General features: G+C 38.4%; 3 protein-coding genes across 3 annotated transcripts; all 3 read left to right on the top strand.

Annotated features, from left to right (window-relative positions):
- The first annotated feature begins 35635 nt into the window (after positions 1-35635).
- cyp33 (peptidylprolyl isomerase cyclophilin-33) lies at positions 35636-57147 on the top strand. Its single transcript, XM_083129437.1, has 7 exons — positions 35636-35722; positions 41725-41894; positions 42891-43082; positions 46387-46593; positions 49775-49956; positions 53436-53502; positions 55336-57147. Exons 1-7 carry the CDS (start codon positions 35689-35691, stop codon positions 55402-55404), a joined length of 921 nt encoding a protein of 306 aa, XP_082985563.1. The 5' UTR covers positions 35636-35688; the 3' UTR covers positions 55405-57147.
- A 34486-nt stretch (positions 57148-91633) lies between these two features.
- Positions 91634-128702, top strand: RIOK1 (RIO kinase 1). The gene is made up of 10 exons (XM_083120211.1): positions 91634-91821; positions 100401-100561; positions 106787-107009; positions 112537-112785; positions 113881-114067; positions 117160-117278; positions 122042-122145; positions 124750-124958; positions 125822-126082; positions 128547-128702. The coding sequence occupies exons 1-10, from the start codon at positions 91772-91774 to the stop codon at positions 128649-128651; spliced, it is 1668 nt and encodes a 555-aa protein (XP_082976337.1). The 5' UTR covers positions 91634-91771; the 3' UTR covers positions 128652-128702.
- Positions 128703-134036: 5334 nt separating this feature from the next.
- LOC145997138 (uncharacterized) lies at positions 134037-134486 on the top strand. The gene has a single exon (XM_083133821.1). It carries the CDS (start codon positions 134037-134039, stop codon positions 134484-134486), a length of 450 nt encoding a protein of 149 aa, XP_082989947.1.
- The last annotated feature ends 9693 nt before the right edge of the window (positions 134487-144179 follow it).

Raw genomic sequence — 144179 nt, 5'->3', positions numbered from 1 at the left:
CCCATGGATAAAATTTATCAAGCAGAGGGGGAAATCCCCCCATCCCCCCTACAAATACCAACCTGCGCGTTATTGCAGTAGTTTTTACATTAAATGTGTTAAATATATTTAAGCTGTTTTATGGATAAACAAATAATAAATTTCGTTGCTATGAAAAAGCAAATGCCCGCAATTTTCGTAATTTTCTTAAGGTTTACAATATTTTTCATAAATTTTCCATTCAAAGAAATTATCGAGAATACTTCTCTCTCACAATATTTTCTTGCAGATAGATATCTGAATCGGTATTTTAGCAAAGTACTTCTATCTGGAGTACTATTACAGCTTAAAATTACTAAGCTTGAATACATTGAAAAATGGAGTTAATACTGGATTTCGGAAGAGTATAAAAACTAAATAAGATAGCTTTTTTTTATGTAATAGGCGCTGATTTGGGTTTCGAAAGAATATCCTTTACTCCGAGTAAATAAATATTCGCAACTGATTAATTATTTTGTTTCTATTTTTTCGAGACTTTCGAGACGAGACGAGACTTTTCACAAGCCGTCTCGTCCAGTCGCGTGTCTCGTCTCGAAAACGAGACGAGACAGGTGGTCAGTCTCGTCTCGTCTCGAATTTTGAAACGCTTGTCCCGTCTCGTGGGCAACACTATGTAAGGTGTCCAGCTGTATTACTACCCAAGAGAGTGTAATAAAGCCAAGGGAGAGAAAAACGAGTACGTTCCATAACTGGGGAAAGGGGATGGTGGCTATCACTGCAGGATATATTGAGAACATAGCTGCTGGTCCGTCCTTTGCAAGAGAGAACATGGGAATATCTGTCTGCACCTGCAAGTATCCCAAACCACAAAATAGGATGAGTCCAAAGAGGATGCTGACCACTGTGCTTAGAGCAGGAGCGCAGAACACTTCCCACGAACAGTCGTTGTTCACGTAGTTGAACCGTGCTCGATGAACCGCCATCCCTAGTCCTGCACCGACGGTGAACAGTTTAAGTCCATTTTATACACAGTATGGCTAATCCGGACTGAACCTACAGTTTAAAGTGGGATCCGAACCACTAGGTGCCTCCACCGACTAACGAGGTTATCTACGGGTCCATTGAAATCCATGGATTCTCATATATTTTTCATTATGTGTCAAAAATACTCAATATATATTTAATGAGAAAATATTTCCTGATTAATTTCCCTTCCTCTAAGAAAAATAATTCTGATATTAAATAAAAGTCCACTGAAACGAGATCAGTGTTTAGGCCTACTGAAATCTTGTCCATTAATTGGAAAATTTGTGTGATTTACTTTGAACCTGAGAACCCCCCTACAACAACGTCCCTGTCGGGAGGTCACATTTACTGAGGATTATTTTCCAAGCGGTTGCTTGTCGCTTCTCGCCTATCGCTTTGGTCTGCAAGCTCCCTTGAGGGAGCGTTCAGAACTAAGTGACAAGCGACATGGTAGTTCACACGTGACACAGGCAACTTCAGTTTAATAGCAAGCATTCACAATCCGAGGCAACATGACGCACGGTATTCAGAAAACGGTCTAATCCGTACAACACGCAAGCGACAATCGACCCCGAACAGTTTATTCCGTCGCTTCGGTTGCAAGGTTGTAAGGAAGCGTTCACACCGAAGCGACACGCGACAAATTCTGCTTGTAAACTAGCCCATCAACAGCAGCATTGCACATCGTAGCGGCATGAGAGGCCGCGCAAGCCTGCGTTTGATTGGTGGAATCCCCAAGCAACATGGGGGTTTCGCACCGAAGTGACAATCGAGAAGCGACACAAGCTCCTTTAGTCTATAAGCAGGTTTTCCCCGCACATGCGCCACCAACGGACAGAGGCGACATGATGAACTACATTAGAAAACGGCCAAGTCCGAGCGACACGAAAGCGACAAGCTCGTCATGTCGCTTCCGTTCTGAAGGTTATATTTATTACTGAGGGTTCATTTCCAAGTGGCAGGCGTCGCTTCTTGCCTCTTGCATGTCGCTTTTTACTCCTTTGACTTCAGGCAAGGTTATTTAAGTCAACGCAGAGTATCTAACTATATTGGCCTATTACCAGTTTTTTGGTGCGAAATCTTTGGAGTTTGCAACCAGTACTGAGGATGGAGCTGTTGATTTTGAGAAAAGGGGGCGCAATGAATGAACTGTTTGTGCTGACGAGACTTATATGACGATTGTCCCCAATAAGGCTGGAAGAGGATCTACAGTAAACAATGGCAGTGGCTACCTCCACATCGTTTGGCGCAAGGATGAATGGAAGGAAGCCCTTGGGGTCAGTAGCGTACGCAGGATTTTATCAAGGAAGGGGGGTTATTTCTAAAACTTTCTCCAAATTCACATTACCATTGTTTTATTATACTTTAATTAAATAATAATAATCACAATCAATTAATAATACTTATAATTAATTAATTAGCTGAATTACTACTAATAATACTACTCATACCACTACTACTATTAAGTACTAGAGATCTACATAAATATAGTATTTACGAAAGCAATAGAACAATATCACTTTCTAGTCATTCGATTTTTATCAAATTCTGGGAGCATTTTTTTTGTTTCTTTGTTACGAAATAATTGTCTGGTCAACGAGGTGAGACATTTTAAGTGTGAAGAAAATCCATAAAACCAAGAAATTATATTAAAATAATTAAAGTATGGAACTCATCCAAGGAGCTGCGGTAGTCTGGTCGGTAGGGCGTCTGACAACCACACGGGAGATCCGGGTTCGATTCCCGGAATTGGTTGGAATTTTTCCGGCTTCTTCTCCTCATCAATGTCCCGATAATTCACATCTGGATTGTCTCTCTGTTCTTGCCAACAAAACATTTTACAATAGTTAAGCTTATTGTCGTTTGAATAATTGTCTAGTCAACAAGGTGAGACATTTTAAAAGAGAGACATTCAAACATGCTGCGGTAAACAATGTGAAGGTTGACTGGCGACTGTTCTTGTCCGCCTAGCCTTTGTCTATACATTAGCCGCTTACAACGAACAAAGAATTTTCTTTAGTTAATTCTCATTGTTCACACAAAAAAATACATGTTCATTGAACGTAGAGGGGTGGCTGATGAGGTTACAGCCCCTACCAAAATTTTGAGAAAATCAGAATTTTCAAATAAAAATCCGTTAAGAACTTTAAAATATCAAAATGTGTAAATGCGAAACCTCTTTTAAAGTGAATACCGATGACCATTTTTGTCTTTGAATACAATTTTAATAGACTGAAAAGCTCCAAAAATACGAAATATTTTATTATGCATCCTGCCCTCCAAAACGAAGGCATGTGCTATCCACATTTACTATTCCAGCCCATCCCGAAAAAAAATCCTGCGTACGCCAGTGTATTGAACATTGTTGCAACTGAGATACAAAACAAGCTTTCTCTCTTTTAAATCATAGTTGCCCTCATATTTTATTTTCAAGAATACATGTTAATTTTCAAGGCTTTCTCTCTGAAAGACGCATGCGTTTGGAATGCTGTGCTATTCTTCGTGCTCCATGGAAATAATAATTCAAATTATTATTATTATTATTATTAGTAGTAGTAGTAGTAGTAGTAGTAGTAGTAGTAATAGTATTGTCCTAGATCTTTGACTGTGGTAAGTTGGCCATTTAATTATTTTTTCCACAGCATTTTTCATAACATTTCACAGGCTCAAGGGGGGGGGGGTTAAACCCCGTAACCCCCCCCCTTGCGTACGCCACTGCTTGGGGTAGCAGTTGTTGAGGAAATTTCAGGATTTTGCAAGTAAAGATACCTGCAACACGAGGCTGTAGTCTGGGCAAATTCGTTACGGGCATCGTGTGGCGAATTAGGTTTTTGCGAGGGGGGATATTACAGAAAGAATCCAAGAAATGTTGGAACATCCAGAAATATGGAGAAATAAGAAAATGCTTAACCGCAGGCCCGTAGCCAGGCAGGGGCCAGGGGAGGCTCCCCCTCACCCCCGGAACTACCTTCAGCCCCCTGACACTGAGGTCAGCCCCCTTGACATTAGGTAAAACTATTTTGTGTAATTTGTTTGCAGTGAAGAGTGAAAATGTAGACAGCAGATATTATTTTGCTCACAACTTTGAAGGATAAATTCAGGGAGCATGAACAGCAGCTATTACATTCGTTCATCTTATTTATATGAAGAAGTCTAAGTAGCGGCAAGTATTTAGGAAATTCTCTTCTCTAGACTTCAGAAAGTTCCTTCACAGAGGAGCTTCTTTATCTGTACCTTCGTTGCCCGTGTTGCGGCCTCCCGTTTATACAGAAATCTGCGACTTTTATCTCATTATGCAAATTCCCTCCGCATCTGCATCAAAGGTTAACAACTCCCACGTTTTGGGAACAAAGGGGACTTTTATTGTTTCTAGTGTTGCTCACGGGACGGGACATGTCCCGTCTCGTCTCGTGTCTCGTCTCGAAAACGAGACGAGACACGAGACGGGACAAGCCTTTTGAAATTCGAGACGGGACGAGACGGAATGCCTTTCTCGTCTCGTTTTCGAGACGAGACACGAGACGGGACGGGACGGCTTTTGAAAAGTCTCGTCTCGTCTCGAATGTCTCGAAAAAATAAAAGCAAAATTTTTAATCAGTTGCAAATATTTGTTTGCTTGGAATAAAGTATTTCAATTAGAAACGTTGATAAGCGTGTATTAAGTTAAAATAAGAAGACTATTCTAGAGAGAGGCATGAATGAATACCTAAACTTATTTCCTATACTCTTTCGAAACACAGCGTTACTCCCCATTTTTTTTAAAAAAATATTCCAGGTTAATAACTTTATGTTACGATAGTACTCCAAATACTAATACAATTCTGAATAACATGAAGTAAAAGGGCAGGTAGAGAAGGTGGAAGGAGGGGCCAAAAGATCGTGAAGTATCTGCGTCCGAGGTTTATCTTGTAAAAATAGTCTCAGCTCTATAGGTTGGAAAGATAAACGGACCGACGGATATGGTTTATTTTTAATATTTAATTTTTACACCAAAGGGTGTACAGAAGTGATTGTTATTAGGAATTAGGAAAAGCATTGTAGGAAACATGGCAGTACAAATTGATACGGAGTTGTTGGGAAACTTATTTAGGGAGTTCAAGATATTAGCCAGACTAAGAGAAGGAGATAATTAGGGACAAATAATCTTGCATTATCCCACTCCGAACAGCTGAGAGCTAAAGAAGAGGAGAAAATACGGGAAATATGGAAAGAAGTAATTTGGTCATATTAGTGTTTACAGGGAACCACGACAAGATTTTACCACATGATTATCTGCACGGGTTGCGAAATTATTAGAATGTTATGGAAATTTCGGATATGTCTTTGTTGAGAAAATTCTTGTTGTTTCCCTCAGGCATTCTGCAGGTGGTTGGATTCGATTTTTTTACGTCCGTTTGAAGATTATTTCCAATGTTTTTTTTTATTTCTTATTTAAGGAGAATACTATTCCTTGGATTGTAATAACGGAATACCGAGGCTGATATAGAATAAGATTTCAAATGAAGGAAGTGCACTAACTTCTGTATAATCGTCGTAGAAAGAAACTTTGTTCTATGAGGGGATTCCCCGATGGTACAGTGGTAGCATCGTCGCCTTGTAATCAAGGGGTCCCGGGTTCGATACCCGGTGAAGGCACATTGTGATTTGAACCCCACTTTAAACTGTGGGTCAAGTCCCGATTAGCCTTTCTGTAAATCAGATGAAGGAATGTTGTAGCTGTTCTTTTTATTCTGTAAATTTAGCCTTCAAGTTTGCAAAATACATGTAGTATCTACTGTCTACATTTTCACTCGTTATTAAACACATTTCACAAAGTAGTTTTATCGAACTTCAGAGGGAAGCTGACAGCAATGTCAGGGTGGCGGGAGCTTGTTTACGACCTGGGTGTATTCCGAGACTATTTTTCGCCGTTCCCCACTGACAAAGGTTTCGCTTTGAACAATAGACACCGTTGCTTCAGGGGGCAAACACCAAACATAGGGTGAGGTTGACCTGCAGTAGCGGGTACGTGCCATAAATCCAGGCCTAAAGTAGGAATGAAGGTTGATGCAAGGGAGGGGCAATAAAAATTCTGTAATTTGGTTTGTTTGCTGACAGGAAGTTTTGCAGGAAAAGCTGAAAAGGAAAACGGCAGACTTTGAATGAAAGAGGAACAGCGAACACAAGTTCTTTGTATTATTCGCCGACACACAAGCTTCCATTTCGAAGGTGAGGCTATCAGCAGCGAAGTTATTAGAGGGTTGGAAGCAGTGACGACGCCAGAGGTGGCAGGGGGACGCCCCATGTCAGACACTTCGCCCCCCCCCCACCCGGGCCCCTCAACTGAAGTTAATTAAATATCGAATAATAAGAGAGTTCATTTATAAGAGTATGACGATTTTCACCTTTTCAAAGTGGTGTATTCTGCATGATATCACTTTCCTGCTTATAATACAAACTTGATTAACAAATATTAATTTGCTTCGTCCAAGATTCGAGCGCGGACCTGGGCATAGGTGATTTCTCATTCATTTATGTCCTGTAATAGCCGAGATTAACCTAAGTTTTAACCAGTCTTAAGAACTGGGGAAAAATGTTGAATGTGGATGGTTTTAAAACATCACGAATATTTTGAGGACCGCAAGACATCATCTGTAGTACGGGCAAATTATTCTAATCGTGGTCGTTAGTGACAACGCTAATTAGTAAAATACATTCAAAGTTGATTCAAGATTTGGTTGGTTGGTTGATTTGATGTTTTAAGTCCACTTTATGCACAGTAAGGCTAATCGGGACTGGACCTACAGTTTAAAGTGCCTCCACTGGGTATCGAACCCAGGACCAAAAGTGATTGAAGAAAACCCGTCACTACATGTCAGTTGTTGGGGATTCATCGCGGTTTCTTACTATTCAGGGACTTGAATTTCGAGATAATGAGTCTGAGGAAACCTTAACAAAGGGAATTTCTTCGATACTCTTGACGCTAATGAGATATTATTTGGAAATGTATAGAACGTGAACCTTAAAATGCAAATTACACTTAAAATTCGATTCAAAACATATCGCGGGCAGGTAAAAGAACGCTTATTAGGATTTGCCACTCTTCAATCATTGGATGCAGGTTCGCTCTTTCTCGTACATATTAAAATCGAAGAACTTCTTCCCAAGAACTTCATAGGTGCCTGTAATTGTGTAGCACAGACATACGTTGGAGTGGTAGAGTAAGAGTAAGTATTGCCAGGGTCAGAATATTTCTTGAATCATGAGATGACTGTAACCTTTGTCTGATTTTTAATTATGTGATAACATTTCCCTGAAAGGTGAAACACAAATCTTGCCCAAAACTCTTCAGTGTTACGAAGATGGTTGTCCTTAAAATCTTTGAAAAGGCTTCCTCGAAACAGGATGCTGGATGCAGACTGCCTCATTTGGCTGTTCTTGCCATTGAGAAGAAATGTCAAGTCCTGGACGTACCAAAGGTGGGCAATGTGTTCTCCAAAGCACATAGAGCAGAATTCTCCTACAGGAGAATTGCACTTCACTAAGTGCCTCACATTGTTTCTAATACTTTCTAATACTTCATTTCTTCCAAAGTCACGTTTATTTTGCAAGAAGATTAAACTCTTAGAAGCATTATTTTCATCATTAAATTATTATCTTATAACTTAAATATTTATATCAGTAGTTTCATCTCAAGAAAGACGATGAATTATAAAATTATGAATGTCTTTCAATACTGAAATAGGCCACTTGAGACAACGCAACTTACCAATAAAAAATAATTAATGTCTTTATTAAAACGAATCATGTGGAGATAAACTCGTAATAAAGAAGTAAATTTAGGCAGTATACGTCCACTCTAAATAAAAGACACACACAAAACACCATACATGAATATAATAATAATAATTATTATTATAATTATTATTATATAAGTATATATATATATGTGTAGTGTTTTCAGGCGTTTTAATGTGACTGCCCCCTTACAATATTTTGTTACCAGCCTTCCCCCCCCCAGTCAAATTTCCCTGGCGCCGTCACTGGTTGGAAGTAAATTTATTAGGACGAGGAAAGTAACATTAGCTGTTGACAGTGTTGCACCAAAGGACGTGATATGTGCTACTGTTTGTATAAATGATAGGAAATTTAAGCAAAAATTTATAATTGTTGAGACTTGAGAGTTGTTTCCTTCATTTGATCTACATTTTTGCAGGAAAGGCTTCTTGCATCCTCCTGGGGCCTTGCTCTAGCTAAACAAAAAATATATTTGTTTAGCATAATCGAGGGTTACATATTCCTGCCGAACTTACTAGAAAACAAGGATTCTATTGGGATCATACTGCTTTGAATGACAGTATCAATGAAGTTTTATGTACGCTATTACTTATAATAATGAGCATAAAATATTAATCAGGAACTTTTTTGTCAACTATATGTAACATCTTTTTTTGTTATTCAGCAAATATTCAATTCATCACATTTTTTGACATTAATTTTCTTGCCAGGACAGCGGTTTTTATGCAGATTTTGACGATCTTAACTTCACGTAAGCTAGTTATTAGCAAATATTTGTGCTGTTATATTACTATTCTTCTACCATCTTTGTAACATGTCATGCAATAACAATAATAGAATTGATTAATTTACATATTCAAGTGAATAGACCTATGAATTATATTAATGCATTAATGTAAACATTTGCTTAATTGTTGTCGTTAATGTTATTATTATCATTTTTTCTGAAACACTTGGCTCAGACACCATTCCCCGACATATATTTCTAGATGCGTGCCTGCCGAAGGATACATTTAGATCAAGCGGTGGTGTTACCGGACTTAGAGGCTAAAGGGAAAACAAAGAAGTTTGTGCATCATAAGTTGAACATAAGAAACAGCACAATATCACAAAGAAACACTTGTTGAAACTTATGTCATAGAAGATGTTTAACAATATTAAGAACAATAAATGCTTTCTATTTGTAATATACTAAATATTGAAATTTTAAATAGTCTTTTGTGTTCGTACTACACATTTAAAAACTTTTTTGTTGCTCCCAGCGCCAAGCTTAGAATTTAAAGAAAAAATGTACATTTTCATAGTGCACGGAAGTTCGATATTCAGAAAGAAAGAAGGTCTATTGGAAAACATTTCAAGACTTCCAAAAGGTATAGCAGTAATGAAAAAGAGCACTCACTTATACCGTGTTTGTTACAACCTGTCCGGCTTCCCGCGGTAGCTGATCGCTGGCTTTTCTAACATATACCAAGCGGTGTTGCGGCTGAAGACCGCCTGAACTCCGTGCTGGGGAAAGCCAAAGCCAGGCAGCAAATTAAAATACGCAACGTGGCAACAACGTCTACGTAAGCTCATCTCTTCTGGCTTCCATTCGCTCCTCGCTGCCCAGCAGACGACTTTCTTCTCGTTTCTCATTGGCACCAAAACTGTCGAGCGATCGCTAGCGCGGGAAACGGGACAGGTTCTAACAAACTTGGTATAAATGTACGATGGATAGACAGTTGTATGAAGCGAGAAAAAACACAAGGTAGATTTCATAAGATGCCTAGCAATCAGTAACCAACAAACCGCATTTTTAATATTAATGTCTTCATGATTAACGAACCTTATTTATTCTCACCACGCAATGGGTAAAACATTTGCAGCTTTATCCCACTTTCCGGAAAATATTTCGTGTTTCTGCTACTTTTGACTTTTGTTGGCATGATATCCCGGATCACTTTTACGAGACGAGACGGGACAAAACGAGACGGGACGAGACGAGACAGAACCCTTCGAGACGGGACACGAGACGGGACAAACGAATATTTTCGAGACGAGACACGAGACGAGACAGCATTTTCACGAAACGGGACGGGACAGACCAAAGTCTCGTCTCGTCTCGTCTCGTGGGCAACACTAATTGTTTCCTCCGGAGGGGGTGGGGTGGAACGTAAGCTAGGCACTATGATTGAATATTGTCCATCTTTTCTTGACTGATATAAATATCTGTATCATCAAACGTAGTATGGAGTGTGTAGTAAGGGATGATTTCAGTAGCAACCAAATAGCACTTCAAGTGATATTTTAAAAGATATAGAAAATGTAGTATTTATGTGATATTTCTAAACTTCGTGTAACTTAATGACCCCTCCTCCCCCCACACACATAAGTTTAACACTGTTAAACTTTTGAAAAATGGACTTGATTTACAAAGCTCCCCCTGATAACCCCCTGGAGATCAATTCTGGCTACGGGCCTGCTTAACCGATGCAAGAAATTAATTAGAAATGAGATGTTGATATGGGCAGTGATAGAAAATACTTTTTTCCAGCGACACGTGCAGCTCGTCGTGCTACTTCAGTTCGGAAGGTTGTAAAGGGTGTCCCAATAAGAGCGACGGATTTAATATGCTTAAGAAAATACTGTATCTTTACGGCAAATATTTTTACATCATTAGTAGAGTATGTGGCCCGGTTCTGCGCCCGAAAATGGCGCTCGGTGGCGCTCGCAGTGTTGCTAACTCCTCACTTGAAAAAATCACCAAGGTTTTTGTTTTTGGGTCTAACCTAACCTCAAGCAAGGAGCTGGCAACACTGCTTGAGGCTTTTCTCGCAGTGTGGCCAACTCCTCACTTAAAAAATCACCAAGGTTTGTTTTTGGGTCTAACCTAACCTCAAACAAGGAGCTGGCAATACTGCTTGAGGCTTGTTTTGCAGTATTGCCAACATTTTACTTGAAAAGTCACCAAGGTTTGTTTTTGGGTCTAACCTAACCTCAAACAAGGAGCTGGCAATACTGCTTGAGGTTTTACAGTGCATAAAGCAATTTGCCAACCTACTGGTTTGCCATAGCTTTTTACAAAAAAGAGAGAGGGAAAAGTTAAACAACCGATAGTGTTGCTAATATTTACCTACAGCTTTTTTTTTACTTGGCAAGAGCTATCTTACTTGAGGCTTAACTAATTTATATACTGACGTAACATACACACACTGAGCAAGAGAGTCGGCAACAAACATATATTGCCGTAAAAGAGAGAGGGATAGATAGATAGATAGCAACACAGTATGTGTGTGCGTGTATAATATGTAGCATTATTAACTAGAGTGCGTTGGCAACCCACCTACAACTAAAAAAATAAAGATGCCAATGTTGCTGTAAGATAAAGAGAGAGACTAAGCTGGCAACAGTGGTGAACGAATATGCATTATTTCCAAGTCCCGAGCGCCAATGTATATCGTGATTTTTGCAATCCTCTCTCGCGGCAACGATGTGCCACACACACACGTACGTACTTTTTTTTATTTTTGTATTTTCATCTACTGAAGTGACTGAAGGGCAAACTGAAAATCTGTAGTCAACTCAACCATGTAAAAACTTTGGGTGGGTGACTGCAGGAAGCCATCAATTACAGCCTATCTACAATTTTCATCGACTGTTGGGGGTGACTGAGAAGATAAGCTGAAAATCTGTGGTCAACTCAACTGTGTTGTGTGGAAACTTGGGCGGGTAATTATGGGAAACCATCAATCACACAACAGGAAACTGTCAATTGCCTGGGTGCGACTACAAAAAGTTGTCCATCGAGTTGATGGTATCATTACAGCCCAGGATACTAAAGCAACAGAGCGAAACGATATGCTTGAAAGCAATCGTGGGGGGAGAAAAGAGCTGCCGTGGGAAATCACTGCTGCGATGTCGCGTAACAATCAAACCGGATGGGTTGGGTACGATGGGTGCGATCAACTAGCGGCAGCGGTAACAATTAAACCGGATGTTTAAATATCTGGGCGTGATAAGCTTTTTGAAACTCGACAAAAATCAAGATTATTTGTTACTGCCGAAAACTGTGCAAATTCTCAGCTTTTGCGGCGGCTATGTGATTGACAGTTTCCTGCAGTCACACCCAGGCTGTGCGATGAACTCAACGATATTTTTTTTCTGGATTGCACTAAAGGGTGGATTACACTAAAGGGCACACAAGATTCAAATCTACTGGGTGACCACAGGAAGCAATCACTCACAGCTGTCATAAATTCTGCACGAAACAAATTCTACTTGTTTTCGGCAGAATACAGCTGGGCGTCAACGATATGTTTTCTAGGAAAGGGCGTTCACGCATAACTCGAACCAACCTTGAAAGTTTAGCTGCCGGCAGGTATAAGTTTCTATTAGAAACCTCGCGCACATTAGTTGCAGTCGAGTATTGCTACTGGGCAGTCGCATAAAAGTGTACGCTATACCAAGTGTAAATATCAAGTGTAATAGAAGCTGAATTAGTTTGGTCTGTCAGGTGAGTACCATATCAGCATAAGTTATACGCACACAAGTTGCTTGACTAGCTATAAAACTAAAATTTACGCAATTATACTATTGTTTCGTGTGTGTTAAATTGTTAGCAGCTTTTTATAAATAAATTTTATTTTTTTTTGTTATTTTTTTACATGTGTGTGTGTTAATAATAATTGCAAGTGGCGTTAGTGAACAGAAAGTGTTGTTTTTATTAAACAACGAAATTATGCTAAACAAAAAAAAATATGAGCATATATAACATATGCTTGAAAAAAACTATTCTTCATCGCGAATAACATAAAAGCGAGGTAACAATCGGGAGGGGCAATGATTATAATCATGTTAGTTTACTTATAGTGGATAGTATTGACGCGTGTATACTGGGTTGGATTTGTTATTTTAAATCTATTTTATGCACAGTAAGGCTAATTGAGACTGGATCTACAGTTTCAAGAACTATTTGTGCGGGTATCGAACTTTTGATTACAATGCTATTGCTGTGCTATTGCAGAGGCTAGTAGAAGTACTGATAGATTTGATGTTTTAAGTCTATTTTATGCACGTAAAACTAATCGGGACTGGACCTACAGTTTCAAAAACCACTTATACGGATATCGAACTTTCAATTACAAATCTATTACAGTACTATTGCAGAGGCTAGTGGAAGTACTGATAGATTTAATGTTTTAAGTCTATTTTATGCACGTAAAACTAATCGGGACTGGACCTACAGTTTCAAAAACCATTTATACGGATATCAAATTTTCAATTACAAAACTATTGCAGTGCTATTGCAGAGGCTAGTGGAAGTACTGATAGATTTAATGTTTTAAGTCTATTTTTATGCACGTAAGGTTAATCGGGACTGGACCTACAGTTTCAAGAACCACTTGTGCGGGTATCAAATTTTTGATTACAATGCTACCACTACACTATTGCAAAGACTAATGGAAGTACATAGTTATTCGAATCTAATTTATTTAAAATATTTAGTTTTTTTTTTTTATGCAGGCTTATTGATTTTTAAACCTAATATTAAATAAAATCCGACAATTATATCCAAATATACTTATGGCTACAACAAGCATTCGCAAAAATGGCTTGAGATTTTTTTGCTACGTAAACAAAATAGTCGACATGCCAAATATGAACAGGCTATATAGATTTGAGAGATGGATAGGAAAAAATTAATTAAAATTTAATTTCATGATTACAACACGAACTTAATGATTGATTGATTGATTGATTTAGTTTATTTTAACTTCGCATTTTGTGCCTCTTGGCTAATTTGCGAAGATGGGGATGAGTGATGAAATTGATGAAAATGAATATTCACAAACAACCATACCTGACCGGGATTTGAACCCAGGGAACCCTTGGTGTTGTAGTGTGATGTGCTAACCACTCGGCCACGGGGTCGGGCAAGTACTGGTATATACATAAACCAAAGTTACATGGTTCTAGCCCCCATAGGAGTCGAGAAAATCAATGTCTTGGAAAACGTCTTAAGACAAATATCTTAATCTTTAAGAAAGTCGACTTCCGGTCTGTCAAGATGTTACTTCCGGTCTATCAAGAAAATTTTCTTAAGACAAAAATCTTAAGACGTTTTCCAAGATATTGATTTTCTCGGCTCCTAATTGAGCTAGGATGATGATTTTAAGTTTGTTGGATAGGATTTGACGAAAACTATTCGACTAGCAAATAAAATCGATTCCACCTCCTCAAGTTTCGAAAATATAGACAATTTTTTTTATTTTTTGAGAAACTTGATTTGCTGGCTTAGTTTTTACCCTATTTCGAAAATTTTAATGACATTTGATAAAAAATTGAATGTACTCTACAACCTATTGGAAACATAATGATTAGTACTTACTGTTTTCGAGTTATTTTAAATTTAAATTTCAAGATGTAATTTCTAAGTTGTTTTGTAACTCGTAAACTATAGGTCGTAGAAAACCTATTCTTGTTTTATCTGCTATTGCCCGACAAATACTATAAACACAAATAATGTTTATTGTTTGATTTTAAAAAATGGAGATCGAAAATAACTTTGTTTTCCAAAAATAAAAAAATATGCGTATGGAAAAAAAATACGATTGTGTAATTTTTTATGATGTATGTTTGCATGTAAAATTAAGTATACCTGAAAGTTTTAGAATTTCAAAATAGCTATATATATTTGCTATTATATCAGCCAAAACAATAGAATATATATAAACAAAAATATTTTCATAGTTTCACGCCTCTACTAGAATAGTCGAAAAATATACTAATGGGCAATAAAATCTGAAGAAAATTCGTGTCTAGCAAAAATAAGCTAAATAGAATTACACATGCATACAATATTTATTGTGTTTTTTCTATCTACAATCATATTTTTCTTATATATTTTTTTTTAATTTTTTTTATAGAGTTGATTAAAGCATATATTTGAGGAAGGCAACACCACCCATATATAAATAAACATACCCCGAAAAAATGCGCTCCATGAAAAGTTGCCCTGTGTGCGAAAAAACTATATCAAGCGAACATTTTGCAAGACATTGTCGCACCTGCGTGCCAGGCAAGCATTTGGCTGCCACCGAACTGTGTTCCGGATGTAATAAACATATTACAATTGCGTATGCCAAAAAGCATAAGCTTACTTGCCTAAGCAAAAATACATCTGGGGTCCAGCCTTCGACCTCCACCAAGAGGAAGGCGGAAGCAGCCTCCATCAATGCACCACTCGCCAAACGCGTCAAGCCTGCGATAAAAGCAGACCAGTCTGCTTTCCAGCGTTCGTTAGAGGACTTTTCTTTTATTTCGGAGGGCTCATGCGACGTGCGTAGCTTTTTAGAGAACGTGCAAGCGCAAATTATTTCCGTCCTCGGCGATGCGCTTGCAACGCACTCCACTAAATTCTACGCATCGCTACGTTGTCGGTACAAGAAGCCGTCTGATGAAATTTACAGCTTCTGCCACAACACCAAGGCGAAGACGTTGCATCTGGCGGATGTCGACAACCTCGAGGATATTTACAACAAGTTTGTCGAGGAGCTGGTGGCAAAGCAGGAGGAACATCAAGCCAAGGGCTCGGGGGGTTCGCTGTGTGGCGAGCCTCACGAACTGCGCGTCAAACTTTGCAAGTTTGTACCTCTCTCCGCCTCCAGCTACGTCCGCTTACCAGAAGCGATTGAGGATAAAAAGGCCGTCCTGAATATTCAAAACAGTGACGCCAAGTGCTTCGTCTGGTCTGTGCTTGCAGCATTACACCCTGTCGACCGGAAAAACCATCCACACCGAGTTAACCACTACCTACCCTACGAGCCAGAGCTGGAAGATGCGATGGTTGGGATCGACTACCCGGTGGCGCTTTCGGATATTCGTAAGTTCGAGGCCCGTACACACAACCCTCGGTTGGCCATCAACGTTTACGGCCTCACCGACGAAAATGTGGTGTACCCTATCCGGGTGAGCGACGTAGACGACGACGGTGTGCAAGAAATTCATCTCCTACTCATCAAGGATGAAACTCACCATCACTACACTCTCATCCGTTCTCTCTCTCGGCTTGTTTCGAGCCAGCTGAGCAAAGACAGTCACCACATAGAAGTTTGTCCCAGGTGCTTGTCTAAATTTCGTAATCGAGAACAGCAGGATTACCAGCGCATCAGAGGTCACAACATCGCTGCCGAGAAGCTCGCTAACCACAAACTTTATTGCAATGCCAACGAACCGGGGGTGGCAGACTTGCCCAAACCTGGCACCGTGGAGCGTTTCCACATGCACGGTGCCATGGTGGAGCACCCCGCTATTATCATCGCGGATTTCGAGGCCTTCCTCAAACCCCTGTCTACTTGCGATCCCGACCCCGAAGTTTCTTCCACCACCCCTTACCAACTTCACGAGGCATCCAGTTTCGCATACGTTGTGGTGCGACGAGATCAACACATCGCCCCCGAGCCCTACGTGTACCGTGGTCCCGACGCAGCCAAACACTTCCTCGAGAGGATGGTTGACGAGGCCATCGAGATAGGGAAGGTGCTGTTGGCTCCCAAGTCTATGCTCCCACTGTCCCCCGACGATCAACATAGACACGACGAGGCTATCGCTTGCCCTGTCTGCGACGAGGAGTACATCGCCAACAACCGTAAAGTCCGTCACCACGATCACTTTAACGGTAGGTACGTTGGTCCTTGGTGCAATGATTGCAACCGTATGGCCCGGGACCCACGCTTCATCCCTGTGTTTTTTCACAACGGCTCGGGGTACGACTTTCACCACCTGATCAAGCATCTTGGGTACGACGACATGCGAATCAACGTTCTCGCCCAGAACGAGGAGCGTTACATCAGTGTGAGCAAGCGAGTGTCGATCCCAGAATCCGGCTCTACCGTCGAGCTTCGCTTCCTCGATTCCCTGAGGTTCCTCCCGGCCAGCCTCGATGCCCTTGCAGGGAAGCTGAGCAACGAGCAAATGCTCATTACCTCTGCGAATTTTCCAAACTTGGACGCCGGTCTCTTCAGGCGTAAGGGGGTCTACCCCTACGAATACGTCACCGACTCTACCAAGTTTGCGGAGACGTCGCTACCTCCCCAGGCGAAGTTCTACAGTCAGCTACGAGGCTCGAACATCACCGACGAAGAATATCATCACGCCCAGTCCATGTGGCGCGAGCTGGATTGCCAAAATCTCGGAGACTACCACGATGCCTACCTCAGACTTGATGTGACGCTCCTCGCCGACGTGTTCCAGACGTTCCGGGCAACCGCAATGAACATCTACCACCTGGATCCCGCCTACTTCTATAGTCTCCCCGGACTGGCGTGGTCAGCCATGTTTCTGGTGACGAAAATCAAGCTGGAGCTTCTTTCGGACGTAGACATGATGCTGTTTGTGGAACGCGCCGTGCGGGGTGGCATGGTCCAGGTGTCGCAACGGCACGCGCGCGCCAACAACCGTCACATGGCTACTGGCTACGACCCCTCACAACCGTCGAGCTACATCATGCACACGGACGTGAATAACTTGTACGGGCACTCCATGATGCAGCCACTCCCTTTTAGAGGGTTCGAGTGGGCCGATCCTACCAAATTCGACATCGAAAGCTTTGACGATTCGGAACATGGGTTCTTCGCCGAGGTGGACCTTGAGTTCTCCGAGAAGCTGCAGGATTTGTTCTGCGATCTCCCCCCTGCACCCGAGTTCAAGTGTCCACCCGATTCCAACCAGAAGAAGCTCGTCATGGATTTCGAACCCAAGAAGAATTACGTCCTTCACTACCGAAATCTCCGGTGGTTGATGCAGCGAGGGGTCCCCGTCCACGTAGTTCACCGCATCCTCAAGTTCGAGCATTCTTCATGGTTGCGTCCATATATCGAAGTCAACACTAAACACCGCACCGCAGCCACGTCCGAGCTTGATAAGGATTTCTTCAAGCTCATGAATAATGCGGTGTTTGGCAAGACCATGGAGAATGTACGGAATCGCGTGGACATAAAATTGGTGACGAGGAAAGAGCGATGTCGTCAGCTTGTCGCGAGTCCATTGTTCAAGTCTCGAACAATCTATAACGAGCAGCTGGCTCTGATTCACATGAGGCAAGGTGTGGTGAAACTCACCAAGCCCATCTACGTTGGAGCCACTGTTCTGGATCTGAGCAAGCTCCACATGTTCGAAACATACTACGACATATTACGTCCACACTACGGCCACAACATCTCGCTTCTCTACACGGACACGGACAGCTTGGTGTACCACGTTCGCACAGCCGACGCATACGGGGATATAGCCACAGTTCCAGCTCTTGAAGAGCTCTTCGACACCTCAGGCTATCCCCAGCCGAACCAGTACGGTATCCTGGCCCGCAACAAGAAGGTGCCCGGCAAACTCAAAGACGAGAAGGACGGAGACGTGATTCTCGAGTTTGCAGGTCTTCGCGCCAAGGCCTATACCATCAAAGCCGAGGGCAGCGTTACCAAGAAGGCCAAGGGTGTCGGCAGACAGGTGGTTCGGGAGCATCTCACATTCGAGGACTTCGTGGATTGCCTCAAGACCAGGTCGTCGGTTCTAAGAGCAGAACAGCGCATCCAGAGCGTCGACCATGTGTTGACCACCAACAAAGTGAGGAAGATTGCCCTGGATCCCAACGACGACAAGAGGTGCGTTCTCCAATGTGGAATCCACACACTACCGTGGGGGCACTATCGCTTAGCAGAAAGCAAAACCTGCAACATATGCCCATCTTCAACAGAAGATTCATAAAAAAAAAAAAACAAAAAAAAAAAACACTGACTGTTATTACAAAAAACTTTGACCGTATTTTAAATAACCAGCATACCTATGAATCTCTTTGGTTTCCGAAAACAAACCAACATGGAGACTGTACACCGCGCGACGACAGATCATGAATTTCTACCTTCCATGTTAACTAAACTCAACGGTCTACTGATTGTTCACCTTAACAGCATTTGGACGAAATTGGATGACGATGTGGGCAAGATGTTTTACGTCTTCAACAACAATTTACATTTCTACGAAATTCCGATCGATGGAAAACTTCAAATCACCGTGAATCCGGAAAACGTGGGTGAAATCAAAATATCTACCGGCAAGAACATTTTTCGAATCAAGCACGACAAGATGCTTTCTAACATTACATACGATGTTTCTGCAGGAGATTGTTTATACGTGGAACTCCTAGGAGATTACGACAAACTCATTCCTCTCTTCGTAGAATTACGAATCGTCTATCCTATTATAAATAACCGTTAACCAAAATGCCTAACGATATTTTCGGCAACACTAAGCGTGTAGACCACGCAGAAGAGATTCTCATGTTGGACGTCCGAATTAAAAAGTTGAGGAGCGATTTGATCGCTTTGCAGGAGACCTTAAACAAAAGTTTAGAGTCGGAGATGGCTACGCTCCAAACGCAATGTCTCGACCCCATTCTGAAAATCGATTCCGAACTGAAAACGCTCATAAAAAATTATGTCGACGTACCTTCTTACGACAACGTTCAAAATATACAGTTGAGCGTGGATAAGCTTCAAAATGATTTGGCCAAATTACAACAATTTCAATCGAAAAATGAAGATTTGGAAAAATTGAAACTCGAAATCGAAGAACGAACTTCGGCAATCGAAAAGAATTTCTCTGAACTTCAAACCGTTGTGAAGGATATTGATGTAGAACGCTTGCATGTTGTTGTTTCCAAATTACAAGAAGAATTCGCCGGCACGTTGGAAGAAATTAAATCCAAGTTACAAACTTTGGAAGATACCATGACGAACCTACCATCGTCAGACGAACTGCAGGTCATCGGCAAAAGCGTCGCGAACATAAAAATTCAATTGGAGGCTTATCAAGATTTCGAACACATTCAAACCACCATCGCTACGCTTCAGGCGTCTCTGGAGTTGATCAACGAAGAAATTAAAAATATTCACGCTGAAGCAAGTGCGTTGACGAGCATACAAGACACGTTGAGCACGGTTCAGCAGAAGATCGAATATTTAGAAAATTTGAACGTCGAATCGAACCTTGCTCATTTTCATCACGTACTAGACAACATACAGGGTGACTTGGAATTGTTGCGGACGAGCGTACCTTCGAGCGAAGATTTGGAAAAATTGAAAACGGCGGTGACGGTACTATCCGAATCGAGCGACATCAAAAGTTCGTTGAGCGATCTCGAGAGTAGGGTGGCCAATCTCCCCACCTCAAAAGAATTGCACGCTTTGAAAAGAAACATATCACGTATGCTGAAACGACTGGAAACGGAAACGGCGAACGTGGAACAGATTCGAGACGAACTTACTTCGCTGGTGTCGACGCTGCCCACTTCGCAGAGCGTCGCCGACCTTCACACACAGTTTACCGAGATGCGAAGCATCGTGAACGATCTTACCGAGAAAAGTTCGAAATTGAATCAAGTTGAGAACCTTCAGAGTATCGTCGTCAACATCAGAGATCAAGTTGGAGTGCTGGAATCCACGCAGGAATCGACGCTGGCCTCTTTCGGTGCCAAATTACAAGAACTCAACGAAAACTTCAAGCAGTTGAACGTGGAAGTGAAAATCAAACCGTCATTTTCTTCAGTAACGGATACCATCGTCGAACATTTGTTGCCTGTACAAAATACACTGGGACAGCTTCACAGCAACCTCGTTAGCGTCGATACTAAATTTGCTAAACTGCATTCTCTGCAAGCCATCGAAATCAACAGCGTACCCAATCAACAGAGAATCTCCACGTTCGTCGAAGGTAACAAACTGTACATGTTGCATCCTTATCATCCGTACTACAAGTTTCTCCTCGATGGTACAATTCAGATAAACGAATTTTCGTACTGGTCTCACGGCAGAAAAGCTAGCGTTCCCACCATGACCTTGATATCGAATCGTGGTGTCCAGAAAGCAGGAAACATTCCTCTGGCACGTTGGAACGAAACGCGCAACATATATGAAATACACGAAGACGAAGATCTCACCGTTTTTGACGTGAGTGCCGGCGATAAGCTGATCATTCAAAACACGAGCGAAGTACCACTCTCTTTGAATCCCATCACGCTGGTGCTTCTCTTCAAACGTAATCTCTAAAAAATGTCTAGGCAAGCCATCGTCGAAGAATTGCATAAACCTGCACGTCGCAACTACGAACGTTTGGCGGTGGTGACCAAGGGAATCGACGACCTCTGGCAAAGTGACCTCGTGGAGATGAGCAGCGGCAATCTAAAAAATGTGCATAAATTGAACAAGGGTAACAAGTACCTCCTTACCGTCATAGACACGTTTTCGAAATTCGCATGGGCTCTACCTTTGAAGGCCAAAACGGGAACGTGCGTAACGGAAGCATTCAAGACAATTTTTCACGAAAGCGACAGACGACCACGGTTTTTGCAAACAGACAACGGTAAAGAATTTTACAATGTCGTATTCCAAAAGTTTATTCGGAAACACGACATTCGACATTATTCAACCTTCAGTCACATCAAAGCCAGCATCGTGGAAAGATTTAATCGAACCTTGAAAACACACATGTGGAAACGATTCACCCTTCGGGGGAATTACAAATGGGTCGACATACTGCCGGAACTCGTCGACACCTATAATGATACGGTACACAGAACGATAGGCATGAAGCCAGCTGACGTTACGAAATCTGACGAGCAGCGTTTAATTTCTACAGTTTACTGTCCAAAGTACACTCCCACAACTACCAAGAAATCAAAATTCAAAATTGGAGACCAGGTGAGGATCAGCAAATTCAAACGCACCTTCGAGAAGGGGTTCACAAAAAATTGGAGCACGGAACTTTTTACGCTGGTTCGAGTTTTACCCGGAAACCGACACACGTATATAATAAAAGATAGTAGCGACGAGATTTTGAAAGGAAGATTTTACGAAGAGGAACTCTCTAAAACAAAACATCCCGACACGTACCTCATCGAGAAAGTATTGCGTAGGAAAGGCGACAAACTGTTTGTCAAATGGCTGGGACTTCCGGAAAAAAGTTGGATCGACGCAAACGAAGTGATCTTGTGAGTACGTGGAACGTGGTGAAACGTCTACCTGATTCGGAAAATCGAAAGAAGAAAAGGAACGGCGAGTTGCTTCCCGACAACATTCGCTGTCTAATCGTAGGTCCTTCAGGGTGTGGAAAAACAACACTGTTCGTGGACAATTTTCTCCTCGCACCTAATTGGTTAGATTGGAAGAACAGGCACCTCTACGTATTTTCGAAAAGTTTGGAGCAATCCAAATACCAGCAACTGATGAAACTGTACGATGGTCTGGACATTGCAACGTTCGCTTCGGAAATAAAACCACTCGACGATTGTCGTGAAAATTCAGTTGTTGTGTTCGACGACGTCATCCTGGAAAATCAAAATGAAATTCGCAACTTTTTCACGCTGGGTCGTCACAAAGGAATGGATTGCTTTTACCTAGCTCAAACGTTTTCCAAAATTCCAAAACAGTTAGTACGCGACAACGCTAATTTCATATGTTTGTTTCGCCAAGATCACACTAACCTCAAGCACGCGTACGATGACTATGTAGGCGGAGACATGAACTACAATCAATTTTCGGAACGCTGCTGCTCCCACTGTTGGAACAGTGACGATTTCGGATTCGCGACGATCGACATGACGAGGAAACCCAACGACGGAAAATACAGAAACAAAATCAACGACTTTCTAAACGTTGCAACGTTGTGAGAAACGACGTGTATAAATAACATTATGACGAAACGAAAAATCGAAGACGAAAATCTCAAGCTTCGCGATTACCTCGCGAAACGCTTCAAAGGTTGGAAATCTGAGAATCGCGGATTCTACGAAGAGAAGAAACGACAAGATCAGCCTGTGATCGACGCCATCAGCGATCTAGGTAAAGAAATTAAAGGCGTCACGGAACAAAATAAAAATTTGATCAACGAACTCGTACCACTTGCAGCTAAAAGTTACACCGTACCCACGCCCATTTCGAGCATTCCTTCGACGCCGTTCGAACTGAAGGACGTACCGGCACGACGTCGAGCCATAGGTAGCACGTCTTCGGATAAGATCGAGTTGGGACCTTTGGCACGAGACTACCTGAGCACGGGGAAATTCGACAAAGATGAAGTGTTCGGATTGTATCCGAGCATGGAGAGCAACGAAGGCGGCGGTGTGGTTTGGAAGATTGGAAAATCGAAGGTGACCTTCGAAGGCAACGACATTAAAGTTAATTTAGGCGACAAGGATAGTTGGAACAGGTATCCGGGTACGGTGGGACTGTGGGAACTCGTTGCCAAAAAGCAGCCGAAAGATTACACCGACGAAGATTACCAGAGTTACAAAGAAATTTTGATCATGACGGATGCCTTGTACCAGAACAACGATGCCTCGCAGAATAGGGTCAAATCCAGCAGCGGCGAGAAGTACAGGAATCTCATCAAGCCGATATGGAACCAGGTGAAAACAGGCAGCGGCGTCAAACTCTACAACACCCTGCCCAAAGAATTCGTTTGGGTGGACGACGTGCGCAAGCTCATAGACCGATTGTTGGTTATTGCAGGAGAGGAGACTGCAGGCAATCGTAATTTCTACAACGAGAAGGTAGGAATTGTGGACATGATCAGCACAAAACTTTCCAACTTCATCGTGAACGACGACAAGGGCATAGGTTACCTCATTAAAATTATCAACACGCTGCCTCCGAGATTCTGGAACATGGCCGAAGGAAAGGGACTCGTGAACGACATCATCAACAAGTTACCTTTCGAGATGCATTTACCCGGCTACCAGTACTGCGGACCAGGTACCAAACTCGAGAAAAGATTGGAGAGAGGAGACAAGGGTGTGAATCCGTTGGACGCCGCATGCAAAGATCACGACATCGCTTACAACACCACTCGCACCGAACTGGATGCACGTCACGAAGCGGACAGAAAGTTAGAGCACGCAGCTTTCGAAAGATTCGTCAGCAGAGACGCTTCGCTGGGAGAAAGAGTTGCAGCACTGGGCACCACCATCGCCATGAACACAAAACAAAAATTTGGGTGGGGTGTATAAATAAATAACATACAGTAAAAAAAAAATAATAACAACATGTCTTGCATAACCGATTTGCCGCACGAACTGCTATGTAAAATATTCAAACACGCTTGCGAGGATGTAGGGAAACTTTTACACGTAGCAAGAACAACTCCGAAATTTCGTATCCCTTGTGAAATGCTTATCAAGAGCCATCTTCGGGAGATCAGTGGAATGAGGTGCGATGATCTTGACACTCTTCTTTCGGTTGCGGGGGAAAAATTAAACGATAGGTTAGACGAACTGCACGAGGCGAGGCAGGGGAGAAGACGATATACTGATGATTGGTATAAGTCGAAACAGGAGACGGAAGATATCATCACGCACATCATTGCGTTTTCCGAAGTACGAACTTTCTTCCTCTAACGCACACACACAAAAAAAAATCTTCGATACAAACCGTGAAAAAAATATATATATAAATAACACACATCGTGAAAAAAATAATCTTCGGTATATATAAATAACACACATCGTGAAAAAAAAAAACTAAATTTCTCTAACACACACACTGAAAATTTCTCTTCGATATGACAACTGAAAAAATAAGTGACCTCCAAGCATTAAAACAAATGCTAAATTTGTCAGTAGAGTATGTAAAAATTCGGGAATTGGAAGTGGACAAACCTTACACGATAACTTCCGGCTCAATTGTTTCTACCCAGTATGGTCCCAAGGCACGTCTGCTGCTCAACGCACAATACAGTCTATTTTTACCAGATCGATACGCCGACATGTTATCCGACGAGAAGCTAGCTATTTTAATCGAGAACAAAACTCGAATCGTGTACAAGGGTACAAAAGAACTTTTTGGTAAAAAAACAAAGCACGTAATAGAATTTGTGTAACGGTTCTGCGCGCAGTATATCCTTGAAAAAAAATTATACGGAACAAAAAAATTTCTGAACATTTATATATAAATAACATACCGAAAAAATTACACAAAACAAAAAAATCTCAGAACATATATATAAATAACATACCGTGAAAATAACATATAAAGCATCAACATGAAGCCCAAAGGTGTCGTGTACCAGATACCATACTCCAATCTGAAAAATCTAGGTGCCCTCGATGGTTTACTCACCAAGAAACAGCGCGAGAAGAAACGTTCTTGCTTGACAAAAGGGCACGGAATGAAATTACTTCTCAGCACACCTCAATTGAGACGCTTGCAGCGTTCGCGGAAACAGCAAAAGATTGGAGGTTTCATATTCAGCATCCCAGCCATCCTGGCAGCATTGGGGGCCGTTGGAAGTTTGGCCGGCGGTAGCGCCGCCATCGCGAAAACCGTCATCGACTCGAAGAAGAACAAAGCAGAATTGGAAGAACAGAAACGTCACAACCTGGCTATGGAGAAGAAAGGGAAAGGTATAACCAAAAAACAAAAAAGCAACCTCGATACTTTGAAGAAATATAAAAAAAAGAAGAAGCCCTGTCCAACTTCGATATTGAATCTCTGATCGAACCGTTGGGAATAAAGAACTTCAGGGGTGTTTTCATGTCCGATTCTCTACCCTCTGCTGTGAAGAAAAAAGAGTATGGCGTGGTCAACCTGGACAGTTACAAAAATCGTGGTACACATTGGATATGCTACCTCAAAATTGACGATAACAATGCATTTGTTTTCGATTCGTTCGGTGGCACACCACCTGCCAGGTTGGTGAAGTATCTCAGTGTTGCCAACCTCTACTACAATGACAAACGCATCCAGGGTTTCACCGATGTTAACTGCGGCCACCTATGCCTTTCCGTTCTCGCATACATGTCTAAAATAAATAACCCGTCGGTGGAACATTTTCAGAAAGCATTGTGGAATCTTAAATACGATGGGCGTGTTCCATCTCACGAGCGAATCTTCGATCCTGAAACTCACGCTGCACGACGACATCGTTTATCCTAAATCCGTAGCTCTGCGTGCATTCTACAGCATGTACCTCATACCTAACGTCACGCAGCACAATAATAAAATTAGCGTCGGAAGCGAACACATCGTCGTCACGCCAGGCCAATACAATCTTTCCACTTTGCAAGCTCAGTTACCCAAAGGCACGTACCTTTCTCAAAATTCGGTCACGCACAGAGTGGAAATCGTGTCGGCGACGGAGACCGTGGACCTGGGCACCATGGGAGAACTTTTAGGTTTCGAGAACGACACCAAACTCGAAGCTGGCATCAAACATACGGCAACCAACATTCCTAAATTTCTAGCCATAGAAACTCTAAACATTCACTGCAACGTGGCGGAAGGCATGATCACGAAATCCTCGGACGGATTGTTAGGAAGTCACAAGCAGACAGGAATCATAGCCACATTCAAACCCAGTTCCGAATTCATGGAACCGATCATCTACACACCCTCTTCGCCGATCTATTTTCCAGTATGCCGCAACCGCATAGACGACATAGAGTTGGTGGTGACAAACGAGAAAGGAGACGTGGTGGATTTCGCAGGTGCAACGACCACTGCCATCGTGGAGATCAACATATAATAAATAACACACATAGTGAAAATGGAGCAAATCGAAAGTTACGAATTGCAATCTTTTCCTCCCAACCGTCGCACGTTCGCCAATCTCAACGAAGCGAACAGGGAGATCGAATACGACGTGGACGTAGGGGATGGGTTCGTTCATCCTCACAGAGCAGACCTCTACCTTCAATTCGACGTGGTGAAGAAGGAAAGCGGAGACGCGTTTCCGCCCAATGCAAATTTGATACTCGTGGACAACTTCGTGCCTCACCTGTTCTCGCAGGTGGAGGTGAGGAAACACAACACCGTCATCGACAGAATCGATTATCCAGGCATCACGTCGACGGCAGTGGGAACTTTGAAATTATCCAAAACAGACGCAGCATACTACCAGGCGGGAGGATTCGAAGCAGGGACGAAAATATCAACAAAAAGTCACACGGTGCTCTTTCCCATGCGTCTGCTGCCGGGATTCTTCTCGGACTACAAGGAGATCATGTGGAAGGGAGGATTGCGCGTCACGTTTCGAAGAGCGGCCAACGACAACAACGCACTGATGCGATACACCAACTTGAACGCCGACGGCACGCCGATAGCCAACACATTACCCGAAGCAGCCAAGTGCGTCATCCGGAGCATGGAATTGAGAATGCCGATCGTGGAATACGAAACAAACTACGCCCTCAAGTACAAAGCAGAGATCTTGAAGAGTCCGCAGGTGCCGATTCGCTTTCACGGTTACCAGTGCGTGCAGAAGGTGGCGTCGGGAAGTCACATGGAATTCGATGTGACAACTCAGTTCAACAACATACAGTTCGACATGCCAGATTTCGTCGTAGTGCTCTTTCAGACCGGGCGCGATAACAATCAGGAGAAAAATTCCAGCAAATTCGACGACTGCAAGATCAAGAACGTTTATCTGAAGAATGGCAGGAACGAAGTGTTCCCGCGCGAGAATTACAACCTCGACATGACCAAAAACGATTACCTCAAACTTTACGAAGCTTACACCTCTTTCAAACGCGTGACCGAGGGAAGCATGGACATGTACTACACGCCCAGCGAATTCAAAACCCGCAGACCCATGTTCGTCATCAATACCACGAAGAGGAAGCAGGTGGTGGTCAACGATCGAACCAACATCAAGATCGTCTGCGAGTTCCACGACGCGCTGCCCGATGATACCGTGTGCAGCGTCATCCTGGTCGCCGAGAAGTCCTTTGTCCACGACGTGAAGAACGAGAGGGTCACAGAGCAGTTTTAACAAGTTTTTAACCTCTTTTCTTGCACAATAAGAAATTTTTGTACTAGCACAATCAGTTTCAATAGCACAATACAAAAATTTCACTAGTTCAAAATCAGTTACAATATTAATTTCATCAGTTATGAATTACAATATCATCAGTTTTTGCACTATAGCACAAGACAATCAGAATTTTTGCACAAAAATTTTGTTGTTGTTGTTTTTACATGAGAAAATTAACAATAAAATTTTTTTATCGTTTCAGATGCTGTCGAACATCAAAAACACATACACATACACACACACTAGAAAAAATAAGCATGCAACTTTATTTGTAACACACACATACATTCTCCATCTTCATCAAAAAAATATTATAATAAACATAATTATTATTATCTATATCTCACAAAATTCTATATCCAAAAATATTACAACATCAAATAACACTAGAGTCGTTAGTACACGTTGCATGCATTACGGAGGTCCTCTGTAGGGTTTCATGGAAGTTTGGGGGAAAAAAAAAAAAACACGTGAAACTCTACAGAGGTGCGGCTATCTAGAACCGCAGCCATTAGAACCTTTTTGGGTTGGGCACCACGCACCCTGGCGGGGTTAGGGGCCAGGCATCCTAAAAACAACAATTATTATTTGTTTGTTTGCGTCACAATACTGAAATAAAAAAAAGTACGTACGTGTGTGTGTGGCACATCGTTGCCGCGAGAGAGGATTGCAAAAATCACGATATACATTGGCGCTCGGGACTTGGAAATAATGCATATTCGTTCACCACTGTTGCCAGCTTAGTCTCTCTCTTTATCTTACAGCAACATTGGCATCTTTATTTTTTTAGTTGTAGGTGGGTTGCCAACGCACTCTAGTTAATAATGCTACATATTATACACGCACACACATACTGTGTTGCTATCTATCTATCTATCCCTCTCTCTTTTACGGCAATATATGTTTGTTGCCGACTCTCTTGCTCAGTGTGTGTATGTTACGTCAGTATATAAATTAGTTAAGCCTCAAGTAAGATAGCTCTTGCCAAGTAAAAAAAAAGCTGTAGGTAAATATTAGCAACACTATCGGTTGTTTAACTTTTCCCTCTCTCTTTTTTGTAAAAAGCTATGGCAAACCAGTAGGTTGGCAAATTGCTTTATGCACTGTAAAACCTCAAGCAGTATTGCCAGCTCCTTGTTTGAGGTTAGGTTAGACCCAAAAACAAACCTTGGTGACTTTTCAAGTAAAATGTTGGCAATACTGCAAAACAAGCCTCAAGCAGTATTGCCAGCTCCTTGTTTGAGGTTAGGTTAGACCCAAAAACAAACCTTGGTGATTTTTTAAGTGAGGAGTTGGCCACACTGCGAGAAAAGCCTCAAGCAGTGTTGCCAGCTCCTTGCTTGAGGTTAGGTTAGACCCAAAAACAAAAACCTTGGTGATTTTTTCAAGTGAGGAGTTAGCAACACTGCGAGCGCCACCGAGCGCCATTTTCGGGCGCAGAACCGGGCCACATACTCTACTATCATTACAACGGGTAAATGTTCCGATTTAAGAAAGAAATATTTTTTGGGACTCGCAATAACACTGTAACGCACAATAACGATGTTCTCAACAGAGCAGCTAGATTAAGAGCGCGGTGTTTTATTCTCTGCTGTCGAACCTGTTTCCTTAAATTTCTTGATCAACTTGCGAACTGTACTCTCACTATACCCCGCGACAAGTTAAGTTTGCAGCAGGTTTTATGTATTAAACCGCGCGAGAACGACGCTCAGCATCTCCCGTGCGAGTCTTGCCTCAACCGCCGAGCCGTTCATATCACAGACATTGAGAAAATCGGCAGTATTGCAGCGGAACTATATTCTGCGCGCACGCTTGGGTCTACATGGGCGAAAAGTTGCTGCAAACTTAACTTGTCGCGGGGCTTAGGTGCACATTTACGTCCAAGGATTGCACAAAACTTCTAGTCTCTGCATAACACTCGCCATTCTTGTAATGAGTTTTCACTATCATGATGTTCCTTTGTGTAACCCTCCATGTCAACTAAGCTGAAACAATCACTGATAAGAGTATTGTTAGAACATGTTGCGTGAATCAAACTTTGCATCCTTAAATCGGAGCATTTACCCGTTGTAATGATGTAAAAATATTTGTCATTCTTCTTTAAAAAACTGTTCTATTCTGCATATTAAATCCGTCGCTTTTATTGGGACATCCCTTCATTATTACTGAGCTTAGTTTCCAAGTGACATACGTAGGTTGCTTTGGTCTAGTCACTTCTTACTTCGGTTTGACCTATGCGACAGGCGAGAAGTGTCGCTTGCGAACGAACCAAAAGTAATAAATGCAAATCTTTCGTGCCGAAACGCCGCGACAAGCAGGAGAGGTTAACGATCATCCAGGGAAGTTATGCCACAAATTGATTACATTTCCTCACAGAATTTAGGTGTTCTCTTGCTCCATTTTTAGTTTCCGTGTCTTCCCGTTTCGCCAAATTACCCAGAGGCTCATTATATCATATTTCCCATTCAAGTAAAAATTTCGGCGAAAGGGGAATTCCCGTTTCGCCGAATATTTTGAAGGGAGGGAATTTTCCCTCCGCTGGGAAATTTCATGTTTAAACATACAGAATGCTTAATAAAAAGTTATAGGGTGAAAGATACCTAGAGAAAAGAATTACTGACCGCGAGAGGGTTTGGATGGGGTAATAAGTATTACAAACAGCAAGTGAGGTTACCTGTCAAAAATCACTTCCTTCCAACAGAAGACTACAAAAATTACTTTGTTTCCGTTCATTAGATGGAAAGATATTATGTCGAATATTCCTTATTCCGTGTGTGGGAATAATCGTGTTGTGACGATAACTATTGTATGTCTCACTTAACTGTAGTTTTCGCGTCATAGCAGTAGTTTTTACTTTAAAGGCGTTAAATATATTTAAACTGTTTTAAGGATAAACAAATAATAAATTTCCTTACTATGGAAAAATAAACAAAGCCCGCAATTTTCGTAATTTTTGTAAGGTTTACAATATTTTTCATAAGTTTTCCATTCAAAGAAATTATCGAGAATAGTTCTCTCTCACAATATTTTTACAGATGGATATCTGAAACGGTATTATAGCAAAGTACTTCTTTCTGGTAGTATCTGGTAATAGTCCCCATCCCGAAAGACTAACCAAGCACTAAAACTAAGTAATGAAAAAAATGCTTGTTTAGCATTTGTTGTATAAGCGGTGGTTATTAATTTCCTCATATTTAGGAGGTCCGGAACCCCCACCCCCAAATGAAAGACTTATCAAGTACTAAAATTAAATAATGAAAATATACTCTTTTAGCATATGTTGTATAATCGGTGGCTATTAGAGTAGAGGCGGCAAATGTGGAATACCGTTTTTGTTTTGAACTATAATTACTTTATTTGTGCACATTTTAATATGAAAATTCAACAGAAAAATACAATACACATTCCTTTTTCAAAAAAACACTCAGAATATTTGAAATAATTAATGTGCTTTTGAAGAAAAAAACATTAGTGAATAAAATGCGAAATGTCAACAAAATGAAAGTGGGGGGTAATGTGGAATACAGTATTCCACATTACCCTCATAATTAGAGATTACACAACTTTGACACTTAGCCTTATTGTTCTGTTCATTTATGTAAATTCGACATTCGTTATGCAGTTAAATGAAAAACTACAAATTTACTTGCAAAAATCGCAAATAAACACATCTCCCTCTGATGCACTACAGAGGTCATGGGCCCAGAATTCACACAATATACACTGGATCCACTTACTGCCTGGAACATCAGTCGACCAATTCTCTCCACAGAACAAGCACTCAGTGTCTGGGTTCCTCGGACCTACACTTTCACCAATCACACTACAATGATCAGAGGTGATTCCATCACTTTCAATGGTCGATTCACTTGTTGTACGTGCAATGTCTTCCTGCTTCTTGCCACGCTGCATTCTGGATTTTGCCATTTCATCTTTTCCTTTCCCTTCACACTGATTTGATTCTTTGAAGATACATCTCTTGCACGAGTTGCTTTTCTTTGACTTCTTGTTTTCTGATTCATGAAGAGAGTGTTGTAGAGAATGTTTATAAGGTGTTCCTGTGAGTACAGTTGACGAAGTGGTTCTGCTTCCCCTCTTGGATTGTGCATTACTTGTAGTTGGAACTGGAGATATATCCCATGGTGTTACTGCATGGTTGGGTTGAGTTGATCGGCGAGTGTAGACAGCATTTGTAGACTTTTCACTTGGTGAAGTTGTTTCCTGTACAGGCGGTGTGGGATTTTCAGTTGGCGAAGATGTGGATGGTTGTGGATTAACACTATCAGGAGGTAGAGAGACGTCATTACTGGCTGTGTTGGTGGCTCCAATGAAATCACTGTCCCTAAAAACGTTTGGATTCAGGGGATGAATCCCTGTGCATTTGAATCCATTAACAGCAATCTCGCCCGACTGAGCACGTAGGTAAGCTCTGGAAAAGAGTTCTCCTACGTCAAAATGAGTTGCTCTTCTCCCATGGTTACGGAGAAACAATCTCAACTCCTCGTTGTAATATCTCTTCAGAGGGCCCAAGAATGTTCTATCAAGAGGTTGTAGCTTATGTGTCGAGTGTGGTGGCAAAGAAATTATAACAACAGATTCTTCCCGAGCTAGGTCAATAACCTCAATATTCCTGGTGTGGCTGTAGTGGCCATCAAGTATGAGAAGTACTGGGTCATCTTTGCTTGGCTTCACTTTACTGATGAAGTGACGAAACCAGTTAGTGAATATTGAGAGTTGAATCCAGCCTGAGGGATGGTACGCTGCGATGGAACCTGGAGGTGCATATTTCATCAGTTGAACATTTTCATTTTTCCTTGGAAAAATTAACATGGGAGGGACAAATGAACCACCCGCACTCATACATGTTACTACAGTTATTCGTGATCCTCGCTCAGCGGATGTCAGAGTACCCACCTGTCTTTTCCCCTTTAATGCAATGATTTTGTCCTGTTTGGTTTGCACCACAGTAAGTCCACTCTCATCTACGTTATACACACGGTCAGGGGTGAAATTGAACTTCTTGTAGGCATCTTCCAAATTCTTGAAAAATTTAGCCACGTTTTCGCGACTAAAGCCATTTACTCTCGCAAATGAGGTTCCAGTGGGATTTCGAAGAGTCACTACATCTTTATGTCTTTGCATAAACAATCTAAACCAGTCTTTACCAACACATTTTCTTACCACAGAGAACGGGTGCTTCACATTATTTCGAACAGCTAATTGATAAGCAACTGAACAAATGTCACGTTTTGTGAGTCCATAGTAACGAGATTCCATTTCTAAGACTTAACTGACAAGATCATTTTCCATGGCTGGAGAGAAGATTGGCTTTCGACCTACACGTATTCTTGCAGCGTCATCTGCAGATTTGTCAGAATGTTCTCTATTTAATCGAAATAATGTGGTCCGTGGAACATCATATGTTTTGCTGGCACGCAGAAATCCCATTTCTTTTTGCCTGACTGCTGTCACTGCCTGCGTCATTTTCTCTGGGTCCCACTTCTTCTGCTGTACTCCTCCTTTCGGCATTCTGGGAGGGTCTGTGAATCTGCAAAATATAAAGAGACCATTTTGAGCATTAAATATGCAGATGAAACATAGGATTTTTTGTCATAATACATTTACAGTAATTATTCTATCTTAACATGGGTACAATTTCAATTTTCTTTCTGCAAGGGTTTAGGAAAATCTAATTTCTTAATAAGAACAGTAATAAGGGCTGAAGAAGGAATGGCTGCCCCATAATAAGATCAATGTGGAGGGAATATTTGCCAAAAATGTTCTCATTAACAAGTTGCAGAAATTTTGAGGGTGTCTTGAACCCCCCCCCCCCCCCCACAACATGATAAACATTCTCTGCCATTTAGCTGTACCTTATAACTGCATGCAGGAAGTCATAAAACTATAAACATGTGATCAAGGCCTGAAAAAGATAGGGTAATGTGGAATAGTATTCCACATTAACCACCCTCACGTATTCTACATTACCCGCTAACTACTTTTCTTTTTAAATCTTAAATTAGATAATAACGAAAACTTCCAGGACACCTAATTGACAATGCTTATTTAGCTACGACATTGGTGAACAATGTCACATAGAACACTTGCAGAAATCTTACCTTGTGTTTGCTTTGTGTGTACAAAACGACGGTAACGAAAAAAAGTCCGCTCCCTCCAAAACAGCTTTTTGTGCTCTGTCAGCAAACATTCACAGTGGATGGCGGGGTTTGCTTCAGTGCTGCCATCTGTACATACTGTCTGATGGTTCTAAACTACCCCGATAGATGGTAGACGTATGTAGTTGTAAATATCATGGTATTCCACTTTTGCCGACCATTCCACATTCGCCGCCTCTACTCTAATTTCCTCTGAACGTATAGAAAGTCATGGCTTATATTGGTATCATACGGCCACAGATATACGGCTTTAAATAACATGACAAAGAAGATTTATGCACACTACTACTCATAATAATATGCATACAGTGGCGGCGATTAGAGAGCGAGGGGAGCAGTTGCGCCGCCACTTTTGCCCCCGCACTATGCTAAACCCTATCTACAAAGGGAAATATACTATTTGGAACCCAATCGCCGCCACTGTATGCATAAAATATTAATCAGAAACTTTGCTTTTCTCCAACTGCAACTAACATAATTTTTGTTTTTCAATAAATATTCAATTCTTCATCTATTTGACATAACTTTCATTGCCAGAGCACTTGTTTTTATATTATTATTATTTATATATTATTCCGATCTTAACTACAGGTAAGCCGGACCCTGTGGCCGAGTGGTTAGCACATCGCGCTGTGACGCCAAGGGTCCCGGGTTCGAATCGGATCCCTCTTTAAACTGTAGGTCCAGTCCTGATTAGCCTTACTGTGCTTAAAGTGGACTTAAAACACCAACTCAACAACAACAACAGCTTTGCCCAGTTTGGAGAAATCTGGGGTCAATGCTTCTTGTATGGATCAACATGTCAAAAATGGAGTACTTTGGGGGGGGGAGATGTTTATGCAAATTATCCTAACTGGATGATGCTTTATGAGAATTTTCTTAACTGAGGGACAGCATCTTCCACGTTCCCTCCACTTTGAGAATTGCTGCACGCTATTCATTTCTTGTCTGTGCTGCCTGCACACCTTGAGAAAAATCCTGTGGACACCCTTGATGTGTAGGACTCGAGATTTTCAGCGTTAGGAAATTTAGAACATTTCCTGTCGCGAAGATCGGAGTTTTCGAAGTTCCTTGTCCGAACAAAAAAATTTCCGTCCACCACACCCCATTGAAGTTTTTAAAATGGCAGTGTCTGCTGCCACGTTCTTTTTCTGCTGGAACCTCAAAAAAGATGCGCGTGGCAGTAGACTCGGTCTTTGTTTTATCGTGATTTCATCATGCTATGTATGCAATTACGTCTGTAACACATACTGTGAAGTTGTAGCGATTACTTTCACAAAAATGTTTTAAGATTAGGTCCCTCAGCATTCTTCTAATAATAAACCTAAATGCTCTCGTAGTTAGGTTAAGTTCTATTAGCATTAAAATAATATCGCTAAATGCTTTCTAAAGATAAAGGTTCTAAATTACCTGTACATTATCTTTTATTTTTTTAATTGGTGGTTATAATTTACTTTTATTTGATGTTTTTCAGGAATTCATTCCCACTAATCATAAACTTGCATTTCTCTCGTCTTAATCTGTTCTTAAGATTTGTAACATCCTCTTAGCAGACGAATTACGTGGCAGCAGCAAATTTGATGCTTATTCTTACTGCTGACACGTGCGTGGCAGCAGACTCGGCCTTTTAAAATATTTTGGTTTTTGATATAGTGACTTTTTTTTTAGAGAAAAACAAATTAGTGATTTATCGTTGTGAATATGGCACTTGGCAACACTGGCTTCTGTGGAAAATGAAAACTTTGCGGCGTGCTCTATGATGATGGATTGTCTCAACATTTTGATATATATTGTATAGTGATTACGTAGATGTAGAATCATAGTTATAACAACATCAGCTACACTACAAATATCTCTGACTGCACGTACTCGTGTTAAATATATACCTAACAAAATGTCTACGAATCCTAAACGAACGGTATACGTTGGTAAGTTGTCGAAATATTATTTTTATATTTATATTCATCAATGTGCATTAATAGGAGAAAATATGGAGCGATTTTACAATACTGGGAATTTCTCCATTTTGTTTGAAATTCGGCATACTCACTAATTTTGGCCCCCTGATCACGAATCTGCAGTTAGAATTTGGGGTACCAGTTGTATAAGCCGGAGACACATTAAACTCGTTTATTTTCAAATAAAAATAATTTCTACTTACCTCATATGCATACCGGAACATTTTTCAAGCTGGGGATCACTTTTTTCCATGAAAAAAGCATTATTTTTAACATTATAATCATTTATTGGTCATTGCTAATTCGGCGGGCAAATCTTGACTTGCGTTGTCTATCGTCAGCTGATATGCAGTATCGTCAGCTGATGTTCAGTGTTTCCAAACTTATGAACCGATAAATGCCGCACAAACTATTCACAAAAGGTTTTTAAGCGAAAATTGAGGCTATACTCTATTTTACGTCCTTATCTGCATGGTGATTGCTTCTTTGCGTTCGTGATGCTCGATCATGGTGCGGCACCCGGCATCTCTTCGGGTAAGTACCTTTTTCTTTTTACACTTTCTGTTCACGATAGTTCACTATCCATTCACGGGGTCGAGGTATGCCTACGAGGTTAGGTTAGGCCTGTTAGGTTAGGTTCCATTAGCACTCATTTCACCCCTAAATATGTGCTTCATCATCTAAAAAATTCCTCAGTACGTTCAATTACGCATATCCGGACAACATTGGTTTTTCTCGATTGACTCCTTCAGGAAATTTTTCCTCCCCTTGGGATTAACGTTGTTGAATTCCTTATAAAATAAGCTTTCCAACGATATATGACACGTATTCCTTAGGAAAAGGACGTAAACTAGAGTCTTACCTTAAATTGAAAAAAAAAAAAAAACGCTCACACGTCATCTTGTAAAACTACCGCGTGGTTCCTACACTGGCAGGGGGTTACATAATCGAATGCACGGAACATTTGATTCACGTAGTCGACGGTAATGGCGGCACGAGCTATCATACAACGGAGATGCATGAATGACGAAAAATACCTTACTTACAGGCCAAATAAGTTGCACAATTCGGAAAAACAATTTCCCCGGCTTCAGAAAGTCCTCAAGAACGCAATTCCGTAAGTACTTTCTCGTCTTTTCTCCTGTAAATTTGAAGAAATCCGTCTCCGACTTATACAATCATTACCGAATTTGGCGCTCACACGTGGAAATAGCAAAATAATATAAACTCTTATTTCTACACCCTCGATTTCCAAATTTCCCACCGATTCCGGGCTCCACCCCTGGGGTAATTGACCTACCGCTCCCAACCGCTAACGCGGCCCTGCCTCCGCTCCGCTCCGGCTCCCCGGCTTTCTCTATAGAGTCCCTGTTAGAAATTGGCTGGATTCACCTGCCCCCAAATAAGTGCCAAATTTATACGTGAGCACCAAATTTTAAGTGCAGATTCGTGATTACGAGGCCCAAGTTAGTAAGTATCCCAAATTTCAAACAAATTGAATAAATTCCCTGTATTGTTAAATTATACCGAAAATTAATTCTCCGATGCACAATAGCCTTTGTCGCGTACACTTCCGTAGATTATCGTGCTTGTGTTTTGTCGATTGCATGGTTTCCAACCACACCATTGTTTTACGAAAATGTAACATGTCGTGGATTTGTGGTGAAATTCATACCGGTTGTGGAAGATCCACTGGATTTTGTAATTGGGTACTTGAAAAATGGGTAGCCCCAAAAACCATTTACCCATAGCCCCACGAACCATTTCTGGCAATTTTAGGTTAGGTAAGGATAGTTAAAATTTTGTTTATAAAATAATGCGAAGAAGCTTTTAAAAAAATACTTGAGTATTTTTTGTGTTACGAAGGTTGAAACACTGCATCGACAAAACACAAGCACGAGGCGCAATGATCTGCGAAGGTGTACACGCCATGCTGTTTGTTACGGAAACGAAACAACGCAAATAAAGAAGTACTCATAATGTGAAAAATTGACATTAATTTCATCAAAAAAATGTGAATACACCTTCAAGAATGTTCCGCCAAGCAGATAGGTAAGTACGAATGTTAAAAGTGATGAAACAAAGAAGTTACATGTGTTTGTGAAATACCAAAATTTCATGTAGGCTAAATAAAGGTGGAAGCATGTTTCATGATGACAGTACCTCATCAAATGCCATCAAGTTCTTAAACAGACGTTTAAATTCAGCTAATGTATTTGGTGTTAAGCTATATTCTATTCTTTCAGTTAGTGTTTCATTCGTCATAGCTAGACAACATTTTCCTAATAAAGATTACAAAAGCCCCGTATAGTTCAGTGCAATTTTTTACGCTAGGTGTAGTGCAGAATATTCGACAAATGCCTGTCTGCTGCTTTAAACGTTCATTTGATTAGTGGTCATACACCACACCACTCCAGAACGTAGTGCAAATGGTTCAGGCACCAAATCAATGAAGTAGACTAGTGTGTATTTCATCATGCAACTAACTAGACCCGTGGGTGCAAGGAGAGTCAAGAAGTGCAGCGAATTAGATGGGTCTAAAGTGTGAAAATGATTTTGATTTGTTTTATTTTACTTTGCTTTTCTACCACTTTTGGCTAATCATGAAGGTGTATATATGACAAAGTGATAAATGTGAAAATGAGTGTATCAATAACTCTGTAAATGGCACAGTACTACAACCTTGGTGACAATGAAGTTCGACCAGAAAGGAATACGTGATTAAATGCACAGAGGCATAGGCGGTGGAATGGGTGACTCGCAGAAGTGATGCATGTGTGTAAGAGGAGGCGTGTGAGCAGGCAAGAATCGTGATCCCAGCATGTTGCACCCAAGGTCACGTAAAGAACGAAAACGGGGAACTATACGCGTGACATTGAACTTCGACCAGGCACCAGACCCATACGGAAAATTCCAGATAGTGGCACATTCGACGGAAGCATGACGTCACGGACACGATAAGGGAGTCCGCCGTATATAAGCACGTGCTGTGCACCGAGGAACCGCAGTGCATCATCACCATGGCCAGGGCAAACCTATTGACAACACCGTGAGGAGAAGAGTGGTGGAGTTGCAACGGGATGGACAGTAAACGGGAAATAGGGCGCCAACTGAACTTACCCAAGTCAACTGTCCACCGCATCATCAAACACCACCAAAATACAGGTACTACAGAGCCAGGTAAGGCCCCCGGTCGAAAACGCCTGCTGAGCGTGCGTGACCTACGGATATTTAGGCGCTATATCCAGACCAACAATCATGTTTCTGTGTCCGAATTACGACTGTGGACTCGAGAACGCTTTCACATTGAAGTGTCAACCAGAACCATTCGCCGTTACCTACAGCGATGCGGTTACCGAGTGTACAAGGTGAAACGTAAAACCTTCCTTTCCATGTTGAACAAAGGCAATCTACTACGGTGGGCACGAATGTACCGGGGATGGACATTTCGGCAGTGGAACAGGGTTTTGTGGACGGACGAATCCATTTTCAATGTTGTGTACGGGAAAATACGGAAAACAGTCATTTGTCGGAAGGAGGAACAGAATGAAGCAAAATGTTATGCACGTCGGGTACAGAAACCTGCGTCAGTGATGGTATGGGGATGCATGACGGCATCTGGGGTTGACCCACTACACGTCTGTGAGGGCATTGTGAATGCATACGCCTATACACGCATACTGGAGCGGCATCTTCCCACAGGCGGCGTCTCATCTTTCAACAAGTCAGTGCCAGGCCTCATACAGCGTGGCTGACAAGAGAATGGTTGACTCGCCATCACGTGCGAACTCTGCCATGGCCACCATCGAGTCCCGACCTCTCGCCCATTGAGAATGTGTGGCGTGTTCTTAAGCGACGTGTGCAACAGAGGGGACCCACGACAGTGGCTGCTCTTATCGCCTGCCTGCAGGAGGAATGGCACCGCATCGATGTGGAATACCTTGAACGACTCGTCCGCAGCATGCCCCGAAGCATTGCCACAGTTATTCGCCGACGGGGCGGCGTCACACCATGGTAAACAGGATCCCCTCTAACAGTGGTCGAACTTCAATGTCACGTGTAGATGGACGAAAATGTTTTATTTTGTGTGGACACCATACATTGCTGCGTTGCAGCGGAAATTTATGTTTTTCTTTGTTCCATGTAGCCTGCTGAATAAAATATGTTCAGCATATGCATGTGTTCTCCTTCTTTCACAACGCACTCCTATATTTGTGACTGGTCGAACTTCATTGTCACTAAGGTTGTACTAAATTCAATTGGCTCTCCAATAAATATTTTAGTTTCTTCAATATTTTCTATTATTGCACTTCATGACGAAGTCAGTTACATTGGTTGCCTGTCCCTTCATAAAAAGAAATTAAACGTAGGATCATGAAAATTATATTTTAATCTAATTCTTCGTTGGCAATGGCATTTTCATTCTTTACACATTGTATACAGAATCAAATACTACATATCTAAAAGTTAATTCATCACATACTTTATTGATAGTGCTGTGTATTTTGAAGATATTGCCTTGTATTCAGTTTACCAGGGCCCCATGAGAGCATGGGAAATACAACTTGAATATTTCTGCTAAGTGAGTTCTAAGTTTTTAAGCTTTGGGAAGCCTATGTCACTCATTATCAGAGATTGGTTTGGCTTTAAAGAGTATTGTTACCTCTCGAAAGCTTAAGAACATATTTAGAACTTCACAATTTTAAAACCTGAGAAAATCTCTTGCAGTATTTTTACCCTAGGTGTAAGTATACATAAATTATCTTTTAAAAATATAATTTCTCTAAATATTGTCTTTATTTAGCAGCCATGTTTCAGCCTCTAGGTCTGCTTTCACAACAGACCCTTGTCATACCAAGTGGTTATAATAAAAGCTTCCCTTCTCAGTGCCTTCTGGAGCCATTTTAAAACATCAGATTGTGATGAAACTTGGCATAGAAGCTATGGAGCTGTCTGGTGCACAGTGAATAATGCCCTGCTGTTGAATCATCATTCATGCTATCTTATACTTCTAAAGGATCATTCATGTTGATGGCGTGCACATTTCTCTACTGTCAAACTAAAAATAGAATTTTGAATGTCTGATTTCTGGTTGTTCAGCACCACATTTCCACCTGGTGGTGAAAATTTGAACTTTTTTTTTCATCAGCGCTTGCTTTACCATGATCACCATAGCCTCCACCACAATCCGTTGCAATTAAAAATCAGAAGATAGATGTTCCCTAAGTGTGTAAATGTACTAAAGGAATATCCAACATGTAAGATTAACTGAAGCATAGTGGATTAAAAAATATATAATTTCTCTGTTTTTGTAATGTAAGACATTTTAGAATTTGTCTTTTGAAAGCAACAATGCAGAGCATTGTGTTTTAAACCTACTGGCCTAACCACAGTAGGGGCATTCCAGTATTACGTGTGACATTTCACACACAAAATCTAATGTTCTAGACGTTAGATTGGATTAAAATATTCATGATAAACTGTTTTCATAGATTTGTAAAGTATTTTGTGGTGTCTGCTAACAAATGAAATAAAACTTGAGTATGATGACATAGCTTGAATGCATGAAAAGCATTAACAAAATTGTGTTGTGCAGGCCTGGATGTTTGTAAGTGTCCATTCATCATATCATCACTCATCCCCATCTTCGCAAGTTAGCCAAAAGTGGCACAAAGCGAAGTAAACTTGTGTGTGTGTGTAATGCTTTAGAAATATAGCAAAATTTGTACACACTTTTGATTTGTCTGTGAAGGATGCTAATAATTTTTGCTGGTGAACTAATATGCAAATTGTATGCATTCAGAATCATCTATACCTTAATATTTTTAAGAACATTAATAATTTTCAGATCAATTCATTTTGTTATTTACATGGATCACTTGTAGTGGAATGCCTCAGTAATGATTAAAAAAAAAATCATGATGTGTCAGAGGATTTAGTTTGGGTTGCTTGACAATTTTCATCTTTTCCAGGAGGATTGGCTGAAGAAGTGGACGAGAAAGTTCTGAACGCTGCTTTCATTCCATTTGGAGACATTGTAGATATCCAGATACCATTGGATTACGAGACTGAACAACACAGAGGCTTTGCTTTTGTTGAGTTCGAATTTGCTGAAGATGCTGCTGCTGCAATTGATAACATGGTAAAGTTATATTTTTTACCCACTAAAAATTTGAATTTGAAAATATCCTGATGAGACGTTTCTGTTAGCGAAATTCCACACAAGCAATGTATGACATGTTGCTTGGGAAAGAACCTTAAGAAATAAAAGTAATGTTTCACACTGGAGTGTTGTCACATGATACACATTTCGGTTGGGTTTTACACCAGGGTGTTTTTACTTTAGTTTGCAGTGTACCAGTTGTGCCCACACAGTGAATACTTATCTTAACAAGCTGCATTTAAACTGCAGCTGAGATACTGACAAGTTGATGATTTTGAGGCTGAATGGGGAATGGATCTTGGTTTTTAGTATTTCGTGCCAATGAGCTGCTGAACCAACCTGTGGTTCTCAATCTATGTGTGTTATGGCTATTCTAGGTGTTTTCTGCAACATCAAGTTCCCTGTGGCTACCTTTACACATACAGTTGAGGGAACTAGTTCAACATTACACTAAATTATGCACCAAGTCATAGTTTATCATTGTTTTCAAGATTTTAACAAGATATAAATGTAAGGTAAAATTACTAGAATATAACAATGCCAAAGGTTTTCTGACATTCTGAATAATATATTTGGGGCATTCCACGAAAAGTGGTCCTGCTCCATGTAAATAACAAATCATCATGAACATTATTATTATTTTTATTTGCATTAAGGTTTAAATGTTTGTGAATCTATATAATCTACAACAACAAAAATTACTAGCATGTGTAGCCTATATGGTTCACAGAGAAATGAAGTTAAACTTAGCTACATTTTTAGTGTCGCACACATAACACGTTTTCGTTAATGCTTTTCATGTTAATCCAATCTCTTCTAGAAGCTTACATTTTATGTGTAAAATGTCACACACATAACCCTGGAATGCCCCATTGTCAAGCAAATCTCAGATTTATTAATTTGGTGTAAACACTGTTGTATGGCTTTGTACATCATTGTTACAGTGAAAGATTAACAGCTTTCTTTTGTTTCTAGAATGATTCTGAACTCTTCGGAAGAACCATCCGGGTAAACCTTGCTAAGCCTCAGAAGATTAAGGAAGGAGCCACGAAACCTGTTTGGGCAGATGACACATGGTTACAGGAGCATGCAGGGGAGACTCTGAAAGAAAATGAGGAGAAAGAAACTGCTCCTGCTGCTAAGAGACCAGCGGAGGAAACTGAAGAGGTAGACTGATTTACATACATTTACAAGGCTTATTCTCTATCTGCTGTAAGAGCAAAGTCATTGTAAACAAAAAAATATTTAGCTTCTGAGAAACCCTATTGGTTATTGCAATGGCAGCTGTGAATACCATATTTACGCATGTATAATGTGCACCCTGGTTTTTGATGGGGAAAAGCAAGAAACAGTTGTATCTCGTATATGATGCACAGTACAATTTAGGTTCTTCCTTAGTTGTAGGTCGTAAATCTATTGCTAGATGCACACACGTTCGGAAAATAAAAAAAGCAAAATTTCGCTACAAAAACAGTCAATTTTGGGTTGAAAAGCGGTAAATAAAGTAAAATTTTGCTGTTATAGCTGTGAACAAGCGGTATATAAAATAACATTTTGGTTTTAAAAATGTGAATATAATCACAAATTTGATTGAAAAACTGCACTTACTACACAAAATAAAAATATCCCTTCTAATAGCACATTTATGTCGTTACCAGAATATTAGATTTATTCTTGTATAAAGGGGTCCATTTTTGCTTCTCAAATACTTACAGCAGAATTAATGAATTTTCCGTGAATTGCATGACTCTCAGAAAGTGTTGCGTCTGTAAATAAACTCTAAATTTCATTTCTAAGGGTCTATTTTGCAGTTCATTTCTCATTATTTCGTGACAAGACAGGGTAGAAAATGCAGCTCACACCTTTCAGAAACATGAAAAATTAACATTACAATATGTTATTTCACATTTCGTGTTTTCGTCAAAAACAAAATATGCATGCCTCTAAAGCCAGTCTCACACGGCAGTTAGGTACGTCGTCACTTCACCGTCGACTTCTAGCTTCGTTACTTAACGATCGTGTGAGAGCTTTCTCTTATTCAGTTCCTGACAGAATTAGAAACCGTCTCTAAATCTTATCGTTAATACCATAGAACTACCAATCAGAATTGAGGAGCACACTGGCCAGCTGAAGTAGGAAGTAGAAGAAGAAAGGCAATAGATGTTCGACTGTTTATTCAAGGTAACAAAGAAGAAAAAGATTCGACCAATACAGCTGTGTAAATGATTGGGGCGAATGTTTTATTTGTTGAGTGAAGAGTCTACTAATTATTATCGTTTTAAATAAATAGTTCATATGTCTAAATTTCCTACTGTGATACTTTTATTTTTATTTTACTTTCACAACCGACGCGAATACTATTTTGAAGTAAACAGTAAGCACTGAACAGCCACATGCGTATGTATTTGGCTGTAACAAATAGACTGTGCTGTGTGTAGCTAGTGTTGTAATGATATATAGTTATTAATTGTAATTAGTTCTTCGTGGACTTCAAAGTGAATCTCACAATAAGTATTTTAGGACCAGAGAAGTGTCAATGAAATATAAATATAATTTGGTAACTTCATGTAAACACCACAATGTTGTGAATTTTCTGTAATTTAATTTACTAGCTCATATTGGGGAATATATTTCAAAACCGTACGAAGAAGGGTTTCATTAGAATATACAACTTCTATCGTAATATACGGCTAAGGCAACTTTATGCTAGTGTGTCTGTAAAGTGGTTTATCAACTTGAAATACCATATGTTGTATACTCACATTCACTGCCACAGGTTACATGTGCTACATCTTTCAAACAGTGCCAATGTTATTATATTATTCTTTTAAGAGAAAACATAATTTTCCCAAATCTTCAGCAGTTAGAAGCATCTAAACTTGCGAAGTGGTATACCGTGTTTGTGCAGTCGCTATTTTTAAAGGTGCGATTTTAAGGATCATGAAGACGTAAAAAATCTTACGGTAGTTTCGAGTCAGACATGGGCAGAGAAGGGGGGCGGGGGGCTACTTAACCACTGTGTGAGACTGGCTTAAGAATTATTATTATTAAAAATCCAACTTGGCAATTTGTGTTTGTGCCTTTTGATATATACATGTTATACACAGTGTACTGAAAACATGCATGATTTGATGTTGGCTGTCCAAATTATTCTGTGCATAATACGCACCACAGTTTTTGGAGCCAAAACTTTTGGGAAAAGTGTGTATTATACATAAGTAAATACAGTACATTGCATGCAGCAGCTATGTTGTGGGACCTTATATTAGTAGTTGTATTGCTGCAACCAATATGTTCATGGGCAAAATAACATCGGAACTAGCACATAGGAAAGATACTGTTTCTCAGAAGTTAAGTTTTTTTTGTTTACATTAACGTGTTTGGCACATCCTTCTTGTATGCGCTGAATTTAATTTTCTCAGACACACTTTTAACCTTCCCAACAATTTATCATGCATGTTGGGAGATGATGGCACCATTTAACTAATGTTTTTTAGCTTTTAGAGAAGAGTGGGGCCCTTTTCCACTGTCTCCTTACCTTTTCAATGTGCTGTGCTTGTCCTTTTACAGCCTTTAACCTTTCTCAAAGGGCTCTTTACACCTCTTTTTTAACTCTCAGTTAAGTAAGTTGAGGCACTTGAACAAGCCTTTGCATGCCCATGCCATAGTAAGTTCCTTCCAACTTCAAACAGCACTCATCAGTGTGTCTGGCAGGCCTGTAAATAAAACAAAACTCAGCTGGCCTGGTGAGACAATATTTGTGTGTAGGCACAGTCAGTAACGAATTTCCTACTGCCATGTGTTCACACCACCTGTGAAGATTTTATCAGTGGTCACTCTGTGATTCTATTTTTGCAAACTAAAGATCCTGGGTTTGAATCATAGCCTGGGCATGGGTGTGCCTTCATCACATCATCATAATCTTTACGATTAGTCAAAAGAGGCAGAAAAGCAAAGTAAAATAAACAATATCAATTAATCATTTTGAAAACTAAAGGTCACTTTGCAGCTGTTATTCATCAGAAGATGTGTTCTGAGTGAAGGGCATTTCAAGAACAACAAGCATAGCAAGTGTTGTTCATTTATATTACAAGTGTATCAATTCACTTAGTGATTATAATAAGACGTAAGCAAGTTACTAATATTTATCCACGAAAAGTTACTCATAGAGGTTCTATTAATTTTGGTGGCCTCTGCCACTATCCACTGAGGAACTTGTTGCTTCACTGCTGGGTTGGCTTCCGGTTCCTGTTCGTTTTCCCATGTGCTGCTAGGGAGCGCTAGAGTATCCAGTTCTTCTGCTGCATGAATCCTGGTTGAATCTGCACTTAGCTTAAATTTCTACATAGTACATCTCCTGTGGTGCCTAAACATAAGGTATTATTTATTGTATCCATTCCATTCTGCTTGATGCATTACTTACGTCATATTTCACTAGGTTTATTCAGTTTTATAGTTGTTTTTCTTCCAGGAATCTGAGCCAAAGTCAAAGAAAGCAAAGAAGAACCCACAGGTGTATTTTGATGTCAAGATTGGGAAGTCAATGATTGGGAGGATAATCATGATGCTGCGTGCAGACATAGTTCCAAAAACAGCAGAAAATTTTAGGTGTTTGTGCACTCACGAGAAAGGCTATGGCTACCAGGGAAGCACAATTCATCGGATTATACCAGGATTTGTATCCTTTGCAGTATCATAAACTAAGTCCAGTTCGTTTACCTATCATTTCGGTGCTTGTCTTGCATGAGATGTCACATTATTACAAGTATTGGATTATTAGATCCAAAAGAGTAATATTGTCAATATTCTGTAGTGTGTTTAGATCTCTAATTAAAATAAGTTTTTTCTTTTCCAAAATGTATTTAAAATCCATTTTTTGCTCATTTAGGCTATTTGGGAGTTGGACTTTAATTATTTAAGTATGATACAAATTACTATGCAATTTTTCTCCACTGGGGATCAAACCTGAAATCACATGATTTCAAAGCAACAGCATCACTACTACCCAATCCAAGTGGCAATAATTAAAATAAGTAAAATAGCATTCCTACATACACTGCTCCACAAAACTTAAGCAACTCTGTACAACGTGTGATAGGTGAGATGTGGTGCCCATTCAACACTTGTATGAGACATGTACAAACATAAGGAAGCACATGCAGTGCGAGTGCACTCTATAATGCATGAGCAGCACCTTATAAACCAAGATTAACAGCTTGTGCCTGCCAGCGCAAACCACAGCCTAGTATTGTCCCAGTCCTCAAGCAGTGAAGTGGTGGTTCGTGAGTGGGATATCAAGTGTAGACACCTTGAAATGAATCGTAGACATCATTTGAGTGACGTTGATCGAGGTCGAATAATTGGACGACTGGAAATGGGTCGGTTCCAAGTGGAAGTGGCACGTGAATTCAATGTGAATAAAAGTGTCGTGTCAGGTTGTGGCTTTGCTTCCAAAATGGTCCTACTCTCAGTAGACGTCATGAAGGAGGCCATCCGAGGACGACATCAGCAGCTGATGACCGATTTCTCACAATCACTGCCAGACGTAACCACCAAGAGTCCTGCTCTCAACTGGCAAACGATTTGTTTCAAGCTACGGGACGACGTGTTAGTCGTCAAACTGTTCGTAGGCGGCTGAATAAAGCAGGACTGTATGCCAGGAGGCCTGTGCTGTGTGTGCCATTGACATAGGAGCACAAACGTGTGCAATACACATGGTGTCAGGAACATGTTAAATGGGGAGAAGACCAATGGGTACGACTAACGTTCTCTGATGAGTCTCGATACAGCCTATCGTCTGATTCTGGTCCGATATCCGTGTGAAGAGAGCCAGGAACACGATATCACCCTAAATTCATTGTTGAAAGGCTGTCCATTGGAGGTGGTTCCATCATGGTGTGGGGTGGTATCATGCTGGATAGGAAAACTGACCTCCATATTGTGGAACATGGAACTTTGATGGCACAACGTTATCGGGATGAAATTCTCCATTCACGTGTTCTCAACATCCATGGAGCATTTGGTCCGAACTTACTTTTTATGGATGACAATGCACGCCCACACCGTGCATCTATTGTGTCCGATTATCTGGAGACAGAAGACATTGCCCATATTGAATGTCCTGCATACTCGCTGGACCTTAATCCAATCGAGTATGTTTGCGATGCTCTTAGGCGTTGAATAGTGCAGTGAAATCCACCACCAGAACAATTCCTGAACTGCAGACAGCCCGCTTAGAGGAATGGCCCCGTCTTCCTCAAGACTTGATAACCACTCTGATCCACAGAATGGAGGCCAGATGTCGTGCCTGTGTGTCTGTTCGAGGTGGTTACACACCGTATTGACAGCCTGTGCCCTCTCAGATGCAAGCTTTTCATGTAGGGTTATAGTGGTGTTGAACTTTCTGGCCACCCTGTACACCATATCTGCATTGTTGGTGTTCATTTGTGTTGCATTGTGCATCTGTACCTTCCTTATGTTCATTAAACTTGGTGAATTGACATTTTCTTTTCATTTAGTCCTACTTTGTTCGAGTTGCTTAAGTTTTGTGGAGCAGTGTACTTATTCTGCAGTGTTTAACTGAATTTATGATGGATGTGGTAAATGTGGTTTTTAAAGTAAAGTTTCGCATTTCCACGTTGCAAGTTGGATTTTATTATTAACTTTGAAGGTCCACTGCCTTCATTAACTGAGGATATGACATCTGGGATGGATATGGTTGTGCATCACTTTGTTTGATTCCGGTGGCAGGAACTACTGCCACCCAGTAACAAAGAAGCGACGCACTACCATCTCTGTGTCCTTGGTAAATGACAGCAGTGAAAGAAAAAAAAAACATCCAACTCATAATGCGGAAACACTAACTTCACGTGTGTAATAGCTCTGTTTTCTAACATAAACTCTTTTAATATATTGTAGGGATGGGACCGATTAATCGGTACTCTATCGGTATCGGCTGATATAGGCATATTGGTTTATTGATAAAATTACCGATTATTTTACCAATCTGATATATCGATAAATATCTTATAATTTAGTGCAAAATTCTACCATTTTGTTGTAATTTTTATGGATAATCTCGATGCCCTACTTTCTAAAAAAGTAATTGTCTAAATATTTAACTTATTTTGCACTGCAGTCACCTTGAAACACATATTTATTAAGGAGATCAATGAACATTTCAGGTTCTTTAAGTACTATTTCTAATTTTATATCGGTATCGGTGAACTTTATATCGGTACTTTTTCGGTATTGGCCAAAATTTCATATTGGCCCATCCCTATTATATTGCAAAGTTCATCTATGTGCTTTCTGGATAAGATAAAACACACACAAAACTTTTATAGATAAAGGAAATAACAGCCGTAACTTTATTGAACATAATTTCAGATTAAAATCTTACACAGAAACTTTCAGCGAAAAATGCAGGCTCGACCAAGACCCAAACCTGGGTCTCTGGCATACCGTGCCATTACTCTACCACTGAACTACCGAGCCGGCCTGGCCTCGCCTGATTTTTCGCTATTGCTGTTTTATTTACCTGTGTGGAATCTTCTCTGCCAGTGCTACCACAACAGGATCTGTTGCCTTTGAAACACAGTAGACTTCGGCATTGCCTGGTTCCTCCCTGCGTAGAGATGTGTGTGCCTAATCTTCAATAAAATCTTACAGTACCAATATGATCATTCTTTTTCATTCATTCTTTTTCATTTGATGAATAACATGCATTAACCAGAGTGTATCTAAGTTAGAAAAGACACTAATTTGATGAACCCGTTTTTAGATGAGAGGCGTCAAAATTTTATCATATTAATTATACAATCTCTGATTCGTGTTTTCATTTCCTTGACTTGAGTAAGATGTGTCAGGGAGGCGATTTCACCAACCACAACGGCACTGGGGGACGATCCATTTATGGGAAGAAATTTGAGGATGAGAATTTTACGCTGAAACACACAGGACCTGGAGTTTTGTCTATGGCAAATTCAGGGCCCGACTCGAATGGTTCACAGTTCTTCATTTGCACAGCTAGAACAGAATGGTAAGCTCAGTATTTTTATTTTTTATAAGAGTTATCTTATGCCAAGATCAATTGAAAGTAAATACCATTGGGTTGCTAAAGAAAATGAGGTCTTTTTTAAAAATAATATTTTTTTATCATATTTATCATCACAAGGTATACTAATTTTTTTGTTATGAATCTGACTGAAAATTTATCTGCAGATATGTAATGAAAGGTTGCAGTCAAAATGCCATGAGTAATGGAATAGTGAGAGAATGGGTTAGACCAGAGGTCACAAAATTTCCCCACCCATTGAGCTAATTTGCAAAAGTGGGTTATGTTTTAATAATAATGTCTTGGTGCATAAAAACTATAAGCTATAATGAAATTATTCTTGTTAATATTTATTTTTTTGAAAAACCCTGAATACAGAAAAATCCATTTTACATCAGGATATCAACAGGAAAAGAAACTAACAAATAATAAGATGTACAGTAGGGCTGAGCTGATTGCGATACCTATGTATCGGTATGTGTGAGTATTGGTTGATTTTCTTTTACCAGTACCATCTGATACCAAAGTTTTACAGTGGCTACAAGAGCGGGCAAAGGTAACAGCTCGTCTCAACATTTGTCCTTTTTAAAAGTTTGTTCACCTTAGATTGGGAGACCAGCACAGGAAGTTCCATATATTTTCCTAGAAACACTGGATCGTAAACCCCCACCCTCCTGGCAAGCAGATGGCAAGATCAAAGGCATGGGTAAGTGAAAGCTGAACCCAAACGTGACTATGAAGACATGTAACTTCTTAGTTAATGCTGTGGGAAATAAACCATTCATTACCAATTCTTGCTTGAAGCTCGTGGTGGTAAGATAGGTGGATGTTCTTAACCCCCCGCCGCACTAATGCTGGATCAGGTAGGTGCGGAGTTCTTGGAAAAGAGGGATGAAGGTCACAGTGAAATTAGCTTTAATTATCTATGTTCAAGCACGAAAGGGAATCGGCAATTTACTTATCCTCTTCACTTCTGTCTTTCGTGTGACTGCCTGTATTGGCCAATTATGGCTATTTATTTCCGCCGAAAGCCGGCTCCCGTGGCGGAGTGGTTAGCACATCGCGCTACGACGCCAGGGTTCGAATCCCGGCCTGAACATGGGTGTATGGTAGTGTCCATTCCACATCATCACTCATCCCCATCTTGGCAAATTTTTAGTAAAAAGTGGCACAAAAAGGGAAATAAAATAAATGCAAATCAATCAATCAATAATTTCAGGCAAGATTAGATTGAGAACATACGGCTTTGAATGACAGTACTAAGAAAGATAAGCTAATCGGGACTGGACCTACTTTTTAAAGTGGGACCTGAACCACTATGTCTCTCCACTGAGTATCAAACTTGCGATCTATTGATTACAACGCGACAGCAACACCATCGGAGAGCCCCCTCTAAAGATTTATGTACACCACTACTTACAATCATATACATAAAATATTTCCAGGAACTTTACTTTTCGTCAAATGGATGTACCATCATTCTTTTTGATATTAAATAAATATTCAATTTTTTTACTTTTTTGACATAAATTTCCTTGCCATGACTGTTGTTTTTACACAAATTTTGGCAGTCTTAACTACATGTAAGCTAGATGATGAATATTTTCTGTTTTATCTCTCATTTTATAGCATCTTTTTACTATTTATGTAATAACATTTAGTCAAGATAGAAAGAACAAAATAAGTATTAACGTTGTCTTTCCTCCATTTCTTAGTCTGTGGTTACATACAACAATACTCCATACACATCGGAGAAATTAAGTACTAATTAATTAATTTTCATATTACAAATAATTATATTAACATATTAAATAGAAACAATTTTATTATTATATTTGTGAGACACTTGGCTCGGACTGGCTTCCCAAATTATATATTTCTAAACACGTGCCTAGTGATGTGACGAGTTAGTATGACTCGGTAACTAGCCTTTTTTATTTTATACTGGAATTATACAAGTATCGGCATCATTCATGGAATCGGTATCAGCTCAGCTCTTATGTACAGTGTACACATACTCACATACATATATAGCAAGAAAAATAACTAGAGTAAGAATATTTACATTTTAGCTGCTTGATGCATGCTGTTCTGTAAGTCTGTTTCAATAGATGGAGTTGTAAATGGTTTGTAGCCTGTAGAGAAGTGACCTTTGTTCTAAGGATAGTCTTGAAGATTTAATGTAAATGAAATTGCATTTGCTGTTGGTATGTGGAATTCTGATATTAACAAGTGGCAAGAGTTCACTAGCGAAAAGTTGTCCAATCATGATTCTCAATAGAAATGTTAGATCTGAAAAGTTGACGTCCAAGAGAAAAATCATGAATTTGTAGAGTGGATAAAATTTCGTGTTTGGAAAATATTGCAAGGGCTGGACATCTATGTTTGACTATTCTAACGAAGAAATTTACTATTTTGTCTGTTCTCATTATATTGCTTTGACCAAAACAGGAACCATATTCAAGAATAAGTACAATGCACAATGTTTATTCTGTAGATTAATCCAAGAGTTTTATCGCTTTCGAAGTTATGCAAGCTATATGGTGTCTGAAGGTCAGTTTGCTATCAAAAATGATTCCAAGATCTTTGTGGTGATGTATGAACGGAATAACCTGGTTGCTGTACTATTGAATTTTAGGGTAAACCTTATGACAACAGATATTGCTGGATTAAATCCTCTCAGAGAAAGTCATCAAATAAAAATTGTCTGTAAACTAGTATTTGGAGGATCTTTAGGTTCAAAAGATTTTAAATTAACATTACTAATTTCTGTGATAGCCACAGAGCATTTTGAGTATTTTCTCTTGAGGCCAAACAGCCTGACTAAGTTACTGTATGTTCTTTAAAGGCACTGCTTGGTAGATCTATCACCAAAATTTATCTTCAAAGCTTTGGAATTTAAGTTAGCGTGGGAAGTCTTCTAAAGTATATCTTATTAGGAAAGAGGGGATTCATTTAGTCACTTGTAGAAGAGTGTTGATGTTAGCTATAATAAAATTTAACATTTCATATTTCAAGGGGATTTGATTTATTTTACTTTGCTTTTTGTGCCACTTTTGGCTAATTTGCAACGATGGAGATGAGTGATGACATGATGAAATTGATGAATGAACAATCACAAACATCCATACACAGGCCAGGATTCAAACCCAGGACCCCTGGCATCGTACCGCGATGTGATAATCACTTCACTATTTCAATTGGAGTACCTTTTAGTAAGTATATATTTTGCCCAGTAATTTTATGATCAAAAGCCCTCAGAAAAGTGGTAATTTCACTTACAATCTACTTCTACTTCTGAGTGCTCATAACCCCCCCCAATAAAAAAATATATATATAACATTTTGCTGTGGTGGGACTATCAAAATTGAATGTATTCTGTGAGAAAGCTTAAAATCGATGTTCCACTTCACTTTTAACAATATGTACTTCAGTATAATAATATATTGTTGTTTTTTTTTCAGGCTGGATGGGAAACATGTCGTATTTGGCCATATCATCAGTGGGGTTGATATAGTGAAGAAAATGGAGGTAGGCTATTAATTATATTTTGTGCAAGCATGGAAAGAATATTAGTTAATTTGTTCTTTACTTATTTTCTTTGTCATGATTACAAAAGATAGGTTCTCAATGTTTTCCACTTCACCCTAAACTTCGTAGACACTCAATTACACATATCACATAACAGTGTAGTTAATATCCAATAAATTCTTCCATTTTCTTTAAATAATATATACATAATTGTTATATCCTGTTTTCATAAAGTAAATATCTAAATTCAAACTTACCTTTTTTGAAGCACGGGTGCCCAAACTTTTCATAAGTACTTGAGCCAATGTGATGGACCATATTATATTATGTACGTACATTAAAGATGATGCATAACATACAAAATGCAGTTAAGTGGTAAAATCTAAGACATGAAAAATCATGGTGGGCCAGACTTGACCCACAGTCCATAGTAGGGTAGCCCTATCCTAAAACAAGTCCCAGTAAAAGGATTTTCAGGTAATGCCTACTGTTTACACTGTGATCTGAAGCACTGTGCCATATGCCCCCACCAGAGATGATGTGGTTGGTAGTTTGTCATTTTTCACAGAATTTGTGTTCTCCTTGCAACACTGCCGTGTGCTGTTTCGCAGCAGGAAATGACGTCACAGATACAATCAAATGTTGTGTTGGGTTGCCAGCATCCAGGCGGCAAAATGGTATTTTTTTGAATATCACCAAAGGTTCAGAATATTTATAGAGCGAGAAATTGACAGATTTTTTTTGTTTTTGCAATATATTTCATCAATATTAATTGTGTGTAGAAAATGGTAGCACATTTTGAGCAGAAATTTTCATATTTTCACATTGGACTATTTCCATAAAGACAATGTATTTAGATGCATATTGGAATATGCATCACAATGTCCAAATGATGCCAATTGGAATCATTAAAGAATTCCTATCCAGAAATATATTTTTCACAAAAAAATTGATATTCTTGTTTTTTAGACCTAAATACAATATAAATTTTAAGAATTGTTTTTTTTTTGTTTGACAGAAAAAAATCAGGTCAGAAAGGGTTAACTGTCCTTTTTGGTAGGGGTTCTTCATTAAATAAAAAAATATTTTCTCAGTTGGTAATTTCCAACTTTTTCTAACTAGGGGATTATTAAAGGTTTAGAAATACAAAAAAGGTCAAGGATGTTAATTTTTGTATTAGTAAATTTTATCAGAACTGTTTTTTGATAGCAACACAAGCATCATATCAATCCATCACTGGTAAGCAGGTGAGGACTTCAGATGGCATAGTAGTAAGGTCAACCTTACAATCAAGGGGTCCAGAGTTCAATACTTGGTGGAGGTACATTTCATATTTACTGATGTATTTTTTTTTAATTTTTTTTTTGTATTTGTATTCACAAGGAATAGCGATTAGGGGGTGATTCTGATCCCACTTCAAACTGTAGGTCCAGGCCTGATTAACCTTTCTGTGCATAAAGTTAACCTAAAAATAAACTCAAAGTAGTAAACAGGTTTTCTGAAACTTAACATTTCCTGTTATGTTTCGTACTAGGTTCTTTAATACCAAGTTTAGAAATAAACAATAATGAATGATGATTAGTATGTTTAAGAATTGACTGTACTTTATGAAGTGAATATGTATTTCACTCATTGTTCCACAGATTTTCAAAATATTGCGATCAATTTCTTGTGGCTTTTGTCAGGTATGTAATGATTCAGCATGGGATGGGAAAAACAGTTGCAATATTTTGAAAATACATTGAACAGTGAATGAGTTAATTGAAATTAATTATTATCTGCCATGCAACTGTCACAATTTCATGAGATTGTATGTGTTACTTTTCATTGCAGAAATTCGGTACCAAAGCTGGATTGCCTACAGAAAAGATAACGATATCAGCTTGTGGGGAGCTCTTGTAACCATTTTGAAATTTGGATGCGAGAGAGACTCAAACTAATGAAGTGGTAGCAGTAGTGGAAAGCAGAGACAAATGTGATTTTTTCACACACTATCAGTGGTCTCTAGTACTAAACAGGGGTCCCGAGTTCAAATTCCACCCTAGGATGGGTGTTCTTTGTGAGTATGCCTTCATCAATTTTTTCAAGCCAAAAGTGGCACAAAAGCGACACTACATGACAAAAAAAAATTAACTAGAGCTAAATGAAACAATTATGTGCTAACACTTAACATGTTAACTGCCATGTGAGTTGTATTTAACTTATTCTAGTTTTTTGCTTGGGGCCTCGTGAAGCTTATTTAATTCTCTTTACCGTGGGAGCCATGTGGTGCACCGGCAACTCACGTTACCATGCTGTAGCATGCATGTTACGTGAAGAGTGGCACCTTGGACAGAATTTTGCAGATGGTTTGTGAAAACTTATTTAGTGATGCTGTTAATGTTACAATTAATACAAACAATATAAAAAGTGTTTATCAGTATCGATACAATAGTGTACGGCAGAGTAATGTTACAAATAACAAAAGACTCAAAGCTCAGAAAGAAACAATAAATATACTGTGAGCAATGACATGCAGCGTAATAATTGATTCTACTGCCGCATGAGTTGCACATGACTCATGCCCACAAAATAATTGAAAATTGAAAATAACCATTTTTCATGTGATTCATCAAGAAATTTATTGCTTTCAATGTTTTTATTATATTCTCATAATAAAACATTGTGGTCCCAGGGATTTTTTTTTCTACTATTGTAACAGTCAATGTGTTAATATCTAATAATATATACATTTGTATCAATTATGCTAGTGTACAAATTCATATTGAAAGCCGTGCTGATTCAAAAGAGAGAGAAAACATACTAGATTCAAGTAATTCTTCAAGCTTTCCTGGCAGTGAATATTCAAGAGGTTTTCTCGGGCAATCAGCCAGGTGATTTCCGGATAGGCTTCCGAGCTTTTGAGACCTAACGTCATTCTCATTCTCAGGGATTGAAGTCTTCAATGGACCATTTTAGTGTGACATCATGAGTCCAAACAAATCTACCATGTGTTTTTTTCTTTTCCTATCCCGAGCCATTGAGATTTCAATCGGAAAGGTTAGCTTTAAGAATTGTGACAGCAGTTAAGAAGCAAAATTGTGATGCGTATCCTACATCAATGTAAAGATGAGATTTCAGAGAATACGTCTATATATAACACATACCTTACAGATGAGAATGTAAAGAATAAATGGAGTAGGAAATCGAGTGAAGCGAAAGCTCCTAACGATGTCCGATCTGGAATCGCAGCCAACAGCCACCGCAGCTTCAATAAGCTGCTATCATCCATGGGCGGCAGCGTGACCGACTTGAGATCGAGTGAGCTTCGGGCCTGCTTCGGCTGTGCTCTGAACTGGAATGTCTAGATTTTGTATAAAATTGCATGATTTTCTTACTCTGGTTATTCTCAATCTTATTCACTGTAAGGCATGTGTTATATATAGACGAATTCTCCAAAATCTCAGCTTTACATTGATTTACAATACACATCACAATTTTGTTTTATAACTGCTGTCACAATAATTAAAACTAACCCTTCCGATGGAAAATTCAATGGCTCAGGATAGGAAAAAAAAAACAAAAACACATTTCCACTTTGTTTAGACTCAACACTTGCTCCATCGTCTGCTGTAATGTCACCGCTAATACGGTCCATTCCTGAAGATGAGAGTGACGTTAGCTCTTGAAAGGTCGGAAGCCTCCGGAAATCACCTGGCTGATTGCCCGAGAAAACCTCTTCAATAGGTTTAAGTAGTTGTTCATTAAATGGTAATAAGTTCTCATTCATGGCTGAGTCATCTCATCCATAACTAGTTTGCTGTTGTTGTCAATCTTTATTTTTTGCCGTGTTATTCATGAAATGTAGTGTTTGTACGATGTCACTTTTTCCCAAAATTTTAGCTGAAATGATTCCAACAGTGACATGAAAGCAAGTGAAATGGCTGTTTCCCATGATTTTTCACCTATCAGAACATTTTGCATCACCAAGCAAAGTAGTAGTGGTGGGGTTCTGGGAAAGATTGAGTGCTCACCCACAGTCAGAGGGGAGTCGTAATATGGGTATTACTTCTCCCGTCTAAGTTCCTTTTTTCATAATTTTAATATCAGCTGTATATGTTAATAAAAGAAACTGACAAATTATTAAGGAAAGTATCTGGAAACTAAATTTTCTGATTTGAAAGTTACTTTTGTGTCTATTCTTTAGTGTTGCTATATTTACTTCAGAAATTTGTAAATAGATGTAAATAAAGTTTTTTGTTATAATCTTTTTGCTTCTTTAAGTATGTTGTCTACTCTGATGCATAATGTAATATTTTTACAAGAAAACATGTACAGTGAGTGTATGAATTAAAATGTGATATCTGGGTAAAAATTTAAGAACTATCATAGTATGTAGATTGAATGTGTTGTTCCCATTCAAATAGCACCGTGCCATGAAGGCACATTAGGGGATGTGGGGGGTAGGGCCCCTACATTCATGATGTAAGCCATTTTGGAGGCAGTGAGATCAGAATCATGCTCTGGCTGCCTTTACCCCCCAGGTACCCATTGATTTGAGGCTGGGTGAACCCCAGAGCCACTTTTGTGCAGGGAGAAGACCAGAAAAATTCTGACCTTAGATCACCCACCATGGGAATCGAATTCAGCCGTCCTGCGTGGCAGTGAGACACCCTACCAAATATACTACCATGTCTCCTAATGTGTTGTTCACTGATGTGAAAATGCCAGATTATTCAATGTTACCAATATAATTTTATAATGTGGTTGTTCCTCAGATTTGCATATCAATATTGCTCGCAATATACGCCTTAGTTGTGTGACCCATCACTACAGTTACCAATCAGATAGGGAAAGAGCTGATATGCATTTCCACAGGTGATCATATTGATGGAGAGATTGCTCACTGGTCACATGGATGTGTGCTCTTGCATAGGTTTACTAATAAATTGGATTAATATTTAGAAAAAAAATGTTAGGGGCTTTTATGTAGAGATTATTCTTTCTTACTTGTCATTTTTTTGAAAGACATGCTTTTTGGAATAATTTTTGACATCAGCAACATCTGTCAATTTAATATTGCAAAGCTTGTTCTTGACGAGAGTAATGCTGAAAGGGTCAGTCTGATTGTACTGAAAGGTTTGTTATTGTGGATTCTTATGTTTGAAGTTGGGATGTAACACATGTCACAGTTTGTCTAATGCTGGGATGTGAAATATGTCATATGGAGGGTTTCCGACTTTTGGAACATACTGTGACTCAGGTGATGTTTTGAGTGCCACATGAATGAGCATTGAGGTATCTCATTTGGGAAGTTAATTTGATTCTGGCTATATGTGGGGGAAGGGGGCTAAATTTCCTGATGAAAACAAGCATGGCTTTTACTTTAGATTATCCCCTTACCCTCCTGCGAAAGAAAAAGTATCAGCAGCAAGTGTGCAATTCCCATGAAAATGGAACACACATCAGGCAATCTACAGGTATAATTTTGAACCCTCACATCCCGTCGTTGCCTACATGGAGGCCTGCTGAAGTATATCTCTCCACTCTACATACATACAAGTGAAGTCGTAACAATCTGTAGAATCTTCGAATTGTAACAATTGTAACATACAACGAACTCTACAACCCCCCACATTTAGCCATCACCTTTCAAATCATGAAATTGCTAGAACCATCTAATGACTTGGACAATGACAGAGAGAGAAAAGAAAGAAGCAGGCAGTGGAGATGAAATTCTTAAGGAGTATATTGTGGAAGACTAGAAGAGATAGAATAAGGAATGAGGAGATCCGACAGACAGTGGGTGTGGTGAAACTTCAGGACAGGACAGATCAGGCACAGATGAGGTGGTTCGGACACATGAAGAGGATGGATGCAGAAAGACTACCGGTAAGAGCTTACAATGCACAAAGAGTGGAAATAACGCCAAAGGGGAGACCAAGATGTCGGTGGAAAGAGCAGATAGTGGAGAGTGTTAGGAGAAGAGGACAAGATTGGAACACCGTGGAAAGAGAGGAGTGGTGGAAGACCAGGAAAAATGGAGAGGCTTGACTTCTATGAGGATGATGATGATGAAAAGGTCATGCAGGTCAACATGACCCACATTTAACTTTAGTATCTTTAGCAATCCGTTAGGGTTAGAGGTAAGTGGGTCATACTCGCAGTAGCTTGTTATCTCCTTCTGCCCTCCACAGTCCCACAGACGGTATTCGGTTTGAGTTTACGTTTGTGCAAGTATACAGTACTGGACATATGGAAAGAAACTAATTATCACCTATTTCATACAAAAGTGTACTATATTTCTTTCCTTATTATATTACCATTCAAAAAACTCTCATTCTTTGTTTTTTCCCTAAATATATAGATAGCCTACTTATTATTTGAGTCACATGCAGAAATGATGCATCTATTCAACATTTATTTACAAATATTACTAAGAACACAAGAACGTTAGTAAAAATAAATATGTACATTTATTTATTTGCCTAATGATGTAAAATAAATAACAGAAGGACCAAACAAGAAATCTTTATATATTGAAAAGAGGAAAGTTTAGATTTGTGGGTCACAGTGACACCCACTGTGACTGCATTAAATTGTAAAATGAGTGCAACCTCTCCCAGGTTAATCTTCCATCTTTCAGAAAAAATCAACTCGCTTGTACACATGATAAACAATATTTTGAAACAAAGGAGAAATAATTACCATTAAACTTACATTTCGTAACATTTATCCATGTCCACAACAATGAACATTCTTAAAATATTTTAAAAAGAATTATTCATCAACTTACAAAATTGTCACATTCATATCAGTCTTTTTCAGCGAACCTTCCAGGTTATTAAATTTTTTAAGATGCATATAAAGGCTGGTCGTCAACCACAAACTCTTAGAAATTCGTAATATGCATGAAATGTCAGTGATCACTGACAAGGCTGTTGCAGAGTAGACTTGGATGGGTTTCGTAGAAATTACTGCAGCCTCAAAACACACTTATCTGACGGATGGTCACCCTGTTGGTGGAAAAAGCTCACTTTTAATCTCCTTAAACTTGTCTTACCACAAAACAACGCTTGTAATCAGATGGTGGTCGTCCATATTGTCTCCTAAAATTTCACTACGCAGCAATCTCATGGTACTATAAAATACATTTAGCTTTCTCCTGAACTGATGCAATTTCCAGTTCCAATGATTGCAACACAATCTGTACCAACTCTGCCTCTACCTAGAATGAAGGGAGGAAAAAAACTTTTAGTTTTTCTTTCTTTAGCTACAAGCCATGCAGCTGTAATAGTTGCCAATTGTGCCGCCCCCCCCCCCCAAAAAAAAATATTTGTGAAGTTGCCTCTGCATGCTTTTAAGATGGGAGGTATCCAATCTTTCACCAAGGAAGGTAAATAAACTGTAGTTCAAGTAAAATTAACAATAAACACTACAGTGCAGAACTGGAGGGTAGTTATACTAGCACCAAGATGTCTGAAAACCTCCAAATTTGAAGGTGGACAGAAAAGTGCCTTGCACCCCCTAAGTCCAAGCCTAGGAAAGCGTGATTTTAATATATTTCATTCAAGCGCCATCATCGAGAAATGGTTAAACTATATATTATTTATCTCCCTTGGGGAAATATTGGATATATTCATTTTAATAAAGTTGATTCCAGCGCCAACATCGTGAATTGCTAAACTAAACTACACATTACTTACCTCCCTTGGATAGTTCATCTTAAAAGTGAGATTTTAATATATTTAATTCCTGTGCAATCATCGGGAAATGACTGAACTACAGATTCTTTACCTCTCTTGGAGAAAGATTGGATACCTTCATCTTAAAACAAAGATTATAATATATTTGATTTCAGTATCATCATCAGAAAATAGTTTAACTAGATTACCTAGTTGTGCCATAAGTTCTGATACACATGCCAGGGAGTAGAAATAAAACACAGTACACGTAGGTTGACAACTGAAAGGTCAAGGAACTTTATTGTGCCTCTCAAATGTACAGTAATACAACATTCACTCAAAATGGTCACCTTTTGCCTTGACACAAGCCTGAAGTCTTCTGGCCATGCATCTATTGCGGCACGGATCACCTCCATCGGAATTTCAGTGGCTGCTTTTGTCAAAGTCCGTTTCAGACTTTCCAAATTAGGGTGACTCTTTTGACAGACCTTGCCTTCCAACAGATCAGAGTTTGTAGTCCAGTTGGTTCAAATCAGGACTGCTCTAGGGCCAATCATCAGCTGCTATGAAGTGGGGCACATTGTTCCTGAGCCACAGCTCGGTGCTGTTCGCTTTGTGTGCTGGGGCCGAGTCTTGTTGTAACGTCCAATCCTCTCCATGGAACAAAGTTTCGTTGAGAGGCTTCACCACATGCTCTTAAGATGATATCTTGATACACTTTTGCAGTGGTTTTAACCCCTTTCTCGCAAAAGTGCAGCTATGTGATGCCTTCAAAGCTAACGCTCCACCACACCATGACGTATGCAGGATGATGGGAACGCTGCACACATTTCTTCTTCTGCTTAGCTTCTTGAGCATTCCGAGCATACACACGATCATTTTGGCGGTAATAGGATTCCTCTGCATGAAAAATAATAATTCTGTGGCCGTTTCGATCATGCCAGCGCAAGAGTGCCTTTGCTTTCCACTATCGCTTATGCTTTAGGTCTGCTGTGAGGAAATACCCAGCTGTTCGTCGATAACCTTTGAGTCTAAGGTCTTCGTTAATGATGCGGCACATTGTTCTTGTCGACACATTCATCTGCTTTGGAAGGAAAGACTTCTGTCTGGGATTCCATCGAATTCGCTCCCTGACGACTTTGAAGAGAGCTGGTGTTCGGGCTGACCCCGGATGACCACTTCTAACATGGCCAGCAATTCCATTGGTCTCAGCAAACCTTTTGATCGTGCGATAAACAAATAATCTGTTAATGGCCAAATGTTTTAGGTCCTTGAAAATCTCAGCGGGCATCTTCTATGCCTTGTACACCAAACGGCGAAAGAAACAGTAGACTAATTGTCCACCACCATTTTCATTCGGTCTATAATACACAATGTGATGACAATGAATTGAAATAATAACGTCAATAAGCAGAGAACAATGCCTGCTTCGAACCAACATAGTGTCATTCCTTAAAACAACACAGGGTGTAGAATAAAAAGGTAATGAAAATAGTGGTGGACAATTTGCCTACCATTATCTTTGCCGTTGACTGTACAAGGCAACCACTGCTGCACGCTTCTGTTCAATGTCCATTTTACACACTTTCGAAGCTCTTACTGACTATAAATTTCCTGTCCCGATGCAGACTTCGGGAAATGACTTCCCAACTTTTTGGGATCCCGAGCAGTCTGGAAATACTGAATGGTCATTTTAAAAGTTGTTAATTCTAGACGTTTTCAGCAGTGCAATTGTCTGCAACTTATCGGAAACTGTTTGTTTATATTCCAAAAATGCAAAAACAATCACTTAAGTTGAAAATGATGCGTAGAATTTGAGATTTTCAGAGCTTTGGGAAAAGTCGGGAAATGCCGAATTTTTCCCATCCCGAATGTCAGGATTAAAAACATTTCCCGTCCCAACCATGCACACCCCTACTGACTACACCAAGCTTGAACAGGCAACAGCTATGTTTCTACGTGTGTTTTACAATCTTGCCACTAGATCATGCTGGGTTTGCAGTGCCAGCAGACAGGCGATTACTTTGTATCAGAACTTATGGCACGACTGGGTATTTACCTCCCTTGGGGAAAGATTGGATCCCAAAGTGTGATTTTAAAACATTTGATTCTAGCATCGTCATCTGGAATCGTTGAACTACATTTACCTCCATGTTAAAAGCTTAATTTTAATATATTTCATTCCAGCTAAATCACCGGAAATTGTTGAACTACAGATAATTTACCTCCCTTTGGGAAAGATTGGATACTCCATGTTAAAAGAGTGATTTTAATATATTTGATTCCAGTGCCAATCTTCGAGAAACGGCTGAACTACAGATTATTTACCTCCTTTGTGGAAAAATTGGATACCTTCATGTTAAAAGCATAATTTTAAGCTATTTGATTCCATTATTTACCTCCCTTTGGAAACGATTAGATACCTCCATGTTAAAAGCGTAATTTTGATATATTTGATTCCAGCGCCATCATTGGGAAATTGTTGAACTACTTACAGATTATTTACCTCCTTTTGGAAAAGATTGGAGACCTACCTCCATGTTAAAAGCATAATTTTAAGATATTTGATTCCAGCGCAATCATCGGGAAATTGTTGAACTACATATTAATATTACCTCACTTTGGAAAAGATCAGATACCTCCATGTTAAAAGCGTAATTTTAATATATTTGATTCCAGCGTCATCATCAGGAAATTGTTGAACTACATATTATTTACCTCCCTTTGGAAACGATTGGATACGTCCAAGGTAAAAAGCGTAATTTTAATGGAAATGGCTGAACTATAGATGTTTTACCTCCCTCTGGGAAAGGATAGATATCTCCAAACCAAAGGGAGGTACATGATTTGTAGTTCTGCTACTTGCCGATGATGGCGCTGAAATCAAATATCATGAAGGGCTGGTTTTTCAATGTCCAGTTATTCTTTGTTAACTATCTGCCAGTTGGAGATAATCGCCACTCTTAACCAGCACCAGTTTTTACAATGTGAAAGTAACTGGGAGTTATCAAACCGAGAGTACTACTCCAAAATAGTATGGTAATGCTGAAGTACGGAAAAATAGGGAATCGATCTGTGCACCATCTATTAGTATAGTTTCAAACCACGTCGATTGGCACACAGCCTGGCGCGCAAAAGCACGTTATTGCATAGGAAAGGAAACTATTGGAACAATGGCTGCATATACATTCTGCTTGCTTACAAAATAAATTAACGAAAGCAAGCACACAGATTTGGCTTTCTTCTAATAAAGGTCAATTCCATGTGGGGAAAATTCTGCTATGACACGCAAGCGCAGATACTTTCTTGTAGAAGAAGTGTGAAGAACTTGAAAGTCGAAATATTAATAATATGTGTGTGTTGATACAAGGGCTGGATAAAAATTAATGGCAACACTGCTGTCCCATAAAAGGGGCAAGTCACAGTGCCACAAACGTTTTGTGACTGATAAGGGAATGTCAGACGAGACTTGAGTGGGAACGATTGTATGTTTTTCAGTCAAAAACAGCAGTGCTCTGAAACAGAGGACGAGAGTGCAAGCTCCATAACAATATGTTTAGGCAAGAAGAACAACGTCTCTCAGGCAGACGCTCAACGCAGCCTACTACTGCTCCTAATACTCCCGTATTAAGGAGGAAGACACGGCATGTTCTGGCACTGTCTCCTTTCATCCTGCATGACAATGCAAGGTGTCACACTGCGAACACTGTGACGGTGCTCCTGCATAACTGACAGTGGGAGGTACTGGAACATCCGCCGTATGAGACCGTGTGATGACGACCTTTTTGCCAAAATGAAGGAACCACTGCTCAGGAAGCACTACGACACTAATTTGTGCTATAGGGCGGTCACTGTGGGGCATCGACAGAGATGGATGCGCTGACGGTGTACGATGCCTTCCATACGTGTGGCAGAAGGTCGTAGAGATGGGGGGCGAATACATTGAAGGAATGTAACACGTGCTCCTCTTCCAATACAGTCAAGTACCAATTATGCCATTACTTTTTATCCAACCCTTGCATAAGCACTATTAATATGTAGATATTGTACATTTGACTGCATGCTTTGTACCTCTCTTTGCATGTTTGTTGAGCGAAAAAAAGAACATGTTGGTAAGCATGCTTTGTAGGTCAAGTTCTAAAAATATAAAGGTACGAGTAATAATAATTTTAAAATTTACTGTAATATTTTTCCAAGAAGATCGTTCAACAATAAAGCATGAATTGAAGGCAACACACGTAATAAATAATTGACAAAAAAATATATACCCGTGACCAGGACTCAAACTCATATTACAAAACACATGCTCCGTAAGGTGGTGCCGCTAACCACTACACCAAATTACCGTTTGGAGATTTACCCACCTGGTAGAATGGATATCTTTGTCACAAATTCTCCAACACAACCTCACCAAGCGAATTCTAGCAAGTACGCTGCTTAATTTCCACATTGGTAAGCTCTGCCAAAGAAAACAAGTCTTCTTCTGTACCAATTTAAAATTTTTATGAATCATATCTTGTTTAATCTGACAATGAAGTTGTGAGAGGGGAAGTGAGTGCCATTTACAGAAGCACCCACTGCTTCTTCCCTTCTCTATGTGGCGAATACTATCTTATTTTTTGTAGCACTTCGTTCCTCTTAGTAATCTGCTACCGATTTTTAAATAAATAATTGAAGTGTGTAAAGTCAAGAAACTGCTACATCAAGTATAAATCGCCCAGCCCAATTTTATACCCTGAATCTCGTGGATTGACTAGGTTTTGCTCTCAGGAGACAAAGAACTCAATTGCACGAGTGAACAAATCCGGGTTAACGGAAACTGGTTGAAAATGGGGGAATCTTCTAGTTCACCCCTCCCAACAAAATTTTGTACGCCCAATAAGAACCACAGATATAACTCATTCACACAGGATTTTATGCATCAATACCTTATACATACAACTATCAGGATTTGACTATTTGCTTTATTCAAAGAAGTACTCAATATTAATAGCATTTTATTCATAAATAGTTTCTTTGTAGAATAACATGAATGACTACGAGAACAATATATATATATAAATGCTTTCTGCTTCTCGTTTCACTTTGTAAAATGTCTACAACTTTTCAGTTAGATTAGTAACAATAAATTCTGAAGTCTCAAATACATAAGTTTTAACAAATCGACGAACATATTTTATGTAGCCAATAAAATTCATATACTAACATTAACTGGACCTCAGATATAAGTTAAATCCTCCCATTCCCTTATTTTGTAGATTTTTGTTTGCTGCCAATAATCAGAATTCTATTCTCTCAAAATTTATAATCTACACATTCACACACTCAGTTCTTCATACAAAAGACATAGTTATAAAAAGACACTATATACACTCACATGGAAGATATTCCATCAATCATACTTACACTCCATAAAATCGCCGAAAGAAATCACTAACATAAATTGTACTATTCGTTACGTGTTATTCAACCAGTTCAGAGAGAGAGAAAATAAATCAATCGCCACTGATTTGTTTTTAGTTCGTAGCATAAGAGACTAATTAACCTTAACTTGTTAACTTAGAAGAAATTATTAAGATTCTTAATGGCAAAGATCACATTTTAGCAACATTGCAAAAAAAATTATTAAACAAAAACCCGTAGTGACAGTTTTCCTTCCCCGTTGCATTGGTTGGCAAAATCCATATCAAGGTGGAAGATAGGCAACTCAAACGAACTTTCGTCAGCTACATAAGCCTTGCCAATCATGCAACGAAGGGGAGGTAAAATGTCGGGTTGTTGTTCCACGAAATGCTTGGTGAAGTTCAACTCTCTCCGGCTGGTGTCTATTCGTATCTCTGTCTGTGCCTGGTCTCTGTGTAGTTACCAGCGCTGCCCGATTGGGAAGAATATATTTACACATGAGCAAGGCCGGCTATCGGTGGAAGCAAGTGCCCTCTGTCGAGAAGGCTGCGCAACTTGGCAACTGTTACGTAAGAATTAGTGACTTATTTTGGCGAGTTGAATACCTCACTCACATACATAAAGAGGAGAGTGAAGCTGTGGCGGGGTGATATTTATGTATATATATCAACCGTCACAACCTCCCTCGACTCTGAAAAAACAGTTCACAAAGGCATAATATTAACAATACACTAACCATAAATTAAAAGCCATAAAAACCCTGAATATATAGTCTTGAAAACGCAGCTAGTAAATTTAATATATATCCTCTTATATTTTTTTTATTATTATTATTATTATTATTATTTTTTTTTTTTTTGAATTGTGCAAATTTCTCAAGTTGCTCCCATTCTAAACTCCCGAAAAAACAAAATTTGATCCCCGTAAATAATGGAATAAATATATACAGATGAGGTCCAAATGGTAATTCGAAATAAGCCACTGATAATATAGAAATATACACTCCCTTGTGGCAATAAAGTCAACAATGCATCAGAGGAGATCCACTCCGCAAATATATCAGAGAACCCACCTTAATGAATATGCATGAATACTGTTGAATGACTAGCATATAATAAAGACATATTAGAGCCTGTATATATATCTAACGCCAATATATTTCAATAAGGAACACATATATATCAGCACAAAAATTCAATATACCCCTGAAAAAGAAGGTGTCCTGCTTTGACAAAGTTTCTGCACTAAGAATGTTACTCAAATTTATAAATCCAGATAATTCCATGGTGTAAAAAGTACATCCCACCAAAATAACATATGTTACGACGTAATACAAGGTTCATCGTGACATAACATCCTCATCCAAAAGTTGCTTAGTAATTACAACCATCTTCTAGGAATCCATATGCTTCCTGCACAAGATAAACACAGAGGAGTAATACACGACGAAAATTTCCAAGGAAAACAAATGATGCATAGTCTTCTAAAGGGCAACATCCAGCAGAATTCATCCAATATAAGGCAATTCCCTTAATAATCCAATCCAAAAGAAACCTTCACATATTCCATCTTGTAGAACAAGGTAAATCTGCTTTGCTTAACAATTTTTTTTACTTCACTATAATTCCTTGTGGGAAGTATCATCACAACAGGCACTTCATTCACTACAATAAGGCCATGATATGGCCTATTTTCATTTATTTGCATCCCAATCGGTGCATTAATGTATCATAGTTTCTTCGTCAAAAAGACACAGTAATTTGCCAAAACATACCTGAAGAACACCAGTCAATCGGTACTAATCCCAAGTAACCGTATCAGAATACATATTCGTCAGGGGTCCAAAAATGCAGAGGTGAATATCGTGCAGAAGGAAACCAAATCAAGTCGATCTCGTGCAGTGAAAGAAAAAAGATTTCCAGATGAACAAAGGTGACTTACAACAGCAGGCAGAAAAGGCAGAATCTGATAGCAGGGCACTTCCAAAAAAAATGTCGATATGGTCCATAGGTGTAGTATGTCATCGCGGTACAGTTCTCCAAGAAATGATAATATGAAAATAAATACAAACCAAAAATTACTAATAAGAAGAGAAAAGAAGGAAAAACAAGAATTAAAAGAAGAAGAAAAATACCACATGATTAGCATATACACGAAGGATGCTACCAGAAGGTGAAATTATACCTCTAATTCATAAGCTTAGTGGGTGTTTACATTAGAATTAGCTTGTCTGAAATCATTATACATACTCGGATTAAATCTACCCCAGGACCCTACACTGCCCAGTAATTTGACATTGCAGTTAGCCTGAACATACCCCCATTTTGAACATCTATGGCACTGTTTATTAACTCTAGAAACACTAGAAATATGTAAATTGCCTGTGACCTGATTTGAAGTTGTCGCCATCAACCTACGCTTTTCAAAATCCATCCTTTCATCATTCTATATACCTTCCAACTATTGTTGATATGTATAAACTACTTCAAGTTGTAAAGCATGAAATGGAAAATTTGAAGAAAGCAAATATAAACTGTGAACGCGAACTAAGTAAATCACTTGAGTTAGCTCATCAAAAGCTGGACGAAAATGCATCATTGATCAAAAAGCAGGCAGAGTCAATAAATACTTGTATGGTACAAATTGAACAGTTGAAAGGGGAAAATGTAACTCTAAAAAAACAACTGAAGGATAATCAGGAGCAACTAGATGAATTAGATCAGTATGGTCGCCGCAATACGTTGGAAATATACGGTGTTCCTGAACAGCCGAATGAAAATACGACGGATGTAGTAAAAACTATTGGGCGAGCATTGGACATAGAAATCAAGGATGAGATGATAGACTGTTGTCACAGGTTGCGCAAACCCTCTAATCAATCTTCAAGTGGAATCATTGTGAAATTTGTCAGGCGAATGGACAAGGATGCCTTTATACAGAAGAGGAAAGTGAAAAGGAACTTAAATGCTGTACATCTCGGTTATACCAAAAGTGAAATCATTTATATTAACCAAAGCCTCACACCTTACCGAAAGCGCATTCTTAGTCAGGCTAGGAAGATAAAATACGAGAAAAACTATGCTTATTTATGGGTAGACCATGCGGGATTAATTAAGTTAAGGAAAAAAAGGGATGATACTAACATCATATTATTAAAATCACTTGAAGACGTCACCCAATTAATGTAACTTTCGAGGGTTGTATAAATGAAATATGTATTTATTATCAAAATGCCCGTGGTCTAAATACTAAAATTATGGAATTTTATATTAATGTTTTGAGTAATAATTTTGATATTATAATTGTTACTGAAACCTGGCTGCATGAGAGTGTAAATAGTAATGAATTATTTAATGGCAATTACAAAGTGTACCGTCGCGATAGACCTGGAAATAAGAGGGGAGGGGGAGTTATGATAGCAATAAAGGAATCACTGAAATCGGAAGTAATAAATTTGAATTGTGAAGTAGATACATTGGTTGTTAAAATAAGTACACGTAATAAGATTTATTATATTACCACAGTGTATTTTACGCCTGCATGCGGTATAGAAAAATATTTGTCATTTTATAATATGTTTGATTCTTTCGTGGAATTTCATGGCTCGAATATATTTATAATTGGAGATTTCAATTTACCCATGATTACCAGTTCAGGTTATGAGTTACAGAAAGGTGGACCCTCTTGTAGAGCTTTGTTAAATTTTTTGAATTTTTATAACCTTAATTCTGTAAACAATATTAAAAATTGCCTCGATAGAACTTTGGATCTTATTCTTACTAACATTCCAAAGAATATGAACATATGTAGGGAAGAAATGCCACTTGTAAAAGAAGATAACCATCATCCTGCATTGACTGTACACCTAATTATAAGGGAATCTACTGATGTAATAACAAATGAAGCTTATTATTCTTACAATTTTAAAAAAGCCAATTTCATGCAGATGTATCATTTGCTTGGAGTGGTAGATTGGTCTGCATTAGATAATATGACTGATGTAAATCAGGCGGTTAATTTTTTTTGTAATAGAGTTCATGAAGTATTTCTTGCCACAGTCCCAAAAAGAAGACGAAAGACAACAAATAAATACCCATGTTGGTTTAATAATGATATCATTAAATTGATAAAGTTAAAAGAGTATTACAGAAAAAATATAAAATTTAGAATAAGATATAAGTCATTGTTTCGGCAAACTAGAAAGCAGGTAAAAACAATGATAAGTAGTTCCTATTACAACTACATAAAGGAATTGGAAAGCAATTTGAAATCAAATACTAAAGAGTTTTGGAGTTTTATTAGAAATAAGAAAAGTAATAATGGTGCTTGTAACAGCACAATGAATTTTGAAGAAAATTCTCTCAAATCTGCAAAAGATATTTCTGATGGTTTTGCTAAATATTTTAGGTCCGTATATGCTGAAACATCTGAACCATGTATAATGGACGAATGCACTGAGTCCATTATATCATACACATTAGCAATTTCGCCAGTTAGTCAGAAAGAATATGAAAGTGCTACAAAACAGTTAAAAGGCAAACGATCTAGCGGCCCAGATGAAATACCACCTTACATTTTGAAAGGATGCTCTGAGGTATTGATGTATCCTCTACTTAGAATTTATAACTTAATAATGAAAACACAAATGTTCCCTGATATCTGGAAGGAAACGCGTATATGCCCCATCTTAAAATCTGGTGAAAGTTCAAAAATAGAAAATTACAGGCCCATATCGATTCTCTGTGCACCGGCGAAAGTATTCGAGTCTATCCTATACAATCGCATATTTAATCATGTAAAATGTTTCTTAAGTGACAATCAACATGGTTTCTTTCCAAGTAGATCAACGCAAACAAATCTGATAAATTTTGTCCAAGATATACATGATGCGTTCCACGAGAGACTTAGTGTACATGCAATATATATAGATTTCGCAAAAGCTTTTGACAGAATTAATCATAATATTCTTCTAAGAAAACTTGCAAGTTTTGGATTCTCAACACAATATGTAAATCTTTTCAAATCTTACATTATTAATCGAAAACAATATGTAACTTATAAACAAGCAAAGTCTTTTGTTTATGATGTTAAATCTGGGGTTCCACAAGGTTCAAATCTGGGTCCTCTATTCTTTGCAATTTATATTAATGATTTACCAGGTACAATCAAATTTTCAAAGTGTTTAGTGTACGCAGATGATGTTAAAATATATAGAGAAATTAGGGATATTACGGATACTAGGAAATTACAGACTGATATAAACATGGTTCATAGGTGGAGTGTAGAGAATGATATCAAGTTTAATATTAAGAAATGTTCATACATGATATTTACTAGAGCACGAAATAATGTGCGAAATGATAAGTATGTTATTAACGGCGAATTTGTAAAAAGAAGTGTATTCAATTAAAGGAGTAATTATTACCCATAATATGACTTTTACTGAGCATATTTCTTGCATTACCCAGAATGCCTACAGGAATCTTGGATTTCTAATAAGAAATGCTAAAAGTTTAAATGATATATGCTCTTTGTGTATGCTCTACAAATGTTTAGTTAGAAGCAAATTAGAATATGCTTGTTCCGTATGGGGGCCAAACTGTGAGTCCCAGAAAAATATGATTGAACGTATACAGAAGAAATTTCTCAGATTTTTATATTATAAGAAGTATCGAATATCGCCAATAATTCTTAAAATACCATACAATGATTTATTAAATGAATTTGATTTTGTAAGCCTGTCAAATAGACGTGAAATTTCTCAACAAATGTTTCTGTATAAAATAATAAATGGACATATTGATAGTAGTTCTATACTAGAGAGAATATGGTTTAATGTAAGACAGGGTCATTTACGTAATAGACGTTTACTCTCATACAAAATCCCAAGAACAGAAATGTATAAAGGTTCACCAATACAAAAAATGACACTTCAATATAACAAGATCTCAAATCATTTGGTGGACTTAGATTTCGGCATGACACGAACCAAATTTATGAATATGTTAAAGGGGTATCTCTCTTAATAATGTATTTATTATGAGAATTGGATTTGTCATATTGAAGTTTGTTGTAATGATATATTGTACCAGTGTTTGTGATACTTGTTTTGTGTAATTCAGAAGAAATGTGTAAATATATGATAATTTCTGTTGTCACAGTTAAGCAGTAAACCTGATCTGTCACCAAGATGTCTATATATATATATATATATATATATATATATATATATATATATATATATATATATATTATGTATTATCTGTCTATGTTTGTGAATATATGTGTGTGTGTGTGTGTGTGTGTGTGTAAAGGAGGAAGGAGGGAGAATGTGTACGTGTGTACATACAAGTTGTAAATGAAAATGTAATATTTTGATATTACCTTTCTGTAATTGGAGATTTGTCTCTGTTGAAGGGAAATAAATAAATAAATTTGTAGGAGCGCGTGAAAAGTTCCACTCCAATGGGGAAATTTCTTGAACCAATGCAAATAAATCAGAAAGGGTAGTTGGTGTCGGTTTAAATAACAAAAATCCACAAGCGGTGGGGTTTAGATTTTGTAAAATGGTCAGAATCAAAACAAACTCCTCCCATATAATATTTAATGCATTAGCACAGTCCACTATAGCAGAAGCAAATGAATACAGCGTTTTGCATGATTTTTAAAATCTACACACATTAGAATTTATAAGAAGCGTAATGACATAGACATTTTTGCCCCTGAAAGCATTTTCCGATCTTCCCTAATAATGAATATGTAAATCTTTGTTTGTTTCCTTGTTTATGTCTTATGTTTATATTTAATCTTTCTTGTTTTTACCTAAAACCATCTTGACTTGTTCTTGTTATTTGTTAGAGTTTTCAGTGTAAAATGGCCTTAAAAGTGCTGTATCTGAAACTTTGAATAAATAAATAAATAATGTTTTCCAAATTTGACATTTTAATGTGAACCACGATGCATTAGCAGCCAAAGCCTCACGCCACAGCATTTCGAGATTTCCCCCTGCCTTCCTGATGACGTTCGTCAAAATTAGCGATTCAGGATACATATTTATGCTAACAATTAGCTGAACCGATAAAATGAAGGAGAATAAAAGATTACTATCTTCTCCGTTACATAAAGGTAATGCATCGATATCAGCGTCCAAAGTGCGTAACATCACTTTATTTGACAAAGAGGATTTGAATTCAGGGTCATCACGGTCTGATTTACCTGCACCCAGGTCTGAGAGAGAGAAAATAAATCAATCGCCACTGATTTGTTTTTAGTTCGTAGCAGAAGAGACTAATTAACCTTAACTTGTTAACTTAGAAGAAATTATTAAGATTCTTAATGGCAAACAGAGGCCTGCACAAGACCTGGAGCAGACCCGTTCGCGAGACATCGCTCCTAAAATACCATGCAACCTGCGCAACACCCTCGCTTGAGCAGCTTGTATGCCCACCTGCCCAGATCGTTCCTGGCAGGCATTGTAGACCCGCTGGGTACCCGCAGTCTTACGATACCTAGTAGGTCTCAGTTCGTTCTTTTTATCAACTGCAGACCCCTCCCTCTGCATGACGAAGTTGCTTCGAGTAGAAACTGCACCGGACCCACACCGTTCTGCAGTGTTGCCAACTGCACTAGATTTTCACTAGTTAAAAAAGGGAACTCAAAGCTTCGTAAGCCACATCACCAATGAAATGAGATTTACGACTGTTGCTCCCCCCCCCCCCCCACACACACACACACTGAAATAGGTTTTCCGTGGCACAGGATCCATAAGTATATGTCGTAAACAACCAATATACTTATATATAGTGATATAGGGCAGGACTGAAACATGTCACGTTCGACGCTGAGGTCACGAGTCGAACAACACACTGTTCTACTACGAACACCAGGGCTGTAGCCAGCCAGGGGCATTGCCGTTACCCTCGTTTGGGGTGGGGTGGGGGGCAAGTACTTGGATAAACGTGCCAACAACAACAATCACAATAATAGTAATAAAGTAGCATGAAAGGCATTATTATCCTCATAAATCATGCAAAAAGGGGGTAGAAGTCGGTTCTCACGCATTTGTGTTGAAACAGAGGATTGGAAATATTTTTTTTCAACACGTCAATTTCACATTAGTTAATAATGGAAAACAAGCACACAAACTGTTTTTGAAAGAAAGAAAGTGCATGATAAATGCATTCCGAATGTACATACATATGGCACGTAAAATTTCCATCTACAATATTTTCTTTTCACATGGAGCGACGTATTACATAATCAATTCATCCAACTCGTAACAAACCAACATTAATAGCAAATAATATCACGGGCCGCCATAGCATTCTCTGTTTTAAAACTTTTCTCACTTAGATCGTTCGGCGCTGAGGACCGTCTGCTACCCCTTTGCTACGGCATTGAACTTGATGAGACTGTATAATATTTTATAATATATTTCTACTTTCATAAAATTTGAAATCAAGGGGTTGCAATTACCCCTCCATTCCCCCTCTGCAGGTGCCCTTGGCCGTCTGGAAGGAAAATGCAAGAAAAATATGAAATTTAATTCCATCTTGAGTACCCTTTAGCCCTGCTACTCTTTAATTCTGCTAGCCTGTTTTTTCTTGTGCTTTAATGTTTGACCCCCACCCTGACCCCTCCGCTAGACTTAATTTCCGTCCAAGGTTGTGAGCAATGCCCCCTGCCCCCCCCCCCTCTGGTTGCACCACTGCGTGCCTGGTTAAGGCACCATGCAATGAAAAACAATTAGTTTTCAGTGAGGAGATTTTTGTTTGCTCGATCATTCATTTAGATAAATGAAGCTGTAATATGCGTGCATTTCCTGGCAATAAGATAAAAACTGCTTACAATGAACTGAAATCACTAAGTATATACTGTAAATCCTCCTTAAAGCAGAGAGCTCCTCCTAGGACTTCGTAGGATTTAGGAGCTACGTAAGTAGGCAACACTGGCTGCAGCCGTCCACGTGGTGATGAAACACCTGGAGCGACACGCTGCCGGAGGGCTGTTTCCTTCCAGCAGGTTTTGCAGGTGCCCGGGTCTTGTTGAATGCCCAGTTACCTTGTAAGCGCAGAGTGCCTTGAAGACCAAGAACCCGGGTAAAGACGCAAGTCGACTCGTTGCCGTGGGCAGGTGAGCAGGTAAACCTGTCCTCGCGAGCAAGCGGGCAGGTTAAAGGCAGACTATGCAGCCCTCTAATGGCAAAGATCACATTTTAGCGACATTGCAAAAAACTTGATTAAACAAAAACCCGTAGTGACAGTTTTCCTTCCCCGTTGCATTGGTTGGCAAAATCCATATCAAGGTGGAAGATAGGCAGCTCAAACGAACTTTCGTCAGCTACATAAGCCTTGCCAATCATGCAACGAAGGGGAGGTAAAAGGTCGGGCTGTTCCACGAAATGCTTGGTGAAGTTCAACTCTCTCCAGCGTGTCTATTCGTATCTCTGTCTGTGCCTGGTGTCTGTGTAGTTACCAGCGCTGCCCGATTGGGAAGAATATATTTATGCATGCACAAGGCCGGCTCTCGGCGGAAGCAAGCACCCTCTGTTGAGAAGGCTGCGCAACTTGTTAACTGTTACGTAAGAATTGGCGATTTTGATTTCATTCGTTAAAACCTAATTTTCATTTACAGTTATTAGCTGCGAAGGTAGTGGTTTCATACAAGTATTCTTTAATCTGTGCACCTCCATTAAGTAATACTATCTTACTGATAATTCTCATTTTACTGGAAATCCTGTTGAATGGGATTTCTGTTGTATGAAACCAATATCATTTGTTAGGTAGTATAGTGTGATCTATACTTGAATTTTTGAAAGTTGCAAAATACATTTTGTATGTATTTTCTGGTTTTGCCACCAAATCAATTAGTTTCATAGGAATTTGGATAATTTTCAGGATATTTCTGATTTCGAACACTATTTTTTGTTACAGTTTATTTCACATTTTATATGTATTTTTCCATTTGTGTGACAAATTGCAGTAGAAAAGTTCACTTTCCACCTATTTTTAAGTAATAATAAATACTACAGGGAGTAACAAAAGACTTGTTTTGTAAACATGAAGGTCTCATTAAGCCTTTGGTCTAAGTGTTGCATTTATGAGCCAAAAGGTAGAAAGAAGAATTATATTGAATGACAGACACAATAACTGTAAATATTTTTCAGATTCATGTTTAACATGTCTCTGTACCCAGTTCTTTAACATTTGTTGCAGATGAGGTGTATGTGGGATTTGATGGTTGTAAATATCAGAATGCTGCAGATTCTCGTCACATCTTTTCTGAAGGGGAAACTTTTCCAGAAGCTAAGTAAGTAAAAGTATTATTTCACTTTTATTATCAGTTGTAGGGATGCATGTTCCCATGGCACCTGTACAGTTAATCAAGAAATTGAAGTTATTCACCAAAATTCGAAATAAATGTCAAAGAATATGATCATTTTGCTTTATAGATAACACTGGGGAACAGTGAAATTGCGGCACAGTGTTTGAGAGCTAATTTAGGGCAATTTCATGCTGCTGAATAATAATATAATAATATTTTTCCAGAATTGGCTCTAATTTATGAAATAAATGCAACTAAACCAAAATGGCGGAAACATAAGACATACATATAAATGAACTTCCAACAACAATTTAATATTTCTTTTTGTGATTACAATCATTATTATAAAAATAAATTTATATAGGCCTATGATCAAAATAATTAAGAAAATATGTACACAATGAAGTAAAAAACTATGTGAAACGTTTTCTATACGATTTCCTGCTGTATTGCTTTTGAGGACAATCCCTCTGTAAGCTCCAACAGTAGTCGGCCATCACGTGGAGATCCCACCGTCCCTGGTACCTTTCTTCCATTATCCTTATATACTGATGGAACCTTTCTCCCCGTTCTTCACTAAAATCACCAAGGTTCTCAGGAAATCTGTCAATGTGGCTATGTAGAAAATGTATCTTCACACTCATATTATCTCCCAATTTCTCAAAATTTTTCAACATATTTCCAAATATATCGCGGTAGTTTTCTGCTCTGTGATTCCCCAAAAAGGTTTTGACGACGGACACAAAGCTCAGCCAGGCCTCAGATTCGATGTAAGACATGTAAGTTGTAAAATTGGCATCATTTATAAGTGTACGAATTTGTGGTGGTCCGTCAAAGATTCCTGTCTTCAATTTTTCAATACTTACTCCTGGAAAAGTGTGGCATATATATTTGAAACAATCACCACTTGTATCTAAGGCCTTGACAAACTGTTTTATCAACCCAAGTTTAATATGCAGTGGCGGAAGGATGATTTTGTCCCTATCTATCAACGGTTCATGAATGATATTAGCTTTTCCCACTAATATTTTCCCTTGGGGGCCAAACTTTTATCGTCCAATGCTTTTCTCTAGCACGACTATCCCACAAACATATGAAACAGGGATACTTTGTGTACCCACTTTGCTGTCCTAGTAAAAAAATCACCATCTTCAAATCCACACACACGAACCACTTATGTTCAGCATATTCAATTTTTTTCTAAAACCATTTTTATGTTTTGGTATTCTTCCTTAAGGTTTGTTGAGTGTCCGATATATTACCTAGCAATGCTTCATAAGTTGCCTAGCAACAATTTACAAATAAATAAATAAGTTTATTATGGGAATTTCAGCCCATTATCAAATTTCGATATTACCGTAAAAAGCGTAGAGTAATTTTACCTCCTATATTTTCCATGGTGTGTTTATTTTTATAACTGGAGTCAATTCAACTGAACCAATCATACAATTGGCAATAACAGCTGTTTTGTGTGCTGAAACTGTTATTAAACTTTATGCCGCAAAGTAAAATCTTTTTTTTGTTCCCCAGTGTAATTAATATCTGTTGAAAGAACAAATTTCCAACTGTGTAGTTATTTTAATTATATCTATATGGTCTTCATTGTTGTAGATAGCCTTATGCATCCACTATCTTCCTCCCAACACAAACTTTTCCTTGCTATGGAATACCTTCCAACAGCATGCCCTTAGTCTTTAGCATCTCAGGTTGCACATGAGAACTTCTTTCTCTCAAAGAGATATCTTGGTAAGACTTACAGACTCACCCTCACATTTTTTCTACTTGAACGCTCCGAGGGTTGGAAATTCTTACACAGATTCTCTTTGCAGTGAATGTCTGTCAATATTAATGTAGAAGTCCAAGTGTTAATACAACTCTGTGATAGAAATGTGCAGATGTCAGACATAAATGCTTATGGCCTGTCTATTTCCAGGTATCACAAGCTTGTCGATGAGAAAGATTCAACTTCATGTGGTGGGTGGATCAGAAAAATGTGTCGAGCTCTCAAGGGGAAGAATTCACGAAAGGAAAGTCATGAGAAAGATTTGGGAAGAAATCACGAAAGGAAGGTCCTAAGAAAGATTCAACTTCAAGCAGTGCGTGGATCAGAAAAATGATTCAAGCTCTCAACGGCAAGAATTAACGAAAGGAAGATCAAGAGAAAGTTCAAATCTGCCAAAAAGCATATGGAGAAATTGCTAACACTATCATCTCGAGGGCGAACAGAAAGAAGAAAATTTCGATAGTGATCGGTTATCAATTTCGAGTGAGGTGTACTTAGGAAGAAAATTGGTGATAAATACAGACGTAAAAACAATGGAGTCAACTAAATAATGCTGACACTGAATCAAAGTAAACTGATGAACAAGAAGAGACTTGTGAAGACATGCAACAATGAAATATACAATGCTCCAGCTGGATCAAGGAGTGGAGAACTTGATTCAGCAGTGAAGGGAGCCTCTAAGTGCAAGCCAAAGAAGACTGGAAACAAATTATATAGAAATAGACATAGGAATGGACACACCAAGCGGATGCTTGTTCTTCCACCTTTCCAATACATTACGGAAGGGTGGCAAGTACACTAGAGTAAGTATTAATTTTCTTTAGAGATTGTTATGTTATGAAGTGATTCTTGCCTCTCAGAATAGTTGATCACGCCTCCCTTAGTAATCCAATGGTTTTTTTTCCTTTATTCATTTATTCAATCAATCTAACATGATAGGAAACATGAAGTTGTACAGCATTGCACTTTTTTTTTTTACTCCAATCTGCACTGTGATGGTCACTCGCTGAGACTATATTGATACTAATTCAAGTTAACTTCACTAAATTATAAATAATTATTTAATTGTTAGTTCCCTTCAGCTACTACGAACCACTAATATTTAATTACACACACTAGAAATTTCTAAATTAATTTCTAATTTCAATGACAATTTTTAGCCAGAATTAAGGAAGGTTCCTGTATGAGATTGAGCTTTTGTTTTTAGTCTATTTTACGCACAGATAAGCTAATTTCTGTGTTGGTGTATAGCATTTGGGAATAATAATGGAGGTATATACTTAAGCACTTAGATATCATAATTTAGTTTTCTCAAATTTTTGCATTATGACAACAAAAACGATTCAGTGGAAACGTTGATTAATTTTGAGTTCTTTTATACAGAATGCAGTAATTCACTTTCTTTATTATGTCTAAGTCTACTATTGAGAAAACAAAAAATACCTCTCAGAAATATATATTCAACTGAAAGACCTATAATATTAGACATTCAGAAAACTTCAACTTTCCCAGCCTCTGTGGTTCACCTCACCTCTGGTTAAGATAGTTCCCTGTGCATATAGCAGCATGTCATGAGGGCACATTTAGGGGATGTGGGGGTAGGGAACGACACATTCTTGATTTCGGCCATTTTGGAGATGATGCAATCAGCACCATGCTCCGGCCACCTTTACCCTGCAGGCTTGTCCCCAGGTACCCATTGTTTTGATGCTGGGTGAGCCCCAGAGCTGCTTTATGCATTAATAAGGCTGCAAAAATTCTGAACTTAGATCACCGAGCCTGGGATTTGAACCTCCACATCTCCCATACGCCCTACTGACTAGACCTCCGTGGCTCGTATTACATCTGGCTAGATACCTTAATAATAATAAAATAAAAAAAAAAGAGTACATTTTTTGGGTTCTGAACCAAAGATGATTTTCGACTGGTGCATTCTTAGTTATCGGTATGAGTAATTTTCAATGGTTATTAAATTATTACTAAGCAATACTTCTTAATAGTGCATGTTTCTCCTTAATTGGAATCAGATTACCCACTTTTAATATCACTTAAGATGTTTAGAATGTCTCTCCATTGCTTTCCTAAATTCTTAGCTGTCTTTTGTAGAGGTAACCAATTTGTTATAAAATTAGGCACTCTTGTCGACATTAACATATTTTTTTTTCAGCTGTAACAAGTGTTTCATGTGAGAGGCATAGGATTCTAAAAGTGGTTGATATTTGGCACATCACACGCGATATGTGCAAGGTCTTGAAAATCCTCTTTTCCCTTGGTACAGCATGTGGAAATGGTCAATTATGCTCAAACTAGTAGAAGCCCTTCAGCCTAGCTTCTAATTATAGTGTGTGTCATTTTAGATGTTTAGGTAAAAAAAAAAAAGGTAAAGTGTTCCCCTGTGCATAGCACCATGCCATGAAGGCGTATATGGGGTGTGGGGGTAACGCCCCACACTTTCTTGATCCGGTCGTGAGTGGGGGTGATGTGATCAGCATCACGCCCCTGACCGCCTTTACCCCACAGGGTTTCCCCCAGGTACCCATGTTATTCGACGCTGTGTGGGCGCCGGGGCCGCTTCCACCGTTAGAAAAGTTCCCGGATTTGAACCGGCCGGGGATCGAACCCGGGACCTTTAGCATGGTAGTCAGACACGTTACCGACTGAGCCACCGCGACCACCCAGCTTTTAGTAGTTTCTTTACTTTTTCCTTAATGCGTGACTTTTTCTATTTTTGATATTCATTTTGATAACAGGGAGAGCAGTATTTGTAAATATATGAAGGAATAATATGAATATAAGATGTCAGTTAGTTGTATGCACACCTAGTAGTATGTCAAGGAATAAATAAGGAAGATAGCATACAACTTAATATTGTAGCGAGTTAGTGCCCCAGTTTTGCTATACATGTAAGTGGCCAAATTACTTTTTCTTTAAAAGTGAGCCAAAGTGCAGATGTAGCATCCTTCAATTACCTCTCAGATGTGCCACTAAAAATAACACACATTTTTCTTTGGCCTTCAGACTGATACAAATAATTATTACTGTAACTAAATGAACACTTTGGGTATGCTCGTATTTGGAATTGAGAAAAAAACTATTTAGAAGACCTCTACTTATTTCCCAGAGGAACACAACTATTTTGTACCAAATATCCTTCCCACTTTCTTTTAGGTCTTCATCCATGAAACAGCCATGGTGTAAAGGCAAAATGATCTCGCATTGGAAAACATAGCTTGATCAAAGTAGTACAATAGTACTTCTTAACAATTACAAATACTGTCTTTCCAGAACACTTCTGAAATTGGATCACATGGTTTATGAACGTGGAAATTTACATATTGTGGCTTGATTGTTTCCTTTTCTCTTTAATTCTAGGTATCAATTGAGAGCACAGCTTACTGGATGTTAAGGTCACTAAAGAATATGGCGAATGTGTTTTTTCGACTTTGTGATCAAGACATCAAAATTTTGCTTCATTAGTTTGATGCAGATTTAAGAGTACTTTGGATGCAGAGAGGCATTGAGGACCAATGAGTACTTTAAATTCAAAACACTCCCCACGAAACGTCAGTCTGCGTTGGGCGGTTGGAGGAGAAACATTCTGTGTGAAATTCATGATTTGGAATTAAGAAGAAAATTTAAATATTTGCTCATAGTTAACAAGAGAGTGGGAAGTGCAATTGCAATTGCATCTTATGTGATGAAAAGACAATTTTGTGCATTAACTTTTCTGGTTGAGAAAACTTTTAAATTTTCAACGCACCAGCAGCTACAAGAATTGCAGTGAGTGCACGTGTTGTTTGGAGATTCAGTGTAGCAATAGGCTTTCTGCAAACTCCAAGGACTGTGATGAAAGAAGGATAGTTGGGTGATGGCGTGCAGTCTGAGTTACATCATAGTTGGATATTTCAATCACGCAGCTCATTGGAATCTCTTCATTTATATTTCTTGTTGATGGCTGGAAACTTGTTTTCTCTTTGTCAAGTTTATACTTTGGTCAAGGACCATTCTGCACTCATCTGCTTCCACCACTATTACTTAAATAACAAGGCCTCCTCTTCCCTTCAGCTCCTAACCTTCATCTCTAAATAACACATTAGCATCTGTAAATACCTCACTGTCAATCATTTCATCATCATTGGATAGTTTTGAATATTTCCCTTCTGGGTGACTGTTGTATGTTTATAATCCATATTCGCAAAATGTTTTCTGTAAATACACACATTTCATGTTATGTTGTAAACCACGGTCTCTATGTGTGTGTGTGCATGTGTGTACATATGTATACATTTATTGTTGGTTGAGTTGCTTGTTATTGTTTTCCCCAATTTGTAAATGCCACAGTATGTGTGTGCGTGTGTATGTGCATTGTATTCTCAGTCTCGTGTTCACAGACACTACTGCCATATTGTAACTGATGTACTGTCAAATGCTATTTGTCTGTTACTTGTATTTGTATCTACACCTGCATGTAACTCCACTGTCAGGAGACGGTTTATATTTGTATATCATTCACAATTCATTATCACCATCTCAAGGAACTTCAGGGAAACAAAAGGCTACAAGCGTTGGGAAAGAGAGGAGGCAGCAGAAGCTGGCAGACTTGTAAAAGAATGGAATAACTGATCCATGAGAAGTAGAAAACAAAGGTGTCTGGTGGAAACTTCACTGACAACAGGCCACTTGCAACATTATATAAAATCTTTCTTCCATCTAGTTGTGAATTGAATGAGGGAGGACAAGAGGGCTTTGCTTGGGAAGAGTGTGGCAACATGCTGAGAACTGAAGTGTAGATTATCCAAGAGTAGCAACAGTAGTTAGATATGTAGACTAATATATCATTTGTAAGATATGCTGTGCAAAATAAATTTTACATTGTTCTCTGATATATATTTTGTATGGTTAAATTATTTTATGAGAAGTAAGAAAAAGGCTTCCAAGATTTTTTTTTTTTTTTACAGTGACTTAAGATTCTACTATTAGGAAAAATCTCATGCTTCATATTTAGTATTAATTTAACTATAAGTATAAATGCTATAAGCAAAAGGATTATTCTTAGAAAAGAAAAAATGATGGTTTAAAACAGAAGGGGGGGATTTTTCCTTTCAAATACCACTGTGGTATTTGAATGATGTCATTTTATATGGACTGAAAATACTTTTTTCCTGAGATCTTATCTATATTTTGGAGCTGTGTTCTAGTCGGGAGGGCATCTGACTGCCACGTGGGATACCTGGGTTTGATTCCAAGGGTGGGTGAACTAAGATCGGAATTTTGTCCAGCCTTGTCTCTGCATGAAGTAGCTCTGAGGTTCACCCAGATTAAAATAAATAGGTACCTGGGAGGTAAAGTAAAAAAAAAAACAGCAATGTGAAAGTTTTGATTACATATGCTATTGTAAACGAACATCGGAAATTCAAGCAACTTGAAAAATTTCTAAAATCAAATTTCTGATATTCATGAAGCGTTCAGAAAATATCAAACCATGCTCCACAATTTGAAACTTATTGGTTTCTTGACATTGAAAGTAGCCTATTGTTTATCCAGCTATTTCTATCTACTTTTGTTGTGTTTACTTCACATCCCTTTCCTACATCATGGTCTAATTGTGACAACAATTATGAAAGGATGAATCGGACAAAAACAATGATACACCCATGCCTTGACCAGAGTTCAAAGTTTGGGACCTCTGGCTTCACAGTGCTTAACAGTGCAATCTCTGCCATGGAGCCTGCTGTTATTTAGCTATCTTATACTGCATAAATCGTTAAACATGCAAGCCTACCACAGGTAAACAATATGTTTTTCTGTATGAGTGTACGGTCCAGAAGGCAAGAATGTGGTCACTTTCACATGCATGGAATGTTTTGACGTTCTGAGGTTGGCAACTCTGGAGTAGTTGCAGTCAGACTGCAACCTACAGGCCATACCCTGGGATAGGGTAAAGCAGGTATAGTTCTCGAAATGTGTGTAAAAAGATATGAGTAACAGTTAGATATAGTGAAAACACATTTCTTCAAATTTACAGGAGAAATGACGGGAAAGTACTTACAGAATTGAGTTCCTGTGGACTTTTGGAAGCTGGGTATAGTGTTTTTTTCCATTCGTGCAACTTATTCGGCTGGTAAATAATGTTCTGTACGTTCGAATATGTAACCCCCTGTCAGTGTAGCAACCACGCAGTAGTTTTACCAGATGACGTGTGAGCGTTTTTTTTTTTTCCCCAATTTAATTTTGTTTGCCTAACCTAACTGAACCTAACCTTTCGTGAATGGTTTGTGGATCAATGTTAGCCTAAAAACCATCATTTTTCGGTTAATAAGTGTTAATGTAGCAACCACGCGGTAGTTTTACAAGATTATGTGTGAGCATTTCCCCCCCGCCCCCAATTTAATTTTCTATGTTTGCCTAACCTAACTGAACCTAACCTTCCGTGAACGGTTTGTGGATCAATTTTCGCTTAAAAACCTTTTGTGAATAGTTTGTGCAGCATTTTTCAGTTCATAAGTTTGGAAACACTGCATATCAGCTGACAATAGACAACGTGAGCCAAGATTTGCCTGCCATATTGTGTGTAACGAAAGTGAATTAGCAACGACCAATACATACTTGTAATGTGAAAAATTATGCTTTTTTCAGTGAAAAAAACATAATCCCAAGTTGAAAAATGTTCCGCTATGCATATAAGGTAAGTACAAATGTATTTAATTCGGAAATAAATGAGTTAAATGTGTTTTCACTATATCTAACTAGTACCAAGATATGGAGGCTTTCAATAGCCTCTTGAAATGGCAGAAGTCTAGTACACCACCACATGGAAAGATGGAGATTTCCATCCCATGACTAGGCACACAACAGAAAACGTGTGGGAAGAAATTTCCATCTAACTTTTATTCTACACAAAATAAGTTTAATAATTATCCATGTTAGTCCAGAACTATTTGGTGGTTGTGCAACTTTGGCACCTAAGCAGCAGCCGCTGCTGGAAGTTATAATCAGGGAGTCCAAGCAATCCAGGAAGTTATTCCACACACGAAACAACTTGCACAATAATAATAATATTATGTTTATAGAAAGTGACTTGATATTTGTAGTTTAAAAAGACGATTCGTTACAGCAACATGAATGTACAAGAGAGAAGGCCATGTATCAATGTGGACGAATCACAGAATCATTCTACTGTGGTAACCAAACCAAAGAAGCCAAGTAAGTGCATTTACACCGAACCTTGAAGAAATCTTAATTGTAATAATAAAAAACTTAAAACAGGAACATAACTGTACTGCATACTGGCTAAATTTGAGTATATCCGAGAAATCATAGGATTATGTGTAATGGTGCCTAACAAGGTAGACGTTGGTGTCTCGTGCTCTCAGTTTTCAATGTTTTTACAAGATAGTAAATGTTCTCGTTCAGTGAAAAATGGAATTTTATGTGATATCTGTGATAAATGGTATCATTTCTCAAAATGTTCTAATGTTAATGAGGCCAATATACCAGAAAATGTGTGGGCGTGTACGACTTGCGTAAAATATCAGAAAACGGTGACAAAAGAAAGTGCACAATGTGATGATTATAATATTCAGAAAGAAGACTATGAAAGTTTAAATAGAAATCTTACGGAGGAATTAGAGTCTTTACGAACAATAAATCAAATACTCCAAAAACAATTAGAGGGCAAAGGAGGAGAATCCGAGGACCTTTACAGGTATTGTTCCAGTAAAGACTGGCCAACTCTACCGGGTAGGCCAAATTCTAATGTAAGCAATACATGGACATCTGTAATAAAGAACTAGAAAAGATCTAAGAGCCCCATTAAGGAAAATTTCGTCAACTTCCAATCACGAAATCGTTTCGAGGTACTACAAGATGTGTCCATCCTACCTGAAGAAACAAACAGTTTGAAGTGCAAGGCGGACTCCTATAGTACAAAGCGCATTTCCGCTGGTAGAAAGTCTTTGAAGAACACAAGTTATAAGGGGAAAATATGCCTGTACACCGATAGTCAAGGAAGGAACGTAGCTACGCAACTACAAAATCAAGTAAGTAACTCAATATTCATTATGGTGAAACCTGGTGCAACTTTCAAGGATGCCACAATGGAGGTGTCTCAAGAAAACAAACAATTAGGCTCAAGGGTTCTCGTGGTTTTCCTAGCAGGAACAAATGACATTGCTAGAAATGAAGCAAGTGTGTTTATTAGAACTTTGAGGAGACGATTACAACTTCTCCTGCACACAAATGTTCTTCTTTTCACAGTGCCTCACCGTTACAATCTCCTACCTTGGTCATGTGTAAATATAGAAATAGATCGTGTGAACCAAGAAATTTATAAACTTAGCAAACATTTCAAAAATGTAAGTGTTGTAGACATAAGTTTGATAGGCAGAATGTTTTACACTAGCCACGGACTTCACCTTAATAGTCTAGGTAAGAAATATGTCTGTTATGAAATACAGAAGGTAAGCAATAAAATATTTGCAAATATGTGCAAAGAAATAATACCAATCAACTGGCATGAACAGGGAAACTCTCTTGTAAACCTGACTCCATAAAAAAAACTGCTTCAGTGTGGAGCCAGGTCAAACAATCAAATCTAACGAAACCACTTCAAGATAGCCTTTATAAAGTAGTACGTTTGAATAGTAATAGTGCTAAAAAACAAACTTCACAGCCTGAAAGTACAACTAATTTAGTACTTTTTCATATTAATCTACAATCTATTAGACATACATTACTGGAATTGGAACTTTTTTGAATGATTTTCCTTGTCATATTTTTTTCTGTCAATGAACATTGGTTGGTTAACGATGAAATAGATATGTACATTCCCTCAAATTACAAGTTAGCTAGTATTTTTTCTAGGGAAAGTCTATGATCCATGGAGGTGTTGGTATTTATGTACGATTCGATTTTAATAAGGAGTATCAACCGTTAGATATACATCACTTAGGTATTGAAGGAGTATTCGAAGTTACCGGCATTGTATTTAACAGTTTGAAAGTGGTGGTCATATCCATATACCGCATTCCTAATTCAGATTTAAATATGTTTTTGTTACAATGGGAAAAACTTACAAGGTCCATTGATAAGTACAAACAATTTGATGTTGTTTACATCATCTGCATATGCTAACAACTGAGTCACACCATTTAACCCTTAACAGGAAGTATGATTTTTTATTACATAATTGGAAGTGTGTGTCTGACAGACACGGAACGCCGAAACTTTTGTTTCCTTGCAAAGTATTACATAGATTTATTCTTATAATCTGATATTATAAAATTTATTTCAAAATACATACACAACGCAAGTGCTACGTAAGAAAAAATAACTATTATTGAGAAAAACTTTTCTTTTTTTATGAAAATGCAACTTTGTTTGTCTCCTTTCGTGTTTCTCTTGTTTCAGAGTCGTCAAATCAGAGGCAGAGTAACAAAATTTAGAAACGCTTCACTGACATAGCTGATCTAAATATGGGTCTACCCATAGAATCAGTAGAAAATAGGAAAACCATATCCTCATGTCCAGACTTACAAATTGATGTAAGCATAAAAAGAGCTAAAAGTGCCTTTATTTCACACTTATGAGTTGGTCTGTAATTGCTCTTTTGATGCTCTTTGACTTTAATTCTTGTTTTCTCTAATTTGACATTTGTCCACAACAGAATATGATCAATAATGTCGTCATCAAAAATTAGAGACCAAATATCTTCCATTTGAGGATTTTCACCTAAATTTCTAACAATCTTTGTCAAGCTTGGAATTCCTCGTATTATATTTTGACGAGGAACACGTCTAGTCTTTGTTGGTTCTTTAGATTCCCAAGAATATCCTTCCTTACCTTGAAAGAAAGCTGGAACGTCATTCTCTTTATTTGTCCTGCAACTTACAGACGAAATACTAGCTTCGATATTACGACAATCTTCATCATCAGTGGAAGAACCATATGTCACAAGAATGAACATGGAGTCCACATCGGAATCATCATCAGAAAATAGATCTTCCATCTCCTCTTCTAGCCCGTCTTCTTCTTCCATTTCTTCCCACATTTTTGAAACCTTGGCGCAAAAATTGGGTTCACCCACTTTCGCTACATCGCTTAGTTTCCTTTTCCTAGATGTAGAAGGTCCTTCCTCCATTATAACTAAGTTCTAATCATCAACATCAATAATACTTGTGTGCAAGAAAACTCCATTTCTGGAAGTATGTGTCCAAGGGACACGCAAAAAAACTTACGTTATTGGAAGTATGTGCCTCTCAGACACGGTAGGTTACAAAAAAGCTCTTATCAGCTAACACACAAGCACGACCGACAACAATGAATCACACCACCAAACTAAGAAAAAAAAATTATGAAGGTATTGAGGAGCTCGCTTCACAGAAACATACAGGGATGCCAGCACAACGAGAAAAAAAAACATGCGTGTCTGTCAGACACATACTTCCAGTAAAGGGTTAAATTTAGTCCTTCTTTAGTTTCTTTTACCTTCCTAACAGCATATTCTAAGGCAAAATTAAAGAGCAATGGAGATAATGCATCTCCTTGTTTTAACCCATCATGAATTGTAAATTTGTCAGACATATTAATACCCACACGAATTTTACTTTCTGTTTCACTGGTGCATATTTTTATCATACTAACAAGCTTCTTAGGTATTCCAAACTCTACTAATATATTATATAATTTATCTTTTTTGACCGAATCATATGCTTTTTTGAAATCAATGAATAGCTGATGCACATTTTGATTATATTCCCACTTTTTTTTCAAGTGTCTGTCTGATGTCAAAAATTTGATCTGTACTTGATCTGTTACGTTTAAATCCACATTGATAATCACCTATAATTTCATTAGCATATGGGGTTAGTCTTGTTAAAAGAATGTTAGATAATATTTTATATGTTGTTGAGAGTAAAGAAATTCCACGGTAATTATTGCATTCATAGTGGCCGCGGTGGCTCGGTCAGTAACGCGTCTGACTACCATGCTAAAGGTCCCGGGTTCGATCCCCGGCCGGTTCAAATCCGGGAACTTTTCTAACGATGGAAGCGGTCCCGGCGCCCACCCAGCGTCGAATAACATGGGTACCTGGGGGAAACCCTGGGGGGTAAAGGCGGTCAGGGGCGTGATGCTGATCACATCACCCCACTCACGACCGGATCAAGAAAGTGTGGGGCGTTACCCCCACACCCCCTATACGCCTTCATGGCGTGGTGCTATGCACAGGGGAGCACTTTTTACTTTTTTTACATTTTATCACCTTTTTTAAACACAGGAACAATTATGGATTCTTTCCACTGTTGAGGGATTTCTTCTTTATTTCATATTAAACAAATTAATTTATGAATTTGACATAATAATGAATTTCCACCATATTTAATTAACTCAGCTGGTATTAAATCAATGCCAGGTGCTTTGTTATTCTTTAGCTTTTTAATAGCATCTTTAACTTCAGTCAAGTTAGGTTCTGGAACTAAAGGTCCTGCTGTGTGGACTTCATTTACATCTGATTTATCTCCTACATGGACATTTAAAAGGTCATTAAAGTAGTTCTTCCATCTATTTAGAATATCGCTTGGGTCAGCTAGAAAATCACCGTCTTTATCTTTTATCAAGTTTACTTTAGGTTGCCACCCCTTTCTAAACTCATTTACACCTTTATATAAATCTCTGATATTTTTATTTTTGCTGTTTCTTTCAATTTCGTTAATTTTGCTTTTCAAGTAATCTCTTTTTTTACTTCTAAACGTGCGGTTTACTTCTCGCTTTATTCTATTATAATTGTTTAGATTTGTATCATCAGAGTTATTTAACCACCTAAGTCTAGCCTGATTTCTTATTTCTATTAGATTATGACATTCATTATCAAACCATGGCTTACTTTTTCTCGGTTTATGGTATCCTATACTTTCTTTAGCTGCTGATTCTACTGCATTACGTATGTGCTCCCAATTCTTATTTACGTCTGTTTCATTTATATTTTCATCATCATTTAAATCCTGCAAAACATCAAATCTATTTGACAGTTTAATTTGGTAATCTTTCTTAATTCTTTCATCAGTAAACTTTCCTGTATCAAATTTTAGAACTTTTAGATTTTGTTGCTTATGATTTATCACTGAGAGTCTTTCTCTTAATTTAGCAATTACTAAATAATGGATACTGGCACAGTCAGCACCTCTATGTGTACGAACGTCAATTATACTAGTATGCCTTCTCTTATCAATGAGAATATGATCTATCTGATTATGAGTTTTATCATCTGGAGAAGACCAGGTATATTTATGGATATCTTTATGTTTAAAAGTGGTACTTTTCACAATTAAATTCTTTGAGGTTGCAAAAGTAATCAATCTTATACCATTATCACTACTTAATTCATGAAGACTTTCTTTACCAATCGTGGGTTTAAATGTCTCTTCTTTGCCAATCTGTGCATTACAGTCACCTAACAGAATTTTCATATCATACTGAAAAAATTTATCAAAGACCTGTTCTAACTCTGTATAAAAATCATCTTTAGTATTATCATCTTTATCTTCCGTTGGTGCATGTATGTTTATTATTTTAAATTTCGAAACTGCAAAATAAAAGTACTGCTGCTGCTACCTAGCATTGATCCAATGTACTCTACCCTTTCACTTTTGAAGGAACAAAGATAATAGGATTACACTTTTGAACTTCCTTTGTTGAACTTCCTTAACTTTTGTGAACTTCCATTGCTTCAATGTTGCCATTGCCCTTCTCGAGAAATCTCTCTGGAAAATATATCCAAATTGCAAGATGTTTGCAAATATATACCGAAGTTCGAATACAAGTTCATTAGAGTGTGAAATACATTTTCTTCCGTTTGGTCAATTAATTTATTGCCGCATATAAAGGGAAAATTTGAATAAAAGGGATATTGCAATTTATAAAGAAAAATTATTCTTCCTGGTTCTGGTAACTCTGTATTGCTTCTGCTTTGCGTCCATTCATGTATAAAACAAGACATTGACACGTGTTTGTGTAATGTTTGTAATTACACACACAATAAACAAAATTGGAGCAAAGAGCAAGGGGTGACAATAATTCAGCATAAGGGTTTGGACCAGGGATGGACATGGATACAGAAGAAGGACAATTTAGTGACGCCGAAGATCCAAGGTATGTTACTAGTGAACTTGCATTTAATTTTTATAAAATAATTTTGGTAAATTTATTTTAAGACTATTATATGTTCAGATAGGTTAATCGTGATCAAACTTACATTTTAAAATGTGTTTCCAACCACAGTGTAATGTGCTGTGCTGTGCCTTTGCGAGCAATCAAATCAGAAGTCCCTCGACTACAAAGCAAAGCTTTTGATTACTTCCTACCAGGGTGGTCGTTTAATTTTATCGATTCTCAGACACTTTTTGGTAGGAGGGGGTCATACATCAGTTAGCGAAAGCAAGTAGTGTACATTTAAGTCCATGATTGTATCTATTTTCAGACCTCAGGCTACTTACGTTGTGCGGGCTCAAGTTCCGATTGTTTAATTCCGAACTAATCATGCTACATACGCATTTTTGGTAACGATTCCTAGTGTTTTGTGTTTTTTTTCAAAATCTCGGTAAAACTAGCATATGCGGGAAATCGCTCAAACTCGTTCATTTTCTACTTTTTTACATTCGTACTTACCTATTCTGGGTAACATTATCGTATGAGGGAAACGGATTCCTTCAAATTTACAGGAGAAAATACTTACCGAAATCATTTTCTTTAGCGTTGTGGAAGTTCCTGAATGTACATTTGATCCATTTTAATGTGAATGCATGTTGTTTTCTGCGAAAATCTCTGTCCTATTCGGCATTGCGAAACATTGTTTAACAAGGGATTTCGCTTTTTTTTTTTAACGAAATTAGTATTTGTTGTTGACATATGTTCGTTCTTTTCTCGCTTCCTGAACACGCAAAATGGCGGGCAAATCTTGACTAGCGTTGTGTTTCAAACGGCAAAGCAGTGTTTCAACCTTCTTAACAGAAAAATTCCTGCGTAGCCCCGAAAACCATTCCCGCATAGCCCCAAAAACCATTCACGAATAGCCCCAAAAATATTCGGGGTAGTATGACCATCCATGAATAGCCCCAAAAAACCATTCACGATAGCCCCACGCACCATCATTGTAAGTTTAGGTTGGGCAATATAGTGAAGAAACTGTATGTTTTGTAACATCCGGTTCAAGTACATGGATGAAAATGCAAGCAACAGCTTTCATGCATCGGACGGACATTATTATTTAAAAAAAAAATACATATTTAGCAGCCAAATACATTGAAAAATTCGAGGAAACACTTCCACGACCTTCCGAAATTACACAGAAACTTAATTCCGTAAGTACTTTCTTCTGTAAATTTGAAGAAATCCATTTCCCGCATATGACATTTTTACCGAAATGTTCAGTACCAGTTAGATATACCGGAAACACATTTAACTCGTTTATTTTGAAATATAATTCATTTCTACTTACCTCATATGCATAGCAGGACGTTTTTCAACTAGGGATTACTTTTTTTCAATGAAAAAAGCTTTATTTTTAACATTATAAGTATTTATTGGTCGTTGCTAATTGGCGGTCAAATTTTGACTCACGTCGTGCATCGTCAGCTGATATGCAGTGTTTCAAAACTTATGAACTGATAAATGCCGCAGAAACTATTTACAAGAGGTTTTTAAGTGAAACTTGATCCACAAACCATTCACGGAAGGTTAGGTTACGTTCAGTTATGTTAGGCAAACATAGAAAATTGAATTGGAAAAAAAAAACTGCTCGCACGTCATCTTGTAAAACTACCGCGTGGTTGTTACACTATCACTTATTAACCGAAAAATGATTGTTTTTAATCTGCAAACTATTCACGCAAGGTTAGGTTAGGTTCTGTTATGTTTGGCAGACAGAAAATTAAATTGGAAAAGGAAATCCCGCTCACATGTCATCTTGTAAAATTATCGCGTGGTTGCTACACTGGCAGGGGGTTACGTAATCGAACGCACGGAACATTTGAATCACGTAGTCGATGCTAATGGTGACACGAGCTATCGTGCAACGGAGATACATGAATGTCGAAAAATACCATATTTATAGGCCGAATAACTTGCACAATTCGAAAAAAGACTCTTTTCCCAACTTCAGAGAGTCCACATGAACTAAATTCCGTAAGTACTTTCTCGTCTTTTCTCCTGTAAATTTCAAGAAATCTGTTTCCGGTATATCTGATCGTTACCAAATCTTCTAGCAAGAAGACTAATTATCGTAGAAATTTGTCAGGTACTACTTTACTATACCTGAGACACCTGGAAATGATTCCTTTCGCACTTTTTTACATTGCTAACGTACTATTCTGCATTCCGGAACACTTATTTAGGTGAAATAATGGAATTCGTAACGAAAATAATGTATATTTCTTACATTTACAGGTACTTACTGTTCTCGTTTATTTCCACACACAACATGGCGGTAGCTTACCGTTGATCGCAATAGCGAGTCGGAAATAATTGTTTTAAAATTAAAACACTTTAGGAATTTTAAATTGACTTTTTTACTTACTTACGGGGACGAGGTATGCCTACTAGGTTAGGTTAGGCCTGTTAGGTTAGGTTCCATTAGCACTCCTTTCGTTCAATTTAGCATATACGGACAACATCGGCTTGTAGCAGGAACAATATCGCGTATTGTGCTCTCGTAAAAAGCAAATGGCGGGAGCAGAAATAGCACGTTGGGGAGAGATTTTCGTATAAAACCACATGGATTCGCATTAAAATGGACCAAAACTACATTCCGGAACATCAACGACACTCCAGAAAATGAATTCCGTAAGTACTTTCTCCTGTAAATTTGAAGGAATCCGTCTCAGGTATAGTAAAGTGTTACCATTTGTCAATCATTGTCACACGAAATTTGGGTAGTGGTAACAGTTTGATATAGGGAAAACGCATTTCTTCAATTTTACAGCAGAAACTACTTACGGAAATGAGTTTCTGTGGGGTAGTATTGTCTAACATCGTGGAGGTATTTTCTTTCATCGTTGAATCTATTGGACCAGGAATTCATGTATTTTTGATGAGAAATAATTACATATTTCGTATAGCCGGAACACATATCACTCGTTTATTTTGTCGGCCCAAGTTCCTTTTGTTTTATTGCGATTTCATCATGCTACGGATACAATTTTTACATGGTTCGATTTCGTGTAGTTTTAGCAAATACTTAAGGTTTTGTTCAATATATGCTTTCGTGGTTAGGTTATGCAGGTTAGGTTTGGTTCTCTTAGCATTAAAATAAAGTCCCTAAATGCATTCTACTAAGGTTCCGATTTACTTCTAAATTCATTCCCACGCTTATACGATATTTACTGTCGCTTGTCGACGGAGAATATCTTGTCCATGAGAAGTGCGTAAGTTAATTTTCAAGTTGTTTTTTTCAACATAAATAATTCTTTTGGTAAAAATCTGATATTCCTCGGACACCATTAACTTCTTCATTTTGACAATTTTTGACATTTGTACTTATCTATCTGCTTCGCGGAACATTCTTTAACGTGTATTCACGTTTTTTTTGATCGAAGTAATTGCAGTTTTTTTTAAAAAAAGTTTTTTGTAACTGAAGAACATTCGTTTCTGCAAATTGTTTGTGGGGCTATGTGTCAATGGTTCGTGGGGCTATGCAAGAATGGTGTGTGGGGCTACGCATATTTTTTCGAAACCAATTTTTAACTATTGTAACCTATACGTGACCCTACCTAGCCTAACCTTACCGGAAATGGTTCGTGGGGCTATGCATCAATGGTTGAATTTCCGCTATGAAACACTCCCACATCACACAAAACACCTTCCAGATGTTAGACAATGCTACAGGAACTTATTACCGTAAGTAGTTTCTTCTGCAAAAATGAAGAAATCTGTCCGGCGAATATCTGATTAGTACCATTTTTTTTTTTGAGTCCAAACAGTGTTCATTACTTTAAGGAAGGTTCAGATTTCGTGTGACAATGTTTTCCAAAATTCTATGATAATTAGTCTTTGTGCTAGGAGAAATCATAAAACAATCAGAACCATTACCGGCACATAGCCCCAGAAACCATTCACAGTAAGGTTAGGTTAGGTTCAGTAAGGTTAGGCAAACGCAGTGTTTCCAACCTTACCAACCAAAAACAATGCCCGACAGCCCCAAAAACCATTCACGGTAAGGTTAGGTTAGGTTCAGTTGGGTTAGGCAAACATAGTTAAAATATGGGGTTCTAACCGAAAAATACCCCATACAAGATTCACGAATAGCCCAAAAATTATTCTCGTATAGCCCCCCCAAACCACTCACGAAAAGATTCAACGATGAAATAAAACTACTCCACGAACCTGCAAAAAGCTATAGAAACTCATTTCGGTAAGTAGTTTCAGTACTAATTTACTATTCCACAAACAGATTTCTTCATTTTTACACATGAAACTACTTACGGTAATAAGTTCCTGTAGCATTGTCTAACATCTGGAAGGTTTTTTCCTGTCATGTGGGAATGTATCATAGCGGAAATTCATGTTTTTTGTTGAAAATTAATTCTCGATGGACAATAGCCTTTGGTGCGTATACGTTCCTAGATCATCACGCGTTGTGCTCGTGTTTTGTTGATGTTCATTGGGATGCTGTGTTTACAACCTTCTGTGTTTCCAACCAACTGTTTTTTGGGTTATGAAGGTTGGAAACACTGGATAACGAATGAAAATCGACTAAACACAAGCACGACGTGCGCGAATATCTACGAAGGTGTACGCGCGATACTGTGTCATATGCAAGCGAGACAACTTAAATAAAGAAGTACTCGTAATGTGAAAAATTGACATTACTTTCATAAAAAAAACGTGAATACACCTTAAAGAATGTTCCGCGAAGCAAATAGGTAAGTACGAATGTTAAAAGTGACGAAACGAAGAAGTTACAGATGTTTGTGGAATGGTAAATTTTTACCGTAGTTTGTTCTGTAAAAATGAAGAAATCTGTTCGGCAGATACGAAATAGTTACCGAGAAATATATATCTGACGCACAATTGCTGTTCTTCCTCTACATGGACCGGTGTTCCGTACATTTGATTATGTAACTCCCTGTCAGTGTTTCCAACCACGCTGATGTTTTGCAAGAAGTGGAGGTTATTTTTTTTTTTTTTAAGCTGTATCGCATTGTTTTAGGAACAAAATTTTAACTGCTTGCCTAACCTTACCTTGCCGTCAATGGTTTCTGGGGCTATCCGTGAATGATTTTTGGGGCTATTCAGGTATTTTTCGGTTACGAAAGTTCGAAACACTGCATACCCACATGATCCACGACACGTCAAGCTATGCTATGCTATTGTGTCTTACGGAAGCGAAAAAAGGAAGAACAATAAATACTCGTAATGTGAAATATTAAAATTATTTCAGTCAAAAAAGCAAAATCCCACCTTAAAGAATGTTTCGCAATGCATAATAGGTAAGTACAAATGTAAAAAATGACGAAATGAAAGAGTGAAATGTGTTTTCCCCTATATCAAACTGTTACCAGACATTTATAATATTAATGATGATGAAATAATATAAATATGGCAGCGGCAATATACATAATAATAAATAAAACAGGAAATAAACAATACAATACATTCTAGAATATTATATCATTTTTGGGATGGATTTCGAATTCTTCTAGTTTGTAGAAGACCTTTTCTTTTAACCAAAGTTGAAGTACAGTTTTAAATTTTTTTAAGAGAGACACTGTGAGCAGCTTCTGGTAACATGTTGTATAACTTAATTCCTAAATACTTATAACTATTATGTGTTTTACTTAATCTGATTGATGGTGTGTCGAGCTTGTAACAGAATCTTGTATTGTGTCTGTGCACAGTGTGTCCATGTCAAGTGAACCAATGAAAAACACCTGACCGTCTCTGATTTTATTCATACTTAGTTGTTATGAAGTACCACCTAAGGTAGGAAAAATTGCAGATTTGTATCTGTTGTAGTTCTCCAGTTAGAACCCTCTGAAATATGGAAATAAGCACAATTTGCCGCACAGATGCAATCACAAAAAAAAGTCGTAAATAAAGCTAGAATTGATGTAGAAGGTTGGGATGAGAACCAAATTGTTGCTATGGTACTTCATAACAACTAAGTATGAATAGAATCAGAGATGGTCATATTCAAAATTGAGCAAAATTTGGTTCACTTAACATGGAATGACCCGTGTGTCTTACGTTATAATTATGTACATTTTCTTTTGTATACACTAGACTGGTAAATATATATAAGCTTGGTAGTCATTATTTTGAGTTCTTTAAAGAGATTCTTACAGGAAACGGACTGTGCAAAGACCCCAGCACCAGATGAGTTTCCCCATAAGTCAGAAGGCTATGAAAAAATGCATAAAAGGATTGCACCAACAAATCCTTGCTAATGCATGTTCTAAGCTTTTTAAGTAGAAATACCATTGGCGTAGCGTTATAGTACGCCCGGCGTTCCCAGATTTATAATTTCAAAAATGCGTAAATGCTGTAAATATAAAGTAAAACTTGACTAATTTCATATGTGTTTGACCTTCATGGTCAAAGATCCGCTTGCAACACTCTAACAACACTCGTTCTAGCATTTTTTCCAATGCCTTTCCTGGCTGGATGCCGGGCAGGTTCGGCATAAAGGACTTTATATACCTTGCTGTCTATCTGGAGGGAATTACTAATCGGCACTGTTATGTCAGTTGAGTGTACTATAGTTGAATCATCCACCCACCTCCGTGTCAGTGTTTTGCACAGCATGCAAGATGACAGAGGTCCCTGATTCGAATCCCGGGGTGAGCACGGGTGTTCTTTGTGTGTGTCCCTTCATCAAGTTCATCACTCATATTCATATTCGCGATTAACCAAAAGTGGTAGAAAAGGCGAAGTAAAATAAACCAAATCAATCAGTAGTTGGATCACCCACAACAATGACGTCTACTGTTATTCAGAGGCACTTGTGATTCAGGTAGGTTTCTTAATGACTTACTGATATATTTACTTTGCAGTATAAAACAACAACATGAACTACAGGAACCGGCAGAAAAAGCTGACTGTTTTGAAATGTGTATATAAATTAAACAATTAATGTAATGAAATAATCAAAATTGCTACAAGAATAATTGCCATTTACAGTGCTTACATTAATTTTTCTTTGTTTTGGAAATTGTGTCCAATAAATGATAATCCTCCATTATTTACACATTCATGTAGCCTTGCCTTTAAGTTGGAAGTCGCTCTCACGAGCATTTCATTTGGAATTGCCGCTATTTCGTTGTGAATAGCTAACTTTAGATCACCAATTGTGTGAGCTCTTTCATACACTTTTGATTTGAGGTAGTCCCAGATGAAATAATCACACATCATCAGAGCCGGAGGCCACGGAACTTCACCATTTATTGACACTACACATCCAGGAAACATTTCCCAGACCATGCCCTTAGAGATTCTTTTTCAGACTTGACCCTGTCTCTCGAAAAGTTCTGACCCAAAGCAGTATTGTATTCTGACTGGATACATGCCCGTGACGATGGACATGGAACTCCCTTCGAAACCATTGTTGGGTTTGGACGACGGAGTCACCATTTTTAAAATATGCTTCTAACACAAAAGCATGGTGTTGCCCAGTCCACTACTCCATCTTAACTGAAATGGCATTGAGCAATGAAATAGTGGCAATTCCGAATGAGGGCAAGGCTACATGAATGTGTAAGGAATGGTCATCATTTATCGGACACAATTTTCATAAAGAAAAATTAATGTAAGCACTGTAAATGGCAATTATTTTTGTAGCAATTTTGATTATTAAACCTTGCATTACATTAATTGTTTTATTTATATACACATTTCAAAACCATCAGCTTTTTTTTTGCCGGTCCCTGTATAATTACATGCGATGAAGTAAGTTATTAATTTTTACACAATGGCTTTCTAAAACATTACTGATTTTCAAACAAATGCCTGCATGGTTTGCTAAGTTGTTATATTGGCTAGAACACATATGGAACAGGGAACACTATACTTATTACACAATAAGAATCGGTATTTTTTCCACCTGTTCAAGCGGCTCCGGTGCCCACACAGCGTCATGTAAAGGGTACCTGGAGGAAACTGGGAGGGTAAAGGCAGCCAGGGGCATTGTGGGACTAACGCCCCACACTTTCTTGATCTGGTCAGAGTACTAAATTTATTCTTGTGTAAAGGAGTCCATTTTTTGCTTCTCAAATATTTACCACAGAATTTATCTTTTTTTGGTGATATGTATCAAAATTGATCAATTTCCATGATTTGCATAACTCTCAGGATAATTCAGACCTCAGAAGCTGTTCTGTCGGTAAATAGACTAAATTTTGGCATTTTTCAGTTCATTTCACATTATTTCATGATGAAACATGGTAGAAAAATGCACCTCACATCTTTCAGAAACATAAAAAATTAACATTAAAATGTGTTTTTTTTCTTCACATTTTGTGTTTGTCAAAAATGAAACAGGTATTCCCCTAAATATACTTGTAAGTTAAGGTGTACATCCAAATTAGGAATGAAAGACGGAAGACTTAGAAAAATGTTATACATGAAAACAAAAGCTTTGCTTCTCCGTAATTTTGGAAAAGATGTTAGTAATGAAATTAAATTTTGTATGCAACTCCTCAACTTAATCCATTAACTACTTAAAATTACTGTTTTTACAGGTCTTATAAAACGGGTGGTATACCCGTCATAGGCTCACAGATGTTAGAAACCAGTTTAAGAAACCTAAGTATAGACGCAAAACAGGATAATAATAACCAAGAAAATATGGAATATTATGATGAAGATAGTGAGAATGATGGTTTTGATGACTGGGACAATGGTAAGATAGCTAATTTTATTTATTTATTATTAACTGATAGTGTTCTTGTTAGACATGAGCTGTACTTATATCGGTATCGGAAAATATTGGTTGGTATTTACGAATATTGGCTGATATTTTCTGGTATTTTGATCTTTCATGGGTTCTGCCGAAATGCTACACAACGTTTTTACAGAGTCTGATCAAGCTGCCATTGATTGTGCAATAGGGATGTGCGTCCCAATCCCAACATCGGAGATTGACTTCCCCACATTTCAGGATCCCAAACAGTCGGGAATACCGAATGGTCATTTAAAAAAGTCGTTAATTCTCGATGTTTTCTGCATTGTAAATGTCTGGAACTTATCGGAATTTGTTAGTATTTGTACCAGAAATGCAAAAGTAATTGCGAATTTTTCCTGTCCCAAATGTCGGGATTGAAAAAATTTCCCATCCCGACAATCTGTCCCACACACTCCTATTGTGCACCAATATTATGTTGAAAAAATGTATTTTGTGATTACATAACAGGTATTTTAATATTCTGATATATTTTTTTTAATATTTTGAAGCAAAACTGGGGTAAATTGATGCTTATAATTGGAGTGAAATTCCTATTCACATTAATATTTTTAACAGCTTTTAATTCTTAACAATTTTCAAGCAACGGTATTGGTGAAAATCTGTATGAGTATCAGCATCTGTATGTGTTTTGTTTTAAAGTTGTACCAGCTCAGCCTTAGCTCTCCTAGATTAATATGATTATTTGTGTGTGTGTGTCTGGGGGGGAGGGGGAATGCATGAATGAAGTGCTCTGTATGTATGCACACACATGAAGTAATTGTTCCAGTTTAACATAGTAAAACCAAATGGTACACTTGGCCTGAGTATAGGAAAAATAAATGGTACACTTGCCTAATATTCACTCTTATACAGGGAGGTTATTGCAGCATGCCACCGCTTCAGCGTCGGCCGCTTGCCGGCCCAGTCATGCAACAGGTGCCGGCAAATTGCGTTAGCCCGTTACACAAACCGCTTGTTTTGTAATGTTTCCACTTTTCACAATTATAGTTACAATTACAACTTAAATAAGCACGTACCTTGCCGCAAGGATGCTGGAAAAGGTGTCCTCTAAAATACAAATATTTCTGGCACTTTATTTCTGCCCATATCGCTTCTGACAGCAATGACTCATCCAACATAAAGGATTCAATTTTTCATTCTTGTCTTGCCTTCGAATAAACAAAACCGTGACTCTTATTTTGCAGATAACACAAGATTAATCCTTTTGAACACTAGAGTCAGTGGCGTGCCCAAGATTTTCGAGGGGGGAGGTTACGTATACATTATTATGCAAAACGAAAGCGCAGATAAACGAATTATTTAACAGTGTCACTTAATTTTAACGTGTGAATATTTTTGAAGTAAAGTAGCGATCATACACTGTGTGCGTTTTTCTTTCTGAGAGCGCCATTTGAAATAAGCACTTTTCCCCTTTTGCTACTATGGGATAAACTGAATATAAAAGGCTATAACTGCTCAACAACTGCATCTTTTTAAGAAATTTAAATTCTAAATGTAAGAATGAACAAAAAGCAACATTTTATGTAAATTCCGACAATTGTGAGTCCAGGGGGAAACGGGGGCCAAAACCCAAAGTTCTATTTTCCCCGTAATTACGCAAAATTTCTGAACGTCGTAATTTCCATATTTTTTTTTTTTTCAAAGTTGCGGCAGGAGCATTACATATCCTCATAGAGTAGTCTTTTGTTGTGCTTCCCTCAAAATTTGGTCCATCCAGTGTCTATAGAGCCGACGCTAGAAGCGAAATTCCTCAGATGTCGCAAGAGCGTCAGCGGCTTATCGGAGTAGTGGTAAGCCGCGAGAAGCCTCTCGATACTACGCGAATGCGACAGCTGTCGGCTACCAGTTGTTTAGATGTGTTCACTTCGGTTTGCGTTTATCAGTACTCGTGTTGTTCAGTGCTAGTGCTTTATCGTGTGTTAATTGTTATTCATTCATTAGTTATGCCGCCAAACAAATATAGTCTTGAACAAAGAGTTTTTATGTACGATACTTACGTGAAAACGAACTCTTGCAGAAAAGTAGTCAGGCGATTCGCAAGAAAATTTCCTGGCAATCCTGTTCCGGACAGACATACTGTTTACAACCTCGTTAAAAGATTACGAGAGACAGGATCTCTTGAACCTAAGAAACGTGTTTCCAGACGACGTGTTCTTACGGAAGAAAAGCTAGACGAAATTGGTGAACGACTTGAACATACTCCAAAAAAATCCCTCCGTCGGCTTGCTCAGGAAACAGGCATTTCAAAATCCTCAGCACGAAATGCCACTAAATTACTTAGATTAAAACCCTACAAAATTACAGTGGTTCATGAATTGCAACCGCGCGATCACGCGACTAGAGTTCGATTCTGTAACTGGATGCTGGATAATATTGTTGCTGGCAGAGTAAATCCAGAATTAATCATATTTTCAGACGAAGCTTGGTTCGAATTGAATGGCCGAGTTATTTCACAAAACAATCGCTATTGGAGCGCAGAAAAACCTGACCTTGTGCATGAAGTTCCGCTCCATCCTGCAAAAATTGGTGTGTGGTGTGGTTTGAATGCGCACAGAATAATAGGGCCTATTTTTTATGAAGGTACTATCAATGGTGAAAGGTATCGAAGAGACATACTACAACCATTTTTTGAACAATTAACGGACATTGAATGCCAGCAGTCATTTTTTCAGCAGGACTCTGCTACTGCTCACACTGCTTATGAATCACTTAATTTTATTGCCGAGATTTTTGAGGACAGAATTATCAGTACTGAGTTGTGGCCCTCTCGTAGCCCCGATCTTACTCCTTGTGATTATTATTTATGGGGAACATTAAAAAACAAAGTGTATCAGAATAACCCGCGTACAATAGAGGATTTAAAAGAAAATATAAGAAGAGAAATTGCCAGAATCACACCTGAGGAGCTTATGGATGTTCAGAGGAATTTCATACGCAGATGCCGGAAATGTATTGGTGTTGAAGGAGGTCATTTTCAACATCATTTATAACACAGAAGGTTAGTGATCATCATTATTATTAGTTTTAAATATAATTTTACACTTTCGGTTTGCTTTATGCGCCGCGATGCTGTTTCTGTTACGGACTATCTGTTACGCAATTTGGCGGCACCTGATGCATGACAAGGCCGGTAAGCGGCCGACGCTGAAGCGGTGTCTAAGAAAGATTACATGTCAAAAATAAAGTGCCAGAAATATTTGTATTTTAGAGGACACCTTTTCCAGCATCCTTGCGGCAAGGTACGTGCTTATTTAAGTTGTAATTGTAACTATAATTGTGAAAAGTGGAAACATTACAAAACAAGCGGTTTGTGTAACGGGCTATCTGTTACGCAATTTGCCGGCACCTGTTGCATGACTGGGCCGGCAAGCGGCCGACGCTGAAGCGGTTGCATGCTGCAATAACCTCCCTGTATTTATTTAGTTGGTTTCAGGGGAGCAAGGTGAAAATGTGGGTATTTGTAAAGTCCTTGAAAATGTTACAACAATTTGTTCTATTGGGAACCTGAAGATTCAATATAAAGTGTGTGTCACGGGAAGCAGACTGTTTTCAAATGGAGAATTCGATTTGATTTAATTTTGGTGATATAAGTCCAAAATGGAGAATTCAAAGCAGGGAAAGGAGGTAGAGATGGAAGTAGGGTGGCATTGAACTTGCTCGGTCATGCCATTTTCGGCTCGGTTCAAATCGGCTCAGTGTGGCAGCAGTATATGCATTGTCACTTGCAGTCATGCCACCATGGACATTTGAGTATCGTTTGTTCACATATGACAGTTTTTCCTGAAAAGTAGCAAGTCTATTATTGAAACACCACAGTTCTTTCGGTGCCATTTCAATATCAGACGTCATGGATACACTCACCACCTTTCACGAAACTGTTGTATGCTATCAAACGATGCTCAAATATCCACGGTGCCATGACTGCATTGTACTGCTGCCACACCGAGCGGATCCAAGCCAAGCCGAAAATGGCTTGGTCAAGCAAGTTCAATGCCACCCTACTACCTTCTCTACTCCTTCTCCCTGCTTCGAATTCTCCATTTGAAAACTGTCCATTTCCTGTGATGCACCCTGTATAATGCAGAAAAATGTAAAATTGGGGTTCCATTGTTGCATTGTATTTGTTGTCAATTTTCTTGAGCTTTCACACTGAATCGACATGCGATGGGTGACATAATGTTGCTTGCAAGCAAATCCTCAGTAATCAATTGAACCTTTCAAACCAAAGCAACACGACAGCCTTCATATTATAAGGGGGGGATTGGTTTTTGTGTTGGATTGGGGGTTTGCTTATATTATATTACGTTGCTTTAAAGTTGGTTTTACAAAAGGTTAACTTTAAATAACAAAAACCAAAGAGAACCACGCTTTACGCGGCCACACGCAGACCCTATTCCACGTGTGGTGTTCCGTATAGTAACAGATATCCCCTGAGATATCTGTTAAGCAACAGACGAACTTTAGCCTAGCTTTAATAATCGGTAACTAGAGGAGGGCTTAATAGGCTTATGATTCACTAAAATGATAGAAGGTCAGACACCTTTAAACGACATATTTATTCATTGAAAAGAACACCGCTTATGACATAGCTGCCACCAAACATGAGCACTTCACTGTACAAGACACAAAAAAGATATACAAAAGATTTTGTACTTACATATCAGCCGTTTTCACACTAGATCAATCATACCTGGGGGCTTACACACGCTATTTCACTCTTTATCGCCACATCCCGACACATGGACAAATTTGTGGTACACCACACTAAAAAATTACTATTATGTGCTTCCTTGGTGTAACAAAGGCTTTGGGGGGTGATAAATGAATTTTCCTGGCTTTTCTTGGAAGGATGGCTAAGGACAACTTGGATATTCTCTGATATCCTATGGATGCTTCTATGGCGTCAGTCCTGCCGACCATGTGGTCTGGATTTCCACATGGGATGAGGAACACAAAACTCGCTATTTTGCCGAATTTTCACTGGGATCCTTAAATGCACTTGTGGACACAATATCCCACTTGGTCACACACACTTAGGCCTGTGTTTACTGTAACAGGACCTTAGATCCCTTTTCCCTTTATGTATCCTTTGTTGCTGGCACATGTGGCCATTCTCACACTGGATTTTACCAGCAACTTCCAAGCTGACCTGCTCTCAGGTGGGTCTGTAATACAAGTGAGCTTGACTAGCAAGCTCAGAACACAATAGGCCATCTGAAAGTCTCCTCTGTGACGTCACAGCCTTGGCGGCTTCTCATTGGCCAGCTGGAGTCCTTTGAGATCTTTCCTTGTCTTTGGGAGAATTGCCACTTTCTCCCACCAGATGGCAGAGTTATCAATTGCTTAAAAAGCATAAACAAAAGTGTTTTTTCAGCTTTTCTGGCTTAGTTATGCCAGATAATTGCAAATGAGTTTACTTTTAATAAATTAGGCATTATTTTACCTATGGGTGAGTGTTATCTCTGATTTTCAGTAAAGAATAAAAGATTTAGTAAACATGTGATTTGGAGCACATGGTTTTTGTTCTCCAAAATGGCTACTGTTAGCCTAACAATGGTTGGTTCTTTATAAATAAAGCATTTCTACCCCTCCCATGAGTGACAACTGGTTGGTAAACATGACCCATGATCCTAATTGGGGGTGGGGGGTATAAGTTTCTGGGAAAATAGCTCTCACAAGCTTTCCCTGATGCCAACCTAATGGCCCTTGTACTTAGGTTGCCCTGTGGTTATTTGTGTGTGGGCATGTATGCCCAATGCTGATTGGTCATAATATGTTGCTTGTGTTGCTTAGACTGGGCTCTTTTCTCAATACCATGCATAAAATCACTTTGGTCTGTTGTTCGCTCATGGAGCATGTCTGTGTCACTTGTCACTTCAGAAGTCTGAAATCTCGCTTAGACCTGTAGGAGGCCATTTACACTACTCTAACTGCTGATTCATCCTGTATTTTTAAGATCTTGGTGATTCATGATCACATAATTTTAGATATTGATGGAAGGAGTCATTGACCCTCTGTCTTCTCGCTAATCCACCCACATTAGTTGGGCTAAACAATTTATATGTACTTTTTTCACATCTCCACTCTGAGATTTCACTAATGTCATAATGTGTATTAACTAATGTAATTTAATTAATTACTGGCATATGCTTTGATTTCCAGAGTATTCTGAATATTCTCATTTAGAAGGAGAGGATAACAGCAAAAATACAAATAGTCCAAATTCACAGGTGCCTAGTAACAGAGTAGCTACTTATCAACCTTCAGACAAACTATTCAAGAAATACCTAAATAAAATTAATGTGGATAAATATGAAGGTCCTGTTTTAACTGATGCTGCTCAAAACATGATGCTTGAGAAAAATAAAAGAATTGAATCAGGAAGGTAAGGAAAATTGACATGTTTTAACTAAAGAGATTGAATTGTGTTTATTTTTTGTCATGTGCCAATGTGTTTATGCTAGTGTCTCTCACATTAGACACGATTTTTTGTTCGTTCCTTTCTTGATATTTTGTGAAAATCACAAGTGTGTCATCTGGTGGAGGTGTTGAAATGTGTGAAACTGATCTCTTTCTTCATCTGACCTCCGTGGTGAAGTGGTTAGCACATCACACAATGAACATCATTAACAATTTTCTAAAACTTTGTTCTGGCAAGAATATGTCCACATTTGGAGGCAGGTTATTATATGAGTGAGGAAGCCTGTAGAAAAGAGACCGCTGTAGAAGGGAGAGCCTTGTGGTGGGATTGTGAAATAGCTTAAAGTTGCGGGTTGGCCTTGTGGGGATGCGTAGATGAAATTTGTTGAGCAGAAATTCGGATTTAATTTTACCATTCATGATTTTGTGCAAAAATTTCATGTCTGCTAATTTGCGACGAGTGTGTTGTGGTTGGCTATTCAAGACAGACATAATGTCTGAGTTGTCTAGTTGCCTCAGAGAAGGCATTCTGTGACGAGCCATGGCAAGGAAAAACTTGAGGACAGAATGAATCCGGGAGAGATTTGTTTTTGAAGCCATGGTCCAGATAGGAGAGCATTATTCAAGAATAGGGGATATAAGGGATATGTAAAATATGCTGATGGATGATTGGTTTTGGATTTCAGTTAATCTGTACAGAATACCGAGAAGCCACATTGCTCTTTTAGTAGTGTTCGTAATGTGCTTATTAAAGTTTAGTTTTTCGTCGATGATAACTCCAAGGTCTTTTTGTGAGGAAACTTTTGTGATTGTTTTCAAGATAATAAGCAGAATCGAGTTTGTTGTTTTTTAGGGAAATGGTGAGGCAGGAGCATTTCTTAGGATTCAAGTGAAGTTTCCACTGGCGACACCACACAAGTAGTTCTGTAAGAGCTTGCTGTAAGATTGATGCATCGTGTTCTGATGAGATTTCTGTGAAGAGTTTACAGTCATCGGCAAACAGAAGTATATTTATAGGGAGAGAGGACAGTCTGTCGGGGAGATCATCCATGTAAAGAAGAAACAAAAGTGGGCCTAAGACGCTCCCTTGGGGAACTCCAGACAAAACAGGAAGGAAGCTGGAAGAGGTGCGAGGAAGGATAACACGCTGCTCTCGTGCACTCAGATAGTCTTGTAGTAAGGATAGAAATTTCCCATGGATGTTAAATCTGGATTGTAATTTATGAAGAAGGAGATCATGATTTATTTTATCGAAGGCTTTTGAAATGTCCAAATATATAACGTCAAGCTGGGAATTATTTGAGATAGACTGAGTAGCATGTGATAGTAATACTGATAGATTGGTCAAGCAAGAGCTGCCTGGAAGGAAACCATGCTGAGCAGTATTTATAAGGGGAGATGTAAACTTTAGCAACCTGTCTTTCATTATTTTCTCACAGACAATGGAGAGAGGTGACAAAAGAGAGATCAGTCTATACGAATTTGTGGAATTTTTGTCTCCAGATTTGTAGATAGGTACAATATTGGCACGTTTGAACAAGTCCGGAAACACGCCTGTAGAAAAACACTTGTTAAGTAAGAGGAACAGAGGGTGCGCCAAGGAGTTGGCAGTTTTACGAAGAAAAATTGTTGGGATTCCATCTGGGGCTAAGGACCGGTGCAATGGCAAAGAGGAGAGGAGAGATTTTACTTCTTAAGGGGAGGTTTTAATCCAATAGAGGGTGTGTGAACTGACAGACTTGACTATAGGAAGAGGTTCAGAAATTGTCTCTGAGGAGAAATTTTCATGAAAAAATACATTAAAAACATGCGCTCTCTCATCTCCTACAGTGGTGGTAGAATTATGCACAATTTCCATCGGCACATGCGTGTTCTGCATTCTTGAATTAACTAACAAAAATAACTTCTTTGGATCAGTCATACACATAATCAATATACTTATTTTTGAATAGGTTTTTTGAGTGCCTCCGAATATCACAGAATGTTTTATAAGTGTGTACTGTTTCTTGTTTTTCAAAATAAGAATTAGTTTTCACTATCAAACCAAACCGGGTATTTAACAGAGCGTACTTTCTTGGTTTGAACAAAGTCATTTATTGGAGCATGCAGAACTTCCACAAACATCTCCACGGCGTCGTTGATCTCTTCCTGTTCCAGCAGAAACCAGGGTTAGGCACCTAATGCTCGGTGAATGTCATTCCAGGGGGCTTTTTGCCACAGGCGGCGCGGTCCGTTCTGTGGTTGGAAGTTTTTGACCTTCTCAGCATATGGGAGGTACACAGCAACTTCGAGAGAGGCATGATCTGAGGGTAGCAAGTTCCTTTGTGGAGCTATCTCCATTTCACACAGTGTTGCCAGCACATAGTCCAAATTACTTTCGCCTCGTGTTTTGTGCATGTTATGTTGTTTCAACCCAATGCCATGTATGAAAGTGTCAATAAACCATTTGTCATTTGAGCAATTTGCACTTCCGGTGGTTGGATTTTCCCAGTCAATTGAAAGATTGAAGTCACCACACAACAGGACATTTCCACACTTCATGGCTGCCAACACCAAATCCCTGCAAGCTTCAAGGATATGCAAGGAAGAGTTTTTGTGCGGGCGGTAGTAGGCACGAAGAAGAAGTTTCTTACCTTTCTGAATATTAAGTTCCACCCAAATTATTTCACAGGCTCGACTCAGATCAAATCATGACACCACCCCCACGTTGATTTAGAGGGTCATTTTTAAAAATATTAAAGTGCTTGGCGAATGGAAGTTCACCGTCACTCACAGTATCATTCAGCCAGGCCTTGGTAAAAACTAAACAGTCATATTGTATTAATTCACTGAGGTTTATAGCACAATGAGAGAGCTTGTTCTTTATGCTTTGTATATTCTGATACTGAGAAAGTTTCATTTTGATTTGAGGGACTTGGGTTCAGGTGGATGTCACCGCACATGAGCACGAGTCACAGCAGGTGAAAGTGCCGGACGACAGTTTGCTTACCTTGTGGTTGCTTCCCTTTGGTTGGTGACCGCGACATGGCTGCGGAGAGTCCAGGTACACATCCATCTGCAGGAAATAAAAAGCTCCTATTTCTCAGGTTCCATCCATCAAACCTAGAGTCAATACTCAACACTGACACACTAGGAAGCTGTTCTCCACAAATACGACGTAGAATCACACAAATATAACAAAACACCAGAACAATGACACCATTTGCAGAGAGGAGAAACATGCTCCGAGTATGATCCGCCATCTTGATGTGAAGCAAGTTTCGTAAAATCACACACAGTGCACAAGTAGTAAACTAAGTTGTCAGACAGTTAAAAGAGTGTCACTCTCTCTGGTGGAGTGGGTAGCACTTAATGCTATGATGCCAGGCGTTCCGGATACGAATTCTGTCCTGGGTGTTCTTTGTGAGTGACCCTTCATCAATTCCATCACTCATCCTCATTGTCGTGTTTAGCCATTAGCATTGTTAAAGAAGGCTCTCGTAACAGTATAAATAACTATGCAATACATTGTAATAAATGGCTGACTATCATGTCACTGCATATTTTAAAATTCGGATAGCAACAGTGAAACAAATTATAATGGTGTGTTTATTATTCTGATTTATTATACATGTGATGCAGAAAACACACAAACATTAAAAAACACATACTGTACTTGTTATTTTAAGAAAGGAAATGAAATTATCCATAAGCGAACTCGAAATATTAAAAATACACATTCATCCATTTCCTTGCGAAGCTGAGAGATCGGGAGAAGTGTGGCGGGCAGCTCTAGAGGAGATGCCGACATTTTCGACCAGAATCGTCCCGCTTAAGTTTACCCTCGAAAGTATTTTGCTTCGCTTGGAATCATTTGGAGGTTTCGAATGTGCAACACTGTATCAAGATTACGTTGCAGACTAATCCGTTAAAGTCAATGGATTTCGTGAGCATTGTTTGCAATCTGAAACCTCCGAGCTTGAGTTTTTCCTTCCTTCGTGACTACAGGTGCCCTGGACAGGGCTGCAAATGGAGTGAGGAACAGACCTTGAACCAAGACCATCTTAATTTCGTACCTTGTGAAAGAGAGTAGTTATTCGTTACTTGTCATGCTATTTTTTTGTGCAATTGCAGTGCGTAGATCTTATTATTTGTGGGGAACCTTAAGAAATAGAGCCTACCGAAATAACCCTCATAGTATCGTCGAACTAAAAGACAATATAAGGGCAGAACTTGGAAGACTTACGGAAGAAGAACTTTTGCATGTGAATCAAAATTTCATCAAATGATGCCAGGAATGTGTGAATGTAGGTGGACATCACTTTGAACAACTCTTATAACACAGGTATAGTGCTCGTTTTGCAATATCAATATAAATATCTGCATGCTAAAGATATGTCTATAAAAATAAGTGGGACATTATTGGTCGAAAATGACGATTTCTCCGCTAGGACTGCCCGCCACATTTCTCCTGATCTCTCGGCCTTGCAAGGAACTGGATGCACTGTATATATTTTTAGCACTTAATTTGCAACTTCATGTGCGAGGTACAAATTTTCAGGTCCCTACTGACCGGGTGCCCTGTATTTTTCTACCCCTGGGCTGACCTGATACCTGCCAGTTATTTTACTGAATTTTGGTCTTTCGTGTGATCTGCAAAATATGTCACACATTGCTTTCACGGAGTCTAATTATCGTGAAAATTATTCAAACCATTTAATTTGCACCGATATTGTGTGATAAACCTTTTTTTGTGATTACATAACAGGTATTTTCATATTCTGATTCAATTCTTGAATATTTTGAAGCAAAGCTCTTGTAAATTGGTGCTTACATTTGGAGTTGAATATTCATCCAATAATATTAATCAGCATTTTGAACAACTTTTTATTGTTGAAACATCGGTATTGGTGGGAGTCGGTAAAAGTGTCAGCATTCGTATGTGTTTAGTCCCGATACCAATACCGATTCTTGGAAAATGTAACATTTCAAGCAGTTCAGAATAGTTATTAATTTTAATTTGAAAGTATTCCAATGGAACTATCCTATCACTTTAAAATATTTTTACCTGGGGTCCTGGTTTGAATCCCAGCTTGCTCATGGTTGTTCTTTGTTAGTGTCTGTTCATCAATTTCATCACTCACCCCCATCTTCACGATTGGCCAAAAGTGGCAGAAAAGCAAAGTGAAAGAAACCTGATTTGGCAAGCCAGAAATGTTATTGCTAAAAAATGAAAATTATTCATTTTGTATAATTCACAGGATATGTAAGCTCTGTGAAAATGCTGCACGGCATTTTTGCAAACTCTGCAAAACTCCCAGACTCCAGAAAAGTATTAGCAGGTATTGGTGGTTAATTTCAAGCAATACATCGGTATTGGCCAGCTCCAATTTTAATTATTTTTTGCTGTGTGACTATGCCTGCTGTTACACAGGCAAGGAAAATATGGGATAATTTGTAATGTGAAAAATTGCATTGATAAGAATTTCAAACAACTTTATTTCTTTAAACAGAATCCGGACGAAAGATAAGCATGATAGGGCCACAGCAGAGCTGGTGATGGACCCTCGGACCAGAATGATTCTCTTCAAGCTTCTAAATCGCAATGCGATTACAGAAGTTAATGGGTGTATTTCCACAGGCAAGGAGGCTAATGTATACCATGCTACTTCCAAAACAGGAGAAGATCTGGCTATAAAAATATACAAGACCTCCATTTTAATCTTCAAAGATAGAGATAAATATGTTTCTGGTGAATTTAGGTATGTTGTTTTTATCGTTAGTTTAGTTAATGTAGTTCATGATTTGGTTTCATATTTTTAACTATTTTTGGAATCTCCAGATGAGGATATTATTAATAAGATCTTTTGGATTTGTTTAGTGGCTAAAGTTCTTTCATTTAGGTACTCGACATTTGAATGTTCTGCACATAGACCTTTCCCAAGAGCTAGAAATTTTGGCTTCTTTCAAAGACATGCTGTATTGTTATTTTAATTGCTTGTCTTGTGTCTTATGTGTTTGTGCACTGAATGCAATTTCACAGCTTCACCTTCTGTAAATGTCATAGTAATTTTAATACTAGATGTCTTTTAATTTATGCTTCATAAGGATATTAGCTTTTATCAATGACATAATTATTTTAGTTATGAGATGTTTATATTAACAAGGTATTGATTTTTGTTCCGTATTTTAATTGTTCTTGGTAAGGAGTTCTTTTACACCGCAAACGTAAATTAGTTATATTTTACCCAATGAACTTTATCCCTGTATTAGGAGAAGGTTGCAAATAGCCTCAGTGCTGATACATCCATTATAATTTTTTGTAATCAGTTTATCATGTAACATTGTTGCTAATTACCTTATGTAACTGACATTAGATTTCATTGTCTCTTTAGATGTTAAGAAATGTATATTTGTAGTACATCAAGAAGTTCAGCATAATTAAAGAAAGTTAGCCCCTAAAGATACAAAACCGTTTTTATTAATATACGTTGCTTGTGAGGCTTTTTGAGGATTTAAAGCTTTAGAAAGAATGTTTTTGACATAGATTTGCTTTTTATGCATATGAAACATTTTATTTGTTTGAAACGTCCCAAAAATAATATTGCTATTAATAGAAACTATCATTTCATGTGTGTCCTCATAGCCTGGACAATGTCCAGTGGACATCCTTTTTCTTATCTCTCTTCTGTGATCTGGTATTTCTACTTCTGTTGTTTTATTCCTCTTTTGCATTAAATTGAAGAATTTGGGAAGTGTCTTCAGCTGCTAACACAATTATAACTATAACATGCATTATTAATTGCCAAAGAACTCATTAATGAATTTCTTTAACATAAAAATTGTATATTTTCCAGATTTCGCAATGGTTACAGCAGACACAATCCGAGGAAAATGGTCCGTACCTGGGCAGAGAAAGAAATGAGAAACCTGGTTAGAATACATGCATCGGGGCTTCCTGTCCCGGAGCCTATTTTGTTGAGGGGCCATGTTTTGTTAATGGGTTTCTTGGGCAAAAATGGGTGGCCTGCCCCAAAACTGAAGGTAGGTTTGCATTACATAATATAAATGTTCCGCTTGATACTATCCTTATTGTTTAGTTAGATAGAGAAATATTTGCTTTATGCCTATTTTACATCACTTTTCTGCCATGTCTGGCTAATTGCCACAATGAGGATAAAGGGTTGTTAGATGAAACTGGTGGAGGAGGCTACTACTTGAATCCAGAACCTCTGGATTTCAAGGTTATGAGTAGAGCCCGGATTTCCATGCACAAACAAACAGCAAGATATGCATGCAAATATGCACGAAAAATATAAAAAAATATCCACTAAGATATGCATAAACAATATACAATTAATTTTTCCCCAAACATCGTACCTTAAAAAAAATATCAAAAATATGTTCTAAGATATGCATAAACAATATACGATTATATTTTTTCCAAACATCTTACCTTAATGATCTCTGTTGCAATGAACTATGAACGTCTTCCTTAGGTTTTCTTCTGTAAACCCTCTGCGTTTATCAGTGAGAAATGTTTTGTAGATCGGGAAGTTCCTCTCTACACAGCAGAAGTCACTGGTGCATGTGAGAAACACCAAACTTCCTCCTGTGTTAGGTCCTCTTCCAAGTCCACATTTTCACCATTCAGTACATTTACAATGTCACAGATTGTTCTGTACCTGGAATTTTTTGTCTAATACTTGGCGAAGTTTTCCTGACGCTATTTTGGCAACACCGTGAGTTTCGCTGGACAAAGTTTGCGATACTTCGCCCAACAAGGACAGTGAATGCTGCAAAGGATTATTACGGGACTCTAACTGTGTAATAATTGCAGGTATACTCGAGAAGTGGTTCCATATGTACTTAATTTCGTTCTCAATGCCACTTCTAGAGAAACATTTCTGTGACACACAAATAACGGCTGCATCTTCTGGTTCTTCTGGTTTTAGTGAGTCTATGACTGCCTTCACTTCATTGAAATTTTCTGCACAATACGACACTGCTTCTAGCCACAAGCCCCATCGTGTTAATACCGGTTGAGGAGGTAACGGAACATTTTTCACCAGTTCGCGAAAGAGACACACTCGCGAAGGAGCTTTCACAAATTCTTTCTTTACATTTGATACAAGTGCGTCTACTTCCGGGTATTGGTATCTGATTATTCTGCTACGCGATGAAGACCGTGTGCAAGACAAGTCAGATGGACTAATTTAGGATACAACACTTTCAAACCAGATGCTGCTTTGACAATGTATGTTGCCGCATCAGTAACAAACACTAACACATTGTCATTCAGGATGTGATCTGGCCACAACAAAGTTAACGAATCGTTAAAGAATTTGACAATTGTGGAATGATTCACTTTCTCAAACACCTCGATATTCAGTAAGTAGGGTTTACACTCTCCTTCATTTCACCAACAACAGCATTGCAAACACAACGTCCTGCCACATCAATAGTCTCATCGATAGACACCCATATTTTCTTGTGCTTCAACGCTTCCCGAATTTCTCCAATGACCTCATTAAAACAAACAGGCACATAGTTTTTACATAGCGTTGATTCATCTGGCATCTTCTTTCCTGTGTACTTTTCAAAGAAACCTCGTAGATGGGCATTGCACAGTTTCCACAAAGGAATATTAGCACTCACAAACGCAGAACACAGATCTACATAGAATGTATCACTTACTGTGCATTTAGATGTTGAATTAGTGGACGCGGTAGTAAGCAGTTATTGTTTATCGTGCGATCTTCTCCGAAGGGCTTCTTGTGTCTTGCTGTATTGACATGTTGAGTAACTTGAAATTTCTTCTCTGCTGAAACTCTTTTCTCGCACACCACACAACAAAACTGACCCATCTTCTGTAAATACACTACTTCCAAATTCTTGTACATATTTACGCAACAATACCGCCTTACTTGATTTTTCAGGTGGCATGTTTAACAGAACACAAAATAACACTTACACGTTCTTGAACTCTTTGATACTGACAGCAGAAACCCTTTCCACATAGTTGCCAAGTCGCGAGAAAGGCTTCACGCTAATTGACAGTTGTAAAAGAATCAGAAGGCGCTAGATCGCTGTTGTCTAAAAAACGCTACATAAAATGCTGAAAAAAAAACTTTAAAAATTATAGTGTATATTGTATATTAAATTGGTATATTCGCCATTCGGTTTTCGCCGTGCAGTCGAAAGTGAATTTACCAACGATTCTGATCGACAAAATCAACGCTATTTTCTCTTGATAGATTATGAAATATGCTAGTATGTAGCAATAAAATTCGAAATATGCCTTATCCTGCAAAGTTTAAGAAATATGCATGCACAACAAAATTCACTCAAAATATGCACTTAATGCGTCTCAAAAGACTCATTACAAGTTTGTCGGAAAGAAAAAAATATTTTCCATAAGTTTTTGCATGCTACATGAAACATGCATTTTGCATATAAATCCAGGCTCTAGTTATGAGTCAACCATTCAGCTTTATCAACGACCATGGTGGCTGAATTTCCGGCCCCCGTGGCAGAGTGGTTAGCACATCATGCTACGATGAAAGGTGTCCCGGGTGTGAATCCCGGCCTGGGCATGGATGTTTGTAAGTGTCCTTTCATCAATTTATGTCATCACCCATCCCCATCTTCGCAAATTAGCCAAAAGTGGCACAAAAAGCGAATTAAAATAAAGCAAATCAATCAAGCATAGTAGCTGATTGGAAATTACATGTTAAAGTTTCATAATATGTTGATAATGAATATCTGTTGAACATTTATCTTGATATTAAAGCAGTGATTTTTGCATGATTGCTTTTGTAGTGTCCACTAAATTTGTTTTTGCTGGAAAATTGTAGTACTTTGTACTTTGTAGTATGGATGTATCCTATGAAATTTGTATTGGTATCAGTGGAGTAACTTGGTTCATAAGATTCGTAAATTAATCTTCGCCTTGTTAATGAATATGCTGGTTTTAGGAAAAGAAGTGCCCAGTTTTATTTTATTGTAATGTGTATTGCTTGGATATACCAGAAAGAACAGGAGGCTAATTTAGGGTAAATAACTGAATGCATAGTTACTTTTACATATGTACTTTTCATTCCCCATTATTTCCACTGTTGTTTCTTTCATTGCAGGATGTAGAATTGACTGAGTCCAAAGCTCGTGTACTGTATAGAGATTGCATAATAATGATGAGAAGAATGTACAGTGACTGTAAATTGGTTCATGCAGATCTAAGTGAATTCAATTTGCTGTAAGTTGTTCATTATTAATCCCTGTATTAAAATTTTGCTATGTTATCCAAGTATCAAAATATTAGTAACCATTGCCATGTAGTATATTATTTTGTGCCATTCATCAGTGACTATTGGTTCATGTACCCTTAGTGTATTAGGATCGTGTTCCTGTTGCATATGGACATGTATCGCCAGGCAGAATGTTTGAATGGAAAACATTGCTCTTTATTTCTGGCTCTTTTGATGAATCCCTTTGACTCCATGTGCCGTTGTACTGATTTCATTTTGCAGTCAACCATGCATGATTTCTTGAAGAGTCAAGCTGAACTTCAATGTCTGGTACTTCAATTACTCTTCCTTGCCTTTGCATTGAGCACCACGGGCTCACTCATTGACACTTGCTGCATATTTGACATGTAATGCTGTTTAAATACATTCTTGTTTGAGTGTGTTTAGTTAGATATCCCCAGGCTTAATGTTGGAAGATGACAATCTGTAGTTTTTAAGTGCACTGAGAACAACAGTGTTTACACTGTGAGGATATGCATTAGTGTTTAATTTTTGTCCTATGCATGTCCATACAAACTGTAATTGGGTTCATTGCCAACATCTTCTTAACCCATTAACTGCGGCGGAACTGTATATAGACTCTCTAAAAGTGGTCCTTTTTTAGGGAGCATCGACATATAGGCAGTATTTCAAAATTAACGGTTCTTGTTTTGTGGCAAGTCATTTTTATAGACACCACTTTTTCATGCTATTATAATAATTACACTGATAAACAAGCCGTAGATATCTGACATGATGTTGACATTTTCTAATGCAGTTTTTCATGCTGATTTCAAATCTGAAAACCGTTTTGCACTATCACGTCAGGTTTTGATGATATCGACAAAATTTTATTTTTCATGCAATACCGTTCCTCAAAAAAAAAATTGTCGTTTTTAGTTATTTTTCGTGCAACACCAATTTTTTTTTTCCGTCGTTTGTGAACACAGTTATACTTAATGTAATACGTCGAAATATTTTCGAGATCGCATTACTATACCTTCATTTGTTTCTTTTTTATTTTGAGTGACAGTAGATTATGGCATCCAGAGGTTGCATAATTTCACCAGATCTGTTTTGCTACGTGTGCGGCTATCTAACAGAAATCCCATCGGAAGAGTTTTACACAGTTTCTGAAGAAAGCATATGAACTATACTTTGATTCGAAGGTAGATAGTGGAGAGTCGTGGGCACCACAGTTCATATGTTTGACATGTGCCCGCAACTTGCGCGGTTGGATAAGGAAGGCGAAGAAGTACTGCTGCTTCATCTGCGAGTGGGATAGCAGAGATAGGAAGCACAACTGCATAAAGAATTGAATTTAAATTTTAAATTTTGGGTGCGTCAGCACTAAGACTATTTTGCACCCGTCACATTATTCGGGGTCCAGCCTCTTATCATTACACATATCAACTTTAACGTTGCATAACTAAAAGCATGAAATATAAAATATTAAAATCTTCTGACTTTCGTTAAAAGCTGAGGCTGTAAAGGAGCACTCATCACAAATAAGGACAAAACACAGGACAACACAAACAAAGATATACTGGCCAAGGGGCCAGTCACCAGAGCCTCGTTAGTCTGCAGTCCAGGGTGTACTATGTGGAAGTGAGGTTTACTATTGGGTGCACTATGTGGAAGGAGCACCCCTTACACCTCAGTACATAAAGAAGAATTGGCTGATCAAAGGAATGCAGCCATGAAGTAAAAATGTCCTTTGTGTGCTGTTGGTTGAGAGTGAAAAAGTTATCATGGCACCGCTTCATTTGAAGCTGGGACTCATGAAGAATTTCGTGAAGGCACTAGACAATGACTCAGAGGCTTTTCGGTACCTGTGACACAAGTTTCCGGAGTTGAGTTATGCGAATGTGAAAGAAGGTGTGTTCATAGGCCCACAAATAAATAAGGAAGATCATTGCTGACAGCCCCTTCCAAGACTTAGTGGGTGGCACTGAAAGAGATTCATGGGTGGCATTCAAGTCAGTCGTAGCCAATTTCCTTGGAAATTATAAATCTGCTGACTATGTGAATGTTGTGCAGAAGTCCATTAGTGCGTACAGAAGACAGCTGGGTTGCAACATGTCCCTCAAAATTCATCTCCTCGACTCACATCTTGACTACTTCTCCGAGAACCTAGGTTCAGTCAGCGACGAACATGGTGAACATTTTCATCAGGACATCTCGGTGATGGAATCGCGCTATCAGTATCGATGGAGTGCAGCAATGTAGGCGGACTACTGTTGGAGGCTTCAGCGCGACATGCCAAATGCTCAGCACAAACGCAACTCTACAGCCAAGAAATTCAAACCAAAGACCTTAAATTAAGGAAGTATTTTCTATATGTATGTATTTTATATGTGTATTATACCTTCAACTAGATGTTACTATATAGTATATGTGTCATGTGATGCATTTGCATTATTTTCTTAGCTAAAGCCATGTTCAATAGTACTCCATGTAGCAAAAAGTGCTCTAGTGAAACATATGTCTGTGAGTTGTTTGCTTTGATACAATGTTAAACATATATAAATGGTTGATGTTTTATATCTCAAGAATGGTGGGTGTTACAGACAAATGGTTTGCATATTTTGAATCAGCATGTTTCAATTGTCTTAGAACGCGTGTTGGATACCAAGATATCCGCCAAAATTATTTTTTTGTTAATCAGTGTTATTAGTCAGTATGGGCTATTGGCAATCAAACAATTTGTTGTTAAGGCTTTGTCACTTCCTGAAAAATATTTTTTTGTCTATATGGAATTAGAGCTGCAGTGGTCTAGACAGTAGGGTGGCTGACTGCGATGCAGGAGACTCGGGTTCGATTCCTGGGGTGGGTGCTCTGAGGTTGGAATTTTACTGGCCTTGTTTCTGCATAAGGTGGCTCTGGGGCCAACCCTGGGGGGTAAAGGCTGCCGGAGCATGGTGCTGATCACATCACTTCCAAAATGGCTGAGATCGAGAATATGTGGTGGGGCCCTACCTCCCAATTCCCTAAAAGTGCCATCATGGCATGGTGCTGTATGCAGGGGGAAGTTAACCTTTTACCTTACCTAATGTGGAATGTTTATTTGCAGTAAAGTCTACATACAGATTGGTTTCCTTAGCTTCATTTTGCAGCAAGTCTTTTTATAGTTAGTTTTTTACATTATTTATGATGAAACGAACTTGCGGGTGCATCTATATATAGATGATTTCTTTTGGATGCACTTCTCTTCAATGTCACCACAGGGAAGGAGTTAATACTCCTGTACATGCTATGCTGACAATAGTGCACAGATAAATATATTGTAATATTTTCGTTTGCATACATCATCTCCAATTTGCCACAATATGCAGTCATCATAAGTTTCGGTAATGTACACCATTATTGTTTTTCTTCATGTGGTACCATGCCACTGTTTCACATTGATGATTCTATTTTTGTACTTTGTGTTGAGAACTTTCTTTTGATACAGTTGTGTGAAAATTGATTATTTGTTTGAGTTTTGTTTTAAGTCCACTTTATGCACAGGTAGGCTAATTGCTATTGGATTTACAGTTTAAAGTGGAATCCGAAACGCTATATGCCTACCCAGGAACCCTTGATTACAAAGCAATGCTGTTATCACAATTTGGGATTATATTCACAATTTTAAAACCAAAATGTCATTTATATAGCACTTTTGATGTGATTATTCACCGCTACAACACCGAAATGTTATATTATTTACCGCTTTTGAACCCAAAATCGACTCTTGTTTTTGTACCGAAATTTTGCTTTTTTATTTACCAAAAATATATGTCTCTAGTAATTGCAATCTCGTAACTGAAAATTAATAAAATATTGACAAAAATATGTCCATTTGCAGGATGCCACCTTTGTTTGCAATGGCATTATGATAGAAATGTGTGCACTGCAATGGTAATCGGGTATGGATTTTACATAAGGATTTCCCCCCTCCCCCTCCCCCCTGATAGTGTGATGAGCACAATTAGATTTCGGTACTGAATGCAGTTTTAATTCAACAGCAACTATGAATGGTGATTAACCACTGCACCATCGACAAGCTGGCACTAGTTGGTGCAAGAATGCATGCAGGACAAAGCATGCTCATCATCCTAGATCTACAGCAGAATATGATTAATTGCAAAGCATTTTGTGCAGAGTAGCAGAGAACTCTCTATGAAAAAATTACAACTCTGTATTTTTGTGGCTCTAGACTTTAGTTAAGTTTGCACATATTTATGGTTTAACTGTACAGTATCGGCTGATACCAGTGGTGTTGGTATCATAAATGTATTGGTTCGGATTTTATTTACCAATACCGCCAAAACTTTTCTGGTATTTTGATCTTCCACAGGTCCACAAAAATGCCACACGACAATCTCACAGAAGTCCCAGGTTCAATACCTGGTGGAGGCACAAGTGGTTCGGATCCCACTTTAAACTGTAGGTCCAGTCCCGATTAGCCTTACTGTGCATAAAGTGGACTTAAAACACTAACTCAACTACACTCTCACGGAGTGTTAATTATCCTGAAAGTTATGCAAAATTCAAAGTTTTCCATTTATTGCGCACCAAGATGTGCACAAAAGCTTACGTTGTGATTACATAACGTATTTTGATATTCTAATGTAATTCTTGATTACTTTGAAATAAATAAGTGGTAATGGCTCAACACTAGTTATTGTCATATTTTGTATTCAATGTAGTAAATGCAAAAAAATGTATTTAAAGATTTTTATTCTTGCAGATACCATGATAGTAAGCTGTACATAATTGATGTTTCACAATCAGTGGAACATGATCACCCACATGCACTTGAATTCTTGAGGAAAGACTGTACAAATATGACAGGTACATTCATAGTTTTATCATATGTGTGTTCATATGTATTGCTTTTATCCTACTTTTCATTAATCGCAAAAAAGAGAATCAATCAATGCATTGGAGCCATGATTTTAGATTTTACAGGAGACTCATTTAATTGCAGAAAAATGTAAGCTTCGGATTATACTGTATTGATAAGAAATGTGCTACAACAGCAAGCATGGGTTTGAACCAGAATATCATTCATGGTGTCTACCAGTCTGGAAATCCTGGGAAAGTCAGGAAATTTTCCAGTCATTGAAATGTCAGGGAAATTTACTGTTTCTGGAAAAATCAACATTTTTTGTAGCAGTGCACTAAAAATAAGTTTTTCAACAAAGGAAAAATGACAAGCAAGAAATTTAAAATTCGTTGTGGACAAACTATACAGTAAAACGTCGTCGATAATCTGGACCCCGATAAGCCGGACTTTGATTAATCTGGGCATGCAAACAGCAATATTAATAATAATAATAATAATAATGAAATGTACAGTAAAACCTCGTTAATCTGGACCCCGATAAGGTGGACTTCGCTTAATCTGGACAGGCAAAAAAGGGGGGGAAAGCAGAATACAAGGTTTTAAATGTGACTAGAAGTCAACAAGAGAACTTCCCAAAGAAAAGGCAGTCAACCAATGATGAAATTCTGTTTCCCACAGACTTTGTACTGTACTGTATAGTGTATTTAGGCCTATGTCCTTTAAATACACCATAATATACGTGTTTTGTTGCTATAAACGTAGTTTTAATGCATTTTCTACTGTTCTTTTAGGTTATTTCAGTTATTCCAGAGTTTCGTTAAACCGGTCACCTTCGGATTAATGAGGTTTTACTGTAATTCAATTTAACATACTGAGTATTCACATTGTATCTAAAGATATCTGTTTGGCGGTTATGCGGAGATAGGTAAATAACTCTGATAAACTTACTTTTCATTTTTCCACGTAAATTTCTTTCGAAATCGATTTCGCCACCCGTCTGGTGGCATGCCTGACGAAGCCACCAGACGGGTGGCGAAATCGATCGCGAAAGAAATTTACGCGGAAAAATGAAAAGTAAGTTTATCAGAGTTAAGTACTGTGTATTATCGGTACTTACCTTTGAAATTGTGTATTAAAGGGTCATGTAGAAACCTGCAACGAGAAAAAAGATTCCTTCTCCTGTCTAGTCAGTGAAGAGAAATATTCTTGACAAAGTCAACACCAAGACTTCTTTCTCACTGCAGAAATGAAAATTGCCAAACCATTTCACCAGTTTTACTTTATCCCAAGTCTCAAATATCCCAAAGATTCACATACAACACACGAGATATTCGTTTGGCGGTTGCGTGGGAAATGATCTGTAAGTTCATTAGAATGAACATACAAGATAGTCAAAATATTAATGTAGCTGTCATTTATTAGTTTCATATTTTTTTTATTTTGCATCACTTTTCTACCACCCTTGGCTAATTGCTATGATGAATAATGATTAGGTGAAATTGATAAAGGACAAAGAAACTGCAACGCTAATAAAGCTATGTTGCGAACCCAATTGATCCAAGAGGATGCACAATATTGGTGTACAATTGGTGAAAGCTTCACATTGTATAATTTGCAGAATATATTTTCTCCACAAGCGTATTTGTATTTTGATAGTGTAGATATTAGGCAATATCCACACTGAAACAATTGTTACATCTTTACTATATCCATTTTTAATCGAGACCTATCTGATTCATTTATCTGTATGAAACTGTTTTTTCTTGTAAATTTTCTTGTGCCTCACTTCAACTGAGCACTGTTTTTACGATCATGTATTGATTGTACAACGCGTTCGAAAAGTCCCCTCACTCAAAGTTTGAAAATTTTATGCTTATAATTTATCAAAGCTGTCAATGTAATGAATGCATGCATTTGTTAACTGTATCTTGAAATACTACAAAAAAAAATAAAAAAAAAAAAAATGTGTGAGTAATACCGCAATCTCTGAGGTTAATAACACAGTGACAAGATGGCAAACCACTTTCCATGCCTTGTTTTCGTGGAGTTCCAACTCACAGTAGGTGCTGAAAATGGTTGCCATTTTCTTGTAAGCACAAGTCCACATGCTTTTCTCAATATTTTCGTGGAGATCTACCCATTCACTGCTGAAAGTCATGAAGAAAGTCCTGTGTGATTATCTTGGGTCTTCACTTCGTTGTCTATCATGCACTGAGCACGTATCATGAAATCGGTGTACAAGACACTGCACTTTTACCTAGTGCTGGATCATCGGAAAATAGATTTCTCCATTTCTATGCACATCTTTCATATGACTTATACTCAAAATATGCTTCCAACATATCGATTCGCTGTGCGTGCATAAAATACATTGTTCACAAACTGTGATTGTATGTCTCACAGCAAGACTATAGCAGCGGCACTGCTCTATCTTCATGGTCATACCAATCCCTACTGACAGGCTTGCTAAATCATCCAGATGAGTAGCTTTCTTAGAAAGTATGAGTGCAGAGACTTTTCAAATGCTTTGTATATTAGATTTGATTTATTGATAGCCAATGTGTTGTCAAATCTTTATTTGAAGAAACAAGCATATTCTTTTTCTGCAGAATTCTTCCGGAAGCAAGGCGTCGGTACAATGACAGTAAAGGAATTGTTTGAATTTATAATTGATCCAAACATAACTGAGAAAAACATGGAAAAATATCTTGATAAAATGTCTGAGAGAATAGCATCCAGGATCAATGATGTGAATTCAGAGGATGAAGTTGCAGAAGAGGTTTTCAAAAATGTGTTTATCCCGAGAAGACTGAATGAGGTAAGAACTCACCATAGCAGGCATTGTATTTTTGTTACGTAATGATTCTATTTAAAAAAAAATTAAAATAAAAAAATCTGTACAAGAGTTAATATTTATTGTTTGCAAACATTTCATCTATATGTAGTTACATGAAATGTTTGCAGTGATACAGTGGGTGTTTGTAATATTAGTGCCTCCCCGATGGCACAGTGGTAGCGTCATCGCCTTGTAATCAAGGGGTCACGGGTTCGATACCCAGTGGAGGCACACAGTGGTTCGGATCCCACTTTAAACTGTAAGTCCAGTCCCAGTTAACCTTTCTGTGCATAAAGTGGACTTAAAAGAACAATTCAATGTACTTTAATATTTTACTATTTGTGAATAAACAAGAGATTACATATTAACTGTCATTCTTATGAGTGTTCCTGTTACTCTCCAGTCATTGTTTACACAATCAGGACACTTTCTAAAATCATTTTCCAGAAATTTAATAACAATGAACTATGGTCAATGCTGATTTATTTGCTGAAAAACACCATCTATGATTGTGATTTCCAATCTTGTAACTTTATTCCTTCTGATAAGTACGTAAAAATTGTTTCTGTGTCAGTGCAAAATGTTTAAGAATGTTTGCGTTCCACAAACAGAAGTTTTACACAACACTTTTCGAGAGAGAGAGAGACTGTTAGAATCAGTTCAGAAAAATGATTAGTGGTTACATTAGAATCAGTAAACTTACTAAATCACATCACTAAATTATATATGTAAGAATATTTGGACTCAATTTTGGACTATTAATAGAAATGTAAGGTTTGTAATAATATCAGCAATTTGTATTTTCATGTGAATGAGAAATAACATAGAGATCTTATTTGTTACAGGTGGTGGAATACGAAAGGGATATATGTGAAGTGAAATCAGGAGAGAAGAAAGATCTTGTTTACAAGACCATTACAAGTTTGAAAAATGATTTGTCAAGTCCTCAGGATGCCCCAGAGATTCTCCAACGGCTGGAGAAATTTGGAGACTCTTCTGCAAGTGGGAGTGATTCATCTGGCAGCAGCAATGAAAGTGATGAAGAGGCCGAGAGCAAGTTTGTGAATTCTGCAAGACCTAGAGATGAATCTCCAGAGACCAAAAGGGTAAGTAGTTTTTTTCTTTTCAATTTTACTTTTAATTTCAGAATTTAATTTAATTAATTTAATTTAATTTAATATTGTAGTCATGCGCCTGGGTGGGCAGGGGGCAATTGCTCCCTTAGAAGTTTAGTGTAGAGGGATCTTTTCACCATTATTAAACAATATTATACTCTTTAAAAAATTAAGCATTTTCAAACCAATGGAAGTGGGATATCCCACTATGTTTCCTAGCAAATTACTTGTCTTTAACACACTCACATACATTCTTCATTTGTAGTGTTGCTTTTATGTGGCTGCAATAAATCGATCATACATTAGAAGTGAATAAATTATGTGTTATTGTTTTAAATCTTCTAAAGGAAAACGTGAGTATTGCAAGTTGGGTAAATATGGATGGATATAATTAGGGATTAGCCACAGTAGCTCAGTCGTTACGGCATCTGATTACCATGCGAGAGACCTGGGTTCGATCCCTGGCAGGGAGAACCAGGATTTGTAAAGGCAGCCAGGGGCATGGTGCTGATCACATTCATTTTTGAAGTTTATTTTCCTCTTCCATCTTTTAAATGCATTTGCTGACACAGCTCACATATTTAAATTTCCTGACATAGTCTTTTTAGCAAGTTCGCCATTAATCGAAAATATGGTTAATGCAAAAGCACAATGTTATTTTTAACTGTTTGGCAATGGAGTAAATAATTAATTGTAAATTTCTTCCACCAAACTTAAAATACTGTGGGTGAAACTGCCTTTGAGGTTTCCTTGCTGGCTACTATTATTGCTTTCACCTGTGGTTTTAAAGTGAAACTAGTCACAATATTAAAAAAAATGATAATCCGATGTACGAGAAAAACAACAGTATTTTCAGATCCTGACCGACTACTGTATGGAGCAAGGCCCACTCTGAAAAGAGATGAACCTTGGTGTGTACTTTGAAGTAAAAACAGAAAACATTATTAGCACGTAATTACTTCTCCCCCCTGTTACTTCAGGAGTTGGAAATACCAAACAATGGGTTTTGTCAAATTATCAACTACTTTTGTAATTTATGAAAAAATCAACCTTTGATTTTAAGAGTGAAAATTTTTTAGGTCGTTTTTGGACATTTTTTATGGCATCAACTTCCGAGCCCTAGATATAATTATATCATATTTTACATTCTTTTGCACAATAGCCTGCAAATAAATTTAACGAGTTACAAAAGATTTGTAGTAAATTTATGTATACAAAGTAATAGGTTTGAATACAGATTTTCTGAAACTTTGAAATTCTTTACGCACAGAGCTGTTTGGAGAGGTTGGCAAAGATCTTGCTGGAATTTAGAAAAATGTTTGCCGTTTATTTGGTGGGCAACCAGTATGTCAATCTCATTCAACATTAAGTTGCATATTAGCCCTGGATCACAATAAATTGGAATCCTCCACATTCACCAGGAGTTTTTATTTATTTTCTGATGCGGAGAATGCTACAATATATTGAAGAGTGATGCAAGCAGAATCTGTAAAAGCTTTACTTTTCCACCTTTCCACTTCTGACCAACGACCAAGTCACACTTCAATATAGAAGTAAAATTACAATAAGGAAAGAGTTAAGAAATATTTAAGTGGTGTCAGAGAAGATAAGGCCCAAATTGAAATCTGTTTTTATGCTTGTATGGAAAGATTACTGTTATGCGCATAAGAGTTAATTATGAAGAATTGAAGATCATTGAATAATTTACTAGAGAGAGCTGAAAGGAAGATAAATGGTTGAGCCTTGAGAAAGAGAGTGTTCAGGGAAATCCTTCAGCCACACAGGGATATTATATTTAAGATACTAATTATTATTTGTTGTTGAATTTCTTAGTTACTGAAGAAATTGAAGTTCACTTAAATGTCAGTAGCTACTAGCATTATTTTCAGTGTTTATAACTGGTGGAAAAAAGTCATGGAAGATGGTTAAATGGGTTAAAAATAATGAGAAAATATGGGGGGAAAAACATTACATTTGAGGTAGGCAGGTAAAGTTCCCCGTGCACATTGCCTCACACATTCTCGACCTCTGCAATTTTGTGGAGGTGATGTAATCAGCACCATACTCTGGACACCTTTACTCCCCATGTACCCATTAATTTGAGGCTGCGTGAGCTCGAGAGGTGCTTTATGCAGGGACAAGGCCAGAAAAATTCTGGCTTTAAATCACCAAACCCAGATGTCTCACATGACAGACAGACACCCTATTGACTAGACCTCCACAGCTCCTTGCAGTGGCGGCAATTAGGGGGCAGTTGCCCTCCTACTTTTGCCCCCGCATTATGCTAAACCTCATCTATAAAGTGAAATATACTGTTTTTACCCCAGTTTTGGCACCTTGACCCCCTGGTTTCGGAACCCAATCACCGCCACTGGCTCCTTGCATTATATTAGTAACTTCATTACGATTAATGTACATAATTACATTGATAAGCTACACATATATTTCTTTTCAGAAACGAAAGAAAGCAGTTAAAGAAGAACATGCAGAAAAGAGAAAAATAAAAGTGAAGAAACATGTGAAGAAGAGACGTGACAAAGGTGGTAGGAAAAAGAAATAATGTATACAACTCACAAAGTCATCAATTGTAAATAAAATGCTGTTCTTAATAGAGTCCAATATTTGTTATTTAAATCATTTTATCAATTTATAAATTATTATAATTGCATAATTAATTTGTAGATGTGTCAATTATTTTTTTCATCACTTATGGACTTGGTAATACAGGGTAACTACTGTAGGACCACAATAAAATTCAAGTATAATTCCCGGTTTACAAGGCAAATTTTAAAAAAAATCAAGGCTACAAGGACGTGTTTTCTCTATTTCAACTTATGTATAACCGCCTCTCAGTCACCACCCACACCCCCAAAAATATCAATATGAAGGCTGTGTGTGATTCCAATGAAACAAAATATTCTAATTCAATTAAATTAATTTAACCTTTTGTGTCCCAAGCATCTCGTCGAGATGCTGTGTCAAGGTCGTAGTTTTTACGTTTCTATTTTTGGCTAGAATTTCGATTTTTTTTTATATTGTTCCTAACACATGTATTTAACAGAAATGTTTCTTTGCATTTTTTTTGTCTTCATGAAAATGGAGGGGAAAAGGGACTTCTCTTTTGCATCTCTTTTCAAGGTCAAATTTTTGCCGACAAAGGAAGATGGGCATTGTTGTTTTAAAGCAATGCTTTTCACTCCCGCCTGTTAACTGCATTGGAAGGAAACTTGTTTATCAGTATCTGATGTCAAAATGAAAGTTTTCCGTGAGGGCGCAAGCAGGGGGTGGGGGTGGGGGAAGACTGGTTCTTGAATCTGCGTTGTGAGAATGGAATTTCGAAGTGCGCTGAAGGAAACCTTTGTTTTTTTAGCACAAGTGTCCACAAGTTGCAACAGGGGTTACCCTGCATTGTCTAAAAATAGAATTTCAAGCAGCTGCAAGAATTGGCGCTCATTTTTCACTGCGTTCTAGCTTTTCGTCCGTGAATGTTGTACGTAGGTGTCATTTTGTGCCCAAGTGCGAGGACATTTTTTGGGTGGTGACAATTTTTTTAAATCATTTTTGGGGGTTTTCTCCCTTCCCCATCCATATATACGCCAAATTTGCATAAATTTTGAATTTTGACATTTTTTGGGGGGGCAGGGGGAAACACCATTTTTTTTTTAAGAAAAGTATTTTTGAGGGGATTTCCCCCCTTTCCCCCTCCATATGTACGTCGAATGTGCATAAATTATATATCGTCTGAATCTGTGATTCATTCTGCGTACAACGGTATATCGTTCATATCTCCAGGGCAAATAGTCTCTGAGCTAAAGTCATTTCAAGGTACCGTTGCATTTTAAAGCTTGAATCAGTGGAGTGCCGACCATTCCTTTTGGGGGTACAACTCAAGTTACATTGGTCATATGATAATAATGCAAATATTTTTGTGTTCCTTACATGTCAGCAATCATTTCCATGTGCATGTCGACACTGTCATGTACTTTTTTCTTGAGGGGAGGGTGGGGGAACCAAATTTTTTTTCCCGAAATTTTGCAATTTTGAGAGTTAGCCCCCTCCCCCACCACATATATGCCAAATTTGCATAAATTTCATATAGTCTGAATCTCTGGTTCATTCCACGTACAACGGTATATCACTCATCTCTCTAGGGCAATTAGTCTCCGATCTACATTCATTTAATTGAAACTCTGCATTTTGCTCAAAATCGGCTCGGGACAGAGAGGCTTACATGTGAAAATGGCCTTGGGACTCAAAAGGTTAATATGTGGTATGTTGTTTACATTTCCCACCTCACATACTCGAAATATATCTACAAACATAAGTCACAAATGTTACAGTTTACATTCTAATTTACAAAAAATTGTGAATTGTATAAGAATTTCAGACTATAATTTACCTAATCATCTACCATATATTGTTCTGCAAAGGACAGTAACAAAGTAAACAGGTTGAGAGAATTCTGTTAATTTTCCAACCTGCTTTCTTTTCCTTCCTAGATAAGAATAAAAACTAAACTGAAAATCTTGCCTCAATGCATTTATAAATATCGTATCAATCCCTAAGATTATATGTTTATTTTATAAAAGCCTCTCTGAATGCTTCATGTTGACCAGGGCATTCACTTGTTTTTCTCAGTGGTCTCAGCCTCTGAGGCATGTAAACAATGCACAGTGTTGTGCTATGCAAACCTCCTGAGCTATTCAGGAAACAGGTAGTTTCTTCTACCTATGGAGTCAGCAGTTTGCATAGTGGCAATTAAAAACACGATTCGGCATGGAGGAAAAGCTCCATGGCCTAGGGATATAGAGGTGAGACAAGCTGAGAGAGGACGGACTTTGGATTGGGATTGAGAAGGAGGAAGAGGTTAGGAGAGCAGTGGGGCAGAAGTGAGACGACGCTCTGGTCAACAGAGGACTTCGTATATTTTATTCATCATAATTATCTTCATTCATCAGATAGACAGGTAACTATCCTATGACCCAGCCATGATTCAGGTTCAAAGGTTCAGAAAACCCAACGAGTGACCATTGTCTTTTCTAGTTGATTAATTCCTGAATCTTATTTGTACCTTTCGTATTGCCAAGCGTTAACTCGTCATGCCAATTACGTGTGCTCTCATCAGAGGATGAATGATGAATAGCTTACATCACCCAGCAATTAATTGCGAAGTGACTGGTTCTGATCCCATCATTCTATAGAATGATACGATATGTATAAATTCAATGGATTTGGATTGACAAAAGCTGCAATTTTTCATGTCTCCAGAGAAAAATTCAAGCAGAATTCAAGGAATTTCCGGTGACTAGCCACCCTGTAATAATGATTACTTTTTAAGAGCCATTATTTTGAAATTCAAACAAAAAAGTGACATTTGGATAGTTGTATTTTTTGATCTCTGTGATTATTTTTTTATATGTTGTACTTCAAATTAATATTCTTCAATTTTGAGAGCCTGAAAAATTTTTTCCTGCCCTGTAGAAAATGTCAAAGTTCAAGGTCATACCGTCCATATTCCATGAAAAGTGAAACATGAGTAACTTCGGAGTGCTGTATCTTTGGAAAGGAACAACACCCCAAACTTTTGTTTTGATGTAGGGTTAGTATAAAACTTTGCTTATATACATTCAATTGTTTTGATGGGCATTGTTTCTTTCCATTGTTGCGGCTACAAAGAGGGTCCAAAATGCAGTTTTTGCCTGTTTTCAGCCATTAATATCTTGGTTTAGCAACTCTACCCCAAAATTTTGTTTACTGGGCATGGAAACTCACTATTAGGAAAAGCTACCTGACATAGCACATTACTTGGATATTGATGCTGTTAGCAGATATAACCCTTTAAACACACAAAAATTGCGAAATCGGCAACTTTAGAATTAGGCTTATCTCAAAAGAGCGGAAGGGTAGAAAAACTTAGTATTCCATCTTGTAGCTGAATATATGTACTAACACATGGAAATTAAAAATGTTCGGGGCCTCGTCCCATTTTCTGGAAAAAAAATATCAAAATGTTAAGAAATGTCAATGTAAATTAACACACTTCCTCCCCTATCAGAAAGTGGAACAGCCATTTCTCCCCTCTTTCTTTGTTCCAAATGGAACAGTCCACTTCTTGAAAAAGTTGTGGGATAGTTGTAGCTTTTATTTCTTTGATGGATAACATAGTGGTAATGTCACCTCCTTGTAATCGAAGGGTCCAGGGTTTGATGCAAGGTGGAGGTACAAGTGATTTGAATTTCACTTTAAACTGCAAATGCCCAGTCCTGCTTAGCTGTCTTGTGCATAAAGTGGGTTTAAAGGCAATACTCTACACACAGTGGGGTACCAAGAACTTTCATTTCGCCACCTTTCCCAGCCTTTGACATTCTTTGCTGGACCAAAGGGGGTTTATGATCCCCTCCAGTCCCCATTTTTGGCACGCCACTATGTATTTTTTTTGGAATTCATGCGATGAGAGTATGTTTGTAAAATATGCTGTATCATTGTACCAAAGATAACAGAACTTTCTTGTAAAAGTCTGTACTTGCAACACCATACTGGTATGTGATTCCAAAAATATACCAATTTCAATTCAGGTAGACCTAGTAGCGGACCATCCTGACATAGTGGTTTTCACAGCATGCTACGATGCCAGGGGTCCTTTGTTCGAATCCCTGTCTGGCGATGATTGTTCTCTGTTAGTGTCCCTTCATCAATATTGTTAATATTGTTACTGCAAATATACAATGTAATTTTGTCATAATTATGGCCATTGTTTCAAAGGAATTTCAAAATATCAGACACAAATTTATATTTTCTGGTGCTTTACCTTGCAAGCATAATGGTGTACTCCTGATGTGCTTGGTTGTCTTTGGATTGTGGTGTGGACAAGCATTCAAAAATTGGTCAGTTCTCAAGTCTGGCAGAACTAGATGACGAGACTTAAAACAAGTATTTCAGAAAAGCAGTCATTAGGTCCATGTTAAAGTTACAGTGCGACCAAGATGACTTGACGAGCGGAAAATATGTGAACTAAAACACACACACCCTTTTTTGACCAATAAGAGCAGGTCCCCCAAGCCAGACCACAAGGGTTCGAGGGAACGCGCTGTTGCCAAGCTAGCTTTTCAACTGTTCCGTAAGCAGCGACAGTTCGGTGTTTGGATTTTGTGAATATGGCTGAGAAAAAACCTGTCGTCCGTAGTGAAGGTAGAAACATTATAAGTAATGTTATCAGGTTTTGCGATGAAGAAAAGAATTTGAAGCGTTGGAAATACCAAATTGAAGACACGAATAAAAGAGCAGCAGCGGCGACGGGGAAATCAGTGTCAATCATTTCTAGGATTAGAAAAGAAATGCCGACCGTCGGTTTAGGTTAAAACAGCTTGTCCACTCCGGGAAAAGCCATCAGGGGTTGACCCAGGAAGCTTTCCCTCGACGAAATGGATCCGTGTGTTTTGCGTCGAAAAGTACTAGAGTTTTACACCTTTCAGAAAACGTTGCCTACTTTGAAGAAAATTCTTTCTGTTGCAAGAAATGAACTAGAGCAAATGATGAAGGTAGAAATAAGTCAGTTGTCTTTCTTGATGAAACTTTTATACATCCTAATTACACAGTTAAAAAGTGTTGGCAAACTGAAAACTAGGTCGACAGTGTATACTGCAGTGCTAGTGCAGGTCAAAGGTGGATAATAGTTCATGCAGGTGGAAAGGATGGTTTCGTTCCTGGAGCATTGCTTTTGTTCAAAGCTAAAACAAAAACTGGAGATTATCATGAAGTGAACGCACAAAATTTTCTTAAGTGGCTGAGGGAGAAGTTAATACCGGGTTTACTGGAAAATTGCATCGTTTGTCTCGACAGTGCTCCTTACCACAGTGTGCGTGTAAATAAGCCACCAACAATAGCTTGTAGTAAGTCTGTCATACAGGACTGGCTACGCTCCAATAATGTTAATTTTGAAGAGGGAATGACTAAAAGCAAACTATTGTGTTTGGTGAACAAACACAAACCTGATCCTGAGTACCGAGTCGACAATCTTTTGCGAGAACATGGTCATACAGTGCTTAGACTCCCACCCTATCATTGCGATTTATCACCCATTGAACTGATTTGGAGTATAGTGAAAAGAAGAGTCTCTGAACGAAATGTAGATCAGTCATCGGCTAAAATAGAAGAGTTAACACCGGATGCAATCTCTTCTATTACACCACATGAATGGATGAAGTGCTGTGGACATGTGAAAAAGTTGGAGGCAGAGTATTGGGAAAGGGATGGGTTAGTTGAACAAGAAATCGTGAGAATACTTATAGAAGTTGGAGTCGATAGCCATGACAGTATGTCCGGCAATGAGGAAGATGACCAGAGCGCCGTACGGAGAAGACTGCAACTCTTGTCATTTTGGTCGGACTGTAAATGAAAATTCGCAAATGAAATATTTTCTTTCCACGTGGCCAAATGTTTGCATGTTAGTAAATCATGCAGACATCCTACCATGTGGTACTAGGAGATATGTATTCCATCCATTTGCTAAAGAAGAAGCTCATAAAGAGAGAGAGAGAGTGTGTGTGTTTGTGTATGTATAGGGTGGGAAATAACCTTTTGCTAGGGGTCTGCAGGAAAAAGTAACAACAATTAAGAAATTATGGTAATACCAAATGTTTACTACGACAAGTGTGGTTACAAAAACAAAATTAAAAGTTAGTTCACGACAAACCACCTTGCTTCTTCGGCGAAGTGGCATTGACTTCTTCAGCAGTTCTGAATGGCCGGGTGCATCACCGGACCTGAATACAGCCGAGCACTTTGGGGCTATTCTGAAGGATGCAGTTGAGTCCTTGATGATAGTGGAACGCGGACCGGACCGCTATTCCCGGCCAACACTCCTTGCACATCTGGAACAAGTCCTCCGTGACATGGAATAGAATATGGACTTGTTTGCGAATCTTCTGAGCTCCTACCCTGATCGTCTTCGTGCTGTGAGAGAAGCAAACGGCGGACATACTAACTTTTAATTTTGTTTTTGTAACCACAATTGTCGTAGTTAACATTTGGTATTACCATAATTTCTTAATTGTTGTTACTTTTTACTGTGGACCCCTAGCAAAAGGTTATTTCCCACCCTGTATGTATGCATATACGTATACAGTATGTACGAGGGTCATCCAGAAAGAAAAAGGAACTTTTTGGTGTAAAACACAAACGACAAATGATATGTACAGAAAATTTATGGTACAGAAACTACATACCTTACTTTACTTTTCCACATATTCAACATGCCCATTCAGATACTTTTCATAGTGCAATACCAGCTTGTTGATACAGTGTGTGCGTGTGTGTGATGTGTCGTCTCTATTATGACAAGCAAGTGGCTTTCCTCATACTTGTACAGTTAAGAACTACTCTGGATTTTTGCGTTCTAGGGTGGTAACTACAAGGAATTCCACCTATCCAAGTGTATATAATATATGCTCTTTGATGCAAATCATGATGGATAAGAACTTTTTTTTAGACTGTAGCATTGTTATACTATTTGTTACTCAGAGTATTTGTTTCGAGGATATAAATTCGAGGTAGAAAGGCAGAAACCTTGGTTAGCTTGATAGATGCTTTAGCAGAGATTTTATAAATTTAGATTTCTAAAATATCGCCTAGCCACCTTGAAAGCAACTTGTAGTAATAGTATTGTTTAAAATTGAGATACAGAGGAAGAAATAAAGTCTAATAACTTTTTGCTAATAAACTAACCAACTCTATTTAAGTGATAAAGGTATCACAACACTTCCTGTGTTTTATCATTTTCTCTGACAAATTGTTTCTTGCACATTTGCGTGTGAAGGAACCGACTTAGCATCCTTTTTTTTATTTGCATTTTAGTCGATTTTATTCACAAGTAGGCTAATCTCAACTAGACTGACAGTTAAAGTGGGCTTTACAAAAATAACTGTGTGTCTCAACTAAGTATCGAACCTAGGACCTCTTGATTACAAGGTGACAGAATTACCCAGGGTGTCTACTGGTCTTGAAAACCTGGATGTTTACCTCAAATGTAGTGACCTTCTTACACACATCTTTAAATACATGAATTGCCCTAATAGCATGGAAAATTTTACAAAATTTCGAGGTTACATGGTGTTTACAATAATAAAAATATAACAAAAATGTGCAGTGCCTGGCTATGAGGATGTTGGAGTCCAGATAATAATTTTTAAAATAATTAAATCCCACTTTTACTTTTAGGCTGACATTTTATTGATATGCAAATAAATACTCCCTCTGTCCCATAATTATAGTCTGGTATCCCAAAATGGTAGTACAGAAATGACAGACGAAGAGGCAGATGGAAAGCGCAATTTGTACTGATCCTTGAGTAGTAAAGTTGTATGATTCATTCCCTTGTTTCATGTTCTTCTGTATACACCAATGTCACAGTTTGAATATAGGGCAATTATTATGAGACAACAAACAAAGGTGTACCGGACAATAATTATGGGACAGAGGGAGTAGATCAGTTAAATAGATAATTTGACCACTTGGCTGGTTTCCACCCCTGTGTTTTCTCAGTCCAAACAAATCATCATGTTTTTGATTTACCTTTTATATTTTCCCAATTGTTAATACTTGAATGAGAATGTGAAAGCTTTTCTGTTGTAAACAGAATTGTTTTCAACTGGATGCAAACTGACATTATTGCAACTCGTGCTTTTCCCTACAAAACACTGTATATTAATTATTATTGTAGTTTACATTGTATAAGTAAATGAAAAGCATAGATTATGTGTAGACAACACATGTAGATGTAGTGAACATATAATTTACAACAAATCACTGGCTGTTAACTGCATATGATTATTGCTTGCTCCAGAGGCGAGGCGTCCGGTCATTAGGAGATGCGGTGATGACCAAGCAAGATAATAAAAATATTGCATTTAAAATATTTTAGAGAAGAAGTAAAAATATGTCAGAATACTCTTATATTTCTGCGAAAAAAGTAACGCAACGACATGAAGCAGCTTGAAATATGCAAGAGATTTGCTAATCTTAGCGCATCGAATGAGGGCCCAGTATTACCCCTCGCACCGAACCCTTCCACCAAGTTTCCTATTGAAGGCAATGGTGTTAGAAGCTCATCGCAGAAATGGTGCGAATCCCTCTGGTCTCTGCCGGTGCCGAGAACAGCCGAATGCTTCCAAACAGGCAGACCTGGGTTGTAACAGGCCCTTTTTTTTTTTTAACCCCCATCCCAGTGTTTACAGCCATGGCAGGGTTTCTCTGGAGCCATCAAGATTATTCCGTGTCCAGTGACGTGCTCAAGGAGGGGTTGGTGAGGTTCATAATCCCTGCTTAGGTTCAATATTCTTAAAAAGACCATGACACGCAGGAAAAGATGGCAAAATGAGGAATGACTACTAAAAAGTACATGTAACACCCCCCGCCTTCCCTTCAAAAATCCTGGCACGCCACTGCGAATGTCTGCTATTTCCACTTGTTAAGATCAGAGATCAAAAGCACATATTGAACAATGAAATCTACTTTTCTTTATCAAAACAACAACTGGAGGCGGACCATAAAGGTTTTTACCTTTAAACGTGGCAATTGAGGTGTTTGCATTTCAGTTTCATTTCCATCATATTTAATAATTCTCATCGTATGGGATAGAATTATGTCTTTTGTAGTCATAAGGTCTGTGGTATGAGCTTTTACATTGAATTGGCAGTGACTTTGGCATTTATCGCAGAGTAATATTGTCCCCCCCCCCTATTAAAAAAGGGTTATTTCAGTTAAAAATTTACACTATATATTCCACACAGCAGTTCGAACAAAGAAACTGTTTACGTGTTTTGTTAGGAAAGTAATGAGACTGGCAACACTGTGCACGAACCGGCAACGCTGCTGCCCCCATCTTCACACAGCAGGTAGGTGAACACTTGCCGTTGACTCAGTACAAGTTTCATCTTGCTACAGTTGCTACACAATTGTTGAGACCGTCTGGCGTGAAGTTGTGTTTGTGAGGTGCGTTACGAAAATGGACCGGCAAAAGTTTGAACAATGTTGTGCCATCAAATTTTGTGTTAAGCTTGGCGAATCCGCCACTGTGACTTATGAAAAGTTACAAAGGGCTTATGGAGAACATACACTATCTAGGGCACAAGTGTTCAGATGGCACAAGTCCTTTTTAGAAGGCCGAGAACAAGTGGAAGACGAACCTCGTGCGGTAAGACCTTCAACCTCAAAAACGGATGACAATGTGGAAAGGGTGAGGTCAGATCGTTGATTGACGGTGAGAATGATCAGTAGTGAGTTAAATTTGAACGTGTGCACCGAATGAAGTCCTTGCAAGACTCAGGAAAGGGTTGCACGTGTGCAACCAGACATTGCACGCACTTAGATGCTGCACCATGACAATGCAGCATGTCACACGGCAGTCTCCATCAATGAATTTTTGGCAAAAAAAGCATTCCTGTGGTTCCTCAGCCCCCTTATTCGCCGGATTTCAGTCCCTGAGACTTTTTTTTTTATTCCCCTTGCTCAAAAACCACTTGAAAGGATGCCATTCTGATACTTTGGATAATATCCAGCAGAGCGTAACCGACGAGCTAAAAGGTATTCCAGCAGAAGCCTTCCAGCACTGTTACGAACAATGGAAACAACACCTCCATCGCTGTGCAGCTGCCCAAGGGAACTATTTTGAAGAGGATAACCTTGATTTGTAAAAATAATAAAATTCATCGTTTACAGAAAATCAGTCTCATTACTTTCCTAACACACCACGTAAATGCATTTCAAGTTTGTACTGTACGGTTTAGCAGTCTCTGAATAAGAATCACTAATTGCGGTTGCACATCACAAGGTATTTCTTCAGGTGATCAACCGACAAGTTATGTCTGCGATCGGACAACACATTTTTTAGAATTGAAAAAGACCTTTCAACCTCCACAGATGTTACCGGAGCATACTTAAAGCACGCGAGAACATGAGGATCTAACTCAGTTTGTATATTTTCACCTTTCAGAACTTGTTGAATTGCCCTTAATTTGTGCAAGTCTTTATTAGCTGCAATAACTCGCTGACATTTCTCACGAACAGCCTGACCTTTAGCACCTGGTATAGTACAAATTTGGTCAACTGCAGAATGAAAACGGTCCATAGAATTTATAACTATTTCACTTCTCTCTTCCAGTAATGTTATTGTGTCTGGCAAATTTGAATAATGGGTGGTGATGAATATTAAGTCGTTTTGCACAACAGAATTGTTCAAAAGACGCTGTGTTACACGCATTGATGTTGCATCATCTTCAGATAGGGAATTAATTATTTCAGCCACCTTCTGATAGTTGGTCGCGTAATATACTGCAGCAGATATCCAAGTACCCCATCTAGTTAGTATTGGCTGTGGAGGCAAAGCAAGTTCAGGGACTGTTTCTTTAAACAAAAGAACCCGGGATGGTGCTTTGAGGAATATTTTCTTAGCACTGGAAATTAAAGAGTCAACTTCGGGAAATGAAACACGAATTTCCTCTGCAATTTTCTCTCAATTTTAAAGAAAATGCCTAAAATAGGCAATGTCTGGCATTTATGAAATAATATAGGCAATATCGTATGAAATAGGCAAAATTAAAATGCCTTTAAATGAAGCTAATCCCTCCCCCCCCTGGCCTTCGCAACATTCGTTTTCATCATATCTCTAACAAGAAAGAATAGGCATTTTGCCTAACATCCGGTCTCTAGTGATCAGTGTCCATTGGTTATTTTATAAGATCTGGTGATTCGAAAATGAAATGGACTAAACACCCTATAGTATAACGAACTCTAAAGTGAATATTTCAGCAGTACCGAGTATTGGAGCTGTTTATTAAAAAAAGAAATAAGCTGCACAGATCAACTGAAAATCAAAATTTTGAGTGATGATTTAGTTGTGCCAGGGCCAAGTTTCGTGTATGCAGTCCGAGAATTTCATGTCATAAAAAAGTACTTTTGTTTAAGCCTATTGGGTTCGACACACACTCAAACACTTAATTACCATAAATAGACAACCAAAAAGTTTATGAATGTCGAGAAGAGAAAGCAAGAAGTTGTTACATATGTAGCCATTTAAGCGGAAATTGCAGTCTATACCAGGACCCGAATCAGGGCTCTACCATATAATATGGCTCTACCAACGGAGCCACCGAGCCGCCCTTGACTTCAACTGATTTTTCGTTAAAATGAGTATTGTACATGCCCTGTGTACGTCAAGTAAGATGTTGCCTGTATAACGAACAAGCACAGAAAATAAAGCAGAAAGAAGAAAACTTAGGGGCATTTCCACCGGTTGAGGAGAATTTTTTCTTCTGTGGCGACGACGACAGTGGCCTACTCAGGGAGATTTCACACCGTGTCGCCTGAGGATTTAACAAGTCGAAAGTAATTTACGAGTAGGTTTGTGCGGCCTTTTGTGTCGCTACGGTGTGAAAAGTTACTGTTGATTGGCTCATTCCAAACGACATGTATCACGTGTCCCTTCGGTCTGAAATCTTCCTAAGTCGTGAAGATCCAAGTAACGAGGATGGGAAAGTAGGGCTTTATTAAGGTTAGGTGCGAAGGCAGGAGACAGCTCCCTAAAGGACAATATCCAAATCTGCAGGAAGAACGCATCTTACTTCAGTCTCCAATACAAAATGATAAAAATTTCTGGTGAGTTGATTTTAAAAAAAAAATGTGTCCGAGATAAAGAGTGGCGTGCCCAGGATTTTCGGAAGGGAAGTGGGTTACGCATACTTTTTTTTGGTGGTGAGTCCTCATTATGCCATCTTTTCCTGTCTTTGACGTTTTTTTTAGGAATACTGGGTCAAATAGGGTTATAACCGCACTAACCCTCCCTTGGGCACGTCACTGGAGATAAATGAGTAAGCATTTGATCATATTGGGGGACAAAACATTAGATGTGTTGGGAACGGAAGGGTTTTCACTGTGCATTAATTGTTTCGCGATTCAGCTGTATTCAAGAAGACTTCCTTTGTTTCGTGCCGATATATGACAAGACTGTGGAAGCTGTGACAGACAATTGTGAACACTTGCGAGTACCACAGTAGTGGTGTTCAGGCTCGAATCTGAGAGAAATATTCTAGAACTGTCTGCATCCAGTTCGCAGCCCACAGTTTGAATCTAGCGTTCTAGAGTGGATTGTCCATTCCGTTCATGTATAACAGCTTCATAAAAACACCCAAAGACACCATAGATATTTTGATGCCTTATGAGAAGGAATGGACAAACACACATACTGGGATGGTTCCAGCACACAATGTTAATGCATTTGGAACAGATGAGTCGAGTGGTGACAAATGTTCCGATTTCACATTCTGATTAAAATGACTATGACAGCCTTAAACAGTGGCGACGATTTAGGGGATAGTTACTCCCCATTTTTTGCTTCCACACCATGGCCTCTTAATGTTAAGCCTAGCCTTGTCTACCAAGAGAAAGTAAACTCTTCTTGCACACCCCCCACACCCATTTTGGAACCCAATTGCCACCACTGCCTTAAACATAACAATTGTGAGGTTCTATCTATACCCCCTTAAAAAATGGTGTTCAGCCCTCCCCGAAAGGAATTCCTGGATACGTGCCTGGGTTAGGGATGATTTCAGTAGCCTGTGGGTGCGTTCCGAAAGTCTTAACGAAACGAACGCATTCAACCAGTTATTTTACAGACTTATGGGACACGCTAGGCGAAAGCGCAGGCGCAGCGTTTTGTTTAGAGAAAGTTTCCGCATGGCGTCAGCGGAAGAAATGTCCTTATGGCAAAAATAAGCTCTATTATGGCCACTGTTACTCATTTTAATCACATTCTAAGAACGGTCAAGGCATACTTATCTTGTGCATGTTGCTTCATATCGTTATCTGTTAAAATTATAATACATTTTCCGAACTAGTGCATTTTCAATCCATCAGCACGCGCTTTGTCTGCAAGGAGCAGACGATTTTCACGGAACAAACCAGCATCCTGGCCCGTGCGTTTGGTGAATCTCGTTCTTGCACGAAACGCACGGAATGCGACTTTTGGGACAGCATAATGAAACTCACGAAACGCACGGAAGCACTTATGGAACGGCCAGTTACCATAACTCGTTTAACGCGTTAAACTCGTGCGACTTTCGGAACGGGCCCAGTAATGTATATTCTGCCGTCGAACAACGTCAATAACACAAAAGGAGACTAGCAGTGAATTTTTATATTTAAGTATCTAAGTATTCATACACCACAAAATACAGTATTAATATTTATTAAAGGCCCAGGCACCTGACGTCTGTGGTTTACAAACGATTCCGGAATACGAGAAATGTACTGATCAACCTTGTCGACGAGTACAAGGATGTAGTAGGGTTTAAAGAAATAATAATCTTAAAAAAGAACTGACGGCATAAGACAAAAGAATAAGGAGAAAGCATGGAACCTTCTTCTACGGGACTTCAATGCCTTACGAAATGCATTCGCGAGAGAACAGCGTAGGCTGAAACTCGCCCGCTCAATAAAGATATTTTATTATTATTATTACTGTATTGTGGTAAGTATTTGAATTTTTCATTTCTTAATTCTTATATATTTATATTGTCATGTCGTGTAGCAACATCATGTAGCAATATCGTAACATTGTTCTGTTCTAATTTACCTTGCATTTGCACATGTTTTGTGTTCTGGGATAGAAAGTACAGTATTTAGAAACATTTCGGCTTTGCACCACAGAACCACAAGTTATTATTATTATTTTGGCAGTTTTTAGATTACTTTACACAACTCTCGAATTATCAGCATTGTATATTCAACATCTATAGCGTTTGCACGCCCTCGATATCACTTTCCGCTCTTTTTATATTCAAAAACAACTGCCTGCAGACGAAGCGTCAGTATCGTGAACCAGGATCGGCCACCAAAACGGTGGCGAATGGCCGTTCAGAAGATAAACTCGTTTTGATGTTCCTAGATCGCGATCAAGTGTTGAACCGTCTTCGTGCAATGGAATTTTCCAGTGATCCTCTCCCGATCCGAGTTTAAAATTTGATCTTCGTTCGTGCACACGGCCCTTAGTCAGCTTCCGTTGTGAATTTGTTGATATATTAGACCAAACGTAGTTCTTAGAGGTTATTTCACAGAGTACTTACGTCTTCGATGTAACTACCTAGGTATTTACTTCACTTGGCGATAAACACGCTGAAAAACACTAACGTTGAACACTAAGGGGGAGTTGGGGGGAAAGCACAAATCTTGCTGATACCGAGTTCGACGTCTTCAATCTTCTAATCCTCCTGTCGTTGGTTCATAATAAACATGTAGCCTCTCTTCTTTAGTAACCTTTTCTCAGGTTCTGGTAGAGATACTGCACAGGCCGATAGTTCACTCACAGTTTATTCTTTAGACACTATCTCTCTTTCCGGCAGAGATTAATCCGATAGTTCACTTACAGTTTGTTCTTTAGTCACTATCTCTCTTTCCGGCAGAGATCATGGCCGTTAGTTCAGTTACAGTTTTTCACAGCCCGCGAAACCAATAACCAAGGTGACACGAATCCTAACCGTATCAATGCTTGACTCGGACTGTCTTCTCTGCAACGTACATCAACCGTTACCCAGAAAAAACGTTAACGTCTCTTGCCGCCCTTTTTTTCCCGCGAGGGCGGGTTAACTTTTATAAAGGGTGCGTCAAGATCGGTTACAAGCTCCTCCTGAAATAAAATCCTGGCTAGGGATATGCTCCTGCTGTAACAGCCTTTTTTCGTTGCCGTCATTGAACTTCATTACCAGTGGGTTTGCCAGGGTTTTCGAGCGGAGGGGGGGTGGGAGGCATATAACTTATTAAGTAGTCAGCTAAGTCAGCCTTCATTGTGCCATCTTCTCCTGCGTTTGACGTTCTTTTTTAAATAGGTTCCTCTATGGTAATACTTTGGAATTAAAAAGGAGAGTGAAACTTTCAATCAAAATCGATCGATTTTTGTATAATTCTCCACTAGCATAGCAAGCACATTCAGTGGCGTACCCCTCGAAAGGAAAGGGTTTTGTACACCTTTTCTGGTAGTCCGCTCTCATTTTCCTATATTTTCCTACCTTGACGTTCTTTTTTTAGTAATACCGGGCCAAAG

This window comes from Lepisma saccharinum, chromosome 1, assembly GCF_977018435.1.
Source record: "Lepisma saccharinum chromosome 1, izLepSacc3.1, whole genome shotgun sequence".
NCBI lineage: Eukaryota > Metazoa > Arthropoda > Insecta > Zygentoma > Lepismatidae > Lepisma > Lepisma saccharinum.
The sequence above is the reverse complement of the archived record's forward strand: the minus strand, read 5'-3'. Positions and strand labels throughout refer to the sequence as shown.

What these genes read in the sequence shown, in the direction of transcription:
- cyp33 (XM_083129437.1), top strand. Translation starts at nt 35,689, where the DNA reads ATGTCTACGAATCCTAAACGAACGGTATACGTTG. An exon ending in TGCACAGCTAGAACAGAATG is followed by an intron (nt 49,957 to 53,435) that starts GTAAGCTCAGTA and finishes TTTTTTTTTCAG; the next exon opens with GCTGGATGGGAAACATGTCG. An exon ending in ATATAGTGAAGAAAATGGAG is followed by an intron (nt 53,503 to 55,335) that starts GTAGGCTATTAA and finishes TTTTCATTGCAG; the next exon opens with AAATTCGGTACCAAAGCTGG.
- RIOK1 (XM_083120211.1), top strand. Translation starts at nt 91,772, where the DNA reads ATGGACATGGATACAGAAGAAGGACAATTTAGTGACGCCGAAGATCCA. An exon ending in TTTTGATGACTGGGACAATG is followed by an intron (nt 100,562 to 106,786) that starts GTAAGATAGCTA and finishes TTTGATTTCCAG; the next exon opens with AGTATTCTGAATATTCTCAT. An exon ending in TCCCGAGAAGACTGAATGAG is followed by an intron (nt 124,959 to 125,821) that starts GTAAGAACTCAC and finishes TATTTGTTACAG; the next exon opens with GTGGTGGAATACGAAAGGGA.
- LOC145997138 (XM_083133821.1), top strand. Translation starts at nt 134,037, where the DNA reads ATGACTAAAAGCAAACTATTGTGTTTGGTGAACAAACACAAACCTGAT.